At 41.7% G+C, this 144179-nt stretch overlaps 1 protein-coding gene across 1 annotated transcript; it reads left to right on the forward strand.

Moving 5' to 3' along the window:
* The first annotated feature begins 25360 nt into the window (after window positions 1–25360).
* Window positions 25361–99112, forward strand: DOCK8 (dedicator of cytokinesis 8). The gene is made up of 46 exons (XM_086629953.1): window positions 25361–25536; window positions 28531–28602; window positions 32014–32137; window positions 32358–32570; window positions 33760–33845; window positions 34389–34455; window positions 34705–34854; window positions 35468–35548; window positions 36329–36488; window positions 37099–37238; window positions 39101–39194; window positions 40371–40533; window positions 52248–52365; window positions 54064–54134; window positions 54767–54905; window positions 56345–56446; window positions 57203–57298; window positions 58386–58620; window positions 59724–59888; window positions 61510–61685; window positions 63436–63531; window positions 64831–64926; window positions 65719–65868; window positions 68347–68460; window positions 69458–69613; window positions 72405–72544; window positions 73115–73284; window positions 74902–75047; window positions 75651–75833; window positions 76477–76612; window positions 77196–77283; window positions 79909–80005; window positions 81277–81411; window positions 83255–83407; window positions 84459–84617; window positions 85395–85495; window positions 85954–86146; window positions 90704–90847; window positions 91735–91866; window positions 92662–92796; window positions 93331–93420; window positions 93851–94087; window positions 94725–94868; window positions 95892–95998; window positions 96863–97030; window positions 97685–99112. Exons 1-46 carry the CDS (start codon window positions 25409–25411, stop codon window positions 97746–97748), a joined length of 6114 nt encoding a protein of 2037 aa, XP_086486079.1. The 5' UTR covers window positions 25361–25408; the 3' UTR covers window positions 97749–99112.
* The last annotated feature ends 45067 nt before the right edge of the window (window positions 99113–144179 follow it).

A 144179-nucleotide genomic window follows, 5' to 3' on the forward strand; every position in this document is an offset into this window, starting at 1 on the left:
CAATTAAGAAAAATAAATAAATAAAATAAAGCCATCCTTCGTGCGTACAGCCGGCGTCGGTCCTCTCGTCGGCAGCCGACGCCCGCGGCTGCTCTCCCGCATGGCGACTTTACCCGCCGCAGACAGGAGGGCGTTCGCCCTGAAAATCAACAGGTAAGGGGCTTTCCTCCTACCTCCCAAATATTCCTGGCCAGTCTTAGCCTGAGACCCTGCCAAGGCAGGCGATGGGGCTGCGGGAGCCGGGGCGGCACGGCTCCTCCCCGGGAGACCCCCAGGGCGTGGAGCCGTCTGCCAGCCCCAGATAGCCGGGAGCCGCCGCCGCCCGCTGCCCGCCAACCTCGGGAGGGCACCCCCGCCCTCCCCTGCCTGCCTGCTCTTGCGGCCGGCAAGCGGCGACCCCCGGCGCGCCCCCCCGGTCCTCTCCCGGCCCCGGGGAGGTGCAGCTCCAGGGAGCGCTTCTGCAATAAAGTTTGCTCTGACGAAGGGTGCGCAGACGGAGCCGGCTGTGGGTTCGTGTCCTCTGGCAAGGAGGAAACGTCCAGTCTCACCCCGGGAGTGTGTTCCCCATCTGTTCCGTCCGAGCAAGCCCCGAGCCTGCTGGAGCGGCTGCTCGCCGCCGGCGGGGCGGAGAGGGTTAGGGTTCCTCCTTCCCACGAAGAGGCAAAATGACCTGGTGCCTAAATTAGCGCTCCTGGGAAACGAGGGTTTTATGTAGGGCATCAGCACTGCAATGATATACATCCCTGGGATTTTTTTTTTCTTTCGCCCTTTCATCTATGAAAAGAAAAAATCCTCCCGATGACTGAAAATAAATCTACCTCCCCCCTTCCCTCCCTAAACCGAGTAAACTAGAGTTCAGCTGTTGGAACACCGCACTCTCGCAACTGAGCTTGCTGTCCGCTAGACTTTGGTGTCTTTTCCCAGGGAAGTGCTGACTCTCAGCTGGTCTGTGCTCTGTGGTGGCAGTAAGAAACCGAGACAATTATTTTCATATTGTTAGGTGAAAGGAAAACACAGGCCTCCTTTTCAAGAGTCTTGTCATCTGAGATAAAAACTGTGTTTCCAGGGTGTCGATGTAAGTACAAGGTAACTGAGTTTGCTGACACATAAAAAGAACAAATAGCGTAATGGTAATATAAACTGAGGGTAAGTCTCTGTGCCAGAGAGAAAAGTATGCAGAGAAACTCCACCTCCTCAGCAATTATTGGAAGACATGGGGTTTGCAGTCGCAGAGGATAAAATTAGCTCTGCTGTGATGTGCCTTTCCCATGGCAGAATACACATCAGTGTACCTTTCTGTATCCTTTGGGAATTCGTTTGAAGTTTATGGTGGAATGTTCACAAGGGTGAGACATCATATTGAGAAGTCATCAGATGAGCAATTCACTACAGGATCCTGCCACGATTCCTCATCATTTGGAGACTTGCTTGAATAAAGAGCATAACTGGCTGATATTTAGAGGGTTCGGGTTATTTTCTTTCTTCCTATTTTTAGGGTCAGACTTCTGGCAGCTTTTCCCAGCTGTGGTGATGGTCACTGTTCATCTGTATGACTAAAGCCTTACAAAGTAGTAGAATCATAACAATTAATCTGGCTTCATTTCACAAAGGCTCACAAAAGTTTCACTAGTAAGAACCACTGTGAAATTAAACTGTTGTTACAGTTTTTTAAGTTTCTTTTTCTTTTGATTCAATAGTGAAATATGCAGTATTTTTGGTAGCAAATTAAATGTTCAAATATGTTATTCATCATGTTCTGAATATGATTCCAATTTAACAATCTGCATGTTTATTTCGCAAGTAAGAATATTCTTTTGTACGAAGTATGGTAGAAATTACATGTATTTGCTAGCAGAACATGTTTTGCTTTCTTCAAAAGGAGCAGGTCATTTTTAAGTGGCTCAAGTGCAGTTTGTTTTACTGATGTAGAGTGATGTTTCTTCACAAGAAGTGTTTTAAATATGGTGGTTTGGGGTTTTTGGAAGGAATTTTCAAAATAAGAGGAATAATAGGTCATTATGTTATCTTTCTTGCCTGTACAAAAAAGGGTGATTTACAGCTATAAAATTTTGTTCCTCTTTCTTCAAAGTTCCTGAGTTTACTTCTTCAAAATGCAACTCTTAGTGAAAGCTGAGCATTACTGGCAAGGCATCATTTACAGGAGTTATTAATCTCCATTCACTACAAATTCACATGCAAGCTCTTCACTCTCTCACTCTTTCTCTTGCCAGTGACTCAAGTAAGCTATATGCTGTTTTTATGAGGACCAGCATGATTTTAGGCTCTGTACTGGTTCCTCAGTATGACAATGTCAGCCGCCTCCCTGCTAGTTATGTAAGGCGTACCCTGGTGTGTTCAGTAGCACAATAAATATCTGACCACCTTATGAACTATGCTGAACACTGCTCTGTAAAAAATCAGCAATGACGTGATCTGAAATGTTGTGTTAGTGGTCTCATGATGATTTATAGTCAATGCAAGTTATTGATCATAAGCGTTTGAGCTGCAGATACTTCAGGAAGAGCCGCTACATGACAAGCATCACATTTGTTTAAAACAAAGTCAAACTTTAAAATCAGACCTTCAAATGCCTTCAAACCTGTAAGTTGCCTATGCAACCTGCCCACATAACCATGTCTTCCTATCACTTTATTCTTTCTTCCACCCATCTGGTGTCTGTTGCCCAAACCTGTTGCTTCCTGCCTTTTTTAATCCTGTAAAGACTTGCACATATGTTTTTAGTGCATGTATGTGAGTAGTTCCTTCTGTTTTAATGGGATAACTTTTATGCGTAAAGATGTTCTTCTCATATGTAGAAGTGAAGACGCAAACCTTTAGTGTACGTCATGTCAGGCAGCGCTCCTACTACTTACCAATGTATTACCCAGAGCTAAGTTGCTGAAAACTGAGCAGGAGCTCAAAAAACATCCTCTTCAAATAACATTTGGTTTATTACATGATAAATTAAATTGCTGTCCAATTTTATACATTAAGTAAGTTTAAAAGTAATTTGTAACTGTCTTTCCGAATGGCCTCCTGCTTTGGACAGAGGAAGGAGAAGAAAACCCTCATTAATGTGCAACACTGAGAGATCTTTATGTCACCCTCTGAGAGTGTTAGATGCCTCTGGTGTTTGAAAGCCAGCAAGGGAACTGAAAAAGCAGATCATCCTTGTTGAGTGATGTCCTAGACAGTAATTAGAAGGTATCTGGATTGCCTGTCGTAAATGTGTGTGCTTTCCAATCACAGTATTTATGCCTAGAAACAAAGAAAGTTCAAAATTAATTTCGTAAACTGCTGAGAAAAAGCAACTCATCATTGCTAGAAGTGTGGGCTCTAACATGTACCAGCTGAGCAGTGTGTGTCTGAGAGATGATAAAAGATGAATTTTAATCAGTTTGCCTCAGCAGTGATAAACACTGCATCTATGGAAGAAATTTTCTATTTTTCTTACTTTTATTTTGCTTGTGTAGTTTACTGTTTTATCTTCCACTCAGATCCTGCGGTAGTAGTTATTTGGTTTGACTTCAAGTGAATAAAATTGTGCTTTAGGCACCTACCTGAGGCCCTGGCCACCAGTGATACATATTCAAAATATTTCAACACATAAATTACAAATCAGAAAACTATCAAGAGCAGCAATACAGCTCCCTAACATATAATTTAACTTCCAGTCATGTGACTCATGAAATTAAAACTCCTCCCAGTAGACATACTCCTTAACTGTCTCTACCGACAACCAATGTCTGCATTTTGCAGATGTTCTAAAATCTAAACCAGATTTTTAGCATTTACTTCTATCATAGAATCATAGAAACACAGAATGGTTTGGGTTGTAAGGGACCTTAAAGATCACCTAGTTCCAACTCACCTGCCATGGGCAGGGACACCTTGCACTAGACCAGGTTGCTCAAAGCCTCATCCAACCTGGCCTTGAACACTTCCAGGGATGGGGCATCCACGACTTCTCTGGGCAACCTGTTCCAATGCTTCACCCCTCTCATTTAATTTTCTTGTCCGTTAAATTGTCCAGTTGCCAAAAAAATATTTCTTCTCCTGTTCTAGTTTTAAGAAATGTACTAAAGGATGAGTTTACATGCATAGATTTATATTAAAAAAGCAAAACTACCCACAGTAGTTTTAAACCCACAGTTTAAAGCAAACTTTTAGCTAAAGATTTCAAATTTCGATACTGAAGGGTCAAAAGAAATTTGCCTAAATGGCAAAGGCTGTTGCAGAGGGGTCATGTACAGTGTGACATGGTTTCAGTGGCAGAACAGGCCATTTCCTATGTACTCTGATAGCAGATTTCTGTTCTGTGCAACCCCTTTATGGGGTTGAGGCCAGCATCTTCTGATTGAATTCCAATAAAACACTTGTTATATGGATATAATAAAATGCTAATTACTTAAAAGCATTGTCCAAACTCCGTTGTATAGGACAGCTATTTATTTTAATTAATTTTTCTTTTTAAACTTTAAATGTATTAAATAACATGCAAAGAGAACCTCAGTCCTTTGTATGTAGAATAGATTTATGTAGTAAGTATAAAGATCTGACAGGCTGAGAGAGTTGGGGCTGTTCAGTCTGGAGAAGAGAAGGCTCCAGGGTGATCTTCTAGCAGCCTTTCAGTACCCAAAGGGGGCCTACAGGAAAACTGGAGAGAGACTTTTTACAAGGGTGTATAGTGATAAGACAAGGAGCAATGGATTTAAACTGAAAGAGGGGAGATTTACATGAGCTATAAGGAAGAAATTTTTCACTCAGAGGGTGGTGAGGCACTGGAACAGGTTGCCCAGAGAGGTTGTAGCTGCCCCGTCCCTGGAAGTGTTCAAGGCCAGGTTGGATGAGGCTTTGGGCAACCTGGTGTAGTGGAGGATTTCCCTGCCCATGGCAAGGGAGTTGGAACTAGATGATCTTTGAGGTCCCTTCCAACCCAAACCATTCTATGATTCTATGATCTAGTGCATTTTTAAAAGGTGGTAAATTCTCATAGTCAGTTTCTTACATAAAGTAATATATTATAAAAACCTTAGTAAAATTACTAGTCTGCTAATAGCAAAGGCATTTTCCATGTGTTTGCTGCACACTCAAAATGCACATTCATACTTTATCAACTTTCAAAAGCTGCTTGGAGGTATATACTTCTTATCAAGTATGACCATGGAGCCATAGCCTTGTAATATGTAAGGTCAAGGCAGTGGTAGTATTGAAAATCCTGTGTTCCTTTTTTCTAAGTCAACCTAATCCAAGAAATAGAGTCACAACGGAGAGCACATTTGATGAAAAGATTGAATCTTGCTTTACTCTTAAGACTTGCTCCCTGGGAAGCTGTCTAAGTGAGGGTAACTCAAGTTAGTAAGCCTTTGCAGGTTTATCTTCAAGACAATTTTTTCAAACGATCAAATAGTAACCCATTTGAATTAGTCTAAAATCCATACTATAAATACATAGTGCACTGTGGCTTTTAAGAGAGGTTAAAAAATTCCAATTTGTAATTGCTATAGGAAAAGACTACTTCTTACATACTACATATGTAAAATAGTAGTGGGTTTGTATTTGGTACAGAGAATATTAAACACTAATAACAGATCAAAACCAAAAAAGTAAGATGTATATGTTTCATATGTTATGTATATCAATGTTAGTAATAGTCCATAGAAAATGGCCAGTTTTCGTAGACCTCCATAAAAATAAATGAGAAGCTGATTTTTAAAATTCTTTGGAGAAAATTACTTGGAATTGCATGTGTGGGGAGTATAAAGATCAGGTGCGCATCTTAGAACCAAAGAACGGTTTGGGTTAGAAGGGACCTTCAAAGATCTCATAGTCCAACTCTCCCTGCCATAGGCAGGGACATCTTCAACTAGATCAGGTTGCTCAGAGCCCTGTCCAACCTGATCTTGAACATTTTCAGTGATAAGGCATCTACCACCTCTCTGGGCAACCTGTTCCAGTGTTTCATCACCCTCATTGTAAAGAAATTCTTCCTTATATCTGGTCTGAATCTACTCTCTTTTAGTTTAAAACAATTACCCCTTGTCCTATTGCTACAGGCCCTACCAAAAAGTCTCTCTCCATCTTTCTTGTAGCACACCTTTAAGTATTGAAAGACTGCAAGAAGTCTGCCTTGAGACTTCTCCAGGCTGAACAACCCCAAATCTCTCAACATTTCTCCACAGAAGAGGTGTTCCACCCCTCTGATCATTTTCATGGCCTTCCTCTAGACCTGCTCTAACAGGTCCATATCTTTTTTGTACTGGGGCTCCACAGCTGGATGCAGTACTTCAGGTGGACTCTCACAAGAGCAGAGTAGAGGGGGAGAATCACCTCCCTCAACCTGCTAGCCATGCTTCTTTTTATGCAGTCCAGGATACGATCAGTGTTCTGGGCTGCAAGTGCACATTGCTGACCCATGTCCAATTTTTCATCCCCTGTTATCCCCAAATCCTTCCCTGGAGGGCTGCTTTCAATCCATTCATCCCCCAGTGTGTACTGATCTTCAGGATTGCCCTGATTCAGGTGCAGGACCTTGCACTTTGCCTTGAATTTCATAAGGTTCACATGGTCCCACCCCTCAAGCCTATCAGAGTCCTTCTGGATGGCATCCCCTCCCTCAAGTGAGTCGACTGTACCACTCAGCTTGATGTTGTCTGCAAAGTAGCTGAAGGTGCACTCAATCCCACTATCTAAGTCATTAAGGAAGATATTAAATAGTATTTGTCCCTGTGCTTATCCTTGAGGAACATCACTCATTACTGGTTTCCATTTGAACATTGAGCCATTCACTGTAACTCTTTTGATGTGGCCATCCAGCTAGTTCCTTATCCAACTAACAATCCATCCATCAAATCCATGTCTCTCCAATTGAGAGGTAAGAAAGTTATGGGAGACCATACAAAAGTCCAGGCAGATGACATCTTTTGCTCTTCCCTTGTCCACTGATGCAGTCACTCCATTGTAGGAGACTGCTAGATTAATCAGGCATAATTTGCCTTAGATAAAGCCGTGTTGGCTGTCTTTAATCACCTCCCTGTATTCCGTACACTTCAAGATAACTTCCAGGAGAATCTGTTCCATGATCTTGCTGGGTGCTGAGGTAAGGCTGACTAGTCTTATTCCTGCATACAGATTTTGTTTGAGAGACTATAATTTGGTTATAGAAAATACTGGGGTGGTTGTCTTTCAGGAACATCGTTATACTTTTTTCACCTTTTATTAATTTTTATTTTCATTTTTTTCCAATTTTTCAGCAAGTTCAACATGTGTTTTTTCCGAATTGCCCAAGCATGTATCTCCCCATTCCAGTTTAAAGGAATAGATGATAAACTGACCCAGCTCATTTCTTTCACAGAATCACAGAATGGTTGAGGTTGGAAGGGACCTCTGGAGATCATCCAACCCCTCTGCTCAAGCAGGGCCACCTAGAGCTGGCTGCCCAAAACCATGTCTGGATGGCTTTTGAAGACCTCCAAGGAGGCACACTCTGGGCACAGTCACCCTCATACTCAAAAAGTGTTTCAGAGGCAACCTCCTGTGTTTCTGTTTGTGCTCATTACCTCTGGTCCTGTCACTGGGCACCACTGAAAAGATCCTGGCTCTGTCCTATATGTACCCTCCCTTCAGTTATTTATGTCTATTGATAAGACCTTCACTGAGCCTTCTCTTCTTTAGGCTAAACAGTCCGAGATCTATCAGCCTTTCCTCTTTGGATAGACGCTCCAGTCCTTTCAGCACCTTTGCCACCAAGCCAGCCACATTGCTGGCTCTTATTCAATTTGTTTGAAGTCATAGTCTCCTAGGACCAATGTAGTCATGGTCCTCTATGACCTCTGGGTCCTTTTCTGCGAAGCTGCTTTCCAGATGGGTGGCCTCCAGCTTATGTTGGTGCATGGGAATGTTCCAGCCACAGAGCTTTGCACTTCTTGGTGTTGATCTTCATAAGGTTCCTGTAGCCCATTTCTCCAGCCCACTAAGGTCAGTGTGAAGGGCAGCATGACCCTCTGGTGCATCAACCACTTCTCTCAGTTCTGTGTCATCAACAAACTTGCTGAGGCTACACTCTGCCTCATCATCTAGTTCATTAATGAAGATGTTAAGCAAGTTTGGACTCACTATAGACCCCTGAAGTATACTGCTAGTTAATTGCCTCCATCTAGACTTCGTGCCACTGCTCACCACCTTCTGGGCCTGACCGTTCAACCAGTTTTCAGTCCAACTCATTGTCTGCTCATCCAGCTTATACTTCACCAGCTTTAGACATGTTTTCTTTAGACTTATGAGGAATCCAATCTCTAAAGTGTTATTTCTTCCGAGAAAACATCACCCCTGTCTTCCTGACCTGCTGCAAGCTGATTTCTTCTAGCTTTTTGTGGCATCATTGTCTTGGTGTCATCTAGATTCGTATTCAGCATAAGGAATAGATTGTACATGGCTCTAGAGCAGGTGCAGGGGAGGGAGAGAAGACATGGAGCTCTGCTCCTTCATACCGTACTCATAAAGGCCAGTCCCCACTGCAGCCTCTGCACATAGACGCTTTACCTCCCATCCCACCACTGCTCTGAGTGAGCAGAAAAGATAAGGAGGAGTTGACACCATGGCTTCATCCCTGTTTTATCTGTTATGACTGCTTACTGCATATGAAAGACTAAACAGCCATTAAATGCCTCAGATGGCTGTTTCCTCAGGTTTATTAAATTATCTCGCTTCTTTTGGGACATTTTTACAGGTACTTCCCCAGCCCAAGGGAGAGATGTAACCTGCAGGCATAACGAACCTCTCAACCTTCCACAAAGTCAAGAATATTAAAGCAAGCCAGAGATGGATGCTATCTATTGCAAATATCTCTAAAGATAACAGAGGGAACTTCCTGATGCGTGTGAGGTTATCTTTTCATCAGCCCTAAAGATAATTGATTTGCTTTTCCTAGGGTGTTTCCAGTAAGCAGTCAAATTAAACTAAATCTATGTCAGTGCAGCACTACTAAACACGTTTCACAACCACACTCAAGCAAATGACAAAGTGGTATACAGTTTGGCTGCTCACTATGTATAATTCAAACCAATATCAGCTGATTTGCATCTCACGTTCTGGCATTGATAACTGTTGCCTTTAAGCCCAACTATATCAAAGCCTGTCTGCCTCTACACAACCTGTTGAATTATGCCTGGGAGTAAGCTGTGCTGCAGACCATATGAACTAGAACGTAACTGGAGGCAGTAAGAAAGACAACTGCATGAAAGAAAGAACACTGCTATAATATTTGTTATGGACTAGGCTTAGATTGCAAGGTGTCATGTTTTATACAAGCACAAAACTAATAAAAAGAAAAGTAAACAATGCGGAAAGCCATGTTTGTCTGTGCAAAACTGGGTGTGTGTCAAGATGTTTCTAATTCTGATGGGGAATGGTGTGAACATTGCTTCCTCCTCTAGCAGACGTGGATTGTAAATCAGTTACAGGGGTAAGTTGAGGAAGAAAGCAATGTTATATATCAAGATTATTCTGCAGGGTATTAATTGATAGTGCTAACTGTATCTCTGTAAGCATTTACTCGTTTTTCAAAGACAAGATTATTCAGGACGCTCTTTCTAGATTTGACATCCTATTGTCCATCACAAAGACTAAATGCAGACCAGACCTTTCCTCTGGTACACTGTGTGAAAGATTACGACATTTCCTGCCCAAAATACATCTAACTTTCAGGAAGTAGAAAAGAAAGAGTAAGAAAATGCCCTCTTAAGTACTTTTCAAAGGGTGCTAATGCGTTTGGTTATTCACAGTTATTTACTTTTGGTTTGTATTGTTTACCCTGAACTTTACCTTTTCTGCCTGCTATACAACCAAGTGATAGTAGTCACTTAAGTAGGGGGTTGATGACCAGCACAGGCCCATCCAGCCAAACCTCTATGAAAAATCTCAAGTGCAGGAAAGATAGACTCCATAATGCAAATGTGTTTTTTATCAGCAAGTAGGCAGCTGTAGAAGAGCAAAGCCTTTGGAGAACAGTTGGTCATGCAAGCAGAATACTGTAGTTACTGTTGAGACAGATGTTATTGACAGCTGTTGTTAGCTGGAAGCTAATTTTTTCATCTGACTGTGTATCCAAATTGTGTTTAAAACATAACCATCTATTTTCTATTACAGTTGTTGAACACTGTTATTATACTGTACTTACATATCTCTGCAATCTCTGGAATCAGACATAATAATCCCTGCTACATGATTAGAGTGCTGAGGTTTTTACTTTGTCTCTGGGAGGTGACTGGTGAGCAGGAAATGGACTTTAGGCTCTGAGCAGAAAAGCTGCATTTTAAAATCCTTTTTTAAGGTCTTATGTCCCTCTTAGACTTCAGACATCTATGTGAGTTGTGAAGTCTAGGCTGCAATTTATGATGAGGTTCTTTTTTTATAGTACAGGAAATCCTAAGCTCACCCAAGAAAAATGTAGTTCAAATGAGAAACATCTTTATGTCCACCAGGTCCCACGTATGAACATTCCTTATTTATCTTTCCGAACAGTTTTCATTTTCAGACATGAAGTGAAAACCAGCAAGGAAGAAATATTTAATGTTGTATTTTATACTCTCTACCACTTTTAGGTTTTATGGTCATTAAAAATTACAGTTCATGAGCACAGTTCAACGTAGTTGTCCTTTTTTCTATTCTGACTTGATTTTTTTTAATCTGATTTAAAAAACACGCACCAGACTATACCATTGTTTGTAGCAGTAGGAAAAAGGATAGCCTGTGAAAAGTGTTTACCTGATAACTTACTCACACTAAATGCTTGCCATCATGAATGAAGTTACAGAAAAATAGGTCCAGGCATAGATCAGCTTTTGGGACAAGTCTATATGAAAAGTCCACAATATTTTTACTTGTGACCTTTGTAAAATAATACTTGCACATGATGTATCACACAGATTCCTGATCTTCAGCAATAATGACTGGAGACTTTTTATAAAGGAGTCAGCACACCTGGACTCGATATTAGTATTTTTCCCTAAAGTCAAGCAAACTGGATTAGGTAAGAGTATATTTTATTTCAGTTGTCACATGATCTGAGCTTTACAATCGTTATAATAACAAAACCTCATGTTTAGAACATTGTTAGAGTAAAATGTAACCTTTCCCTGAGCTTGAAATTTTTCTGCTGAGTCGCAAAGTGAAGTTCAGTTTGTAGCTTATGATATAAAATCTCTTGCATCATCCAAACGTGTTAGTGAAGATGTGTAATATAATTTCTATGAAATTTGTATCTGTATTGATAGCCAGCAGATACAAAAATGTGTTCTCTTTAACAACATAGTTGTTAACATATGCCAAATTCTGTGGACATTCTTATTTTCAAAAGTGAGTGGAAGATCCAGGTTCTGAGTGTATCTTAGTTGCTGCTCTGGCTCCTACTAAAGTTGAATCAAAATTCCCTGTTCTAAAAATGGCAGTATCTCTTTATGTACTTGAAACTGGGTCAATTTTTTTTTCAGGTGTACTGCCCTAATAAAAGATCCTGCTTTTTCTGGTTAAACTTACATCTCTAAATAAAAAAGTTATTCTAAGAAGTAAGCGGAAAAACCCAACTCATGGTTTTCCTATCACAGAACCGTCACACTGAGTTTCCACAAATCTATGTTCTTAGGAAATGAGGAACCAAAATATGTACACAAATTATTTTTTCCAGTTCTATGCCATTTGCATTATCTCCTTCTCTGGCTTTTGAAGTACTCATGGTATTAAAGACCCATCTGTGAATATATTGTTAATTTCTTTGAAGTTGTCAGTCATGAAAGAGACAAAATACTCATGTTTTTCTTGTTGATAAAAATACCAACCATGACCTTGATAAAAAGAAAAACAACCCTTTAGCAGCAAAAAGAAAAACATCCTTAGAATGACATATACGTAGTCTTTATTATTATTCCTAATGTCTGACTTTTTTTTTCACTTATTATTAATAATTGTTTATTGGGAAGAAAGTGAAAATAAAGCACATAAACTATTAAACTCAATACAAGTTTTACAAAATTATCAGCATTACGGTAGTGTTTTCTTAGTGAAGTCCTTATGAAGCTCAGGTAATTGATGTGAGTTAGAAGATACATCCTTGCATTTATTTTGTAATCACTCTATTGTGAATTGGTAGGATAGTGCAGACAAAACAAAAATCTAAATCAAAACCTGATATTGTTCTATTACATTTCAAGTCACAGTATAGAAGGAGGATGGCATGTATGATCACTAATGGTTTTGAAAGTGCCCTTATCATTGCTGTTGTAGAGGATCTAAGATTTTGGAAGACATTTAAACAGTTCAGCAAGGAACAAGCTGAGGGGGGTGGGGTGTGGAACAAGGAAGAGATAAGCCCTAACTGAAAATTTTTGCCTTGGAGTATAGACCTGTAGAGTCTTCTAGAGACTTCAGGGGCACATTTGTTAGAAAGGTTTTCTTCAGCCATCTCAGTTGAAACAAACTTTTAATGAGGCACCAATGTGAGCTGTAGTACTTAAAGCAGAGAGTGCTCTGAGCCAGCCACAGAAAATTATCCTTAGTCAGATTGTTAATCCCTTCAGTACGAAAGATTTGTGTATATATTGCTGTATGCTGACAGATTTTAAGCTAATGGGGTCAACAAGAAAGTCTGTCATTTTCACACAAATTTATCTTCTGTACAGCATCATTAATTAGCATAATATGAATATTACGTATATAAACTATCATGATTAGTTTCAGTCATTAATTAAATGACAGATAAGACTGATTTATACTCTCTGCTTTCCAGGAGGTCCCACTAATCTATCATATGAAACATTACACCTAAAACTCTTTGATTTTAAGAGCCAACCAGTCAACAACACATGCCCAATGTCTTCTCAAATATTATATCATAGCTTTTCCATATTATCCACAGAGCACAGTAATTAAAAAGCACATAAAAACATGTTTCGTTAGGACCAAATCCTAAGATCTTCAGTTTCTTTGCTTGGCATGAAAGTATGGTTGTCCTTTTCCTCTACTGACAAGATGAGAAAATAAATTTTTATGTGTACTTATGTCTCTTCCTGAGGCAGAAACAGCAAAACTGGGCAGCAGTGAAAAATCTTCACTGAATGAATGGCATACATGACCTGGGACAAAAATAAAAATTTACATCTTGCCCATTTTACTTTGTTACAAGCTATTGCATAATGGAGTTGACAATTTCCTTTCCTAGACTTCTTTCTTTGTTCTGGCATCATCTCCTTTTAGAAGAGTGTGGTTAAATTTCAACTGTCTCAAATAGGATCTTTATTGTCTTAGCTGATATAGAGTCTTAATGTGGTAGACCCCAAAGTAGGGGTGTGCCAGAGGATGTATAGTGTACCTGAGCCATCAAGGGAATAGCATCTAGTTCAGTTCTACCACTACTGTAAACAATGACTAACAAAGCAGAGCCCTTAAGGACTAATTAGAAACTTAGAAGAAAAACAGGCAGTTCCAGTGGTGGTAAGAAAAAGAATTCTAAGCAAGATTCCCATATTTGCGAGTTAAAGATCTGGATTGTTGCCCAAAACTTTGTGTGTGTGTGTGTGTGTGTGTAAGTGGAGGAGAGGGGTAGGTAGTAGAGATAGACAAGGAAGGAGAGTCGATGGGGTAGCCATGTATGTTAAGGGGTGTTTTGATTGTCTAGATCTTAATGATGGTGACGATAGGGTTGAGAGTTTATCGATAAGAATCAGGGGAAGGCCAACAAAGAAGATGTCGTGGTGGGACTCTGTTATAGACCATCCAACTAGGACAAAGAGGCAGACAAAATATTCTATAAGCAGCTGTGAGAAGTCTCACGATCACTAGCTTTTGTTCTTGTGGGGAACTTCAACTTACCAAACGTCTGCTGGAAATACAGTACAGCAGAGAGGAACAGTCTAGGAAGTTCCTAGACTGGGTGGAAGATAACTTTCTGACACAGCTGGTGAGTGAGAAAACTAGGGAAGGCACCTTACTGGACCTGTTGTTTGTGAACAGAGAAGGACTTGTGGGTGATTCGATGGTTGGAGGCCACCTTGGACACAGCAATCACAAAATGATAGAGTTTTCAATTTTTGGAGAACTAAGGAGAGGGTCAGCAGAACTGCCGTCTTGGACTTCCAAATACTTTGGCCTGTTTAGGATCTTGGTTGACAGAGTCCCTTGGGAGGCAGTCTTGAAGGGCAAAGGAATCCAAGAAGGTTGGACATTCTTCGAGAAGGAAATTTAAAGGCACAGGAGCAAGCTGTCCCCATGTGCTGAAAGACGAGCCAGTGTTCCTATGTGCTGAAAGAAGACCTGCCTGTATGAACAGATAGCTTTAGCTGGAACTCAGGAAAAAAAGGAGAGTCTGTGATTTAGAAGAAGGGGCAGGCAACTCAGTAGGTCTACAAGGATATTGTGAGGATATGCAGGGAGAAAATTAGAAGGGCCAAAGCCCAACCAGAACTTAATCTGGCTACTGCCATAAAAGATGTTAAAAAATGTTTCTATAAATACATTGCCAAAAAAGGAGGGCTAAAGAGAATCTCCATCCTTTAATGAATGCAAGGGGAAACATAGTTACAAAGGTTGAGGAAAAGGGTGAGGTACTTAATGCTTTCTTTGCCTCAGTCTATAATAGTAAGACCATTTTTTCTCCAGGTTTCCAGCCCTCTGAGCTGGAAGACAGGTATAAAGAGCAGAATGAAGCCCCCATAACCCAAGGGGAAAAGGTTAACCACCTGCTACACCACTTAGACACACATGAGTTTATTGGGTCAGATGACATCCACCCAAGAGTACTGAGGGAGCTGGCTTTAGTGCTTGCCAAGCCATTTCCCATCATCTGTCAGCAGTCCTGGCTGACTGGGGGAGACCGAATTGACTGGAGGTTAGCAAATGTGATGCCTATCTACAAGAAGGGCCAGAAGGAGGATTCAGGTGGTGCTGGGAAAGGTTGTGGAGCAGATTGTCTCGAGTGCTATCACACGGCACGTATAAGACAATCAGGTGATCAGGCCCAGTAGGCATAGGTTTATGAAAAGCAGATCCTGCTTGACTAACCTGCTCTTTCTATGACAAGGTGACCCGCTTAGTGGATGAGGGAAAAGCTGTGGATGTTGTCTACCAAGACTTTGGTAAAGTCTTTGGCACCGTTTCCCACAGCATTCTCCTGGAGAAACTGGCTTCTCATGGCTTGGACAGGTGTACTCTTCGCTGTGTAAAAAACTGGCTGGGTGGCCGGGCTCAAAGAGTTGAGGTGAATAAAGTTAAATGCAGTTGTCGACTGGTCACAAGTGGTGTTCCTCAGGGCTTGGTACTGGAGCCAGTTCTGATATCTTTATCAATGACCTGAATGAGATCGAGTGTACTCTCAGCAAGTTTGCAGATGACCCAAGTTAGGTGGGAGTGTTGATCTGCTTGAGGGTAAGAAGGCTCTACAGAGGGATCTGGATAGACTGGATCAATGAGCCGAAGCCAGTTGTATGAGGTTCAACAAGGCCAAGTGCTGGGTCCTGTACTTGGATCACAACCCCATGCAATGCTACAGGCTTGGGGAAGAGTGCCTGGAAAGTTGCGCAGTGGAAAAAGACCTGAGGGTGTTGGTCGACAGATGGCTGAATATGAGCCAGTCCAGGCGTAGTCTGTTACTTCAGTTACGCTGTTGTTTTAATGTATTATGCAAACTTTACACTTTGCATTGGAGAGCATTTGTGAAATAGGGAATATGTCTCAACTTTTTGTTAGCAATTCAGCACAGTTGCTGGAGGATTGCGTCTACCAGTGGGACATACACTGGTGAAATTCTCATTAAGCAGCATCAGGTGGTTTTGTGTTTTTTTTGGCTATCCTCCAGTCCCATCTGAGTGGATCAGAAAGTCTAGTGAGTTCCAGCTTTTTCATGCTTTACACCAGAGTAGTACAGCATCGTCATTCAGATAGGGTTAAGGCAACACAGAGTGAAGCAATGAATTCCAATTAATGTTATTTTGCTCCAACACCATGGAGCAGCCAAGGATCTAAAAAGTCTAGAAGAGCCTTAGGCTGCTGTCATCTCCCATCTTTCCACAGGTTTACACTGTCTTGCAACATGTCGCGCGAACACTGACTAACTGTGAATTCAACAGTGACTGTTGCGGGAAAAAAACTCCCCTAAATCTACACTTTTTTTCTTTTTGGCTTTTCAACTAGTATTGCTCTTTATCCTAAACTAAGAGACAGGTATCGTCATGAGAGGTCTATGGAGCTATTAACACGGCTCAGTCCCATTGCTGATCTCTGAAAGACTTGCAGTTGCCCAGATGCCATTTTCCAGGTGGTTCAGTGACATGATCTGTGTTGCTGGTGTGCTCTTTTCACTGTAGCATCACTAGATGGCCACTTCCAGTATCCTGCTGCTATTGCAGTGGGAACATTTTTCCTAAAAGCTTACTAAACCTTTCTTGCTTTGCATAAGCAGATTCCTTCTTTTTCCCTTTATGGACATGAATTACTCACTGTTTTCTTTACAGATTGCTACCTTTTACATAGTCGAGGACAACTGCTGTCTCCACTCAGTCATCTCTTTTGTAACACATCTATTTTTTTTCAACCTTTCCTCATGGATCATCCTTCCCCAAATTTTTAGCATTCTGACTGCTCTCTTTTGAAGACTTTTAAATTTGATTGCATCTTACTCTATGGCATTCTAAATGTGTACATCACCCTAAGCACTGCTTCATTGGCTTAAATAAACAGAAATATTTTCTCTTTTTCCTCACTTAATGCACTTTTTTAGTAAATATCCCAGTGTACTCTCTCAGAGCCTCTTCTGTGGCATGGCTATTTCTTTAGACCATTAATTTCCCTTTTTGTATTTCTGCATTTAATATTTTTTTTCTTCTTAAGTTTAAGGGTTTTCATTTATACTTATTGAATCTAACTGTGCTGATTTTGGGCTATTTCTAAAATAGAAGATCATGTTGAGTGCTAGTCCTGCCTTTCAGAGCACTCACAACTACTTCCAGTCTGATGAAATTTTATTACTATGTTACCTGTGTCATCATCAATGTTGTAAAATAAAGTATAGGCTGGAAGTAGATTGAGGAAAAATTAACTTGCTTCTCATATACACTAGTACAATGTTCAATTTCTCTTCACAATCTTCTTTTGAACTATTGATGACTATGCCTTGAGTATGGTTTTTTAACCACTCTTGGAACCAGCTGTGATGATTCCATCTAGCCACTATCTCTTTACTTTGCTTATAGGAATGTCACAAGGGGGACAATCGAGAGCCTTACGGAAGCCAGTTAAGCTATCACAGAAAAGTGTTAGATCAATTTTACATGACTGCCCTTTGATAAATCCATATTCGTCATTATCTAGTAATTGCCAATAATTGCTGAACTTTTGGACCATAGCTTACTGCAATTCTCAGTTTCTAGTTGCCCACCATATACTTCATCATTACACTGTTAATACACAGGCATTAGTAAGGTGATGTACATTTTAATGTTAAGTATGATTTTATGGTCCCCTTGCTTCAGCTGGAGACCACAGTTTGAGACCTGATGTTCCAGGTACTTATGAGTTGATTGTCCAGTAAGTTGCTCTACTACCTCTTTGAGTGTCAGAGACCAGCTGATTGGTCCATGATTATTTGAATCCTCCTTTCCAGACATACAGTTGCATTTTTTGCTTGGATTTTTCCATGACTGCTTTGTGTCCATCTTTAATCACTTGCCTTCTTTCCTTGTTTTTTTTCAGTGCCTAGCTAGACCATCCTTGCTGCTAAGGGTGACTGTAAAACTCTCCTCAGAATCAGACAAGGCTGCTGTACAGACAGGGAGAGTAAAAGTATGGCCATGGCATTGATGAACTGCAGCCTCCATGAAAGCTGGGACACCACGTGCACTAGGTTAATGTGGACCATCATTTTCCTGAGGGTACCCAGACAGCGTCTGAAGTAGCTGTTTGGTCAGAAAATAGGCATCTCGTAGACCACAGGCATTCTGGTATTATCAGAGAGACATCTAGAAGGACCTCTGCTTCCACCTTGGTTCTCAGGTTTTCAAAACTCCATAATGATCTCTGACTGTAACACCCACCTTTTCTCTACGTTGGAGTAGCTAACCTGTGCTTTTGGTTTAATGTCTTTTAGCAGCTGTGTCTTTCCTTTGCCTGTTCCTGATAGATCCTGTCAATCATTTCTGAGTTTGTTCAAACCGACTTTGCTGTCTTCTGTTATTCTTGCCACGTTTCTTCTCCCTTTCTTCTTTCAGTGATATGAAAAACATGAAAACAATCAACTGAACTACTCTTAAACTATTTGAAATTCACATTAATAGACTACAGGATTCTTCTTCCACTGGACTGACTTATTTTGCAGGTTCTTTCTTTGAATATTGAGGAGACTCTGGAAGTAATGTCAATGCTCTTGAGAAACGTGTTTCCTCTTGGTTAGCTGGGCTTGCACAGGCTTTCACCAGACAGCAAATTTGGCCCTTCATCCATATGCATTCTTCCTCTTTCATAGATGAAAATTCATACCATCTCCTCTTCAAAGATTCTGATGACCCCATATCTGGTATAGTTTAGAGACATTTTATATCATTGTTTACAGCAACAAATTCTGCAATACACTGTAACACAGTTTTTTGCGTTCATTAAGCCAACATCTGCTGCTACATCTATTATTTACATCAGTAACAGCTACTTCTGCACAGGGTAGAAAATGACTCAGTTTGAAGAAAAACGATAATTTTGAATAATTTGAGTTTTGTGTTATACCTTGCTACATACATTCACAATCAGAGATTATTTGCAGTGGGAAGATGAGTAACAATAACCTTGATATACAAGCAGGTTTTCTTTTTAAAATAGGGCAAAAATAATCTAAGGAGCACACAGACTTCCTCACTCTCCCTACATGGCTGCTTGCTTATATAATTATTGAAAAACCTTGAAAAAAATCCTATTTCATCCTGTCTGGTTTTTGGAATACCACTGATGAGTAGCAGTTTGTCTTCTGAACGGATCTCTTTTCTTTCTCGATACCTCTGGCTTTTCTCTGCCTGCAATTGCTGCCGCTGCCTTCGAATTGGAACAATATCCCACTCACACCTGGCGTGACCTTTTTGCCTATGAGCAACTACTCTTTTGTATACACCTTTTATTTTAGAAATCAGACCTAATACCTCTAATACCATCCAGGAGATGCTCATCTCTTAACATGATCAGAACTGCATTGGGCAGAATTCGAGTTTTTGTCATGGATGTTAAGAAAAGCAGTAGTAGCCAATTAAGTGTCACAGAATAGATATAGCAGTCATAGAAATCAAGAGGCCACAGAGGAAAGAAGGTGCAGACCAAACAGGCAAACTATCCTGTGGCATCTGGTAATTCTAAGATGCCCATTAATGTTTGCTGAAGCTGGAAGAGAGCCTCATACAGAAGGGAAAGTCTTTTTACCTCTGTATTTTCCTGTCTGTTTGCTTCCCTGGTGGGCTGCAGGGTGTTTTTTCACTTGGAACCTGCTTAAGTGCATCTTGTTCTTTTAAAAATCTTGTTCTGAACGTTCATGGTGAAATACATTGTAGATGTTTTGTTACCATTTCATGGATGATGACTCTTAAATCATATTAAATATTAATTTAATTTTTTCCATGAAAAATGACCAAGCATTTGAGTACCTGCAACTGCACTATTACTCTGGGATTTCTGAAGAATTCAGTACTGGCCTCTTTCTGCTCTCATTGAAATCAATTAATTAGCACTTAAGAAGCCTTCTCCTCAAATGTTCAGCTGATACAGAATACGCTAATTTTTAAATTCATGCTTTGATTTGTCTTGAGCTTTCCTCAACAGACTGCATTATTAACACAAGTCTGGGCTTACACTGTTCAGTGAGTGGTCCTATTTTGTTTTTCTCCCTTGGTCAATTACTAGTTCATTAAAATATTTGCCTCTGTGATGTTTATTTTTATTTCCCTACTCTATTATTCTGTATCTTCGCTTTGCAGAAATAAATCTGCAAGAATTGCTGTACAGGTTGCAGTTACACTTCACTTAAGGGCAAGGTTATTCTTTCTTGTGTAGCCTTTCCCAGTGTCCTGGTTTCGGCTGGGACAGAGTTAGTTTTTCTTTTTAGCAGCTAGAAGAGCTCTGTGTTTTGGATTTAGTCTGGGATTCATTATGAGAAGAACGTTGATAGCGTACTGATGTTAATGGTTGGTACTGAGGCACCAAAGACCTTTCAGCTTCCTGCGTTTTGCCAGCGTGCAGGAGCACAACAGACTGGGGTAGCAGAGTTGGGACAAAGGGCCCACAACTTCCCTTATGATTTGAATTTAGACTTAGGATCGAGGGACAATTGTCCAATGGAGTATTCCATATTATGCCGCATCATGTCCAGTATATAGATGAGGATTGACTGGGAAGTTAGAATCTCTTTTAAGGGACTCTTTTCGTCTCTTTTTGGTCTCTCAGTTTCTCGGAGTTCTCTCTCGCGCGCTTTCTTTTGGGGCCTCTTCCTTGTCCAGGATTGCAGTGTCAGGATTATCTGTTTTGGGATTGCTTTCTGGGATGGGATGGGCATTTGTTACCAGCTGGTGAGCAATTACACTGTGCATCACTTGTTCATATGTATTATTATCATTAAACATATATTAATTTATTATTAGTATTATTGTTGTTGTTATTGTTGTTATTATTATTATTATTAAACTGTTCTTATCTCAACCCACAAGTCTACTTCCCTTTTCGCCTTTAATTCTCTTCCCTCTTCCCCCAGAGTAGGGTAGGGTGAGCAAGCGGCTGTGTGACGTTTAGTGTTTGATGGGTTAAACCACAACACCCAGTAGCGGGGACTGCAATATAATGATAGAAATCTATTGGAAGAGTTTCAGAATTAGATGAGACTGCAAATGTTTTTTGAGGGTTGCATCAACTGCAAAACAAGAGGAGGCTAGAACGTCATTAAAATACATTTCTAAACACTGAGACAGGAGACTATATTGGCTAAAGCCTGGCATTTGGAATTTTTAAGGGGATAATTGTAATTATAAGGGTTTTTCTCTGCTTAATTAAAGGCACTCCTCTGCAGAAATAAGAAAGCAATTTACTCTCCAACCAGGCTTTGCGCAGTTCTGTCAACGAAGCTTAAGTACCTCTGGCTTTTCTACTCTTCATCTGGTAAGTTATGGGTTTATCTTCTTTACACAGGTTTGGCATCTACATTGCTTAATGTTTTTAGACTAAATTAAGTGATCTTCTTAAGTTGTCTTGTTTTCCACTGGCTTCTGCCTGAAACTGTTAAAAAAATGCTCGCTGGTGAGCTGGAGAAATCATGTGTTTGAAAAAAAAGAGAATGGTCCTTGGAGGCTGAAATAGACAGTCTTTCTGCGTACTACTATAAATCAAAGTTAACTAGTAAGTGTTGGAGTATACTACATCCTTTCCTTGCTGGAAACATTCAACTCCACCAAGTAAATGCATTGTGTGGTGATCACAGATGATTTGCAGAAGGAGGCCAGTGAATAAAGAGGAAAAAAGAAAGGTAGAGGCTCAGCTATCTTGGTTTAATACACAGTTTCCAGAGCTAGCAGCAGAGACAGTGCACTCACCTGTTTTTCAGTGCTGTAGAGTAAGTATGTTAAGTGAGAAATGCCGAAGTGTGCCCTGATTGGCATAGATATAACTGAGTCAACTGTTACATGTCTCCAAATCATCTTCAGCCTTCCATGTGTAATCCTCTTCTACAGAAGCCAGACCACGTGACGTCGCCCTTATGACAAAGGGAAAAAATGCCAAATCTTTTTAATTGCCGTTCAGAAGGATAGGTATTCTGCAAATATACTGTGCCACAAATTAAAACTGGCTAAGATTTTGACGCTCTCCTTCTTCCTACCTGTGTAATTTTTCCTTATTTTTGTGAGACCTGATAAGTAGAAGCAGGAAAGGTCTTTGTGCACCAGCGATCATGAAAAATGTAAAACACTCGATGAAAGCAGTTACTTCCTGTGTGTCAGGGTCTGCCACCACTACTCACTTCCTTTTTCTGAAATGCTGTGGTGTTTTGACTTGTTCCTTGCGGTTATGCAGCCCGGGGAGGCTAGGTCCCTTCTTCTACATGCAGACAACTGCTTTTGCTCTTGAGAAACTTGATAACATTTCATTTACCGACTATTACGCCGTAGCTGCCATTTTGTGTGCTGTCACAATCTACATGCCTCTAATCCACCGTCCTTAAAAAGGTATGTTTGCAGTAATAATTTGTGGCATTTTCTGTAGCGTAATTGTTTTGCACACTTGTATGATGTGTGAAAGGAGTGTTGGCTTCTCCATTGAAACAGTGTCTATCATTCCTTTGATAATTTGCACCAATCGTTAGGGAGACCATTACCCTCCATCTGCATTTACCTTTTCACCATCTTTTTTACATTTGTGTCCAATTTACGATAGTCAAAAACACACATTTCTAGTGATTAAAGATTATTATTAATACTTCAGCTAGGAAAAATTAGAACAGATAATGAAATGCGATGGATTTGACTTCTCAGAATGCAAAAAGTGTGATTTCTGAAAGGAAGTGTAATCATTAATCAAAAATTAGCTTGTATTAAGCAAAAATATTTTGCGTGCAAAACATTACGTTTTCAGCAACTGAAAAGATGTAATATGCTTTTGTATACTTTAAGCTTTGTTTTGCTTTAGTCTTTTGTGATTTTTTTTTTTTAGAAGATCTTTGTGTATATATATGTATACTAACATATAATGTTTTACCCACTGGCAGTACAATAAGCAAACTTCAAGGATATTATGCTGACAAGTAATAAAAAATCAATAGCTAATAAAGATCACTTTTTACTCATAACCTTCGATCCAGTATGCTCAGCACTACACTAGGTAAAAACTTGAGATAGTGCTTAACCTAAAAATTTATTAACAATGCAATGTATTTCTTCAGCTGGCTGGCTCATGATTTGCTGGGCTTACTGTCAGTTTTAGGTTTTCCCTTTGGATAAAAGAGCAAAGAAAGAGAGAGATTTTTCCCAAGGTGTTTTCAGAGCATTCAACCGATCTCTTAAATGTATAGACACAGGGTTGAGCTCAGAGACTTTGTCTATGCTGAGACCAATATATTTTCCCCATAAAAGGGGAACCTGAAGCGGGGGGGGGAGGGTGGGGGGTGGTGTGTTCAAAGGTTTCTACTACATCATTCGCAGAAGTATTTACAACACTAAAATTTTTCAAAAGTTTAAATTGGTTTGCTACTCCTGGATGTTTTAAGCACATATCTTTTAAATACGCTTCACTTTCTGCAAGATGTTTCTGGATTTTTATTAGCTGAATAACTTCCTCACTTACACTTCCAGAACACTAAAAAAGCTCTAAAACTCATATTTACCACTAATCAGCTTTAACTCATCTTTCTATCTACAGTGGCTGACGTGGCATATTATGCGTGAGCCATTTTGGTTCAGACTTACCCAGAGCTTTGCCACTGTTGAGCACCTTTACATGTTTCATAAATTGTGGAATTCTTCATTGTCCTATTGAGCTAAAATTCCTAATGTTGTGGGTGTAACATTGTTATGTGCAGAGGTCACTTCATGCTCAGGCAAAAATTCCGTCAACTTCCATGAGACCCTTGCACAAGTAGGACTCAGTAATAATGAGTGAAGACTTCATTATTTCGGCCCACAGATTTTACTTGTAGAGGACGCTGGAGTATAAGGAGGATAGTTCCAGAATGCATGTTGGATGAGACAGTAGCCACAGGAACATTGAATATAAAGGCAGTATTGATATCAGGGACATTGAGTGCCTTATTTTCCCCACACCCTGTCAACAGTACCATAGAGGTAGATTATTTGATCGACATATAAAATATTTATTGCTGGCAGCTTCAGAAGGCAGTCTTGTGAAAAGTTTGGGTTAATCAGTGCAGTGCGATCCTTGCTCTTTAGAGACAAGGATGATTTCATAGCTATTTTTCTCTAGAATTCTTCCTAGTGAATATGTTATTCCAGTGCGATTATTCTAATGCTCTTAACTATTTCTCTGTGCTCTTACTGCACTGAGGTGTCCTCGGCCTTTCTGGAATTCACAGAACAGAAATGATAGGTTTTCTAAAGCTGTAGCTTTTAGATATATTTGTTACTTGTCAACAAAATTAACAATATGAGATGCTGGTCTCTGTACTCAACCGTGAAGATGTTTTATTTTCTGAACATGTATGGGCGATTTTTCTTGGCTACATAGCAAGTAAAATAATTTTCAGTTTTATCTATACATAGAATAACATATACTTTTGACATATGAAGTCACATTTATGTGTATGTGGAACATTTCTAGGTACCATATCAAACAAGACCTTCTGCCTCTGTTTTTGAAACTAAGCAGATGAAGAGAGCTGGACAGCTTCATAGCATGTATGAGTGGCAGACTGTGTACTTGTTTAGTTTGATTCTGATCGGGCGTTCTGTGTAAGAATGACTGATTAAATGTAATCAGATACAACTGCTCTCTATAAAGGTGCAGTGGCATGTGCTGTAGTTCCATGTAATCTTTTGTGTAGTTACTGTACTAGCCCTTGAAATATCCAATAAAATTAAAACTACAATAATGTGAAAAACCAGTAACGTTCAGAGGTGGAAAATAATAATTTATTCCGCTTTTGAGTGTATCTTGCCCTCAACTTTGTTTGGAGCCAAAAGCATACAGCATTTCTAATAGTATCTTTCAGGCACCTCACATGTGTGGCATATTCATAGTGGCAGCCATGGTGCTTAGAGCTGGTCCTTAGTTCAGTATAACTTCCAAGACTTATTGCCTCGGCCTTGTTTTAGCTACTGCCTTTCATCACATGTGCTGTAGAGTCCATTGGCACCTCCCTGCCAGCTAGCACTGCCTGTGACTATCATTTTGATCACCTGCTGTTGTCCTCTGTTGTTCCTACTGCCTTTTTCATAACTCTGATTAATGCCATGGATTGAACAAGGGGGACTGAGTGCGCTTCATGGGAATCCAGGAGAACACATCTGGGGGCATCCAGGATATACCTCAGACAGCCCTCCTTATACCAGCATCTAGGAAAGCTCAACAGGAAAAGTAGGTGCAAATTGGGATGTAGGTGTAGTATCTTCCATTTCTTCTTTGTGTTTTAAATCTTTTCTCTCTTTGTTCCCTTTCTTTTATTGACTGAACATTGCATTAGCAACTTTTCGCTGCATTAAATGCAGTGGTGCTGTATGTAAGGTTAGAAGTCTGTTTCCGATGTTTAATAAATAATGGGACAATGACAAGAATTAAATAAATGAGCCTAAACTGCACTACTAAGCAAAATTTTCTGTTGCTAAAATAAACACCTCTTTATTTCTTCCATTAGCCTTCCTTTTATGACGCAGTAGACCCAGTAGATTTTGAAGGCTTCCTAATGACACGGCTGAACAACTTGGACTCAGAGCTAGCACAAGAACTTGGTGATTTTCCTGAAGATGACTTGGACATTGTCTTTACACCCAAAGAGTGCAGAACTTTGCAACCCTCTATGCCAGAAGATGGGTAAGGAGACTTTCTCTATCTTAAATGCTGCAGTTAAAAATAGTTCTAAAGGTGCTGATCGAGACACCTCACTCTGTCATCCATCCAGTCATTATGCACTTGCTGAACTTAAAACATTTGAAATTTGCCATTGATTCTGTTAGGCCTGTTAGCACGTTAGAATTATACAAGTGGTTACGCGACTTCCTGAGCTAGCTGGTAGCAGCAAAAGTCAGGTAGGCGTAGGCCAGGAAGAAGAGTGAAGAAAGGAAGGAGGGTAGTATGGAAAATAATTTTGTAGCTGTGATCTCAAAGGTGGAAGTTGACTCTGATCATGCAGTAAGCATAGGATTGATGTTTTTTCTTTTTTTTCTTTTTGTTTTGCCAGCTATGTGTTACATGGCATTGATTAGATCACTAAATATCTCTTTCTCAGTACCTTTCTTGCTTAAATACAGGGAAATAGTTCATATTTCACAAGATTTGGGGGAAAAAAGGTGTTAATTTCTAGTGTAGGAGTCACTTTTGGTTTCAGGCTGGCATTAAAAAAATAATTCCACTGTTTTCAGCAGCTTTTAAATTAAAATAGGTAGCATGTGTTGATACTGGTGCTCGGCCATGTGGAAATATTTAAGCTGGTTTAATAAAGAGGCAAACTATGGGTAACAATTTTTCAGAATGAGAAAAAGGGATGCGTTGGAGAGTTTTCTGAGGTGGTTTAGGAGAGCCTTATGCATTGTATACAAAATACTCTTCAAGGATTTTTTCGCTGTAAATGATACCTTCAAGTAGAACCACAAGGCCTGTTGAGTTTTGCAAGCAGTAACAGCCGGATAAACATGAAGTCAGCACCAGTTTACCCCCAAACTGCTATGTCTACAGAGATCGCTAACCGTGCAGCGTGGTTGGGATGGGGGGCTGGTTCCTTCCAGTATGTTCAGGAAATGAACAGCACAGTCTATATTCTCTAGTGTGCTGAGCCTGAATGCTGAAAAGACAAATAGGCTTAGCTTATGGTGTCCTGGCTCACAGGGTAGACCTATATCCCCCTCTGTTCCTGCGAAATTTGTTGCAGCCTGCTCTAATTTATACCATCCAGCTGTATAAATTAGAACCCTACACAACAGTGGTATTTTTTCAGTGTTTTCTGCCCAACATACAACATGTAGTAAGCCTAAGCAGGAACCACAGCATATATGATTTTTGCCAGCTGTGGACTAGCTGAGAACCTTTCTCTCTAAGCAAGGTCTCAGCCTGCAAGTTCCTTCTTGGTTAAATGCATCTCTCAGAAAGTTCAAGAGAGCAAAGATAGTAGAGACAGGGTGCTGTGCTAGGACACCTGAGAACTCTTTGAATCATACAGCTCCTAGGGACTTTTGTAACATTCACACAAAAGGTGATTTTCACTTGAAGTTATTCATAGAAAATGTTCCAATCTTTATCATGAATTCTTGATTTCCTGTGGATTAGGGAGAGAGAACGGATGTGGGAGACAATGAATATTTTGGTGCTTGAAGTTCCCATGTATTTAAATGATGGACAAAACAAGTAAAAAATTACCCGACTTTGAAATGCAGTGTAAAAGATAAGATTGCAATTTCTCTCCTATTTCGAAGGTTACTTCCCGGCATGCCTGCTGCTTAAAACAGCAGTTATCTATTTGTTTTTCCCGTAGAAGAATGTATAGACTCATGCTGTATAATCAGTCTTAGGCCTGATTTGCACCACAGTGACATTAAGGGTTTTGTAAGGAGTCTGTGACAAAGCTCGAATAGTTAATACCAGCAAAGATTTTTTTTTTTTTCACACAGCGGCTTCTCATTTAGCCTTTCACACCACCATTATTGATATTAGTGCTTTCACAGAAAATTCTGGTTAAGGATGCCAAGGCAAGTTAAGGAAGATGAGAGCACAGGAGGGGCACACACCAAAGGTTTGCCTGCAGGCGATGCAGTCTGGAGTGTCTTCCTGCACCGAGAGCAGGAAACAGATACTACCACCGACCAAACTGGGTTAACGTGCCACCTGCTTGCAAACGCAGGTCCCGACTGAACTGCACGCAGGAAGTGACCACGTGCTGTGCCAGTCCACCGGTGGCAGGGGCGCACAGCAGCCTGCCATCAGCCAAGCTGGTGCACGCGTGAACCCAAACCAGTTGTTACTCAGTCTTGGTAGTCAGTGGCAAATCTTTAAGAGTCTAGGTGGAAAGTGCTAAAAAGTGTCATACTTTTCACCCATTCCTGCGTTGCATGTGTATCCTCCTCTTGTACTTGCTTGGATGGGGGAATATAACAAGTGATTTTGGCACAGGTCACTGAAATTTTTTAGAATCGGGGTAGAGGAATTATGCTACAACACCATGACAGCAAGTTCAGGGACATCGACTTTAGCTTATAATATTTTCATTCTAATCTGTATCCAGTTTATCAGGCAGCTCTGATAACCCTCTACATTAAATGTGACTTCTTTGAAAATCATAAAATTAAATTATATTATTAGATCTCGAAGTTTTATTATGCTGTCTGATTAAAAGCTTAGGGTCCGTTTTTAGAATTTTCTTCATTTCTATGAGGAAGAGAAAATTGCGTGAAAAACATACGAGAGACTGTGTATTTGCAAAAGTTCAGGAGCTGAGGCTCTGGAAAAATGTTACTACACGTTGACACTTGTTATCAAGTTTTGAAAATCACGAAAGTGGGTACCCGGTGTAATTTCTTCTATTTTACGTTATTTTATAGCAATATGGGTCTTATATTCATGGAATGCATAGTGTGGCAAATGGTTACCTCTGTTAAATGTAATGTTAGTTTATAAACACAGTAACAAGAACCTGAATCAGGAAATTCAGCACACAGAATTCTCTAAAATTCAAACAATAGTTTAGCAGTGAAATAAATATACAGGAGAGGATTAATAGAGAGGCCTTTATCTAACAAGCATGTTTAGATAAATTTCTTTGTTCTTAAGGTCTGACCTAAGTAGTAAAATATTTGCAATGTGTTGCTTTTTCCCCAGGGTTGAACTGGACTCACATGTCAGAGATTGTGTTCAGACGTATATCCGGGAGTGGCTGATTGTGAATCGAAAGTAAGCTACGTATAAGTAAATCGAATAGAAAGTACCTTGCATCTTATTTGTCAGAGAGGGGATGCATGCTGATATAAGTAATCCTAAAAAATGATAATTTGAATCAGTAAATGAAGACAAGAACTGACTTTTCGGTAGTATATGTAACTATATAGTTTTGTTTGAGTCGGTGGAGTATAGCTAAATATTGTTGCATCCGCTTCTTAACTATCAGGTGCTCTGGGATTTAATTGGGAAGAAATTCATATCCACTGTCTGTAATGATGATTTATCTAAATCAGGAATACTGCTACTATTTGATCACACTGAAAGGAAAGATAATAGGGATAAAGATTACATTTGTATGCTCTTCATTTTCCCCTCCATGCCCTGGAAATTCAACGTAATCTGACTTCTAATGGTTTCTGAAAACAAAAGAGAGTGCTAGTAGCAAAAAAACTGAGGATTATAGGCTTTCCCAGCAGTGATTGATTTTAGTCATGGGATTATTAGTGTAACATCTAACTTTACTATTTTATATCAGTAAGTGATTTCTGCATTTGAGGCCAGTGTAATTCACACACAGAATTGGACATGTAGTCGTTACAAGTGACTTAATTTCCTTATTATATTTTATTTTATTTTATTTTACATCATTTTATCTCAATCTAATTTGATTTAATCTAATCATTTCATTTCATTCCATTTCACGTATTTAATGTAAAGAAACTCTCAGTCAGTGCTTTCTATGTGAGGGTGTCTGTCCCCAGCCTCTCAGGGCTGCGCTGTGCCAGTGGAACTCGCCTCCTTCCTCATCACCCGCTCCTGTTCTTCAGAAAGAGTTTTTGGAGCTCTGTTTTTCTGCACCACTTCCTGTTCATCCCCTCCTGCACTCATGCCCGGTTCTTGAGAAGCTGTAGTAGCAGCTGACGGTAGAGTGCTAGCACATTCACTCTCATTTCATTGTGCCCCTTCGACTGCTCTTGTGCTCTCTGTTCTTCTGACCTGAAGTGCATCAGCAGTCAGTGTGTTAAGGGATGACTCCCAGTGATTGTAAAGGAATTGCATTGTTTAATTGTGCAGCTTGTGCAGGGATGGAACAGCTGCTGACGGTTATTAAGAGACTTCCTCTGGGGCTGCTGATGAAATTGATTGAGTTCTTGAGTTCTCAGAACTGTTCCGCAGTGAGTCACTGAAAATAAGCTGGCGGGTTGTGCAGGCTCTCCACCTGCACTGCTCAGAGCATGGGTGCTAGGTCTTTCACACAGCGTGGTTCTGAGTGCACTGTAAAAAGCCAAAGTGCAGCTTTGTCTGTGCGCATGAGTAGGGAGCGAGCAGTAAAGTAGGTGAGGTGAAAAGTAGAACATAGCTATTTTTGCACCTACCTGTACTTGTAGAAATGTGAATGGAGCCATAGAAATACACATGTGAAAAGATTTGTTGTGTGGTTTACTATTTCATTCATTCAGGTAAGGCAAATTTGCATTCAAAAACTTTATTGAGCAGTTGAGTCTGAGGTAAACACGATGAAAGGCCCTGCCAGAGACCTGAGCTTTGATGGCTGTAGCTAACAAAGCAAGCAAGTTCTTAAAAACGGCAAAGAACAAGACAGTGTAAAAGATGCTGCAGTGTCACATAAGCCAGTGATAGATTGTTATTGGGAGTCTCATGGTATGCTTGGACACTCTTCTCAAAACAGATATGGGAGGAAGAAAAGACATCAAGAGACAAATGAGATAAAGTAACTGTAGAAAACTTTCCGTTGTTTTGAGAAAGACTGAAAAAACTGCAGTTACCTGCTTGGGAGACAGATTCATAGGACAGGTTGCTGAATGTATGATCTGGTGAGCTAAGGATCAGAGGAGTGTGTAAGTGACTTTCATCCATTCATGGATGTGAAGGTTCAGAACAGGAGATTGAAGCATCTTCAGTGGGTGGCATGAGCAGAGGTGGTCCTTGTGCCTCAGGGTAGAGAGGTGTGTGACAAAGGGGGTGGACACAGCTGAGGGGTCCATGTATTCTCAACAGAGGCTAAATGGGACGCTTGTTCCCTTGCTCGTCAGTTTCTCCTTTCATTTCTCCTTTGTTCCTTTTCCTCATCTCATTTTCTTAATTCAGTGTGTGGCCATTAAATTCACATATGCGCTAAAAGCAGGGTTTACCTCTTGGTGAGGTTTGATTGCTATTGTGCTTTTCAAAATAAATGCACAACATAAAAAAATAAAGGAATACTTTAGGAGAAAGGCATCTCCAGCATAGATTGTACATCACGAGGGGTAAAGACGCAGGGAAAGTGTATTCACAGGTACATAAATCTCTCCATTAATCATTTCGTTGCCACCAGAAGTAGTGAAAAAATAATCAACAAAACCTCTTTTGGATGCTGAAATGTCTTAAAGTAAACTCATACAGAATTTCTGTCTTTCATTCTGGATGATTAAGACAGTTTCAAAACAAGGTCACATCCAAGGAGAGCTGGGATTGTCTCTTTTATGACTTCAGTCTCCATTTGCAGTGAACTGGTAAACGACTGAAATGCAAACAATTAAAATTAAAACACATCAGAGCATATAATTCAGTTACTCCCAAAATGTAATAAAAAGGTGTCTCCCTGATCAATAATTGCTTATCATGGCATCTTTATGAAAGTACTCAGATGTTTAGACATGGCTTTGGGAGTGTTACAGAAAGGAAAATGAACAAAGCAGGATACTGTAACTGAGGAGACCAACTGCAAAAAGACCATCCTAGGATTTAACAAACTGCATACTAACATGAAAGAAATAGAGCTCTGGATGCATCTAGTATCTTTTTTCAGGGTACCTGCTGTTTTTTTCCACCTACTACAAAAATTTAACTCAAAACTGGTACCTTGCTTCAAAATTTTGGAAACTCACCAGCAGAGAGCATTTCATTGTGCTCTAGCAACAGCCCTCTTCAAAAACAGGCACTGTTTGAAAGGTGTAGATTGTTGTCTGTGATTAACCTGGGATACCAGCTAGGTCCAGGACAAGAGCAGTAAGCTCCTTGATGTGTAATTGCAGGAGCAAAGAGCCAGCCAAGAGCTAAGTGATCTAGATCCATGTTCTTAAAGTCACTGAAATAATCAGTATGTCTGCTGAGGATCTCAGAGCTGATTTGTGCCCAGGTCAGGTTTTACTGCTGTGTCAGGCTCACAGTCTATGCAGAAGTGATCTAAATGAATGCTCTTCCTTTAAAAACCATTCTTAATATACGTGATAGAGTTGCAGTGATGTGATAAAGCAATTAAACGTGAAATGTCACATTTTTGTATAAAAGCTGTGCTGCGCGGGTTTTGTGCACACTAATGTTTCCAGTTGCTTAATATTTTTTGAAATTTGTCTTTTCTGTTTTGTTTTCTCTGAAATCCTCCTCCCACTGCTCTGGCTTGCTCGGGCTTCTCTGTGAAAGGAACCAAGGGAATTCAGATACTTGTAGCCTGAAAAACAAGGGGTCCCGAAAAGATTTTCACAAGACCCTTCAAAAACAAACATTTGAGTCGGAAACAGTGGATTCCAGCGATGCAAACTTTCAGGTACGTTTTCTTCGCTTTGGGAAAAGCAGTCAAATACAGCAGCTTTCCTCAAAGGAGGCATCCTAGAATCTCTGGAATGGCGTCAAGTGGAGAGCTGTGTTTGCCATTGGGCCTCATGTCAGAGGCGGTGTGAGGGCCCTCTCTGCCGGACAAGCAGGAAGACATTCCATGGCGCCCCGGTCTCCAGAGCACAGCTCACCGTTTTGTTGTTTTCCGACAGGTGGGACCCCGGCAAGTCCATGTGCTGCCCGAGGAGGCTTCGAGGACGACCCTCGCCTCCTCCGATTTCGACCTGCGCAGCCTGCAGCCGGAGCCGCGCCTGGAAATCCTGCTGCGGCACGTCAGCGCCGAGGAGTTCGAGAGGCAGAGCGAGGCGGCGCGTCGTACTGACAGGCACGCCGAGCTGCTCGCCCTCTACCCCGCCGTGGATGAGGTGGGCGCGGGGCTGGCTTGCCCCACCGTCCTTCCCCATGGCCGTTTAACGCTGCACCGTTAGCAGCCGAAAAACAGGATTTGTGGCCTGGTGTCCGTGGGTTAGGTTAAACCCCCCGCCCCTAGCCAGTCACTCCCCTTCCCCCACCCCCAGGAATGAGGGAGAGAATTAAAGGATAAACGGGAAACCCGTGGGTTGAGATAAGAAGGATTTAATACAGATGATTTAATACAGCGTAGGTGCTCACCACCCCCTCGTATGCGAAGCCCGTCTCATCCCGAAGCTGCAATCCCGGACGAACGCGAGGCCCCGAAATAGAGAGGGGCAGAGAGAGAGAGAGTACTCCGAGAGTGGGAGTACTGGGAGAGAGAGGGAAAAAAGAAAGAAAAACAACAGAGCAACAGCGCAGCAAGCGCAAAAGAGCAAAAGCGCAAAAGAGCCAAAGCGCAAAAGCCCTTCTCGGCTGACCCTCACTTTTATACTGGGCATGACGCTGCATGATATGGAATACTAATTGGCCAGTTTGGCCCTCAATCTTAAGTTCCACTACAAATCACAAGGGGAATCGTGTCCCCCTTGTCCCAGCTATGCTTCCCCCTTATCCCGCCGTGCTTCTGCACTCCAGCCTTGGAGTCTCAAACATCTACTTGCTATCAGCATTCTTCTCAGAGTGAGCCTCTGAGTAAAACCAAAACACGGAGCTCTTCTAGCTGTTAAAAACTCTGTCCCAGCTAAAACTAGGACACCTGGAGACGTGTCTCCTTTGGATACTGATGTGGTGAAGGCACATCACCACACCCTCCTGGTCGGCTATCTGGAATGTTTGTGCAGGGGGTTGTACTGGGACTCGTGGTGTCGCCTGAGGTTATACCCCTCTCCGTGTGGGTCAAGCCACGTGCTGGTGGCACGGCTGTGTCAGGGTGCTGCCCCTTGCCGTAACGCTTGCTTGGAGCCCAGAAGGATAAATATTCAGTGTAAATGCCAGGTGGGGGTCAGAAGTGTGAGTATTCAGAAATACAGAACAGTTTTCTTTCGTCTCCGAAGAGATGAAACTCCTGCTGAGTAGCGAAGGTGCTAGTCTGTAGGTCTGTAGCAGCAGCCCAGGTAACGTCACATAAAGGGTTTATTTAAGTATGTAAATCTAGAGTTGTTTTACTTGAGTATGACTAGAGTAACTGTTTAATGATAGGAAGATGCAGTGGAGATACGGCCAGTGCCTGATCGCCCAAGGGAACATCTGGGCAACAGGATTTTGGTGAAGCTGCAAACTCTGAAGTAAGTAACTGTTTCTCTGTTTGTACCAGGGTACTGCTGCCATCCCTGCTACACCACTGCAGGTGTCCTGTTCAGCAAGCGTCTACACACTTCCTTGTTCCTTCTTAGTGTAACAGAGGACTACTCCTGTCCACCGTTACGGAAGTCTCCAACTTGTCACGGTGAAAAGGAGTTGGGAATGAGCCCCAATTATATATATCTCCTATAAACTAGATTGGTCTCATGCTACTGGCCTTGATAAACAGAAAAAAAAAATCAAGAAAGGTGTAATCGTTTCTAACTGATATCTGAGATCATCTTTCTGACAAATTTGGAAAATACGTTGCATGCAGTTTTCTTCCCTTCTTTTCCTTTTGAAATCATCTAATAAAATGCACTCATCAAAAAATCCTCCAGACTTGGAGAGAGCTGTGGTCTGGAAGTAAATATTTCTCCTTATTTTCTAATGGAAGTGCAGCTGAAATATAGCCCTCTCATTTTTTTATTATACAGAGTAATAAGAGTGTGGTATTAATCAGTGTCCTGTGTGTCTCTCCTTAACAGGTTTGATATAGAGATTGAACCTTTGTTTGCATGCATAGCTCTCTATGACATAAAAGAAAGAAAAAAGGTAAGTGTGCGTACAGTATTTTTGTTCAATTGACTTGGGTTTTTATCTCTAGAGTAATAGTCTAGGAAAACTTACAAAAAACATGCAACTTCTTCGCACATGCAGTCTGATCCAGGATTCTTTTTATTCAATCAAAGTCACATGCTTGCAATTGTTTATTTTGTAGTTCCAGTTACTACTTTTGAATTTTTTAAATAAAATTTGATGCATTTTTGCTTGCAATACATTTTAATTCTTTCTCTTTTCAAGATCTCAGAAAATTTTCACTGTGACCTCAACTCTGATTCATTAAGAGGATTCTTGCGTTCTCATACAGCCTCCATTGACTTGTCTACTCAGGCAAGATCAGCAGTATTTTCCGTCACTTATCCCTCATCAGATATATACCTAGTAATAAAGGTATGTTGCAGTGCTACTTCAACACCATTCTTCCAGTTCCTGGCTGTGCCTGTTGTCTGAGTTTGTGGAGCTGACAAACATGAGATTCCTGTAGCTGAGATGAATTCTGATAGTTTTTAATAGTGTGTGTGCAGGTGTCCTCTGATATATCTCACTTCCAAGCTAAGAAGTTATGTTGATACCCTCTATTCTAGTTCTACTAAGTATTTAGGATTTCCTGCCTCTGCCTAAGGGAAATTTAAATTAAAATTAAATAAGCGATTTTTTAATTTTTTCATTACATTCTGTGGAGGTTTTTGGCTTTGTTTTAGTGCACTTTGCATCATCTTGTTTTTTTTTAATTCTGAAATTGAATCAGCTTGAACCACTTCATTTGAAATGTGTTAATCTTTCTAATTCTGACTGATGATGTTGTCACATATGTATTTTCTGCTTTCTAACAAACCACATGGAAAATTGGGAGAAGGTTTAGTATCGGTTACTCCATAAAGACAGTTTTAAGGATTCTGTATTGTCCATTTAGGCAGGCTCTTTTCTATTGCTAGAGAAAGAACATGTTACTATTTGAGTGATATTTTTTCTTTTGAGTGTTATATTTTACTGCTTTTTGTAGATAGAAAAAGTGCTTCAGCAAGGAGAAATCGGAGATTGTGCAGAACCCTACATGGTTCTTAAAGAAAGTGAGGCTGGCAAGGTAAGTAAATAGCTATAAAGAGTGTTTAGATCAAAAAAATGCATGAAAGAAAAATGCAGAGAAAGAGCAGACACTTTGGAATAGAACAGAACCCCAAGAACTTTGAGGAGGAAGCCAGTTGGTGCATTCACGGTGCAAGCAGTCTGGTGACTGACAGGAAGAAGTCATGAGAAGGCAAGGTGCACTTTCATTACTGACCCCTTTGGATATCAATACTGTCAAAGTCTTGAGTCACAAAGCAGATGGGTTGACCGAAGGAGGTGACAATGCGATGTGGAGTTAGCAGAAATATTTGTACCTCAGAGACAAGTTATTGATTTGGATGGGCAAACAACCTGTTGTAGTGTGTATGTGGCCAGTTCAGCGCTGTCATCCCTAGATAACATGAGCTCTGTTCAAGGAATTCACAGTCATTTACCTTCCTGGAGCAGAATGACAGTGTTTGCTGGCCTTCCACACGTCTCTCATCTTTAGAATATTGCTTTCAGCAGAACGTTGTTTCTGTATCTGATGAAGTAAGCAGAAGCTGCCAATGTTCATGTCTGGGCTTGAGATATGCATTCTTCTTTTCTATAATGAAAATGGACTTATTGAAAAGAAAGGAGAAGTGAATGTACAAATCAAAACAGCTAGGATCCTGACAGTGATGTAACAAGAAAGCACGGGAGATATGAATGCGACTTGTTTACTGAATTGTAAAGATGTAATTTCGATTTTTTTATCTGTAGTAGTATTAAAATAACAATGCTTTTTAAACAGTCATTATTGTCTTTGTCTTAGACAAAAGAAAAGATTGAAAAACTGAAAGCCCAAGCTGAATCCTTTTGTCAGCGGTTGGGGAAATACAGAATGCCGTTCGCCTGGATTCCCATAAGCCTAACTAATTTCTTCAACCTTTCAACACTTGAACGAGAAATACCTGAGGCTGAAGGTTTAAACGGTAGTTGTCCAACTTTTCTAACTAGTGCAAGGTGACTTTCCGGTAGGACTGTGTGCAGGAAACAATGTCATTCACTCTAGAATCAAGAGTGAACAACAGATTCAAAGTCGTGTCTTCTCAGCCTTCCTTTTCAGGCTATAAACACATACAACTTTATATGCTCACTGTTTGATCTCTGCATATTTATTTTTACGTGTGCTAAATATTTTTCCATGGTTTAGGCCCAGTTTTTGCTGTACACTGGCTTTGTAGGAATAAAACTCCCTTTACCATATGGAGTTCATTTGCAACACAGGGCAAGGCAGTCAAAATACATATGTTCTAGAGTATACAGGACCATTGGTCAACAACATTGACCAATGTGCTGTGTAATCCATGAACTAAAAATTTGTATAAGCTTGTGCTCTGTGGCAGAAATAACGTCAATTCACTCGATGTGTCTTGCATTCAATTGCTCCACATGGTCTGAAATAAAAGCACTGGAATGTTTTAGGTACTCTCTCTATTCTCTGATGTTTCTGGGAAGTTGTGGATTTCTAGTGTATTCTGAAAGTCTTTGTACTAAAGCAACACAAAGCAAGTTGATGCTTCATTTAATTTCCCTTTGAAGGGAAAGGATCTGCTAGTGACAAGAGGGCAATGCTGCTGCAGGCAAGAAGACTTTCTGAGAGAAGTCTCAGCTCGGAGGACAGCTATCCAGCACCAAACTTTAAAACAATCTCTCTGACCCTCAACACCTTCTTTAAACAGGTATTGAATACTCTTTATTCCTGATTTCCTAAGACGTTTTTCGCCTATGTAATGTGAACTGTGTTGGGAAAAGTTACCAGTGATGTGTGTGTGGGGACAGAGGATAACTGCTGTCAAGTAGGCAGTAACCCATTTGCTGTGCATGCCTGAAGGACATAGATTCATAGATTCATAGATTTCTAGGTTGGAAAAGACCTTAGAGATCATCGAGTCCAACCATCCCTAATCCCCATTAAACTATATCGCTAAGTAGATCATCCACCCTATTCTTAAACACATCCAGGGATGGGGACTCAACCATCTCCCTGGGCAGTCTATTCCAGTGGCTGACAACCCTTTCAGAGAAGAAATACTTTCTAACATCCAACCTGAATCTCCCCTGACTAAGCTTATACCCATTTCCTCTTGTTCTATCACCCAACACTAATGTAAAGAGCCCTTTCCCTAACTCCCCACCATCTTTTCTCAAGTGTTTGTAGGCTGTAATCAGGTCTCCCCTCAGCCTCCTCTTCTCCAGGCTAAACAGCCCCAACTCCCTTAGCCGCTCCCCATAAGTTTTATTTTCCAGCCCCTTGACCAGTTTAGTCGCCCTTCTTTGGACTCGCTCCAGGAGCTCAATATCTCTTTTAAAGCGAAGGGCCCAAAACTGGACACAATATTCCAGGTGCGGCCTCACTAGTGCTGAGTACAGGGGCAGGATCACTTCCCTGTTCCTGCTGGTTACACTATTCTTGATACACGCCAGTATCCCATTGGCCTTTTTGGCCACCTGGGCACACTGCTGGCTCATATCAAGCTGGTAGTCAACCAACACCCCCAGGTCCTTCTCCGCCAGGCAGCTCTCCAGCCACTCTTCCCCAAGCCTATAGCGATGCTTGGGGTTTTTATACCCCAAGTGAAGGACTCTGCACTTGGCCTTATTAAAGCTCATGCCATTGGCCTCAGCCCAACGATCCAGTCTGTTCAAATCCCTCTGAAGGGCCTCCCTACCCTCGAGCAGATCGACACAGCCTCCCAGTTTGGTGTCGTCCGCAAACTTACTGAGGGTACATTCAATCCCCTCATCCAGGTCATTGATAAAGATGTTAAACAGAACCGGACCCAGCACTGAGCCCTGGGGAACCCCACTGGTGACCGGCCTCCAGCCGGATTTAGCCCCATTTACCAGCACTCTTTGGGCCCGGCCATCCAGCCAGTTTTTAATCCAAAGGAGGGTGTGCCTATCCAGGCCAGCAGTTATCAGTTTCTGAACCAGAACACTATGAGAAACTGTATCAAAGGCTTTACTGAGGTCAAGGAAAACTACATCCACAGCCCTTCCCTCGTCAACCAGGCGGGTCACCCCATCATAGAAGGAGATCAGGTTTGATTGGCAAGACCTGCCTTTCATAAACCCATGTAGACTGGGCCTGATCACCCGGTTAACCTGTATGTGCTCATTAATAGCACTCAAGATAACCTGTTCCATGACTTTGCCTGTCACCGAGGTCAGACTGACAGCCCTGTAGTTCCCCGGATCCTCCTTCCGCCCTTTTTTGTAAATGGAGGTAACATCCGCCAGCCCCCAGTCCAGCGGAACTTCCCCAGTGAGCCAAGACTTCCCAAAGATAATGGACGAGAGTTTGGCAATGACATCCACCAGCTCTCTCAGGACTCTCGGGTGGATACCATCAGGCCCCATAGACTTGTGGGCATCCAGCTGGTGAAGCAGATCCTTGACCCGTTCCTCTTGGATCACAGGAGCTTCAATTTGCTCTCCCTCCCTGCTCTCAGACACCGAAGGACATGATTCACTCAGAAGCTTCTCTCAGTGTTATGGAGTATTGTTATAAAGGTGCTGCTTTTTGTGTTTCTGCTGGTAGGAAGGAGACAGGCTCAGTGATGAAGATCTGTTCAAATTTTTAGCTGATTTCAAAAGATCGTCCTCCTTGCAGAGAAGAGTTAAGACTTTACCAGGTACGTAATTAATTTTGGATGGAAAAAGATATACATACTTTTCTCCCCTAAATTGTTCTGTAAATTCCAACCCCAATATATAATAAACTTGTGTTTTTAGTCTACAGTATGTGCTATCGTGTAACTTCCTGGGTTCCCATCAATATTTACCTGAGGACAGTTTCTTTTGAGTTTTTTTCTGTATGAGTACAGAAGATTTACAGTACAGTACGGAGATTTATATTTAGCTTGATATTCTAAAATTATTTGCTTTCCTGCTCAGTTTACAGTTAACTACTGGATGTCTTTTGTTATTATTCAAGCTTTTTGAAGATAGTGATTTAAAGCAAATTTCTAAGATCTTTGCTATTTCCCTGCAATGATTTTAGATGGGTCATATTTTACAGAGGAAGATTAAAATGTGTACACATTTCATCTTGTTTGGGTATTTGAGTCAGTGTTAGCTAACAAAATAGAGAAGCATAGATAGCGTTTGGCTACTGTCAGAAACCTGACCAGCTTATTTCTTCTTTTTAGATAAATTATAGCTCAAGCTCTTCTGGGTTGGAGAAGAACCTGTAAAAATATAAACTGAGTGCAAAGCTATTTTGCCTTTTTAGCTGATTGCCAGAAATGACAAGTCTGAGTTCCCCAAATGGTTTTCACTTATCATAGCAGAGAATTTAAACTGAAAGTCTAGTTATACTTGGGTAAATGTTACCCGTATTAACTGTTATAACTGCTCACCACAGCAGGCTTGGCTTTCCTGGTGGGTGGTGTCTACTTTGGCAGAGATTAATCAGAGCAGAATCTGAGTGGGGAGAGTGAGGGAGTACTGTTTTAGACAGCAGCCCTTTTATCTTTTATTTGTCTCCCAGAGAAAATTTATATTGTGTATGAAAGATAATACAACATCAACCCGTAGCATATAGTATTCCTTTCTTTCCTGTTCCTTTCAAATTGTACAGGGTAAACATAAAGAGCTATATATTGGCCTGATATGTAGGGATATGTGTAGGTTACTTCCTGTGTGTATTTCTACACCTATGCTTTCATTCTCATGCAATCTTCAAGAAGATCCAGTTCTTGTTTCCACGCTATTGCTATGTAACCTCACATACTGTTTTTGTTTTTATTGTGTAATACATTAGGGTTTTTTTATATTTTTTTCCTGAAATTTTGTGATTTTTTTTAAAGGAACACTTAAGCTGGAGATTTCCCCGGCTCCAGAAAACCTTGGTTATTGTCTGACGCCAGAATTACTACCAGTGAAGCCATTTCCAGAAAACCGTAATCGTCCTCACAAAGAGATTTTGGAATTCCCAATTAGAGAAGTGTATGTTCCCCATACCATTTATAGGTGAGAAATAACACGTATTTTTTAATTTCTTGAGATAATTTTAAAAAATAATTGTGATTTAGATTTTTTTTTCAGAAATAGAAACTACAAATAATTTTTTTTAATATTAAAGACTATGCCTTAGGTTGATGGTTTAATCTTACTAGCTGTTACAAGATAAAACTCCTGCAGAATGTTCTGTAGTGTATTTAATAATCTAATTATGTTATCCTTTGAAAATTTTTCTAAAATGTCAAAAAAAAACCCTTAACAGCTCTCATCAACTTGGCATATATACATATCTTTCTTCTGTGTTTTTCTCCCGGTAGATCTTACTATCATATTTAACAGTTTCGGTAAATGTTTGTGCAGGCTGGTTGCTACTGTTAATTTGAGTCATCTGAGTATCTGAGGTATTAATGTGTTGCTCTGTGTTCTTTTTCACTATGAACAAGGACTCTAGGCTATGTAGTTTCTTTTCTTACATCTGTTCTATTCTGGTTGCTTCAAGGAGATCAGTGTTCAGTAGCATGCAGCTGAGCAACTCCCATAATTTCTTAGTGACCTGGCACATCTGGTTATCAAAAAAAGTGAGCAGTGATGCTGGTAACAGCTAACTAGCAGTAATTCAAAATGGTTGTATCGCAGTATTATAGGTACAGAAATACTAGCTTTCATGTGACCATTGTGTTAGCGACAGCATAGAAGTAAAGCAGAAAGCTTCTCGCAACAGTAGTTGACGCCATTCTAAGGGACTTTTCTAATCCCTAAGACAGTAGCTAGGTACTGACTTGCATTAGTGGCAAAGGCGTCACTATTAGTAAGGAATCGCAGAATGAAGAAGCTGAATAAAGGGATGTAAAGGTTATTCACTTCTTGCAGCAGAGATTAGCTAAGAGCCAGCTCTCCCACCCACTCACCTGACACTAACCAGGAGAGGAGAAGGGAAGGGCAAGACTTATGGTTCAGTACAACTCAGAACTGCAAGGCTGTGGGCTGATTTATCCTGGGGAGATGCTCCACACCTTCAGAGGAAACTAGATAAACAGTGGGATGGTTGGTGACACCTGGATTTCAGTCTCAGCTTTTAAGGAAAGCAAAAAGAAGAAGTGGCATCTCACCTCACGATAACAACTTGCAATGTGGTGTCAGAAGGGAAATGAGTAAGTAAGCCAGTTTGGACAGAGCCTCATTAGAAGCTTTGCAGTTTTTCCTGGGCTGTGCCATGAATCTGTGATATTCAAGCCCCTGGGGACAGTTTCTTTGTGCTCTTGGCAACAGAACACTGAAACACGGAGTGTTATGGTGCTTCTGTCTTCTCTGTATATCAAAGATAGAAGTGAATCTTCCAGTACCTCAAGGGGGCCTACAAGAAAGATGGGGAGAGGCTGTTCAAGAGGGCCAGTTGTGATAGGACAAGGGGTAATGGTTTTAAAATAGAGGGAGGTAGATTCAGGTTGGATATTAGGAAAAAATTTTTTACCATGAGAGTTGTAGAACACTGGAACAGGTTGCCCAGAGAGGTGGTGGATGCTCCATCCCTGGAGACGTTCAAGGCCCGGTTGGATGAGGCCCTGAGCAACCTGATCTAGTTGGAGATATCCCTGTTCCTTGCAGGGGGGTTGGACTAGATGACCTTTGAAGGTCCCTTCCAGCCCTAACGATTCTATGATTCTATGATTCTATGAATGTCTTTTCCTTCCACCTCCCAATTTTTAGGGGTTTTATGCAGTTCTATGGGGGAAGTATTTATATGATTGAAAGTGTAAATGTAAATGAACTTGAGTAATTATGCCGTTTTTTAAAAAAAAATGAAAATATAAGACAGAATTTTAACTTTCCTATTCATTGTCTGGCCTCATGTGTCAACTCCAGAGTGCAGCCTTCTAGTGTCTGCTTTTGAAAATGAAAAGCATGAGCAACTGTTGTGTTGCTCAGCTAGAAAGAGAGTTGAGTCTGCACAGAATATTCTCTCTTTAGTTTTCACCAAGGTAAACTTCTGCACCCAGACATCATGAATATCAAAGCCATCATGCTGAAAATTAATTTGTGCTTCTCCTGAAGCAAGGTTGGGTGTCTCCACACTATCCTTCAGTTGCTGGAGTGTCTATATTGAATACATACACCCACATTAGAAGAAATGCTTGCTGTAGCTTAACAGTTGCATTCTTTGAGCAAGAGTTCACACCCAGTATGCTTACTCTCTTCAGGCTTTTGGGACTTTGTTTCAATTTTCACCTTAAGTAAAAGTTATGGTAAGACTTTCATGGTAAGACAAAGTAGAATCTGTCCAGCCTAGCTTGTAATAATGAAGAGAATATCTATAAAGAGTACTTGCCTTCATTGCTCTTTACCTTAATTAGTGAATCAATGGTAATGACACAACTGATGTACCATAAGTAGTGTTATGCTCTAAACTGGAAACTCAGTTAATACCCAAATAAAACCCTAAAGACAGTTAGTTAGATACACTGGGGAAATGGTGAAAATAATGCAGAAATGCCAGGTCATGTTTCAACTGCCTTGTGACAACAAAAATATTTGGAGTGAGAAAGGGAAATTGCCAACTGAAACTGTTCAGGAACTCCAGCAATATTTCCCCAGGAAGTCAGATGAGGCAGCTTTGCAAACATTATGAAACAGCAGAGTCTGGAACTTTGTGGGGTCCAGGAAGTTAACACTTGTGTTTGGGCAGTGCCACTGAAAGTAACTCTTTTTCCCACAAGCCAGAATCATCTAGCCCCATCTGAGAATCTTTCACCACAGAATCATGCCAGTGCTCTGGTAAGCGAAAGCATACTTAGGGAGTGTAGGCCAAGGTATTTAGAATCATAGAATCGTTTAGGTTGGAAAAGACTTTTAAGACCATTGAGTCCAACTGTAAACCTAACACTGCCAAGTCCACCACTAAACCGTGTCCCTAAGTGCCATTTCTACATATCTTTTAAATACCTCTAGGGATGGTGACTCAACCACTTCCTTGGCAGCCTATTCCAATGCTTGACAACTCTCTTGGTAAAGAAATTTTTCGTAATACCCAATTTAAGCCTCTCCTGGCACAACTCGAAGCCATTTCCTCTTGTTCTATCATTTGGAACTTGGGAGAGGAGACCAACAGCCACCTTGCTACAACCTCACCTCCTTTCAGACAGCTGTAGAGAGCGATAGGTCTTCCCTCAGCCTCCTTTTCTTTAGGCTAAACAATCCCAGTTCCCTCAACCACTCCTCATAAGGCTTGTGCTCTAGACCCTTCACCAGCTTTGTTGGTCTTTGGACATGCTTCAGCACCTCAGTGTCTTTCTTGTAGTGAGGGGCCCAAAACTGAACACAGTGTTCGAGGTGCAGCCTCACCAGTACCAAGTACAGGGGGACAATCACTTCCCTACTCCTGCTGGCCACACTATTTCTGATACAAGCCAGGATGCTATTGGCCTTCTTGGCCACCTGGGCATACTGTTGGCTTATATTCAGCCGGCTGTTGACCAACACCCCCAGGTGCTTTTCTGCTGGGCACTTTCCAGTCACTCTTCCCCAAGCCTGTAGCGTTGCATGGGGTTGTTGAGACCCAAGTACAGGACCCAGCCCTTAGCCTTGCTGAACATCATACAACTGGTCTCAGCCCATCAATCCAGCCTGCCCAGATCCCTCTGTAGAGCCTTTCTACCCTTTGCTTAATTTCTCTGTCATGCAATTCTGCTTGCTTAGTTCTCTGCACGGTGAATACTGTTTTGAGCCTGAGATTGAACGAACATATGCAAAGTAGCTCTGAATTTGCACAGTGCCAGATATTAAGTGTGTGTTATTTTATTCCCTTTCTTCTAATCTGAAAAGTAGAACCATCCTGTCTTAATTCAGCAATGTGCTAGTGTTTAATGCTATAGATTTAGATATTGTCCTGAATGAAAAATTGATAAAATAATTACCTGTTTTTTATTAATGTTACCATGCATGTAGAAGAAGGTTACATACAGAAGTGTATTTAAATAGCAAATAAATGAAAACTTGTTAAAATACAGGCTGGTAAGCTCTTACTGGCATAATAATAGCTCTACGCATGTCCAGACGGATACTAATGAAACATATAGCTTCAGTTTTTCTTCTGAATGTTTAAAAGAAATGCAAAGATTTTGTTTACTTTGTTTTTTTTTTTTCACCAGTGTAAGATATTTCAGAGGAAAAAGTTTGTGGTTTTTTTCTAAATAATAGCTTTTTCCTTTGTGATAGGAGCAGAGTCTTCTGTTATAGTCTTTGAACTTAACTCTTGCTAGTTTTTATAGTGGTTTAATGCCATTACTTAAAATGATGCTATTTCAGATTTATGCCAGAGAGATCAGCCAGCCCACTTTCTTTGTGCACTGTGAAATTGAGCACTTCTTTTTGTTGTGTAGTTCCCTGAAAATGTCAAAACATTCCAAGATTTATTTCTTTCAATACCCTTCTATTTTTCATCGGAAAAACCATACGATCTGAAGTTTGTTTATCATTTTCTTTTCTCATTAAATGTACATGAAAATTATGCTTCTTACTGCCACTATGAAATGTTGGTGCTAAGCAATAGGGATTTGTCCCATCGCTTCAGCAGTAAGTCAGCTTAACCAGGCACAGGAAGTCCTGTCTTCTGTAAGGAAAGGGCCCAACACTTAGGGCATTTTCAGAGAGAAGGGGAAAAAAACTTTTCTTTACTGATTTGTGTCATTTAATTGCAAACCACTTGGCAGTGCGTTCAGACTTGCTGTCGTCTGCAGTGTGAGCTGGAGGCCGCCTGCTTTGGTGGTAATCATTCTATCTCATCCTGGACTAGTTTTGAGCGAGGAAAGGCTATTGGTGTATAATGGTCTGTTATTCCCATTACTGCCATCACAGCGTTATCCACTCCTTATGCCTCTCTGCCCATGGGATCTGGAGAGAGCAGAGTAGCCCTGTGCATCTTCTACAGGGCCGTTGCACTAGTTTTGTGCTAGTCAGAGGTGCTAGCACTTCTAACTTCTTTTTTGGAGTAAACAAAGTGGAGATCAGTATTGCAATGTTGTGCACAAGTGAATGAAACAGCTGGAGCTGGCTACTGCAGTTTCAGACAGAGATGTGAGTGTGTCCTTATTTATTCCCCTCCTTGGTAGACATGATTTCATCCCAACGCAAATAGCTGCCTGCTCTTTTTCAAGCTCCATTATCTCACCTGAGCATCTACTATACTATCTCAACAGTAAGAGGTTCACGGAAGGTTTCCTAATTTTTCTTTGCTTTTTACTCAGATAAAAATGATTTTGTCAAATACTGCATAACAAAGCAGAAACAATGAAAACAAAAACTTCACGAACAGCGAAGCGCATGCCCCTCTCCCATAGGCAGCTTGCTTGTCGCAGTGCTTTCAGATGAGTTATTGCACCTGGCTCCTCGTAACAAACTTCATTAATTATGTAATACAGGCAGAGAGGAAAACATGCCACTATGGCGTTGTGATCTCTGTGTAGTCACTGAGCAGAGACTCTGAATAAAATATCAATTTGTCTAAACTTCCAGATGAAAGCAAAGCCTTTAAAGAAATGTGTAATTATTCTTTAAAAAAATAATCACATCGAAGTGGTTTAATTAGAGGAGGTTTGGGGTTCTTCAAAATATTCAGTTAATTGTAATTTGACATCATAAAATTAGATTCTTGAAAATTCTATTTTTAGGAGACTTTAAAGCAAGTGTAATTCAAAATGCAACAACGGCATTTTAAAAAAAATCTTGACAATTTGGTCTCTTGAATAGCTGCTATCTCTCTGTATGAGAATAATTAGTATAATATCTGCTTTCACATTCAGCGGAGCAGTTTTATGCTATTCAAAACCTGTCATATACTGATAAATATTGTGTTTTGCCTTCCAAACAAATCTGATGTTGTGTTTTTGATGCCATTGTTCTTCAGCTTCAGTATTAGTTTGTTCTTTGGCTTACTGTGTGGAAACAAAAGAGCGCTATCAGCAAGATAGTTGTGTTAAGGAAAGCTTTTAAAACAACAGAAAGTGAATGCAAATCATTTATAATATATGCCAAGTAAGCTAGCACTCTTTTCTTTCACAAGAAGCTAAACTGAGCCTTCCAGAGACCCGTAAGAATTAAAGATTGAAGTTAACATGGAGGTATCTCGGTTCATAGTATAAGGAATGTGGGATCGGATGGCTGTTTGTAAGTCCAGTTCTACCATCGACTTCCTGCAAAGCCTTGGCTTATTCATTGTATCTCATGTTCTCCAACTGCACATTCACATCCACAGCAAGATACCTGCCATGTTGGAATGTTAGAAGGTTTAGACTAATGTTTATACACTATGTTCAAACAATGCTGGGCATTTTTGTTGTGGTTTAATTCCCCAAACTTGAGGGCATTTTTTGCCACTTCTTTTTCCTTGTCTTGCAAAGGGTATCACCATTGCTTCTCCTCTAGGATGCAGAGATAACAGCACTTCATTGTCTAGCACAATGGCTTCCCAGAAAAAGGCCAATAATCATCACTAGCAGTCAGTGCAACACTGAATGCTCACCTTCCTCTCAAGAAAGAAGCTATAACTGAAAACACAAAAGACATAAGTTGTGTGAGGGGCCTACCCTTCCAGGTGGTTTTGATCGAAAGCATCCTCTTCACTCATTTGGTTTCGCTGAAGCTCCACTTCAGCAGGCAGTGGCTTATGCTTTGGTCTTGCACGAATGTCTTAAGAAAAGTAAAGCTACTCTTAGTGTTGATACTACCCCTGTTTAGATAGTAGAGTGCTGAATATTGTCCTTTTGTAAAGAGCTCCCAACCAGGACTCTTAGAACCAAACCATTCCTTTCAAAGCCTGCAGAACTTTTTGCTAACCTCAGGACACTTCTTTCTCCTTCAAACCATTTGTCTGCTTTTCACTGGAAGGTAGCTTCATCCAATATTTTTTAATGGTGCTGGACTACTGGTAGTAGTAGGTGGCTTCCCTTTTGGAAAGAACAGGTGACTTTTTTAGCTTCAGTCTGCAGGGCACTTAGAGATGGAGGACATCAGTTTTCTCGCTGGATTTTTTTCCTCTTGCTTGATAAATGGTTACTTTGAGGTGTACAGTTTAAAGAAGAGACGTCACTCAAGAGCAGTGCAGTTTGTCGTTATAGCATCCAGCCTCCCAGATCACAATGGAGGAGTGTGTAAATGCATTGATGAGACAATTAAATCAAATCCAAGTTCCATCTGTTGACTTCTAGCTGCATAGGTCTTGCATGCTGCTGAATCCTATGTCATTCACTGAGGTTTTCAAGCGTTTTCAAAAGAAATTTTAGGAGTGCATAGTGTCCGTGGCAACAAGATGCTGGTAAACATGAAATATTGCCTCACATTATCTGACACATGTAACTTCAAGGGGACATGTTACCAATATTTTGGGAATATATGGTATGGTATGATATTGTATTTACTAGCACTCCTTCACTGTGTCATGTATTAATTAAATATATCAGAACAAAATTATCTCACTACCGTTCTCAGCTGTATTGTCGTGTTTCAGATAGGTTCACTGTTATGTGTAAAAATCTGATATGTCAGAACTTTCATTCTTTGATTATGGGGGTTCAAGGAGAATTTTGAGATAAAGCTTTACCTCTATTTGCACGGCTGGAGGAATCACAGAGGGATAGTGGATGGATCTATAAAATACAGTTTTACGATACATCTACTATCTTCCTTTTTTCAGCTTTTCATACTTCATTTGGGCAGCTGGGCAGTGCCTTATGTGTGACCTACCATCTTGTTATTACAGTGTCTTGACATTGCAATAGTTGACACCTGGTGGATATCCACTCATTTTATCCACTTTAATAGCACTGCCACTCAGGATTTAATAATGCTGGAACCAGCAGGGGAAGTGAGAATATTATTAGTGAACCAGTGAGTTTAGTTTGATAGAGGACTGTAAATCATGGAGGACAGAGACATCAGGAGGTGGTATAATCCCTCTGATTTTCATGTTTGAGAAGTTGAAAACAATTTTAAGAGTAACTTCTGAAAAAGATGATGTAAAGTAGGAAATTTTGGGTCAGAAAGTTCCCTGCGTTTGCACATGAGAAAATCAATATAGTAGGCAAGAAATTATTCTGTTGGTGATTTTTCTCATTCACAAAATCTCAGTTATTTGACTATGGTCTTGGTTTTCAAACACATGTCATTGATTACTTGTTTGCAATATTTGATATTTGAAGTAATGATAGGTCAGTTCAATGATGTATAATGAGTAACTATGAGTCCTGGGGAGAAAACTATTAAAATTTTAGTCTGAATTGACTCTAAGCTCTAGGTCACATTTAAATTCAGAAATATCTATTTTCTTGTCATAATTTTGTAATTTGTACCTGCAGAAATCTAACGTCAACCTTCCACTCAGTTCCTCTGGCAACATTTTTTTCGTGTTGACTTGAACTTTAATAGAAAATGTATTAAGATTTTCACACCAATGCTAATGGTCAGAATAAAGTAATAATCACTCTCAGCCTAAATTTAATGAGGATCTGATCACTAACTCTTTAGATTATTCCTAATTTCAGCAACGTCAGAAAAATCATTCAAACTATTGTCCAAATTATCCATGCTAAGATAGAGAATATATGACATATACATCTTCTTGAATATGATATGTTGAAGTTCTGTCATTGTGCCATTTATTCCAGTCAGTGGCTGACTAGAGAAGGTTTCCATATTTGGCAAAGTGTTTGTGATTTGCACTACAATTTTCAATCATTTTTTCTGAAGATTCCCAGCCTACCCCAACAAATGTGTAGAGGAATCAACAAAGATTGAAAATTATAATGAGTGTATCACGTTTTGTTTTCAGCACCACAAGCATTAAATGGCAATGTTGACCCATCCATCACTGTTCACCCGTAGAACATTTGTGGTTTGTATCAGTAGCAGCTATTTGCACATATATTGGCTTTTGCTATGTTCAGCCTTCTTGTCACAGTCATCAAGGAATATGCCTAATATTCTTTAAAAGTTTGACATGCGCTTGTTGACACCTTACAAGTTGTAATTTAGCAAGAAGGATTTTAGTATGTTACACATGTGCATAACCAATAATCACAAACAGGAGTATTCAATGAGAAGGGTCACAGACTTGAAAGTCTGCAGAGATTTTATTTTGACAGAAGATAGGTCGGCATTGCTTTGGCCATGGGAAGTGATCAAATCACCACTGCTAAATCCTGTCAAAGTGTAGGAAGGTCAGCAAATTTGAATGAGAATTGCTGCATGGTGTCCCATGTTAGGCTAGATGGACCCTTAGCTTTCCCAGCAAGTAACTAATTCTGAAACAGCCTCTTATGTTACCATCCCTGTGCTGGGTCAGTCTCCAACACAGAGAAACTGTCTGGATGCATGCCTCACCCAGGATTCTGCTGTCCTGTGGGAAGAACTCTGGTCTTAGTGAAGTTGGGTGCTCTGCCGTGGCTTTTGTAGACCCATACTGACTCCTGCATAGCTCGTTTGCTTCTTGTAAGCATATCTGACTATATGTGGAGGTAAAATCCTGCACTTTCCACAGGGATAGTGAGGGGAGAAGTTTAATCACACTGACCAAAAGTAATTGCTATGGCATGTTGTTTGAATATTTCTACTCAGCTCAGAGCCTCCAGGGAGTCACAATGCCTCCTGGAGCTTACCACACACATCCTTATGGGCATGCTAGCTGTCCTATTTTTAAAAGACAGCAGTACATGCTGTCCTGACTCCCCTGCTAACTGCCATGTGGAAATGCTCCTTGTCATTACTTCCGCTCGGATTTTTGGAGGGTCTGAATGCTGGCAGAAAGTGGTCAGCAATGGGTCTGAAATTCATGCCTGTGTGAAGAAACTTCTGATCATCTCCCCACCTTCTTGCTTTAAAAAATCAGTCATCATTTCATCTCTGCAGGATATCCAGAATCAGCATTTGCCTCTGTTTTTTCTCAGTGCTGGTGAGTTTAATACACATGTAAGCAAGATCCCTAAAACTGCCTGAGCATAAATGGCACAAGCTTTAGCTCTTCAGTAGAGTACTTTCTGGAATAATGCTTCCGTGGTTGTGTAGTCAGCAGAGAGCTCTCTGTTTGTGATTTTACATATCTTTCATCTCAAGTCACATCTAAATGTGAAATTCAGTGCTCAGGGACGTTATATGGATTTGTGACATCTGCTGGACTGCAAATTAATGAAGCAATGACTGGATTATGCAGCCTTCCCTACGTGTATTTCTTCACCTCTGGCAGATGTAATATTCATAATATCCTTCATTTAATATGTCATTCCCCCAAGCATAATTCAGTGGAGGTTACCAATATATTTCTCTCTTTCACTTAGCTTTTCCTAATATCATATTGGAGAGAATTTGGCATAGCAGAAATTGCATTTAAGATGGTAAGGAAGAAAGCACGTTAGTGTGGCAGGCAGGAGTATTATTCGAAACCAAGAGAAAGGCAAGTTACATGCTAGTTTGATAAGGCATGCCGTGGCCCATGTAGCATGTGTTGGTTAGCAAAGTAGCTTGGGCTGTATAGTTGAAGAGTATTATCACACTGTGACACATGGCAATAAGGAGAATCAATCTTTTCCAGATCTTGGCATACAACAAATGGAAGATAGACTGTCTGACTTAATGACAATATTCTCCAAAGCTGCTCTGCATTTTCAGCTTGCAATAGTGCTGAGGAGATACCTGTGATAAAGACAAGGTGATTTTGTATGTAGCTTCTGACTGTCACAGACAAAAAGAAAGCATGAAACCCCATGAGGAATTCTTATTGTTTCTCATTGGAAGACAGCATGCTTCCACCAACACTAGTCTTATTCCTTAGACTCCAAGGATAAACAGTGAGAGTCCTATACCAGACTGGAAAACGAAACATTAAATAGAGATAATCATGGTGCCAGAACGTGTGTAATCAAGGTTTAGCTGAAATCTCAGACTTGCCATAGACTTCACTGGAGAAAAAAGCTTTCTATTAGCATTTTGACTCTTCTGTCAGAATTGCTGGGTTTTCATCTTGGAAGACTATCTATGCTGCCAAAGTCCCCACAGAAATTTAAGGTACCATTTAAGTGTAGTGATCTGTACCATGTATAGAAGCCAGTAACCAGCAAAATATGCTGGTTTTTAAAGCATTACTCATATTACTTACTAAAAAATATAAGTTTCTAGAGTTATAGTTCAAAATTTCTTTTTTGTGTTTACTCAGGTTCATTGATACTGCTTTTCGATTTGCATAATCTGGATATATATGCCATTTTGTTGCTATAAGATAGGAATGTATGAACTTTAGTTTTTGGTTTTATTGGCTGATTTACATGTTTTTATCACTTCTCAGTAATTCCTTACCCTTTCCAAAACTTGATTCTTCGCAGCTGAGGAGAAAGCTGCTTTCTTGAGAGATTCCTGATTTTCATCGCCATCAAGCAAAGATACTCATTCATTTGTAACTGGGAATTACATATTTCAAAAAAAAAAAAAAAGAGAGGGATAGGAAGACTGCCTTCTCAAAGATAGAGCTCACTATATAAGAAACCTTAAACATAGAATATTCTACGTGTCACAGCAAGAACTTTCCTTTTCCTTGTGACCTTTTGAAATGAAGTTCTGACAAAGCTTTCACTGTCTAGGTGGTATTGAAGGACAGGGAGAGGAATCAGCAAAATGCTATCTTGTACACTTCATTTTGAAACACAAATAGCATTTAGCCGTTTTATTCTTCCCTTTCTTTCTTCCAGAAATCTGCTCTATGTTTACCCTCAGAGGCTAAATTTTGCTAACAGACCAGCTTCTGCAAGAAACATCACCATCAAGATCCAGCTTATGTGTGGCGAAGACCCATCCTGTGCAATGCCGGTAATAAATGCTGAGATTTCTTAGCAGACTTTTGTTTACACGCATTCCTGAGGAACCTCTGAAGAGGTAACTCATTGTTTACTTCCCATCACCACAGTTTCTAGTGTGGCCTTAGGAAGCCTAACATCAAAGAGCTTGTGAAGCTTGTTGTTCTCATCAGAAAGCAGAGCTGTAGTCCTCATCCACAACAGGAAAGACTCGTCGCTCAAGTGAAACAGAGGCATATTACTCCCTCTTATCTGTCTTCCTACCTTATTTTCAGAAGAGTGGCATCATATTAAATCAATGTTGTCTTGGAAACTCTAATGGTAAAATTCACAGAGCTTTGGAGACCTTTTAAGAATGATGTAGTCTATCTTCCAGTGTAACCCCTCCACATGCAGTATGCTTACACAAATACTCAGGTGTAACATTGGAAAGTAGAAGTTAGGATCTTCATTGCCTGAATCTGAACAGGTGCACAATCACACAGTGTAGGCAGAGATTTCCGTGTTTGCACCACACTGTGTGTTAGGGCATACATATGTGCTACTAGCAGAGCAGGCAGTGCTGTCTATGTTCAGGTTATTCAACATTTCTCATTATGAGATTGAGATCCTCTCTTCAGCTTTACCAAGCTTCACATGTCCACTTTGAACTGTTCCAACCCAGACGTCTGCTTCAGCCTGCATTTTTTGGGAAATTTTCAGACAGTGTAATTGGCTATTTGAGAATGACATTGGGGTAAAATCTTTTATGATTTTATATGTTAAAGGGATTAAAAAAACATAGAAATACTACTTTGAGGAACTTTAATCCGATAATATGTTGGAGCAAAGACTGACACCTGACCAGCCTTTATCAGTGTTGCTGGCACTGCACAATGGGTACTTCACAACTTTACTCCACATGAGCCCTGGAATTGGCACCAGAGCATCAGCACAGTACTTTCCCAAGCCACATTTCTTCCAGAGTTGGAGCTGTGCCATGTGAATGTAACATCATCTTTTATACAATACTACATTGTTGATTTCCTTAAACTCTGCTCGTGCTATGATTAGGTTTTGACAAATGCTTAGGAGAGAAGCAGTTCATCTGGCATCCTTCTCTACTGTAAGAGAGCTTCATTTCAATGCATATGGACTTGTGCTGTACAGATATCCTTACCGAAGCTCGTCTCCCGGGTCTCCCTTTAAAGTTACTAGATTCCAGGGCCTTACTGTGAGGCTTTGTCTGAAATAAGGGAAGCAGATCAAGCACAAAAATGCCTTTTTCCCTTCATTGATTGTAAAGGAACTTTGGACCTCTAAGGTAAGGTGAAATGGATCTCACCCTAAATGAGCAGGCTACAACTGAAAAACAAATTTCTAAAAATACTTTCAATTTAACTTATTAGCATTTAGTTAAAAGCAATATGACAATGTGTGAGAGGCTTACCGTAACTATTCCTGTAATTCCTGACTTTTTAGTGCATGACTGAACAATGTGATGTGAGGTAGTCAGTGGCTACCGAAATGACCTCTGTTCCATTTTCCTGATGTTTTACCCTGAATGATGTGTGGGGAAGATGCTTTGTAATATGACATTTTTGTCAACATGCTAAGATAATAATGAAGAGTCATTTTCAGCCTTCAGATACTGTCTTAAAATTTATACAAGATGAAGACAATTAAATGCTTTGGACCTGACTGCTGTTACTTTCTTTTCTGCTTAATGTAGGTAATTTTTGGGAAATCTTCAGGTCCAGAATTTGTGCAAGAAATATACACAGCTATCACATATCATAATAAGTAAGTATTGTTACTATTTGTATGACTTGGGAAATACTAATCATGACCTATTTACATAATTCTTAGCCTACGTAGTTCATCAAGGAATGCTGGTACTAATCCATTTTAAACATTTACATTTTATGCAGATTTGTATTTAATTCAGGTTGCTACAAGCATTTGCGTAAGTGACCATTGCGTAAGCAACCATTGCTTTTCTTATTTGGAGCTTTTCAGAGGTTAGTTGAGAATATTCCTAATCTGAAGATTAAGGAGCAGCAGCACAACAGCATTTACTCTGACGAATTCACAGATCCAAACAAGCTGAGGGGACATTGTCATTCTCATGAAAGTAGACTCAGGATTTAGGATTTACACAATAAATATGCTGGAACCCAAAATTAAGATTGAATGTTTTTGAGCTGAAACATTCCAGCTGATACTGTCTATGTTCTTCCTGATTCAAAGCTGTAGATAATTCATAAATACAGCTGTATGTATACATACTTTATTTAACTCAGCTCTGAGGCTGTTTTCAGGATTTATATAGTTTTTACAAACTGTAGCATCTAAAAGCCTATCCGCAAATTTGCCTTCTGCTCATTCTCATACTTGAAGTGCAAATGTGCTTGGCGTTTTTTTTTTTTTAATAGATCCCCTGACTTTTATGAAGAAGTTAAAATTAAGCTGCCAGCAAAACTCACAGAGAAACACCACCTATTGTTCACGTTCTATCACATCAGCTGCCAGCCAAAGCAAGGAGCATCTGTGGAAACTCTCCTCGGGTATTCAGTAAGTTCCATGTGATATGTAAGTGTGTGTGTGTTTATATAGAGATGTATCTACATCCTATGCAAACAGACTCTTTGCTTGTCAAGAATTTTGTCATATATTCCCTTTTTGGTTATGTTAACACATCAAAACCAGCTGAAGATCTTAATGTTAATTCACAAAAAACAGATACAACCTGTGCCATGTTACATTCTTCTCCTATAATTTTACATTGTTAAGTGTCTTTGAAATTGGCACCTGATGCAACTGAATTTAAGTACATGCCCAAATATTTGCAACAGCAATGCTTTATAGTGTATTGTCTAGTTCTGTTAAGTTCTATTTATTGAGAAAAAAAAAGCCTAAAACATATGCAATTACAATTATTTACTGTTATCTAACATGTTCATACATGAGGTAACAACTGATACAATATTTTTAGATGGCATGTCATTTGTGTTGTAAAGTGTCTTTTACCCACATCAAACTTAAAAACCAGAAAGAATCTAGGAGGTAAAATGTAATTCTCTTGTATTCACTATCCTCATGTTGAGACTAGCATGTTTTAGCTTAAGAAATACATATAGTAGCATAGTTTCTTTGACTTTTTCTTTATTAATCAATATTTTTAGCTGGAGAGATTTTAAGATAAGAGGAAAACATAGATGATGACAGTACTTCAGATTTGAAAACGTCCTAGTGCTGTGGACAGCAATTGAGCTGTGGGGACAGACAAGTGCTTTCCATGTGTTCCTGCTATGAAGTTTGTATTTGGTTTTGATCCCAGTACTGAGAATTCTTTCAAATGGGCTTTCTTTTATGAACAGCTGTAGTCCCACCAGTGTCAATGGGATTAGTAAGAAGTAAATTACTTTGTAGCTCAGGAGCAAGACTTGACATAGGTGAGGACTTAGTTTTCAAGCTTCTATTCACCTGACTACAAAACATTTCTGCCCTCTGATACTCAAATGCTCAGCCTCTTTCAGACTTCAATAGGAGAAAAATAAAGTGTGTCCAAATATCAATACAGATTACAGATCTGGCCTTAATCCTTATGGTGACTATGACCAAGATGTTCAATTTATCCTTGGCAAAACTTTAACTCTCTTGATTTGCTTCAAAGCAAAGGATCGGTCTGTTCAAGATACGTGATTTTTTAAATAAAAATATCTACTAAATGCTTCTGGAAGAATTTATTAGAAAAACATATGTCACACATGAAAAGCTCTGTGTTTGTTTTCTTCAAAAGGGATGGTTTGTAAAGCAGTCTTGTACATTTTTCTACAGTAGCTACCACTGAATTTAAAATGCAAAGAAATTACTGTTGAATGGGTTAGAGCAAAGAAGCTTGGGTCAATATCTCATTTGTTGTTCTGTTGACTGTACACAACGAATTAGATAAATAGCCCTAATCATATATAGTCATTAATATTGCTGTGTTTTCTCTTCATTTGTTTCAGTGGCTGCCGATTCTGTTAAACGATCGTCTTCAAACTGGACATTATTGTCTTCCTGTTGCATTAGATAAGCTGCCTTTCCACTATTCAATTCACTCTCCTGAGGTAACAAAGAAAATTATGAAAAAATAATGTTTTCCCAATGTAGAAGAACACATAAGTGTTTTACAAATTAATGTTGCTGCCTATTTGTAGACAATGCATCCTTTTTGAATTCTAAAAGGGGAAAGCTCTGGAGAAAAATGTCGTTGTTATTATTGTCACTAGTGTTATTATTATTATTTTATATTGTTATATTGTGTTTTTTAAAGTTAGTTATCCAAGCAAATCCTTGTAAATTGTCTAGTCAGAGATACATTTATTTAGAAGGTGTCAAGTCAATAATTTACTTTCTTCCATGGGATGATTTGCTCATTTTTTTGTGGCTGTGTGGGAGAGAGAGGAGAAATCGAATCAGGTGCTGCTACTGGAGCAGAAAACGGTGCCCTCTGAGTAAATATGGCAAGTAGGAAACTGTCCAGAGGGTTAAAACTGCACTGCATTACCATGGAGTGCCTTTGGCAGTGATTTAACCAGGAACTTCTAACCTTAAAATTACCCCATAAGAAGATGTATAGTTGCGCTGTCTGTGCTAGGCATCCAGCTGAAGTGCTCCAGATTTCCCTGTGCAATGCATCAACTTCCCGCCGTCTAGTCTATGAGAATAAAAAGATGCCTAGCTGTGGTCCTCTGTATGGCACTGAATTCAGATGTCTGAAGTGAAGTGAATAGTACGTATACCCTTTGGACACCGGTGTAAACAGACTTACTGTTTGATCGTTAAAAGGAAGATGATGATTTCTGTATTTCTTTTCATTACAGAAAGTTCCATCTCAGACACCACCTGTTAAGTGGGTTGAAGGACACAAGGGTGTTTTCAATGTTGAAGTGCAAGCTGTTTCATCTGTTCACACTCAGGTAATGCATCAGAAGCAACACACAGCTGTAATTTCAATTCAAAGAGAAATCAGATGTCCAGGCTGTCTTAGCTTTATGAAATGGAGATGTTTAAGCCAACACAGATTTAGCAGCTCTGAAAATAACTTGATACCCTCAGTGAATTAAATCCTTTGCTGAAATGAAATCTATTGGTACAAGTGAAGAAATGAGCACTCTCAGCAGCAAGTCACATCAAGCAATAGGGAGCCTCGTGTCTTCTCAGCTGAGCAAGGGTCTGTTTAGGCTGTGTTCGAAAGACACTGGCAGGGCACAGTGCCAGTTTCTGCAACCTGCGTCTTCTGCTCTGCAGGGCTACTTCAGACAATGTGTCCACATCTGCAGAGACATGTCACCTTCTCACTTCTAGGGACATGTTATACTGCCAGAGTGTTTTAGGCAGCTCAGCTGTCAATGTCATGTGGTGTGGGGACACAAGCTTATTGCTGAATGAGAACTCTACGATTCTGGTCATTTAAAGTAGATAGGAAATTGAAGCTTTGCCTGTCTTATTGGGATACTCGTTTGAGGCAAAGTGTCTTTATTTTGTTTGTGCTGCTTTACAATGTCTCCTACTCATCATCCCATTCTAGTTAACCCTGGTGGCTGTGTCCTGACAACTGGAGGGCCTGTATCTGAAGCAAGCCCATCACCTCTTTGCAGCATACTTTTTAAGTACAAGTAGGGCATACTCATAAGACACACAACTTGTATGTAGCTGGAACTTAGGTGTGGGTGGCAGAGAGGCTATAGACCTATGGCATGACAGAGTTTCGTAAGAGAGAAGGAACAGTAATTTTATTAAAAGAAGCAATCCCTTTAGTGAGGGCTTTAACTTTTCTGCTTTCAATCTGATCTAACCAGGGTCTAAATGAAAGCCAGATGAAAAGGAACAAACAAAAGGCTGTGACAGCTGCTTTACAAATTGATCTCTAGAGCTAGCCACCACAGCAAGCTAGAGGGTGAAAATATTTTCTCTCATCCCATCAGATGGGACAAGGAAGCTTTGCTTAGCTAGCAGCAGCCTGAACTATATCAACTTTGTTAACTGAGTGCACTGTATTTGCAGGACAATCACCTAGAGAAGTTCTTCACTCTGTGCCATTCCCTGGAAAGTCAAGTGACATTCCCCATTCGACTGATGGATCAGAAGATTACAGAGGCTACACTGGAACAGGAATTGAAACTCAGCCTTATCTGTTTGAATTCTTCACGCCTTGAACCTCTTGTCTTGTTTTTACATTTGGTACTAGATAAACTTTTCCAGCTGGCTGTACAGCCCATGGTCATAGCTGGCCAGACAGGTATTTAATAGTACATGGCCTTGGAGTGGTAGCGAAGGCAACCTAGAAGTGTGGGGGAAACAATTGCTAAATATCTAGGCTCACATTTGGTATTTGGGGTAGTCCACTTCAGAAAGAGTTGTGCTTCTCAAGACACAGTCTTACTGCACAGTTTAATCAGGTTTAACTGAGTTCTTGCCTTCTCTCCTTTCCACCCTGCATATAAGACTCTCAACTCTGGCTGCAAGGTACTTTACATTGCAATAGTTTACTTAACTGGAAATATAGGTCAGAAACTGGATTGTGGTTTAACTTTGTTTGGAATTCAGTTGTTTTGCCCCATCCCTGGAAGTGTTCAAGGCCAGGTTGGATGAGGCTTTGGGCAACTTGGTGTAGTGGAGGGTTTCCCTGCCCACGGCAGGGGGGTTGGAACTAGATGATCTTTGAGGTCCCTTCCAACCCTAATCATGCTATGATTCTATGATTCTATGAAAACACCTGCAAAATCACTTATCCTACAGCTGACATTGCTGACTGCACCACAACCTCTGCCCAAATATCTTTAGACAGAATTGGGAGAACACAAAACCAGAGAGGTGTAGTAATGGACAGATTTTTCTGTTACTGAGGCTACCACTTGCCATTACATAAGTTAACTCTGGAGGGAAGGCATACATGGGGACAGTGGTGTAGTTTATTTCCTGTCTCATTTTGGTGATCAACAGTTGTCATCCACTATAATATTTATGGAAAAGTCTGCTAGCTTGAATTTGTCTGTCAGCTGGAGAATAACAAGTCTTAGTATTCTTCAAGAAGATATTTTATAGGAAATGTGTGAAGGCTGCTAGATACGGTAATTAACAGTTACGGTCTGCTTTCATGTAGCACAAAGCGATGGAGTACCAGTGACTGGGTTGAAAGTCAGTGGGTCTGCTGAGGAGTGGTTATTGGCCTATGTAGATCTTGAATCTGGTCAGGTATAGCAATTGCTGTCTAGAGCTCTGAATTTGTTAAGGACTAAATGAAAGCATATAGGATCAGTTGCTTGTGGTAGAAAGAATGTCCTCACCTAATTATATTATACCTTTCAGTGCTGAGACTATTTCTTGCCTTTGTGTTCACAGCCAACTTCTCACAGTTTGCCTTTGAATCTGTGGTTGCAATAGTGAACAGCCTCCAGAACAGCAAAGACCTGAGCAAAGACCAGCATGGGAGGAACTGTCTCCTGGCATCTTACGTCTACTATGTATTTCGCCTGCCAGACCCTCAAAGAGAAGTAGTCAAACCAGGTAATGTTGGTGCAAGGGTTGCAAAAGTATTGTTTTTTCTTGATGGATGGCTATTCATCATGGTGCTTCTGAGAGGAGAACTAAGTTTCCTAACTGGCCTATAAAACAGCAAACACAACTTCTCAGACTCAAACTGCGTACCATTTAAGCACAGCACAGTTCAGGTGTATCATTTTTCTCAGAGGAAAGTCAGGGATCTCAGCACTGCAAAGAGTGATATGGACTTGCCCCCCATAATCTCTGTCTCTCAGTCCTTCATTTGAGATGCAGAGTTGAGGTGAGAGGACTCCACAGCTATATGCAATGCTGTGTCTGGATGAAGATCAAAGTGAGAGACATCTCCTAAACTGAGGGTTTCTTTAGAGGAATTTCCTCCAGAAATTAAAATGGCCTTGAGATACCAATTTCTTACTGGCCTGTAGATCAGTAAACTACTTGGCTGGGCTCCTCAGTACAAGAGAGACATGGACATATTGGAGAGAGACCAGCCAAGGGCCACAAAGGGATGATGAAGGGACTGGAGCATCTCTCCAATGAGGCAAGACTGAGAGATCTGGGACTATTCAGCCTGGAGAAGAGAAGATTCAGGGAGGGTCTTATCAATAGAAATAAATACCTGAAGGGAGGGTACATAGAAGACAGAGCCAAGCTCTTTCCAGTGTTGCACAGTGACAGGACCAGAGGCAATGGGCACAAACAGAAACACAGGAAGTTCCCTCTGAACCTCTCTGAACATCAAGAAACACTTTTTTCCTGTGAAGGTGACCGAGCCCTGGCACAGGTTGCCCAGAGAAGTGATGGAGTTTCTCACCTTGGAGATACTAGAAAGCCATCTAGACATGTCTTGGGCAGCAAGCTCTAGGCGGCCTTGCTGGAGCAGGAGAATTGGACTAGAAGACCTCCAGAAGTCCCTTCAAACCGCCATTCTGTGATTCTACTGTACTCCATTGTCCTAAAGCCTATAGGAATCATTTGATCAATTGCTATGTATTAACTGATTTATCACCCAGCGGCTGTGCGGTGGGAGCTGATACAGGGCCTTTTCTCTTTCAAGTATTCATTTAAATCCCTATTGAGGGACATTTAGACTGATGCTAGGATGTACTAAAACCTCTGAGCTTGCCTATACTTGGTAATTCTTTATCCTGGAAAAGTAAGGTCCATGCGGAAGCCGAAAACCAGGTAATCATTTAGTGAGTTTCCTGCTGGCAGTGCTCCTTTCTTCCTTGGATAGTTTGGATGTGGTGTTAAATGTTACACGTTGAAGGTGGTATTTTGTGTTTAGGCCTATGAATTTTGTCTTAACATACAGCAAATTAAGAAGAGCTGATGGGAAGAAGAAAGAGCTATTGTAATAGTGCTGCTGCTCAGGTAGCCCTGTCAATCTTTCATTACTGCTTGTGCAATCACGCTGTGAGCTGTTGACTTGGAAAACATCCGCGCCTTGTCATTCAATGCCTATGTAATTTGTTAATGAAGCAGTTGGTGGAGAGATTTTCAGGAGCTTTATGCTATTCAAAATGGTGATGCAATAACAGCACTGAGCAAAGCTGGCTTGAATCTCATGTTTGTCTCATATATATGTCCTTTAGTCTTAGTTCAAACATCTCCCTATGGGCAGGTGCAGGCAGCAGTGCCATTTTAACAGAATCTCGTTATTACACGTTTGGACGCACTTCCGCAGTGTCTGTTGGGAGTAAACTCCTGCAGAGCCGAGTGATAAGCTGCAGCAACCCTGACATCGCTGTTACACAAACTGCTACTGATGAGGAGGTCAAAAACATCATGTCGTCCAAGGTAAGAGAACTGAGTCAAATATCTGGTAGAACTGTATGGGGCAAAACCTAATAATCTATATTTGTTCTTTGAGGGTTGATTTTGCTTCTTGTAAATGCACTGTATGGATCCTCAGAAGCATTTGCTGTTTATCTGGTTTGGCATAGGCACACATTAAATCCCATTGCTAAATTCTGATGTCTCTTATCAGTGGAGAGAGCGAGAAGTAAAAACTCTGTCTCTTGTTTGAGGCTTAGACACTCCACAGAGGCATGCCTCGCTTTCCTGTTGCACCTGACTTTTAGGTTCTCTTCATGTCTGGTGACATGGGCTGGTCCAGATTGCGCAGTCAGTGTGAGAAAAGAGTACTATTGATTACACTGGGATCAGATTCACTTTCTGAAATGGGTGAAAATATCCTTGGAAGGGAAATAGTTTTTGTAAAATGCGCTGATAATTTATTCGTGCTCCTTTGAACTCTTTTCCTTTTTTTTTTAAAATCAAACCCTGTTTCATGCTAAATAGTTTCCTGTTAAAAAAAAAAAAAAAAGTAAGCAATTTATATGTCAGCAGCCCCATGATTTTATATTGGCTATAATACAGATGCCACGTGCGTATTTTGTAACTGGTCTTTCCAAATACTTAGTTCAACCACAGAGTGATTCCTCTGCGTTTCTCATTCACAACTACTTATGCCACCAACAGTTTGCGGGATAGAAAGGACAATGACAACTGAGAAGCAGGATTTTGCTTCCCTGATTGGCATCTGGTGCTCACTGGTCTGCAGCATCCCAGGCTCATCTCAGAGCTTTATGAGGATGGCTGTGCTCAGCTCTCTGGGGAAACCAAAATCTAGAGTTTCCCTTTCTGCAGAAGCTGGAAAGCTGTACCTCTGACAAAAAGCAGGATTCTACCCCTGTGCAAGGAGCCTGCTCCTGGCTGCAGCCCTGGCAGAGCTCCACAGCAGCGTGTCTGCTGGGCTCTGAACCGTATCCCCCCTGCCTTTTCTTTGAGTGTTACGTATGTGAAATACTGCTTCTCAAGCAGGTTATTTTCAGAAACATTTTGAAGTCTTTTCTCCATTGAATGATCACATGCCTCTGCAGTTAAAGTGAATGGGTGTTTGTCTTCAGCAAATTAAACTGGAACTAGTAAGATGCACAGGCTTTGCCAGTCTATTTGATTTGTTTATATTGGCATATGTATTCAGCCACAGAAATTTTTTATAATGTAGATTTGAACTTAACAGCTTTATGAATTTTACTCTAAAGTATTGTGTCCTCAAAAAAGACTTCAAGGCCTATTTTTTTCCAAATTAATACAAAATTAAAATGTTTGGTATTACAGCTTCATCACATTGATAAATGTGGGAATTTGCAACTGGCTACTACCATTTCACTGCCTTTTAAATCGGCATTACTTTAATGGAAGGAAGGCTGCCAGATGCTAGTTAATTGCTAATGTAGGGCCACCGGATGAAACGAAAGGACGGTTACCTGTGAAAAGGTGAATTGTAGCGATTCCAGCGCTTCCACAACAGGGCTGCAGTGCTGACATTGGACACCTGATGGCAGCCTTGGCATTTGCAGGCTCCTGCGCCTGCTGCGCCTGCCCACTGGGAAGGGGGATGGGGAGAAGGAAAGAGAATTGCCGTTTGGGTGAACGTCCGCACATACCTTCCGAAAAACGGCCGACGCTGGTTTCTTCTCTGTTAATTAGCTTGTTATGTATTCACTTATTATTACATATTTCTTCTGGCTACGCTCTCCAGCCTATGGATCACAGCTCCAGTCGGATGTCTTTCTACGTTGAAGGAACGAATGACGTGCCAAGCATTTGTGCAAGCCCGAGACCATCCAATAAAAAGGTAGCCTACCCCTAAGCGTGAGGGAGCACATTAACAGAGCCTGGAGCCTCCTGAGGCAGTGCTGGTAATTAGCGCTTCTAAATGAGGAGAGGGGAGAGAGAGAACAAAATAACAACCAATTTTATCCAACAAGAATGTTGAATTAGTGGGTAAATGTTACCCAAACTTTTCTACTTGTGCTCTGGAGTCTTTAGATTCTTTTTCCAGGACAGATTTAGACAAGTAGCAGCCTGCCTGGATCCTCCCTTTGCTCTCTTTCTCAAGGTGTTAGGGCCTCTGTCTTTTTCCACTGCTGTTTACCCTTGGATACTTGCCTTTACATGTTACAGTAAAGTGCATTCAGAAATGTTTGCCATCTTCTTCTTTAAAGAATGTTTATCTTTTCCCCTTTTTGTAGCTTTTAGAACTAAGAAATTAATTCCTATCTTGAGTAGTATTCCCAGATAGTTTTTAACAATATAGAAGATGCCATATCACACAGATAATTTTTCCAGAGCTGTATCTTGTGCTTGGCATTGATCAGCAGCAGTGGCTTTGGACGAAGAAGCAGGGGCAAAACCCTGCAATGAGCAGTTCAGAATCTGAGTTTCAGTTAAGAAACTCTCCTTTCTTGCTCCTGTTTATTGTTTTGATTTCTGCCAAAAAGCATAGAGATTTATACCCAATCTGAATATTGGATGGATTAATATATCCTATTAAACGTAAATATGCTTAGGAATCTCATTAGTTTTATTGTTTGTGTCGGGAACAGAAAACAGACATTGCAATAAATTTTAAGTCCCGATTTGAGTTTCCTAAAAGTTTAGATCATTAGGATTGTGTGTCTTATGGTCAGATCTCACTGCAAAGATTAATGTCTCCAACTACAAACCTCTCTACAAGGTCTGCTGTGGTTATGGCTGTGTCCTTCTCTCCCACCACAGAGACAACCTTACTTCTACATTCTCTCAGAAAACATGAATGTGCTAAATGGAAATGCTTAGTGGGGAGTGGGGAACGTGGCTGCTCCCTGTCACACACACAGCCAATGGCCTGAGGATAGACCAAAGGCATTTCCCAGTTTAGTTCCAGATTCTGGATCCACAGAAAAATGGGTCCCAAAGCCTGTTTGCCACCAGCACTCCTTACGCGTCATTTTGGTCAATCTGCCTTCTGATGGTACAGGGATGTCCACACATCCCCATCCAGCTGCCAACTCTCCAGTATGGATGAGTTTTCCACAGGGAAAAGAGGGATGTTGAAACTGGAAGTTGAATTGATTAAAAAGCCATTTCCCAACACTCTGTGTTTATTATCTAGCATTTCCATGAGGAGCTGGCACTGCAGATGGTGGTCAGCACGGGTATGGTGAGAGAATCTGTCTTCAAGTATGCATGGTTCTTCTTTGAGCTGCTGGTAAGATCTGACAGTGGTGTTTTATATTAAGTTAATGGTGAAATGTCGCAGCTACTGCAGGCACAGATTTAGTTCGCTAGTGATCTCTTCAGTTATTCAGTCCCACTATGAAAAGAAGACATCCCAAATAATAGTACCACTAAAGAATTCTCCATATTCACCCCCATTCCCTACTGAGAGCCTGTGATGGCAAAGTCCTGCATGAAATACCTGCACAGTGGTCCACAGCTTGCAGAAGGCTGAAAGACAGAAATCAAATTGAGCCCTTCATTTTCTGTGGATACCTGTTCCTGGGTTTTCCACTTTGTTAACAACATGGGACCAGTCACAAGGCTCCCCAAACTCACAGTTTCACAGAGCACTGAGGTGATGAATGCCAGTGGAAAAAACATACTGATTTCCACTGGTATCATATAAGCAACCCAACCGTAGGTCAAGAAATAAGAATTAATTCCTGAAGCGTCATTCCCTGTCTGTCATCATGAAGGGCAAAAGTTGCAAACAGCAGGATTTCAGAGCTGCAGATGCAAGGGACTGGGGAGGGTGATTCTGACTTCAGATGCTGGGAGTAGCCAACTGCGTGAACATGAGCAGGAGTCAGTGTCTGTCTGTTTTTCAGTCTTAGGCTCTCTGTTATTGTTGCTGGTATGTGTAGGAGCAGCTCTGAGAAGATGAGAGTGATTACATTCAGGGGGAAAAAATGTAGGGAATCTTACTCCCATGGACTAACTTAAAGCAGCAGTTTTACCTCCAGTTTGGGCATTTCTTTAATATTTTTTTTCTTCTTTGTAGATAAAGAGTATGGCTCAGTATGTTCACAACATAGAGAAGCAAGACAATCCACGAAGAAGCCGGTTCTCTGATCGCTTCAAAGATGATATTACCACTATAGTTAATGTGGTCACTTCAGAGGTTGCTGCACTTTTAGTCAAACCACAGAAGGTAAATGCATGAAATAAGCACCACAGATCCTTGCTACTCACCCTGTGTTACACTGAGCTGTATTTCATCCCATTTCACCTTTGGCACTGTCACTAGAATTAGGGCAAAACTAAGGTGGTATTCTCACGTTTCACATTGTCACATTAAGCGAGAGTTGTGGATGTGCAAGGGACAGCCTTGTGCTCCCCTGACAGACAGTTTGTTTTTGTTCAGCTCAGCTCCCCAGCCTGCTTCTTGGTGTGGCTGCAGGCTGCAGGGGGGGAATCCACTTTCCCATTGAAAGGAAAGGTCAGACACCCATTTTCAGTGGCAGTGATGCTCTATGGCAAGTTAGCCAGGGCATCAAACTGCAGCCCAAGAAGGCCTTATTCCTTTTATCCCGCTTTCCTGTTACTCTTATGTTTACTACATAGTGTTTTATTCCACATTTGACTTCTTTGTCATCATGGGCTATGCAATATTAAGGCAATATTCTTCCTGAAGGTTGCAAAATCCAACCATGGGCGATCTAACCCAGATCTCTTTAAAGAGGCACTGGCCACATGAAAATTAAAGGCAAGAAATAAACCCTAAATCCCACTAATTTCTTTCTCCTGATGTATTTTAACAAGTTGCACTGATACAATGGATTATAAAGCTGAAATTATCACAAAATATAATTTGTTTTCACATTAATACTGTCAGCTTTCACCACTGATGTCACTCCGCACTGGCCAATAGACAAAGCTAAGGCCACAGATAGGCACTGGGTGACTGTTGTTTGTTCAGTTCTTGCAACCAACTTGTTTTCCTGCCCCAGAACCGCCAAATGCACTGTGCTAGCCCAGCAGTGTGCTCTGCCATGGGGCAGACCAGGCTGGAGAGCTGGCCTGTTGGCTCACTTTTTCAATCAGCTCACTCTCCTGATCCGATTCTGCATGTGTGCCTCACCACGCTGTTGAGGAGTAGAAACTGCGGAATGGCCAAGACCAGACAACTGAGGGCAGAGAACGGCAGAAGGGATTGTCACTATTCACTGAAAAGTTGTTCCTGAAGCTTTACCCTTTGCTCAGTCCTTTGCTGTGCTTCCATGATAGCCACATGCAAAGAAATTGTGTCCATAGAAATGTTTAAATAAGGTGCTGATGACTTTTAAAAAAAAAAAAAAAATCTTGTGTAATAAAAAGGTATTACATTAAAAATGTTTTAAGGAAACTGTAGGTTTTGCCAAGAGATCAGTATTTTATGGCTTCCTCACAAGAAACGAGGAAGTTTTTATGGGCTGTTAATTCAATTTGATTTTGATAGAGTGAGTGTACAGAACCTGATTATGTGTGAAAATCTCACTGTAGTATCTGCAGAATTAGGGCCATTGGTTAGTTGTACAGAGCAGCAGTAGGCAATGTGTGTCTGATTTTTAAATCCAAGCAGTAATAATCTATGTTTCAATACATGGTTGAGCATGTCAGATTGCCCTGGGATTCTACAGTGATATATCTGGCATGTTCAAGCCTACCCAGTAAGGTAGTGGAAAACTAATTTTTTCTTCGCAGTACAAAAATATTTTACTGTGTAAATTCTAGATCATAGGAAATATATGTATGCACTCCTGAACAGCAACAAAAAGGTTGAAAAATGAGAAATTAAATCATAACCACCCTGAGGTGCTGCACACCTGCTCTCACTAGTCAGAGACATGAATAGGGGCAACATTTTTCTCAGTCATCTCCTCTGTCTGTCTTGAGTGAACCCACCTGAGGGCTCTGAGCATTAAATGTGTGCAGATCCCTCAGGCTCCTCCACAAATTCCTCTTGGTGGACTGCATGTGCTACAGAGTTTTTATGATTTAAACAGGTATGTTTGAAGTAACTGTAGCCCTGTTTTAGAGGGCACATGAAGTTTGTGGGTTTTACTTGGGGGCTGCGTATCTCTCTTAATCAGGCCAATTCTAAGCATCCGAGAGCTTAGCTGCTGAATAGTAAAACCCACAGATTACAAATAGTTTTTTTACTATCAATTTTACACTTAAAATTTGTAAACAAAATACTTGGTATTCCATCAGAAGATCCAGTGCAGATTTTTGTCAATATTTTAAAACAATATTTTAAAACAATGTTTTATGTTTTAAGTACCTCAATCAGCATTCTCTAATGTTAAAGGTTCAATTTAAAATTAAAAAAATAAAACATATATGCAGGATTGCATCCCATAGGGAATGCAGAACAGGTCTCAAATTCCATTTCATTGTTGTCAGCCCAAAGATTTACATAGATAAACTTGTTCATTCATCCCCCGATATTCCTCTGTGAAAGCTGCAACAGTTGAAATAATTTACGGAAGTGGTTCTGTGTAATTTTAACAAGATTGTGTAAATTGGATAACTGAATCAATGTTGTCCACTATGCTCTGTGAGGTGGTTCTCGGAGCTGTCCCCTACACTATTTTATCAGTTTTATACATCATAACTGTGATTCTTTCTTTTCCCTCTTTTTTTAAAGGAAAGTGAGCAAGCAGAAAAAATTAATATCAGCCTGGCGTTTTTCTTGTATGATCTTCTTTCTTTAATGGACCGAGGATTTGTGTTTAATCTTATCAAACATTACTGTAATCAGGTAGGCACCATGCATGATCGGTATTGCATTTGGCTTATAGCCAGTCTGGTGTTCTGTTCTGTTTGATTCATTTATCCATCAAGATCCTTTGAGTTGTGTTAAAGGGCCAGGTAAATTTCCTATTTCCTATTGCATATGCAGAGACTTTAAACCTCTTTTGATTTGTGGTCTGCAGAAAAAAATTGAGTGGAGGTTAAGACTCTTTCAGAAATGTCATACCTTGCACTGCTGCAGAGCATCCATGGAGCCACTTTTCTCCTCTTACTTTTTACATCCCTTAGCATTAGGATCTGCAGACCATACAAAGCAGCTATTGGTCTCTGATTCTTCAAGTTCACTGCTGTGAGGACAGTATTTAGATTTGGGGAATTCAATCAAAATAAGTCATCTGTGTCTTCTTGCTTTACAAGCCTCCTAAAATTAAAAATAAATGATGATGCAGGATGTTGTTTTGAAACTATTTGTTGTATTTGAAGAGGAAAATTTTCCTTCTGTTTTGTGACCTGATATACCTGCTGTAGTTTTTGTGCCAAAGGAAGGCCCTCTGTCAGCTGATGGTAGGGAAAAGAATGCAAGGTGACTGCAACCCCAATTTCCTATAGTATGTGCAATCCTCCACTGATGTCATTGTTGATATGAAAGGACTTTTTTTGAGTTTGCCACAGATTCGGCAGAGTTTTGTTTGGTTTTAATCTTTGTGTTATGCAAAAGGGGAAAAAATATCATGTTTTTCTTTTGGGAGGAAAAAAACCCAACAATTTATTGTCTCCTGGGAAGTTGGTATGTCAGCTGGGAAGAGGGGGGCAAGAGATACCACTACTGTGAAACAAAGAGCAGCTAATGGATGGAAACTAGCTAGGTACAGGGAACCAGTGAGCGTTTTAATGCTTTCTGGGCTATTTGTCTATTCCTGTTTCAGGAAGCAGGATATTTCACTGCATGGTAATTTAAATAGTGCACACCCATCACATGACACTTTTTTGGTCTGCTTTTCTAGCTCTCAAACAAGCTGAATTCACTCTCCACCCTTATTTCCATGAGACTGGAGTTCCTGAGAATTCTCTGCAGCCATGAGCATTATCTCAATTTGAATCTCTTCTTCATGACCTCCGCATCTGCTCCAGCATCCCCCTCTCCCTCCTTATCCTCCCAGGTAGGCATCCATTAGACGATACTGCATGAACATGACATGAAACACACACGTAGAGAAGACTTATGTTGCTCTGTATTCAGATACTTAGGTTAGAATCAGCCACTGTTGGATCAGGGAGAGCAACTTCCCTCTTGAAAGAAAAGGGGCAGAAGAATAAAGACTGAGGAAGTACTGCTGCAGAATTACATCTACACGAGTTAAAACTTAACATGACGTGGATATGTGCCCCTCTAGAAGCATCCAAACAGAAAATGACTGTTAAGGTGGATATATAAGGTCTAAAAGGAAGATGGCTCTGAAGGCTAATTTACAGGCACATCTATATCACATCCATAGACAACCTCAAATATGTATTCCAGTATCTGTTTTGGAGAATGATGGCATGCAGCAGTGCACAGCAAACTTTCAGTGCATTTGCCTTCTAGATGAGCTTCTTGTTCTCCAAGTGGATGTAGATGCTACCACTATAGAAGATAGTGACTAAATCACTGCAATTTTCAATATCCTGGAATCATGGATTTCTGTTGAGCCTTAGTGTTATTCAGAGCAGGATTATCATGCTTTCCTTTTCAAATAGCAGCAATCTTTGTTCTGTATTCCTTCCCATCCCAGTGGTACTGATAATGCTATGACTTTGCCAATGATTTCTCTGTACTTTTTGGACAGAGTTTTCCCTTTTATGTGAACTTCATGATTTTTCTGTGTGGAAACACTCAGGTATCCTGAGTAGACCTCTCCACACAATTTTCACGAATGTCCCTTCTCGTCAATTCTCATTTTGCCCAGGATCATTCCCAGTACATGCACATTTTTCCAGATTTGACCTGATACCGACACAGCTCTGGACTTCCTGAATGTCAGGACCTCCCATCCATCATCCTGAGCATGGAGTTCACAAACAGATTCAGTTCAAAGAAATTGTTGTCTGGCATGCCACACACTATTTTACCAATCTTGTGCTCTTCTCCTCTACATTCTGCTTAGATGGTATCTTGCTTTCATCATGGGGCAGAACCCCTGACAAAGGGTGCTAGCATGCCTGTTTTCCATCTCAGTGGACTTGCAGAAGTCAGGACTGGAATGAAGCATTTCAGTGCAATGCCCCATAATTGCCACAGCCTTTGGATGCAGGAGAATGGAACTGAAGCTAAGAATGGTGGGAGGTACAAAACCACTCTGAATAACGAAGTATTTAAAATTCACAGTTTCTTTTTCAAGTATCATTGCCAAAGAATTGGTTGGATGCTGAGATGTGCTACATTGCATACCTTAAGTGTTCTGACAGATCAACAATAGTAAATAATATTTCCTTGGTATTTTCTCAAAGTCAAAGCATGAAGGTCTTAGAGTCAGGATTTCCCAATAGTTTTGCTTAATGCTAATCCTGGATGCCAAAGAACTAGAAATGGCACTTTTCTGCTTATGGGGAAAAAAAGAAGTCAGCATAGCTCTTGCAACTAGTTCTAGCAAGCCAGAGCTGGGCAGACACCAGTTTAATCATTCTTTCCTGCAAGCAACATCATCAACTCTTTTTCTCTTTTAGGAGTAACCTATGAAGTGCAACCTAACAAATCAGTAAGGCTTTTGTGGCCTTTGGATGATTTAATACATTAACTGACCACCCTTGCAGTAATTTTGATTTCTCTGCAGGAGTGCTGCCCAGCTAGAGTTAGATTTTCAGTAAGAAATGTGGCCTTATGAATAAATCTTTTGGAATTCTTGGAGAGACGCCAAATTCACTTAACTAGGTGCTCTACACTTTCACATTATTCCACACAATCATAGTACAGCCAATGTCTGTCTGCTTGAGCTTGAAATGGGAGTGGGCTTAAGTTCGTGGATCCAAAATATGGGGCTGCTCAGAGACGTGTTTCATTTCTGTGATTCTGATTCATTTGACCCAATGTGCTGGAAGCCAGCTGCCACAATATGGTATACTGCTACTTCATGTGTTTGCTTTCTGAGACTATTCCCAGGTGACTGACAGAAATATTGGGAGAGAATATTGAAGAATATAAATTAAAAGCAAAATTTGGACTCATAAACCCCAGTAGCTGAACTGAGGAGTAGAGTCTAAGACTTATGCTCACCCGATCAGGGGACAAAAACATTCCAGGTGACCTGTGGCACAGACCTATGATTGGAGAAGCTAAGAAGTTCACAACACATATATAGCAGCAACTTTCCATTCCTAGGCTGGCTGTATATCAGTCATAGACATAAGTTACAGCAGTTTGAAGGCTTCTCTAAATTATGCCAGCTGCCAGCAAGCTCAGCCAAGGATTTCCAGAGTGAACAGAAACACTATTGTCACGTCTTTCCTGACCTTACCTCCATGCTAGACATCAAGGATGCTGAAGAAGACACAGTGCAGAGCTTCTGATACCAAAGTCCCTCTTAATGTAGGGGCAGACTCTTGCTGTACAATGCCTGATAGCTGCTCTGCAACGGTAAAAGCAATATGAAGAGTCAGAAACATGGAGAAAATTCTTTGTGTCCCATCCAAACTAATGAACACAGAGTAGGAATTTTACATCTCAAAAAATGTCAAATGAGTTGCTTGCACAGAATAGAAAGGATGAGGTTGCATCCTAGTGACTAACTCCTCTGAAACTAGACGTTTTTTATTTCACACTCGGATGTTTTCCTTCAAAATGTCCAACTTCTTTCAAAGTCTCTGCTTTTGCTCTGGTAGAGATTTTCTTGTAGGTATATGGACTGTGGCTACAACCTTTTTAAGAAACTTTGATTTCAGTGATCATTCTTTAACACTTCTAATATACTTCTGCAGAACTCTAGCTCCTGCTCGAGTTTCCAGGACCAGAAAATCGCCAGTATGTTTGACCTCTCAGCCGAATACCGTCAGCAGCACTTTCTAACCGGCTTACTTTTCACTGAACTGGCAGCAGCGCTGGACGCAGACAGCGAGGGGTAGGTATTCCAATTTGCAGATTTCAGAATAGGATCGAGTCACACTATTACTCTTGGCAAGGTCATAGTTTGATTCCAGGGCAATCCTGCTTCCCTTACTCTTTTCAGTGGGTCACTGTAACAGAGCAATAACACAGTCATTGTTTCATCTGCAGTATGTTGGTCCCAGTGAATAAAAATATACTGCTTGTTGCGGTAGTGCTGGCTAAATAGAGGAATTGAGAGCACAACTTAAAATTTCAGTTGCTCTTCTCTGTAAAACATCCCTGCCTTGTTTGACTTTAAGACTTCAGCTAAACTTTGGCGAGAGTCTGATGCTTTTCTTTAAGCACCTCTCTTCACCATCTTGAATTTTTATAGGAAGTTTGAAAGAGACTTGGGTGCTCTTTGATTGTGGTGAAGTGGCTTGAAGATGTAAAATAGCTATCGTTTGCAGGGAAGATGAGTCTCTGCTCAGAATGGAAAATTGAATGAATATTGATGTATTAGTTTGTTTCTTAAATCTTTGATTTATAAATAATTTGTGCATGACCCATTAATGAAGCTCATGGATGGTTTTTGTGTTAACAGGATTAGCAAGGTGCAGAGAAAAGCGGTCAGTGCTATCCTTAGTCTGCTGAGTTCCCATGACCTAGACCCACGTTGCTCCAAAAAAGAGGTGAAGATTAAAATTGCAGCTCTCTATCTCCCTTTGGTTGGTATCATTTTGGATTCACTGCCGCAACTCCATGATTTTACAAGTAAGACCTTTTTCCCTTTGTATTTTTCAACTTCTTACGGTTACTTGTCTAAACAATCTATCAACCATAAAAGAGACTGTGCTAAGGGCAGAAATTCCCCACAGTCTAGTAAGGTTGAATGTTTCTTTACTTAGAAGTAAACTTGATTTTTAAAGACAGGAAAAACTTCAGTGTCCTCACTTCATGAGCAAATGATAGGCCAGGGATTTGTCTGTAAGTACTCCTGCCTATCTCTTAGTGTAAATATTATGATCCTGCAAATAAAGCCTGCAAGAACTGTGAGAAATATTGATATATAGATAGGTCTAACAGATAGTAGGGAAGAAAACAAGAGTGATACTAACATCATGTTACATAGCAGTTAAATAAATTAGATTGTGTTCTTTCTGTCCTTTTGTATTGCTCTTTAGTGCCATTAATATGATACCAAAATTAATCCCAGGCAAACGTAATCAGGAAATACATTTTTATCATGTAACTACAAACTTTGCTCTGCATTATCAAGCCTTTTAAAACAACATTATCTAAGCCGTTTCCTTGCATTTTCCTACATGTGTGTTTGTGTGATACTGCTGAAAGTAGCTATTTATTTCACATTTTTTGTAAGATCTCTGCTACTTGGAAAACTACATTTCACTTCCATAAACAAAATAAAGGATATAAAGAAAAAAAGATTAAATCTTTGAAGAACATACTGGTTCTGAAAATATTTTGTATTTAGATATCTGGACAAAAAACTTAATGCTATGAAAGTAGTATTTAGCACTTTCAGACTAATAGGATGAAAGCATTTATTATACACTGGCTAATCAGTGTGTAATCAGATCTCATCTCATTCTTCTAACCTATTATCTTTATACCATAGATTAAAAGGAGACATTTTGAGGAAGTGCAGGTGTACCAGTATGGCTAGGTTTTAGAGCGTCTTTGAGAATGTCACAAGAGGCTGTTGACCTCATTATGAACACACTAGGACCGTCTGGTCACTCAGCTTCTCTGAAAAACAGGACTTGCAAAACACGAAATGGACACTCAGAATCAGAGGAGATTTTAACAAAACTTAGGTATAAATAACCTTATTTGCTGAAAGCTACAATAGGAACTAGCAGGGTATAGAAGCAGATAGATGCCTGAAATTAAACTTGTTCTTTAGCCAGCAGACAATAATGGCTTTGTCACCTGTTAGCAGACTTACAGACTTTGTTGAATATCACCAAACCCATGTATGGCTTTTGCATTGATCCTCTTGCCTGAAATTAACTGGAACTGGATGGTTTGAAGTCTTATGAAGCACTGGCTTAGCTTTGACCTTCAGAGATAACCTCATGTTTGCTGCTGCCTTTGCTTTCAATTTAGTTTCTCTGAACATCTGGAGCCTGCTTATTGGACATTTCTTCCCTGTGTTTATTTCAACAATTTAGCAGCCTTTGCAGATGGTTGCAATCTGTCTTTCTAATGCTGTGCCTCTTTCACTGCTTGGTACCTCAGCCAGACCAACAGTCTCAGGGATGGAGGTGCCAATGGTTTTGTTAGGTTACAGCCTGATGGAAGACTGTGGCTTGTAAGTGGTAACAGCTGGATTGGTCTTGAAGTTCCAGTGGGACATTTCAAATCTAGTTTCAGATGCCCGCAGTGGAAAGGGGCGCTCAGGAAACCCAGAAGAAGAACAAGAGTCTGCAGGTGCAATCAATCAAAACGTGGCCCTTGCCATTGCAGGGAATCAGTTCAACCTCAGGAGCTCTGGAATGTCTCTGGTATCCCTGGTATGTTCAACGCTCTGCGAATTTCCTTTCTTGTTCCTGTTTTTCTCTTTCTTTGTTTTCTCTTTTTATCCTTTCTTGCCAGTAATAACTACAGTTGTGAGAAACTGTGTTCTTGTCTCCTCCAGCTCCAAAGAACGCGTCATATTCCTCCTGTCATTTATGTACTCCTTTACCTTAAGTAATTCCACTTTTTCTCCCACATGCCTGTTTCTGTTTCCACACTGAACCTAGTCTCATTTCCAGATCAGCAAATGCCACTGTGACTCCCTCACTGCCTCCCAGGTCCAGTTTCACCTGAATCTATGGATCTAGGACTCAAGATCGTTCTTTTTCTCTCTCTATGTTTTTCTTCATGGTTGTTTTTATCTTCTATGCAATTTGGCTAACACAATTGCATGGCAAGAGGGGACCAAAAAGTTATAGAATCTTTTTCTACATTATTCTAAGGAAATTAAAATGCTTTTTTCTCTCTTTCACATGTGTGTTACTGGTCCTGTCATAATTACACACACATACATTCTACATTCAAAAAATACAGTCAGTAGAACCTGGGAGAGGATAAACTTTCTTCTTTCAACTGACATTTACCTTATCTGCTCCTAGCCTTACAGACAAGCTGCCACATTAGGTCCTGATACTACTCGCAACCTTTTGATCTGTTTCCTCTGGATCATGAAGAATGCTGATCAGAATCTAATTCAGAAATGGATTGCAGACCTTCCTTCCGTGCAGTTGAACAGGATTTTAGACCTCCTCTTCATTTGTGTCTCATGCTTTGAGTACAAGGTAAGTGAATCATGGTCCGATTGTGTTGTGCTGGTTTGGTTTAATTTTTTTTTCCTTACCTTCCAGCTGTCCAGGAGAAATTTGTTATTCACAATTGTTACATTAGTTCTTGTCTAATCTATGCTATAAATGGACAAATTAATTTAGATAAAATAACTGACACTACCCTTCAAGCAAAAGGCAGCCAAAACCTTTGAAGAAGTCCTATGAAGTTGGCTGAAATTATTTTAGTATTTTCCTTTTACTGAGGATTCGAGGCGTATTTTTGGTGAGCGATATACTGACAGTTGCTGCAAGTAGTGGACAGGACACTAAGGATGACCCTTGAGTTAAGAGCTGGGACTGGACATCAGGACTGCTGTCTCTGACAGAGTCTGTCTGAAATGTATCAAATAACCTTCTCTCTGAACTTTAATTGCTCTCTCTGCAGCACTAAGCTACATATTTGTGTTTATTAGCAATACATATACTACCTCTTTCCTCATCTGCAACATTAAATTAGTCTTTATATTTAGCCAATAATATTCATTGCTTTCTGCCTCCTCTACAGGTCTCTCCTGTTGTGTCTCCTTCTGGACATGTTATTTGGACTCATGTCCAAAGATGGAGACATTGGTGTTGACTGCTTTGACTTTACTTTCAGGGCAAGCAAAGCTCAGATAAAGTTAGCACCCAAGCTCTCCAGAAGTCACGAGATGTTAAGGCCCGATTAGAAGAGGCTTTACTGAGAGGTGAAGGAGCCAGAGGAGAAATGATGAAGCGCTGCAGAACGCCAGCTGGTACTTCATACCCCTCTCCCTGCATGTCTTTTGAGAGGATCAAGAAGTTGTAGACATGAAAGAGATTGTTGGGGTTTATGCACAGTCCCCATTTTCATCCTTATATTTTTCACCCACAGTCCTTCCCCTTGCAGACCTTTCTTGGTTTTGCTGTGGATAAAATATCATTAGTTTTCAACTGTCCAAGGTATAGCTAGGACTGAGCTCTTCTCGGGTGAAGAATAGGAGCCCAACTAAGAAGTTTTAAGACATTCTGAGAAATCGTGTTAGTGTCTAGTCGAGAGCCAAGAAACAGTGTAGAAACTATCAGTAAGAACAAATTGTTCATAGCAAAAAAGATTGTTTTATTTAATAAGTGGAATAATTTGTCTTTTGGTCTTTGAAGACATTAAGCAAGCTAATATTCTAAAAATCCTAGATGAAAAATATTATGGGGTCTTGTCCTTTTACTAGAGCCCTGAGGCTGTAAAGTTGAATTATTTTAGTTCTGACAGACTGCTATGTATCTCCTTCTTTTGGTGAGCTATCAGACTCTCAATGTTCCCTTTTACTTTAATCTCACTGATATATGTTGCACTTTTAGGGAATGACAGATCAGCAGGGCTAAATGAAAACCTGCGCTGGAGAAAGGAGCAGACTCACTGGCGGCAGGCAAATGAGAGACAAGATAAGTAAGTCATTTAATAAATATATATTGCCTTTATTAGAACCAAGCTGTTTGGGTTTTTTATGTTTGTTCTTTCTCCTAGGATACTTTATTACAAAATCAGCAGTTTCAATCCTTTCCCTCCTGTGTCAAAGAGAAAGAAATAGAAAATATTCATGTGGCAAAAGTGTCCAGCTGTTGCTATGACACCACAAAGAGATGACAAATCCTTAAATGAGAAGTTTAAATAGTCACCTACACATTTTTTTCCTTCTTATTAACAGTGTGGTAATCACTAGCTATTGATACAGGTGATATCAAATACACCACAGAGGTTTGCTACGACATTTATTTTGGAGTTGCTGTGGCTCCTCACTGTATACAGTACTATGGTACAAGTTTTGCCACATTAGATCAGTTGAGCTAGGTTTGTCGTGCTATGTTAAAATCAATAAGAGTTATTAGCAGTAGAGGAAGATGATTCTGTAGTAAATATTTTTCTTGTTGCAGGTTTTAAGTTATGGTGTCTCAGTATATTTCCACTTATCAGCTCTATGTGGTAGTAGACAAGTCAGTGTCTAGGTCTATGGAAAACTGTGTTTTCGGGAATGATTTGTGTTACTAACAGCATTTCCATACACTATGTGCGAAGTTTTTGTAAGCATGGAACTTGCTGCTTTTCCTTAAAGGACATATGTCCTTTGCCCATAGATATTTGCTTGAGTTTTGACTATCTAACCCAGCCACTGTGTGTCAGATAGATACAGTGGCCTCTCATCATTCCAGGTACTGTGAGCTCCTATGATACCCTTTAACGTGTGTGAATTTGAACAGAGAACACTGGCTTGTGCTATGCAGCAGCTACGTTGTTGTAGCCTAGCACTCATCCATGACTATTGCTTGCATTTTTGAACTCAAGATGACTAATTCGAAATTTATTCAAGCTTTAAAAAGAAGATTCCTTCCACCTTCTGTGGTGGATTGAAAGAGGTGCAGATCCTGTATGGATATTCTTATTTTGCCCTGAAAGTAGCTTACTTTGTCCCAGCCAGTTTCACTGAAATCAGGATAAAACAGTCCTCAAGCCACAGCTCTACAACATTCTTTACAATAGTTCAGTTAAACCACTTAAAATAACACTTCTGGTTACATTAGTGAAACTCTGCATGCTGTCCAGGCCTTTCTGTTTTACCCAGTGTTCATCACTGTGGTATGCAAGTTCTTTACTCCCATCCTTTTTGGATCCCTATAGTGTATATGTTCCATAAGTAAGATGAAGTACGTAGCACAGCAGGTTTGCATAGGCCACCACTCAGCCTCACTCAGCCTGCTTCTCCTTGAGTCCAGCATGCTTTGGGATTTTAGTTGCAATACATGTTACATGTGGTGTCACAGAGGATCCAGTCAGCAGGTTAATGGGCAAGGCTGAGTGGTTGCTGGAAACGGTTCAAACGGCTATGCTGTTTGCTTAATTTTTGCAGTTCTTACTCATATTTAGCGATCCCTGGCTTGATTATAGTACCAGCCTTTTGGCAGGACCTTCTGTTCTTCGTTACATTGAGTCATTGTAATTAATAACCATGCTACTGCCGTGACTTCCTTTCCTAACCCTCACCAGAACTATCCGGTTGTGCCCAAAAGGATGGCTCTTTTTCTTTGCTGGTTTTCTTTATTGGTAAGACTCCACTGGGTAGAAAAAGCAAGTGAATGTAGCAGGAAAGCCACAGATTTTGAAGTCACTCAGAAGTGTGATTTTAAGAGTTGCTCCAGCCACAGAAATGCACCTTAGGAACTTTAGCCCAAGTCAGAGCAACTCTAATCTCAAGCTCTAGAGAGCAGCTTCTGTCCATGCAACAGCTCTTTTCTGAGCCATTTAGGAAAAAAACAAAATCTCCTCTTTGTGTTTCCGACATAGAAGGGGTCTCTGAAAAGACAGGTTTTTTAGGAGCTACACCTATGCTTAGAGCATTCAGCTGCAGAGGAGCTGTGTTCCAAACCTCACCCTTAAGTCTCAGCTAAGAGGGTACCGTGCATTGCCTTACCACCACTTTCTGTCTTTTATAAATGTTTCAGTCCTCCCTTGAATGACCTGGGGCACTGCTGTATTGACCCCACAGCTGTTGTGCCTGCTGTCTTATGTTGTCAATAGTCTCAAGAGTCAATGTTTTAAGTTGCCTACATTAAACACTGCTGCTATGGCATTAAAGCAATTTCCCCTTTGCCCAAGCCTGCCATTTTTACTTTTTTTCCAGAAGTGTTAGATCAGTTGCCTTTTATTCCATTTTGAGTTTTGGTGTCCTGCCACAGGCAATGCACTCAGAAATTACTGCATAGCTTATTGAACAGTTGAACGTGATATTGAGGGCAGAGTAGCCATTACACAGATTGCTACTAAGGAAGCAGAAGCATCTATTCAAACTATTCAGAGGCTTAATTTTCAGGTGTTCCCTTTGGGACTTCTGTTCTATGACACAGCTCTTCTAATTTCACTCCATAGTTCTTAAGAAACACCTCTGAACACTACTTTCATTGTTTGCTATTGTAGGACAGTTCAGAATGCTATTGTTGGTATTTTGGCTTTGTTTGAACAGCAGGCCATCTGACTCTTGGGGTACTCTCTGCATGCTTTAATTAGAACTCCTTCTTGCAGGACAAAAGCTGAGCTAGATCAAGAAGCTCTCATCAGTGGAAACCTGGCAACTGAAGCTAACCTGATCATTCTCGATATGCAAGAGAACATCATCCAGGTGGGAAATGGCAGAGCTGGCTTAGCACCAATTCCTGCTCCTTCAGAAGCCAGTGGAAGCAAGATTAATTTCTCCTTTTGTTTCTTAGGCAGTGCAAAATATTTTAATTAAAGATCTTCTGTAAACTTGTATAATCTTGAAGGAAAAAAATAATTACGAAGAAGAACAAATACAAAGGTGAAATTGCTGCCTGCCTTACAGTGTTGCAGCAAGCCCCTTCTATTTTAGGGCATTGCATTACTGTGAATGAAAGGGAAATCTACCACCTTGTCTTCAGTAGATGTTGTTGAAAGCCGTTTTCACAGTCTGACTATGATCCCGGAGCTTGGAGAGGATGAAGGAAGAAAAACCTTCATATGCTAGGAACGAATCTGAAGATATTAGTAATTTGGAGCTGCACTGCTAGGTGGACTTTGATCATACTTGAATGTATGATCCTATGAGATAAGAGGATTTAACCTTGACTCCCACAGAGTGCTTGGTGCAGAAAAGTGTCTTCCACCTGCATGGAGTCTTTCTGAAAAAAAAATACGCCCTTCTACAGCAGTGTAATGTGCAGAGCTCTAGGAGTCAGATGCAGTAAAATTTCGCAGGTCCTTTGACAGCAGTGGAACCATGATAGTTGACTCTGCTTGGACATGGTCTCCTTGTTTAGGAGACACACTCCAAATTCATGGGTATGGGAATACTACTATTGGAGCAACATTCATATTCATACATAGCGAGGAGAAAACTTCACTCTTGAAAACCTGTTAGAAGAAAAGCATTTAGCTACTAGACTCTTGTAGTACTGGATAAGATTTTTGCATGACACCACTCATAGCACCTAATCTCCCCACTATTTGGGTTGTGGATTTGATCAGAGCATAGCAGTATGCCTGTTTAGTCTATATGCTGCTATGTGAGGAGGCAAGGGGAAGAATGATGCTTGCCCACCACAGGATCCAGTCCTCATCCAAGGTACAGGAAAGATGGAATAGAAGGTGGACAGAGCTTCAAGAGTCACTGCAGAAGCTGGCTAGGCTTAAAAATGCATTCGAGGGTCTGCAGATGTTGAGAAATGTTTGGCATATTTTCCCCTCTGTCTTCCTGATCGCTACAAAAGGGTTTTTAAATTTCTCTGAAGCAGATGTTAACTAATGAAAAAACTGCAATCTCTAAACTCCTTGATGTGTCTCATGGACAGGAGAGCAGGACTTTAATTCCTGTGTGCCAGTTCATTGATGAATTACTTCATGCAGTTATTGTTTTTTTTTTTCCTCCATGTGTAGGCAAGCTTTGCAGCAGAGTGCAGAGACAATCTCCTGGGAGGAGTTCTGAAGGTCCTGGTAAATTCTCTCGGCTGTGATCAGAGCACAACTTACCTGACTCATTGCTTTGCTACACTCAGAGCTCTGATTGCTAAGGTATGATCTTGACATGCTTCTGGTTTTGTGCTTCCAAACAAGTTATTAGAGCAGCGTTTCTAGAGCAGAGCTGTATGCATTCACTTACCACTTTTCCTTTGGCATTCAATAAATATATTTTGCATATGTAAATGTTAATGCCTATCCATGAGGATATTAAGGGACTTCTACAGCTGTTGTAAGGTTATTCCGTTGACCACACAAGGTAAAATAACTGAGTCTGAATAATCTTGTGGTTTTAGCAGTCTACTCTTAAATAGAGAAGATTTACTAATGAAAAGGTAAAAAATTCCACCATTATCATAGAATGGTTTGGGTTGGAGGGGACCTTAAAAATCATCTAGTTCCAACCTCCCTGCCATGGGCAGGGACATTCTGATTTTAATTAGGAATCTTAATGCCAGGGATTGCACGGGTTCCATAAGATCGATTTTAAATTGTTATATCATCAGGATAGTTTCCAACCAGTCGGGCAGCAGAGAAATCAAAGCTAACTCATCAGAGATCAGGGGTATTATTCTAGCTTTCTACTTCTAAGATAGGTTCCAAAATTCTAAGTGGACTTTAAGATGTTGACAGATTTCATCTTCGTTCTGCCTGAAAACTAAGCCAAATCCTAATCCTAATGTGTATGAGGACAGAATTTCACCCAATATTTTTATAATATGAGCCATAATGAGTTGGATGCTTCATGAAGACTCTCTAAAATTGGTTTAAGATTCATCCTCCTACAAAGGAAAGCAGTTCCACAAAGGAAAAACCCATTAAATCTTTTTTTTCCCCTGAACTATTCTAAAATACAAATAGCAAACAGAATACTCCTGTCCAGTTAATGCCGGTCTGCTGTTAAATGCAGATTGGCTGGCAAAGCCTAATTACAGGGTAGGTATCTGAGTAGTTATGAAACTCATAATTATGTTTTCATTGCACTTTATCTTTGAAAGCTAACTTCAAATTATAATAATGAATTTTGTTAAGCAATCATTATTCTTAGTGAAATAGATCTTCTGGTTAAGTTGACTCAGTTCTGTATTTTATGAAGCAATCATTCCCATTATTTCTATTACACTGTAGGTATATAGATGTTATTTTACAAATAAAAATGAAAGAACCTTGTGCCAGCAGGCTTGTAATATAAATTAGAGATAAAAGAATGGGATAATGGAGTGAAGAAAGGTTGAGAACTGGGAAATGGACCTGCAAATGAAAAATAATATCCTGTGTTCTGCGCACACACCTTTATCAGTCCTGTGTATGTACATACATTACAGGTACATCTGTGCTGTCTATGGTGAGACTTTCTTAGGACAGATGTCCTGCCCCGTGGGTTTATTGTCTGCTAGGTGCATTGTGGAGACACTATAAAGGAGGATCTGGCATGAAAACTGGACAATGGAAGCTTTGTGGCACACCACTGGAGGGCTGGGCGTTGATGCAAAAAGCTAGTAATTGGTCCTAAGCTTAAGGAAGTTATTTGCACTTTTCATCAGCCATTATATATTTTGAAAATAGCACCTCTCCAAGCTTCTAATTTTGCAATATTTGATGTTTTCAAAAACTGCTGGAGCCATGGGACTCTCAGAAATTTTTTTATTCTCTCTCTTTCTGCTGCTCTTTTTCAAAACACTAAGACTGTTTTCAAACCTTTCTTCTCTGTAGAAAAGCTTGAAAATGGAACCTACAGCATCACAGGAATCAGAAGTCCAAATAAAAAAGAGTATAAAATGTAGTTTCTGCAAACTTTATTCTTTGTCTGTATCCTGTGATTTTTGTGCACTAAGCTAATGATGTTTTAATGGCCAGAAAAGAGAGTAATGGATGTTTTCTTCTCTATGTCCCTTAGTTTGGAGATTTCCTGTTTGAAGAGGAGGTCGAACAATGTGCTGACCTGTGTCAAAGAGTTCTCCATCACTGCAGCAGCAGCATAGATATTACACGGACTCAAGCCTGTGCCACTCTTTACCTCCTCATGAGATACAGCTTCAGCTCTACCAGTGTAAGATTTTGAGAGCAGCAGTATGTTTTGTGCTACCTCTTTTTGTGATAAGTTGAAACTGAAACTAAAGTTGTGATAGCAAATGGAACGCATCTGCAGCTAAATAGCTATATGTTATGCTATTTTGCACATTTGAGTCAGAAGAAGTGCTAGAAGCGTAGGGGGAAAGTAGTTTTAATTATTCATTATTTTGCTTAGGAAAATGTGACTTCTGCAACATCTGTAAATGCATCTTCAAATGGAACAGCACTGGGCCTTTGATAGCAAGACACTTCATTTTGTCACTTTGTCATTTGTTGGGGTTTTTTTCACTCCTGTGTCAGAACTACTTCAACTTAGACTAGTTCTATTCTAATGCAATTACAACCTCAGTAGAGTTCTTTGCTGGCCCCTTGATCTCAGGACTAGGCTCTGATTCTTACCACACATATGGAGCAAAATACGTATGTTATGCATGTAGATTCACAATATCCTAGCACGAAAGGACATGCATTAGTGTTTTGGATAGCATGTGATCTTGCACAGCATTTTCTTCCCTAGTTGTTGCTTTAAAGACCTTGAATATGTAAAAAGTGTTGGCTTTGCAGGAGAAAAACATGCCTCTGAGACACCACAATCAGCAAGGCGTAGTGCCTCACCAGATGAAGCCCTCAGAGGTCTTTTGCTTCCCAGACTTTTTTCCACAATGTTTTCCCAGTCCTGCTTCCTCTTCTCCCCTGTGGGTGGCCTGATCTATACGCACACTGGCCTGTGCAGAGGAGGAAGAGGTGCTTCTGACTTCCCCTTGTCTCAAGCAATCGTATGTATTCCAAGGAACATTCTTGCCCTGAAGTACAGACATGTCAGAATTAGGGAACTTTGGCTTAACCAAGTAAAACAGGACTGGTTTTGATGCACCAGAAGCCACTTGTATAAGCAGTGAGTTTAATGCCACTCTGAGTGGACAGGAGAAAGTGGGTTTGGCTTATATAGTCGACAGAAATATGTGAACTGATATGCATGATGCAGTGCAGCTGTCATTCTTTCATGTTTCTGCTTTTACTTCTGAAAGAATTTTGCAAGAGTGAAGATGCAGGTGACCATGTCACTAGCTTCTCTGGTTGGAAAATCACCTGAGTTTAATGAGGAATTCCTTCGACGGTCCTTACGAACCATCCTAGCCTACGCAGAGGAAGATGTGGATATGCAGGCAACTCCATTTCCCATTCAGGTCAAATCTTTTATGACATCTGTGGCTTTAATCGGGAGCTTTCACATAGGAGTGTGTTTGGATCAAGTCCTACATCTTGGTCTTCCAAAGCAATGGAAATAAGGATCCAGGGGTTATTGCATGAGTTTATTTCTAACACAACAATAAGTGGAGAAGAAGTGAAGGACATAATTCCATAGAATAAACTCTTGTGAAGTTCCACTGAAATCACATTACAGGAGAATCATCTCTTAGCTTTGTGTTACAACTTTCTTTAGACCCCAGCAGGAACTGTACCCTGTAAGAGTTTCCCAAGATGGAATTTGATTCATTATGTTTTCACACAAGTTGCATCATGGAAACTTCTCTCCCTTTGTCAATTCATAAGGCAGCAGCAGCAATAATGAAAAACATTTCCAACAACTGTCAGCTGCTTTGCTAAAATTCTTACAGTAACTCAGCTTGTGCTGAAGACTTACAAAAACATCTGCTTTTTTATCAGATCACAGACCAGCTAAGGCATAGGTTTGATTTTTTTTTTTAATTCAGAAATAAACAGATCAAAGAATTCCAGCTCATTTTGGTTAATTAAAATGTGTATATAAGATTTGCTATGTTAGCAGTCTTCACTGCGTTGAATAGAGTTGGAAAAACATATCTTGTGGTGATTCAGCATCCTGACATTTCCTTGGGTAAGAGGGACTAAAAGAGAGTAACATATCTGGTGCAGACACTTAGTTTTCTAGAAGGGAAAAATAAACACTTGAGAAATGCATGTTGATCTTTGTATTACTGCAGGTAGAGGAGCTGCTGTGTAATCTGAACAGCATCCTGTCAGATACAGTGAAAATGAGGGAATTTCAAGAAGATCCAGAGATGCTCATGGATCTCATGTACAGGTGAATTAATTTAGAATTGCTACTGAGGAAATTCTGCAGTGAGGTGAGCACAAGAACTGTGTATTTTAGAGACAAGCTGTGGACAAAGCTTCTAGCTGTTCTGCTGGTGTACATTTCTGCTTTAGCACAGCTGATATGTCACAGAGGGGGCAGGCTGCGGGAGTGAGCATATTGCAGTGGAGCCTCTTGGAGGTGGACATAGACTTGGGCAAGGATGGCAATCAGGGACTGATGAACACTGAGGAGTCTTGGGTTCAGCAGGTTTACTCTTCTCATAGTCCCTGTGTCTCCTGCTTACCCCTGCATAACCATTTCTTTTGCCCCGTGCTTAGTGAATCATACAGAATAAAGACAGAGATATCTCCTTCCATTCAACCCAAGTGGAGAATTATTAAGGTTCTTTCTGTTATTTGAGAAGCAGTGATCTTTCTCAGCTGCTTTCTGCCTTGTGTTGTTAGAATTGCCAAAGGATACCAGACATCACCCGACTTGAGGCTGACTTGGCTGCAGAACATGGCAGAGAAACACACCAAGAGGAAGTGCTACACAGAAGCAGCCATGTGTCTGGTCCATGCTGCAGCGCTGGTGGCAGAGTACCTCAGCATGCTTGAAGATCGAAACTATCTGCCAGTGGGCAGTGTCAGCTTTCAGGTAAGAAGAGGCTCCCAAGCTCTGATGCATAAGGCTGGGATAACCTGTTCTGATGCATGTATTGCTTCTTGTGTTAAAGTACAAGTGCATGTACAGGGAGGAAAAGTTACAATGGCAGAGTATCCATCACCGCTCTTGGCAGGTTGTTTCGATGATTGTTCTTACTGATGAAAACTGGTACATTAGTACCTGGCTGTCTCTAGCTTCTATTTCCAGCAGTTGGATACTGTGATCTCTTGTTTGCTAAGTAGAACCCCTGTGTTATCACATGCCTTTTCCTAGGGCTGTTACTTATCAACTGTGACAAATGCGTCTTTCAAATGTCTTTCTCATAGTCTAGGCAATTGGAGCTGCTCAGTTCTTTCAGGCATTTTCTCCAATCCTTTGACTGTCCTCCAGTTACAAACGAACACCCTTTTGATTGATGAATGACACAGTCGCTGTAGTCTATGCACAGTCACACCAAAGTCATGTAAAAATGTCCCATAAGTTCTTTAAGCCTGGAAAGTGCTTCTCAGTTTATCTCTCCAAAGACTTCACTGATTCTTTTGACGTTGTTGAGCTCTTTACTCATTGATCTTATCCAGAGAGTTTTCCTGGGTTTTGGTTTTCATCCTTCTTTTCTACATCACAAAACTGGAAGCATAACTCTTTATTGTTAGACATTTTGAAATACTTACATTTATATGTAGTTTATTAGATTACGCAGTTTGGTTACCTTTACCTGAACTGATTTCATGTGCAAATTCAGTGATTTTACTGCTTTTTTTTTTCACACATTATTAAAAACAGAAATGGCCGAACCCTTAAAGTATTCCCATGTGTTAATGATTCCTCCTTCATCATTATTCTCTAAGACCAGTGAAGACCATTGTTCATTTACAGAGTGTTTGCTGTAACGATTATGAATCAGTTCAACTAACTAGTGGAAACATTTTGCAGAATCAACTCAGGTGTTGTTGGTTTGATGTCCAAACATCTACTGTTTGGGCATTATTGCCTCTATGAGATTGTAATCTATTTTAAAGTATCAGGTTTCTGTAGTTTGATGTGTCAATTCAGATTAATTACAATATCATTAATTTTTTTCTTTAGCAAAATTTTGTATCAGTGTTTCCACCACTTTGTCCTGGATGCAGACTGATAAACCAGCCACTATATGCTCATCTTGGCTGCTTTTAAAAAAACCTGGTCCCCAAAGCGTATTTTCTCCTCTGGAATTTCCCCAGTTTTCTAAAACATATGGCAATTCAGTATTTGCTGCCTGAACACCCTTTTGCTTAGCTCTTCTAAACTGTTGAGGAGCACATTTTACAGAGCAGGTGATTTTGAAATGGCAAACCCTAGTAGCTGGTACATTCATCATCCCTTGATGTAACCATACCACCTAGTGTTTTTTCCCTTCAGAATACTACATGTGAACGTGATTGAACTACTTGGCATTTTGCACAGAATTTAGTATGTTGGGCATTAGTATTTGCAATTCCACCTTAGGAATCAGGTGATAGCCTAGTGTTACTCTTAAATTCCTTTACTTTTAAGATAGCTGTGTATACTCTTTTTTACTGGCTAAACTTGTGGCCATGGATTTATACTTCTGCCATTTTGCGTTCCTTATCAGTTTTGTATACTTCCTAACTTCTAACTTCTATTCATTACTTCTGTTTTCTTCTTTTCTCCCTACTTGTAACATACTATCATTATTTAGATAGAAGTGAAATCTGCATTCCCTTCCCAATGTCATCCTGCTCCCAGGCTGCCTTGAATCCTTGTAACCTCACACACTTGAGCCTAATGCAATTTCTTCTTCCATTGCTCCCAGATTATGCAAATTGCCATGAATGAACACGTTTCCAGTTATTTTACAGAACTGAAGTCAATTCTACAAGGCACTAGGCAAGCAAAAACTTAGAGGTTTAAAAGCAACAAATCAATCTCCAAAAAGCTTGTGTAAACACACGTTTGGCAAAGGAACAGTTGCTCCATAGGAGAGAGGTAATGAAATGCTGTAATGACCAGAAACCAAATTACACAACTCTATCTGACAGCATAATTTTGAATATCAGTTTGCTCAATAACAACAATTAACTATACTAACACTTCGCATTTTTACAAAACCTTTCAAGAGAAGAGCCTCCATTCTTCTTTACAAACAGGTTTATATCTTGTAGCGTCTGTGAAAATTTTGTTCAGATGACTTTGTTAAAAGACAGAAACACTACTCAGGCTGTCTTGGCTTTACCTGGAGCTCCAGATCTCACACACTGTCTCCTTCTGTGTCCATTGCTTCATTTAGCTCAGATATGAAATTAACTGATATTGATAATATACATTCACTTGTGGAATTGAGGGCAATAATAAAGTGTATTAAAAAAAGATTATTCTTAATAAGCAGAAGTTTTATCTCCTTTTTACAGATGAATAAAATGAGGCAGCAAAGGATTAAATCAGTTGAGCTAGGTCTTCTGCAATGACTTTGTTAGGGCCCAGAAAATTGATTGTCAGTAGAGTAACATTTTTCTTTGTACTATGCCAGATAAAACTGTGTATGCTTCCCTCTGTGCAGTCAAAACTGTCCCTCAAAATCAGAACAGGATCTCTTTCAGTGAAACTCCATTTGAGCTTAATTCGTGTTTACACTAAATCCCCTTTGCAAGTGATAAGGTGGACTTAGAGTATGAATTGCATATAGACTGACTTTAAAACCACTTTATATTACCACAGACAAGGACTTAGTGTGCGTGTCTACCTGCTGAGGCAGAGGGTTAATTAGTCTGGGCTCAGCAGTAGCCCAATTTGACTGTGCTGTTTTGGGGATATAGGTTGCAGGCTACCCTAGCCATATCTAACATGGTGATAAGGGCTGGGGATCGCAGTAAAGCCCCTTGAGTTTACATGAGAGTTTCTTTTCCTTAAAAAAAAATAGGTTTATGAGGTTCGAAACAATTGCTGATGATATACGTGGTAATTTGTATATTGCCTTTATCATGTAAGAGAAATCCAAAATTCTTCAATATCGAAGGTGGGTGAGGCATGTCCACTTTGCAAAAGATCATGCAAGCAGCAGGAATATGTGATGAAGGCTCTCTCCTACTAGAGTTCATGGACTGTAAAACATGGAAATACATGCCTGACCAAAAAAGCCACCAAAGGCCACACGCCGTTCTGTGACAACAGTCCTTAATGGCTACTGTTACAGAAAGCGAAAACAAGAAATTGAGCTGCAGAGTGGGTTATGTGAGTTGCCCTAGTTATGCGCCAGGGAGTCTAACTCTTGTCGAAGTCACTATCTTCAGTGAGACTGGTAGGTAAAAAGTGGCATGGATGTGCTAAAACGTGCTGCAGTTTTCCCTCTGGCTGAAGTTCAGACATATTCTTAACTCCTGCGAATGCTGTCCTGAGCTTTGTGCTCACCCTTCCAGCGGAGCTGACATGATGTGCAGACTAGGCACTGTGGTGGCAGCATGGTTAAAGTAAATTTCACCCGTGGAGAAATAAATACGTCCACAAAACCCAAGGGGGAAGGTCCCACGTTGCTAGTGATGTGTGGTGCCAATTCTTTATCTGAAATCTGATCAATAGTAACAGCCCTCAGTGTCTCGGCCATTTTATAAAGATGTCTTTAAGGATTCAGCTAGCTAGCCAGCTGGCATCTATCCTGCACTCAGGCAGATTGTCATTGCCACTTTCTGCTGAAGTGAGACACTGTGACACTAATTTAACTCCTTTTAATTACTAGCAAATAGAAGCTTAGCATTTCTGCTGCCGTTGAAAGTTACATGTGCTAGTTCCATACTGCATGTACACACATTTTAATGTTCATTTATGTTTATTTCTATGTATTGTAAAATTTTTAAAGTTGACTCTACCCAGTGTCATTTACTCAAAGAGATTGTGAAGAACTATAGACATATTATTTCATGGTCTAGAATCTCAAAGAGTGACTGCCGCTGTGTACTTCCTCTAGTTTTATTTAAACAAACAATAATATCTTGTAACTTTAACAAGAAACCAAGTAAATTCTGCAGGATCAAGGTGTAATACAGCAGAGGCTGAAATGACAAGCATCATTGAATTATTGCAGTTTTTAGAGCAATATTGTCCATGCCTTACTTCTCCTTCGCCTGCAAAACTCAAATCAACAACTTGAAAGTTCAGCTTCTTCAAGCAGGTGGCATGAGGTTGGGGGTGCACCTTGGAATTTCCCACCGCCTGGTGCCAGCAGCGGGAAGGGTACATGGATTGTGACCCGTGCGGCGTGGCAGATGGAGCTCTTCGCAGCTTCACGGAAATCCAGCCATCAGAGGGAGGCCAGTTTTCAGGAGTCCATCTTTTAAACCTGAGGCGAGAAAGAAAGTTTAACCTGATCTTCCATCTGCAGAGATTTATGATGTTACATTCGCTTTTAAATGGAATTTAACTGTGTATCCCCTGGCTGGCTTCTATAATGTCATTCTTCTTCTTGTCATGTAAATAATGTTGAAACTATTTCTGCCTCAATCTTTATGGCAGACTATTGATCTAGGTTTCTGATTTCTCTGCCCTGATGTATTTTAGAACATTTCACCCAATGTGCTGGAGGAATCTGCTGTTTCAGATGATATTTTGTCTCCAGATGAAGATGGTATATGTTCTGGGAGGTATTTCTCAGAAAGCGGCCTGGTAGGACTGCTGGAACAAGCAGCAGAGCTCTTCAGTACGGTGAGTGAGGGCCAAAGTCACCAGAAGATGGAGTTAGGCTATCTGAGCCAGATCCATAGCTTATTTTCCTGCACATGAGGAAACAGAGTCTTACCGATACAACAAGGCTCCACAGATCTGCCCTGCTGCAAACAACAAGAGGCAGAGGCAGATCCTATGGCTGATGCAGCCCTGCCTCAGCCGGGCTGGCTAAGCTAGGTTTTTCAGGTAGCCTAGCTCAGCCATGTAACCACCACGAATGTGCAGAGACTACAGGCAGCAACAGCAGAAAGTGATTGTCCCAGGCATGAACCAAGCTTTTTGGTTGGTATTTTCATAGAATAGTGCATTTAAGAAAAAGATCTTGCTTAAACTATGGATTTTAGAAAGCATATGAGAGTTGCTCCTGTGCGTTTACACAGCACACAACCATCAGCCTCATAGTCTACATTTATTGTGTAAAGAGTCATGATGTCAAGACTCAGGTAGTTCGTCATATTGCTGTTATGCTAAAGACGATATATGATTTAGCATCTCTGAAGGTATCATTCAGGTTCCTTTTGTCCAGGTGCAACTCTGGTTGCCCTGAACCATACATGCTAAACAAATCCATTTCCTTCTGCTCATCTGCATTTCTACTTCTTCTAGCCCCGAAGTAGAAACCAAGTGCTCTACACAGGCATTTGAGTTTGAGAGCATAACAGATCAGAGGTCCAATTTAGATCCAGTTTGTTGTTTGCAGCTCAGAACTACCCATTTGCTATTACTAGTTTTTAGAAAGCTAAAACAAGCAACATAGTCCCATAAATCCCATTTCCAGCCAGCCCATCAAGAGAGATCCAGCTTCTTCTCAGAGTGCATGAGGACTCATTTCTTTTCCTCTAATTTTTTTTATTTTACCTCCCAAGGGGGGATTGTATGAAACTGTGAATGAAGTGTACAAAATTGTCATCCCCATACTGGAGGCACATCGAGACTTCAGGAAGCTTACCTTGACACACAGCAAGCTACAGAAGGCCTTTGACAGCATTATTAATAAGGTAATGGTGAGGCAAGACACTGCTAGCAAGACACGTTGCTGGGTTGCACTGTTTGTTTAAGAACTGGTGATAATAAAGCTGTTCATGTAAAATACATCCATTTCCTTTTTCTACCAAAAGCTTCCATCTGCTTTGGCCTACCTACAAAGGGTAGTCTATGCTGAAAAGAGGTTCTATTGTCTCTCTAGGAAAAACCAGAGATGAATATAAAACTGGTTTAGAGTTACAGAAAAATAGCTGAACAGGTTACACTTAGCTTAAGAACACGCATGATTCCACCTGGACACATCTATTTAAGAAAAATGGCTTTATTGTTAATTAACTAGTGTTTTCAGTTATAAAACAGAAGAAATGCAAAAGCCCAGTTAAATTCTCAGCAGTCATACTGCCCCTTTCTTTCTCTTTCTCCAGAAGAATCTTATTGCTAAGTCTAGTCAGTTTCAAATTCTTACCACTGTTTATTGCAAAATTTTAATTTTGTTAATATGTATCCAATGGAATTAAAAAATACTAAGTTATTTTGTTTTGCAAAAGTCACTTCATGATTAGCCTAGATTTTAAGTTAGATTTCAGTCAAATGTCCCCTTAAATTGTATGCTTTACTGCAGGAACATGTGCTCCTAATCCATCAGCACTAATGATACATATAACTGACTCTGAAATATGGGAAAATGCAGGATTAGCGGGGGTTTATTATACACCAATTGAGAAAAAAAAAAAAGGCATCCAAATACTAAAATGTTTGAAAAAAAAAAAAAAGTATTTGTAAATTTCCTCTTTCTTTTTATTAATCAGGGTCAAAAGCGAATGTTTGGAACTTACTTCCGCGTTGGTTTCTATGGATCCAAATTTGGGGACTTGGATGAACAGGAATTTGTTTATAAAGAACCTGCGATTACCAAACTTCCTGAGATTTCTCACAGATTAGAGGTAAAGAAAAAGACATTGTGTTAATATGATCTCCAATGTTATCTTATACTTTCTAATGATCCCACACAGTTCTAATAGTATTATTACTATACAAAAATCAGTAACAAACTGATTTGTACCATAGATTATTTCCTTTCTGTATATGCTTTCCATTAGATCCCTTTTTTGCAGCATAATGATGAAAGTGATCCATTCTCTTGAGGCCATGTCTCTTATAGGTATGTCTGTAATATACTGAATTATTTTTCTTAAGCATGCCAAATATTTGCTTTGGTATCTTTTCAGCTTTTTCATGGAACTGCGATGTTCCGTTCTGATTGCTTTACCTTGAGTTCTGCTTTTTTGTGAGCAAGTCACACTTTGATCTTTGTTAGAAGATGCCTTACCTTAGCCAGCTGTGGGTCATGAAGCAGTGTACTGACTGTACAGAGCCCAGAAATTTTCGTGGTTACTCCTTTCTCCTAAAGGCATACAGATGATTGTCATTGTATTGAGGACCAAAAACGTTCTAGGATAATTCTGTTTCCTTTCCAGGGATTTTATGGCCAGTGTTTTGGGGAGGATGCTGTGGAAGTGATTAAGGACTCTGCTCCTGTAGACAAAAGAAAGCTGGATCCAAATAAGGTAGGGAAAATACTGAGACTGTCAAGTGCTTTATCACAGAAGAGAAAGGAAGAGATGGAATCCCCTTGTAACTTTTATGCTCAAACATTAAGGCACCAAAAAAAACCCACTTGGCTGTATCTCTGTGTCCAGGGATGTCCTTAAAGCCTCTGAGAAAGGCTTAGTTTGGTAGCTTGTCAGACAGTGTGAAAATTAGAAGTTCTGATCTCTGGTCCCTGCTCTGACTCTCATGCCCAGGGTTAAGCTGTGTCCTCCCCAGAGACAAGTTTTGTCAGCTCTGAAGAAGAGAAGGAACCCTGAAGGATTTGCAGCTCTTTGCTCTTCCAGACCATGCTTAGCCAATGTGAACTATGGGATATTTCACATATGCCATTCCTTTTACACTTCTTGAGTTGTGAAGTACTGTGATGATTCTTCCCTCTTTTCTCAGGCATACATACAAATTACTTTTGTGGAGCCATATTTTGATGAGTATGAGAAGAAAGACAGAGTAACCTATTTCGAGAAGAACTTCAACCTCTGTCGGTTCATGTACACTACGCCTTTCACCATGGATGGGCGCCCCAGAGGAGAGCTTAGTGAACAATACAAGAGGAACACCATCCTAACCACAATGCATGCTTTCCCCTACATCAAAACTAGAATCAATGTCATTCAAAAAGAAGAGGTAATTGGGTTTTGAGGACAGATCTAATTTCTCAGGGGCTGAAGGAGTCTCTGGATGGGAATATTTTCAAATTCTATGCTTGGCAGAAAAAAAAAAAGAAGGCTGAATCTCTCAGACATGTTACTCTCATAAACAGAAATGGCATAGAATGGGTAGACAAATGCGAGATGGGTATTTACTATGGAGAAAAGAGGACAGAGAGTGTACATTCTTCTTTCGACCTTCTAGTTGTAATGCTGAGTAGGAGGATGCGTGGAGCTCTGTTTATGGCTGTACTTCTAGCTGATAAAGGCCAGTCAAAGAAATAAATTGACCTCAGAGCTGGTTTAGAGACAGGGAAACTTTATGAAGGTAGAAAGTGCAAAACCATTTCAGACGCAAAGTCAATAACTTAGAATAATAATGAATTTATGAAAACAGTGGATCAGAGCCACATCCTATTCTTGCAAATGATGTCAAAGATCTTTGGATCAGGTGTAGTATCTACCAAGATGACATTTAGACTGAACAGTCCTCTTGGGTTTCACAACTACTGCTTTTGGCACAGGAGAATGATAGTGGTGTTGCCAGATTTAGAACGGGTCCACTGCATGCATGATTCAGGTAATGAAGCATCTTTTCCTCCATTTTCCATTAGTTTGTTTTAACCCCAATTGAAGTTGCTATTGAAGACATGCGGAAAAAAACACAGGAACTAACTGCAGCCACCAACCAAGAACCACCAGATGCCAAAATGCTCCAAATGGTTTTGCAGGGCTCAGTTGGAGCCACTGTAAATCAGGTAAGGGATCCAAATAAGCCACAGGAAAAGTTTCTTCACACTTTTCTTGTTATGCTTTCTTCTCTGCTCTCATCTTTTGCACTGGGAGAAGCATACCTAGTCAGACACATTTGGTCACAATGTGCATTTGAACTTCATTCCTTGATATTTAGTCATTGTATGCTGTTCATTAGATATGCTTTTGGTGAAAGTCCTTGTGGAAGTACTGTCTTGGGTGTAGGTGCAGAATCTCACAGAAGCCTTGTGAATGTATCCAAGGATTTTCCATTTCTAGCACACTAGCCATCTCAGCCATTTTTTTCACTCCAGGTGTATCCTTGGGGAATGGGAGTAATAATAACAATTCTGCTGCTGGACCACTACAAACTCCCAGTTTCATAGAAAATACGTGAAGTCAAGACCTGAGTGCCCCCCAAAAAAGTTGAGATGTGATTGAGATGTGATAATTATAACATAAATTTGCCTGCTAACACAAAAAAAAGGTGATTAAAAATAAATTTAAAATGAAGGAATGAAGAAATAACTGAGACAAAACTTTGCATTACCCACAATTTCAGAGAGCTTGGTTTCTTTGCTGAAAGCTTAAATACTCTCAGTTTCTCCAGATTCTTCATCAATCAAAGCCTCTAGTCTGAAGTAACATGCTTGAGTTGTCCTTTTCTGCACTGGGTTTATTTAACTCCCTTGGGGTCTTGTAATGTCACTCTATTTCTCTCATGTAACCAGGTTTGGCAGCAGAGCTGTCCCAGCTCTTCTCTGCTGAGTTGAATTTGTCTGTTCCCGTTCTCCCTGGAGGAGAAATAACAGGAGAGGATAAAATACAGTGGGCAAAAGGTCTGCTTGCCAAAGAAAAAAATGGGAGGGGCAGCTGTGAGAAAGTAAAAATACATGCTGTTATGGTGACTATACATAATTTTCTTTTCTTTCATAATTCCGCCCGTGAAATAACAAACAGCTTAACCAAACGTGTGGTCTGTTTTCAGTCTAAGCGTTTTTGACGTTTTCCTGTGTTATTCCTATAAGGGACCGCTAGAGGTAGCGCAAGTGTTCCTGGCAGAAATTCCAGCCGACCCCAAACTTTATCGACATCACAACAAGCTGAGGTTGTGCTTCAAAGAGTTTATAATGAGGTCAGTAAAACAAAAATGAATGCTGAATTGCATCCGTAAAGCCAATAATAGCAATAATGCAACAATAATATAACTGTGTGATTAATTATGCAAGTTAGCATCATGAATCCTGGCATGCTCATGCTTTAGACGCTTGGTCCAGACTTGTTTCATGGTCAATGCTTTGGAAGGCTTTGCATCCCAAATAAGAGCAAATTTTAGCACCTCAAACTAATTATGTAGAAACTAAGATCTTCCGTTTGTTTTATCTTTTGACATTCTACAGAAATCAAGCATTTTAGACTAATGTATTGATTCTATTTTTAGTAAAATGACATTTTTATGTAGGAAGCTGCTCTTAAGAAAACATTTGACCGTATGTGTCCAGCAAACACATTGGTAGTGGTAGACACATATGGTCTTTGCTTTAGATATACTTGTAAATCTTAACAAGCATACTCACATAGCAAGGTATTCGTCTCCTTAGTTCAAACAAAGCATAATTGCTGAAGGATAATTTTGAGTTAAATAAAAATTAGTCTTAAGCAGAAGATACAGCCTCTACTCTCTACTGTTGTCACTGCATCTGTTTACAGTAAGTAGGCAGGTAGCTCAGTATTCTGCAGTCATTAAATTTGTTTTTTACTAGCTCCCTGATGCATCTCTAATATCTTAAAAATATCACCTCAATTTGTGTACTTGGAAAAAACAGAGGGTTCTTATTAGTTCATTATCATTTTGGTCTTGATGAGTTATCAGAGGAATGCCTAGCCCAGAGGAGATGGATCCTTGGCCATTCAGACTACCTGACACAAAGTTAGTGAGTTTAACAGAAGTAGAAGTAGGTGATACGTGCCATGCCTTTTTTTCTTTTCTTTTGCCTAGGTGTGGTGAAGCAGTGGAGAAAAACAAGCGCCTTATTACTGCTGACCAGCGGGAATATCAGCTAGAGCTCAGAAAGAACTATGGAAAGCTGAAGGAGAACCTTAGGCCCATGATTGAGAGGAAGATCCCAGAGCTGTACAAACCTGTAGTGAAAGTCCATACCACAAGGTACAGTTAGGGCAGAGTTATCTGTTGTAGCCATACAAAAAGATGCCATTTTTTGAAGGAAGAAAGGCAGTTTTACCGGCAGCTAAAACCAGATCATAATGTACACTGCCAGCTTCATACTTGATAAAAGAAATCTGCTGACTTCCACTGGAGCTGGATGTAGTATTAACTGTGTTTCTCAAGCTGCTCATTCCTGGGGTAGGGTCCCCAGGGTCCTGTCATTTAAATGCATCATTAGAGAAGACTTCCCCCTCACCTTAATTAAAAGATATTTGAAACATCTTGCCATTTCTTCCACATTTGAAGCCAGAAAGGAGATAGAACGGGTATGTATGTATTGAACACATGGCACAATGTGGTATTAGCCAGCATGACGTAAGAGTCATCCTTTCACTCCCAGACAACATAAACCAGTTAGTCCTATGACTGAGATAGAACAGTCTTAACTTTTGTTCTTTACTTAAGAATATATGCTTCTTCACAAAGCCACTGTTTCCAGTGTGGGATGGGAGAAGAAGAAGGAATATACCTCTGACCTGCCAACACATAACATGTTTCAGCTGATGATTTGTTGGCTGCTCCTTTTCACAAGACAGGTATATCTTGGATTCTTTTTCATTTGCCAACTTTATTTATGGATCCATTTCATTGCAGGGAATCTTTTCGTAACCACAGTTTTAGGAAATATGATGCCCAGACTTCTTCACAAAGCACCTAAGGACTCATGCTGCAAGCTGGAAGTGATGACTATCCAACATCTATGAAATCAGAAATCTCTCACAAGACAGCATGTGCTCTGTCTGGATAGCATGCAGAAAAGCATTTACACAAGATCACTGAATGAAAACCGGGAGATGACTCCTAATCAACCATATCTGATGAGGGCTTGGGAACGAAAGGGGTGCTTTTTAGATACTTTTGCATATATTGTAAAATAATCACATATTGGGGGGGGGAGTGGACCATTAGAGTGGTCAGTGGCATGAAGTCAGTCACCGCTAGCTAACAGACACAGAACTCTGTGTGGTGTGGTTGAGGTGTTCCGTGAATCCAACTAACACGTTTAAGGGACGATGACGAATTATGTCTATTTATGGTCCTTTTCCAAGACAGCATTTATCCGTGTGCTTTTGGCAATGGAGCACATTCTGCAAGTTAATCGCATGCTTAAATGCAGTCTTAATGAGGAGGGACATGGTCCCCTGCTCAAGTGTTTGCTGGTCTGGAGCTGTAGGAAAGAATAATTTCCTCAATCAGTTTCTGTCACCAGTTTCTATCACGGTCTTTAACTGCAGGGAGAGTTCTGCACAAGTTTTCTCAGCCAAAGCTTGGAAAGCAAGAAGTAGCAATAAATAATTCTTATAGATCTTCTAATTTTTTTTTTTTAAGTATAGGGACTACTACTTGATATGCAGTTCGATTTCTTAATAATTAGTGTCGTATTTAGCAGAGCTAACAAGTAATAGTTTAAAAAAAAAGATGCTAAGCTTTGAGTGATTCTTTTACTATACAGTGCTCTTATGTAGATAATCTTATACAAAATTAACTGTGGAAGCGCACAGTGAGGATTTCCTACCAAGCGCTTCACTCAGGCTTTGCTGCCGCTAAAGAGAAATCAGCACATAATTTATAATACCTGATGCTTAGTGTTTTCTGAACCCTGAGCAAACATTTTACCAAATAATCTTTACAACACTGCTCTGAAGTAAGGAAATATTATTAAGGAAATATTTGCAGATGAGGATGTTGAGAGAGAGAGAGACTAGGACTTTGGAACTCATTTAGTGATGCAATGGCAGAGCCACAATTTTTATTGTGACCGTGCTTACCATGTAATATTTGTATTTTGAAACAAAGATCCTTCTCTCCACCTTTTCAGTGTTTTGGAAATTATAGTTTAATGCTGATTAAAGTAACCAATCCCTTTTGCCTAAACACAGAATTTAATGTTAAAATTAAATGAAATGCTGAAATTAAGTTTTTCCTTCATACTCGTTTTAGAAAATTACAGTGAACTTTCTCAAAAGCTGATGCCATGTGTTTCTAATGCAAAGCCTCTTTGCTCTGAAAGGGAGATTGATGTGGAAATGTGGAAACGTTTTTACTTTTCATGGTCATCTGCAGCCTTGCCATTTGATAATATGAGTTTTCCCAGCACTTTGCTGACATCTGGGCGAGTCAGATTTTGAATGTGCTGTGTAGAAGATTCACAGGGATGATCAAAGGATATGTGGAAATAGGGGAAATAAGCCCTGTACTTAGACAGCACTTGGAGTGTAAGAAAGCATTTCCCTCCTCATTCACAGTATTGTTAAATGCAATAATCAGGAGTAAGTACTCTGTGATTTTGAAGTGAACCCATCCAAAGTACATAAGCAAATGGTATAAAAGACTCAAAGCAAAAGACGCCTCCATGGAGTGGCTTCTCTGTATTCAAGTTGAAAAGCTGATTGATTTCCAAAAGCTTTGAAGCTATGAGATCTCTGCCTATCAGAACCTAGCCCCTTATCTACTGTTTTTAACAGCCTGTTCAGGAGGAAGGTCAGAATACTGTCTATCAACCTCATAATCCAACCTTATTGTTTACAAGGTGCTTGTCCTTTACAGCCTAAATAACAAAAACATTAGGTAAACAAAACAAAAAAAACCCTACAGGTGTACAATGTCCTAGGTAAAAGAAATGAAGTGTTTTGTGTTGTGTGATCCTTGAACTGAAACAATACTCTGGATAATATGAATACTGAAGGACTCTTCACTCACATTTTACAAGCTGAGCACCCCTCAACCTGTTGGCCAGTCTTGCCCTCAGTTTGTAGCTTATGTTGTCCCTTCTACAAATTAGACATGGTTTGTACATTTCTATCAAGAGTTGAACTATGTGAAATGTAAATTTTCTACCTTATGATATTCATTTTACAATAAAGTGACTGTTTCGCAGGATGTTCAGAAGTGCCTTTGTGTTGCACCTTGTATCTCAGTAGAATCATAGAAACATTGAATGATTTGGGTTGTAAGGGATCTTACAGATCATCTAGTTCCAACCCCCCTGCCACAGGCAGGGACACCTCCCACTACACCAGGTTGCTCAAAGCCTCATCCAACCTGGCCTTGAACACTGCCAGAGATGAGGCATCCACAGCTTCTCTGGGCAACCTGTTCCAGTGCCTCACCACCCTCAGAGTGAAGAATTTCTTCCTTATACCTAATCAAAATCTACCTTCTTTCAGTTTAAAGCCATTGCCCCTTGTCCGATCACTACATGCCCTTGCTAAAAGTCCCTCTCCAGCTTTCCTATGGGTCCCCTTTAGGCACTGGAAGGCTGCTCTAAGGTGTCCCCAGAGCCTTCTCTTCTCCAGGCTGAACGGCCCTGACTGTCTCAGCCTGTCTTCACAGGAGAGGTGCTCCAGCCCTTGAATCATCTTTGTGTCTCTCCTCTGGACCTGCTCCAACAGGTCCGTGTCCTTCTGCTGGGGGTCCCAGAGCTGAAAGCAGTACTCCAGGTGAGATCTCACAAGAGCAGTCTAGAGCAGCAGGATCACCTCTGGAGCTCGACCTGCTGGCCACACTTCTTTGGATGCAGCCCAGGACACGTTGGCTCATGTTGAGCTTCTCATCAAGCAACACCCCGAAGTCCTTTTCCTCAGGGCTGCTCTCAATCCATTCTCTGCCCAGCCTATACTTGTGCTTGGGATTTCGCTGATCCACGTGCAGGACCTTGCACTTGGCCTTGTTGAACTTCATGAGATTCATAAAGGCCCACCTCTCAAGCCTGTCAAGATTGGCATCTGGATGGCATCCCTTCCCTCCAGCGTGTTGACAACACCATACAGCTTGGTGTCATCTGCAAACTTGCTGGAAAGAGAATCCATCTGGAAATAAAATTTCAATAGGAACAACCTTTCCTTGTAGAAGCATCATTCAGCAGAAAATATAAAGATTTGGACAGGGGAGGTGTTAGTCTGTCTTTAGGACAAATTGTGTCTGTTGCAGGGGTAACAGTCAACAACTTGCTTCCTAACTTCTTTTTTCAATCAGTGTTCGTGAAAAATGTCAGTGGGAAGCTCAGTGACAGTAGTGCCCTCATTTCTTCCTCTGGGGTGTAGGTGTAGAGCAGAAACACACCAGATTCTTGAATGACACGTCGTCTGGGTGATTCAAGACTAGGGAGATTTGCCTCTGTCCACAGTAGTTAGGTCCAGGGCTAAGCTACTGAGGCTGTCCCAGGGGAACCAGCAAACAAGGCACAGAACTACACCCATCCCGGTCTGGAGATTCCCATGGGTGTCTTGGCTGGGAGTTCACCATAGCTCGCTTACTCCTTGCATTCACCATCATTGAGCAACCGCTTTAAGGAGCACAGTGCTGGTTTGGGGGCTGGAATCCTTTAGCCGAGCGTGAGTGTCTCTCTGTTCCACGCCCCAGCTGTGTCCCATCCGGCTGCGCCATGCAGCAGCAGGCCGTGACTAGCGGCACCAAGGCTGTGCACAGCCTCGTGGCCCAGCAGAACCCATCTGATCCGAACCAGGTGCAAGCACACGCTCGCACATCTGCCGGCATGCAGACGACTCGCGTGTATAAGGGGTCCGTACCAGCTGCGAGAAGACCAACAACAATGCCCAGAAGCACAGACTAACCTATCAGCGTGTTTTGAACACGTCTGAGCTGTCAAGGTGGGTGCTTTTGGTCAGCACTACTGATCCTAACGCTAGATTTCCCGGTTTGCAGAACAGCAGCTGTAAAGGGAGCACACCTTTCACACTGCGTGACAAACCCACACGTTCCAGCCGTCAGCAGGTGACAGACTGAACAGGCACAACCGTGAGCAGCTGTAGCCACACGTGTGCTGGGTAAAGAGAAATGCAGTGTTGTCACTTAAAACTAGCAGGTCTGGGTTATACGACCTCTCTCTGGAAGCTGAATGCTTCCTCTCTGGGTTTCCCACCGATGTGAAGACTTGTCAAAATGAAAGTGAACATTTTAATTCCTTTGTTTGTTTTTCCTTTTTGTCTGTTTGAAGTATCATCGTCTCCGATATTTCAGGAAGGGGAATCAAAGCTCAGCAGACAGCCTGACACCGAGCCAGCTAGGGCTCTTTAAGGTGTTATAATCTCTCAAAGCAATGTTTGTTATGAAAATGAAGCACACAGAAACACAGCGGTTTACCGTGTTTTACTGCACTACAGTGCTGCTGCCTTCCGGCAGACACGAACACGTACAAGGAGTGTCCAGAGAGTGTTGCCATTAGCGCTGAATTTGGGAGTGGGGTAGTTGGGAGAGTAGCTCAGCTGACTGACTGTGTTTTAACTATCTTTTAAACCAGTTAAATGGACTGATTGAAAAATAATCAGCAGGTCTTGATAAGTCACCTCAGGTTGAGTAATGCTCGGATCTAATCAGTGCACTGAAAGGAGAAGGGGCCCCAGTGGAAAAAGTCCTTTCTGATTACATGAATAAAGGCACTGCACGCTCATAGTGGAGCTCAATTAGTGTTCGGGAAGGTAGCAGTAAAATCTGGCATTGATTGAGCGCTTGACTTAGTGGATTGAATACATTTCTGTGACTCCTTATGTTCTCAGTGGGGGATTGGTTTAAACGAAGCATTTTTATTCAAAAACTGACTGTTTTCCAAGTGTTCAAGAATTAAAAAACTGACCTTGATTAATTTTTTGCAAACAACGTAATCACTCAATATTGCTCAGTAAGAAAAAAAAAAAACAAACCTAAAAACATTAAACTAAATGTTTAACTGATTAAAACAAACAAAACCCACAAAGACTCTCAATAGTAGTTTTTCTGTCACTAGTTTAGAAAGCCTTGACATTTCTAACATTTTGTTCTGCTTGTATGTTCCAACCAATCTGCTGTTTGCACCCTTCAAAACAAAATTTTCCCTTTAGGAAAAAAAATGTAAAGTCGAATTCTACTTTTTTTTTTTAAATGTCTCTTAATGAATTTACATAACAAATGCTGTGGTGTCCAGAGCTAATTGTGGGTTTAGTCTTGATTACTACACAGATGCACTATTTATACCTATAGTATAATAGTATATCTATATAGTATAGCTATATACCTTCTCAATGGAAACAGTTGTGAGAGGAAAAACTGGCATGTACTGGTTTAAAGACCACATGTACAGAATTAAAAGACACCTAAATATAGATGTAAACACTCTAAATCATTACATGCTTCTTTTTTTTTTCTTTTTTTACATGTTTTTCATTACACTTTTTTTTTTTCTATGCTATAAAGTTGATTTTGTATTTCTGTCTATCTCTGGATCTAATGCTTCTTTTAGAACTGTTCATTTTTACAGGAATAGGGTTTTCCCTATCTGCTTGTATTCATGGAATATTTCTAAACATGTATTGGATGCCTACATGGACTGGTGAAATCTAAATTACAGAGAAAGTGAAGCTCCAATAAGCAAAGGGACAGGGAATTTGAGCTAGACGGCAAGAGGACTATGTTCTATGTTATTTAATGAACACCTGTAAAACAACTAGAAGGGAAGATTTCCTACCACACATTTTCATCTTCCCAAATGGGAACGTCTGCACAAATTTCTGTTCTCCAAGGAGGTCTCTGTGGGGAAAAAAAAAAAAACAAACACCAACACAGAAAAAGTGAGTTTAGTGAGTTTAGCATTGCTGATACAGCTAGAACTTGAAAGTGCCAGAAAGCAATCTTAAAACCTCAAGCAAACAAGTGTTTCTGGCTTAAAAAACAGTGAAGAAAGGAAGTAGGCACAAAACCATATCCTTTCCTTTGTTTGCAGGTCAGCCTTAAGAGAAATGAACAATCCCTTCTCAGGTATCAAAGAAAGGTTGGAAGTTTTCCCAAAGGAGCTTATTCCTTCTTGAGGTAAGGCACAAAATCCTGGGCTCAAACCTAAACCCTTCGGGTGGTGTTTTTCAAAATGAAAAAAGGGAAGGGAAGGGAAGGGAAGGGAAGGGAAGGGAAGGGAAGGGAAGGGAAGGGAAGGGAAGGGAAGGGAAGGGAAGGGAAGGGAAGGGAAGGGAAGGGAAGGGAAGGGAAGGGAAGGGAAGGGAAGGGAAGGGAAGGGAAGGGAAGGGAAGGGAAGGGAAGGGAAGGGAAGGGAAGGGAAGGGAAGGAAGGGAAGGGAAGGGAAGGGAAGGGAAGGGAAGGGAAGGGAAGGGAAGGGAAGGGAAGGGAAGGGAAGGGAAGGGAAGGGAAGGGAAGGGAAGGGAAGGGAAGGGAAGGGAAGGGAAGGGAAGGGAAGGGAAGGGAAGGGAAGGGAAGGGAAGGGAAGGGAAGGGAAGGGAAGGGGCTGCGAGTAAGAACAGCTTTACAAAAATTAAGTGGGCGTTGCTTTCCTCAGAGGTTGGAGATTTCTCAGCTGCCTGAAAGGATGCCAGTTTCACTGTAACTTCATGCTACCAGCAGGTACCATTGGGAGAATAATATCAAATCAACAGGGTATAAAAGATTTCCAAGAGGTTGGCTTATGTAACAGACTTCAACCATTGATTAAATTAGGAAGAACAAAACTCTAGTAATCTGTGGCAGGTTAAAGAGGGTAAAACCAGTCCTCCATGACTGCATAGAAAGGACTGCTCAGCTCAGGTTGTAGAAAAGCTCAGTCACCCTCAAGGCCTGCTGCAACCTACTACAAAGGCTGCAGCAGAGTGAAAGAAATCCATCCATAAAGAAATAAATAAGCAATCAGAGTGCAAAAGATTAAAATCCCGACACACTGCAGGCAACAAAGGGAGTCATCCTAGGGAAATGGAGTTAAGGGCAGGTTAAAGTGCTGAATGTATCTCGCTTTCTAGACTGTATGGGGCACTCAGCACCAAATTGAGGACTGCAGTGCTCTAATGGAAGCTCTCAGGCAAAAAGGAATCACAAAAGATTGAAAAATAATGGTAATAAAATAAGGAAAACTCTAATTTTTCTCAAAAAATACATTCTTAGGTTTGAGGGGTATTTTGTGGGTTTTGGGGGTGGGCTTTTTTGGTTTTCAATGCTGACTGCCTAGATTTTACTAGTTTCCATGAAGAGCTGGGAATCTGCAAAAGCAACAAACAAAAGGCATGGTGTGCTGTCCCATCGCTCCTTTGAAAGAGGCAGATGAAGTGCAGGCATCGTTGCTTCCAGTGCAAGGTCCAAACCGGGTGGGAGCAGCAGCACAGCCCTGCACACCTCCTGCAGTAACGGGCATGGAGAGTGACCACCAGTTCCATGGTCTGTGCGCAAAAGAGATGCTGAGAAGGGAAACTATTCAGCTTGGAAATACAGTCATAGACAGGCGTAGTTCGAAGAAACAGAGGGCAAAGGCAGAATGTCCCTTTATTTCTGCCAGTTTTGGTTCTCTGCTAATCTCCTCTATTACTAAACAATGGAGGATGCACCCAAATACACCCGCCAGTGCCTTCACAGTTACAGGGATCCCGCTCACAAGCCAGGCACCGTCACCAAGGCACGAACCCTGCAGCACCAGCTGCCTTCCCAGCGCTCGGAGCGTTTCACTGACGAAGGCAATCTTCCTGGAAAGGCCGGCTAAGCCTTCCTTCGCCGCTGATTATTCCCACAGCCTGGTAAGGAAAAGCATTTAACACACAGTACTCATGGTTGCAAAAGCAGTGCTTGTTTGATCCTTTGTTTAACTTCAGCAGCTGGCTTTCAAACAGTTCCCATCCCTGCTCTCCACCGCACTGCTGCAACCCACCCCCAACCCAAGAGCCCTGTACCCGACCGCAGTGCACCCACACATGGGTCGAGTTGGAGTCCTCCTACACTTCCTACAGCCCAATGTAGGAAGGAGCGGTTGCAGAGGTGTTGGTGTGACTCACAGCTCCACAGGCATAGCTGCAGGAGAGAACGGCAGGGACCATGCAGAAGAGCTGGGACACGCCATCGTGTGCCACCAAGGGGGCTGCTCAATGCCAAGGCAGAAAACTGCCCAAACCCAAGAAATGCTTCGGGGGTTAACACCGTTATTTGGATCCTCAGCAGCACTCTGCACCAGTAAAAACACCGAAATGCACTCACTGCATCCAGAGAGGGAAATTGCACACCCTGCACTAAAACCAGCAACTCTTCATACCGTCCAGGATGGTCTGAAACAGCGAGAGGGTACCTGTGTATGCACAATAACGGCCAGATCCCAGATGAAGCCTCTGGCTGGCAAAAATAAAGTGATAGGTCAGCTTAGCTTATGGAGAAATCCACACTTACTGTCTGTGTCAGGTTGTGTTGTCAGGTGCATTTGAAGGCTTCCAATGGTAGTCACGAGTTTGTTGAAATATAAATACAGCATTATTAGACCTGGCATGCAGTTCAGTTTGCCCAGCTTCCTTCCCGTGCAGCAGCCAGTATCAGACGCTTCAGGATGAAGAATATCTGTAAATTATGAGGATCCACACCCACCTCCAGTGCTATAAAGCACAGATTAATCAGCAAGGCATGCATTTCAAGAACATCTAAAACTTTTCCCAGTCTCTGCTGAAGCAGCTTCACACTGATGTCCACAAAACGGGAATGGAAACCCTCTTCTCTTTTTCAGCTTGATCACTGGTCAGGGTGAGACCTTTAGTGTCCATATTTGTCACTAAATAATCATCAGATGGGCCCTTATTTTTAAGTCAGTCAGCAGGTGAGAAAAACAGAAGACAGCTTGACCATCCTTCTTAAGAAAATGCCCAAGTAGATTTTTTGACCTTTACAGTCCAGGCCCTTGGAATCCTAATCACAATTTTTTAAAAAAAGGTACCACACTTCTAAGGTAAAAACCTTTTGTGAATTTGAAACTAGGATGAAGGTTGAGAAATGCTATTCTAAGAGGACAGCTGGCTAATGAATATGATGAAATCAAATCATCATCACAGAAATCATGTTTTATACAAAGCAAATAAATCTGTGTGTGCATAGGAACAGTCCTTGCTAGCCCAAATTTGGCACAGAGTGTGTTTTAGTGTGAGAATGTGCAATATACAAAGACAGAAAAATCAGAATCTCTCATATGTAAAACACAGAGGATCTTCTATCTCAGGTCCTATCTACCTCCTGCTGTGGAGCCAAAATCCTCAATGGGTACCAGCCTTCACTCCAAGGAAGGGAGCAACTCCTCCAGGGAGTCACCCACTGCAGAAACCAGCACTGAAGTCATTAATTTCCCAATTTTGCTATTCCCTGGGGCAAACATGCACAAATTTAGGATTGCACTGAGCCTAACTTTGGGAGTTTGTTTAACAAATTCCTCATTCCTGCAGAAACTGCCAAAGTTTTTTCCCTCTTGCTTTCCTCCTATAATTGTTTCTTTTGTCTTTTACTATGAGTCTCAAGTTTGATGTTGGGGTGCTGTAAAACGTTTCCTGCCTGCCCCAACATGGGGGACAAGTGTCCTGTGAACTCGCCCAAGCCAACTCTCCTGCTTTTGAGCTGGTGTGTGGACGTGCTCATCTCCTCCAGCACATGTGTTTTGAAGAGACCTATGGTGATAATTCTGGGATTTAGCATAATTCCCTAATGTAGTTCCAGATCACAGTTGCTGTATGCATATACCCTTTAAAAAAATTACAATATTAATCTCTCAAAAAACTCATGACAGACAACAGGTCCAAGTAAACCTTCCCGTGGAGACTAAGCTTGGAAATACGACTGCATGATGCTGTTGATTCAACTTAAAGTGCAGTGGCCTGTTCACCCAGCTCAGAGTTGAAATAAAGGTCTGGACGCTCTGGAGAATCAAGCCGCCTTCGAAATATTTCAGTGATAAAAGGTGGACAAAATCTAGAAGGCAACGTTATGGCAACTTTTTCTTGGTCAGACCTTGGGGAATATAGTATTTTGACACTGCTCCTTTAAAGATAAGGGGAAAGGCAAGTGCTACATTTCATCTAGTAAATGATTTCTGGAGTAGCATTCCTGTGCACTCATGCACAGATCAAGATCATCACTGTGACTCAAATATCCGTAGGCCTAATGGTGAGATCCAAGACAGCGCGCGGCAAACAGCAACACATACCCTCCAGCACTGAAAACTCAGACGATGGAAACTCAGCCCTGAGCCACATCACTGCATTTCCCTTTGGACTGACAGGCAAACACGTGGTGCTATTTCCAGGCTGCCACTGCTGTGAGTCCTGAACCAGGGCAGGAAAAAAGCTCTGCCTTCTTTTGTGTTGGTGTAACATCCCTCCTTTGCAGACGGTGCCCAGAAACAAGCTGTGCAGTGTGGTTCGCTAGTGGTGTGCTACACTGAGAGTGACAGTGTGCACACCTATGGACAGCGCTGCTTCCTGAAAAGCAACTCAGGGCAGTGGAAGCACAGAGGGAAAAAGCTGGGCTTTTAAAGGCTTGCTAGCGGAGAGGATTAATCCGACCCTCAGCTGCTATGCCCACTGTGTGGGGTCATTCACCCCAGCGCTATGTGTTACCCTTGATTCTCACAATGGTTTGCAGAATAGTCAGGGCAGTGAAGGTCCAGGGCTTTTAAAATAGGGTTTTACTTAATTCCTGAGGTTGCTACTCAGCTTTGGCAGCGGCAGCTGCTTGGCAGCCATCAGCACTTCAAAGCGTCCTTCAGATGCAGAAGTGCACCCTGGGCCTCTGCAGGGAGAGGAGATGCTCCCAGCAGAGCATCGATGCCCCTCCCAGCCCCTCTCTTCGTGGGACCAAACAAAGGCGGGGAGGAACTGGGAGGAGGGGGAAGGGAGGGGGTCATAGTGCTCTGGTCAGGTTTAGGCAGGTGCTGTGAATACCACTTCCTACAAGCCAAAGCTCCTTTTCAGTTAAAGGATGGGGTTTTTTTCCAGTGGTATTTCTAGAACGGACAAAATAAGGCACAGGAAAGCATTGCCATTTCCTATGGAAAGAATGTTTCAACTTTTTGTTTTGACAAAACCAGAATGATTCCGTTTACAAAATTTTAATAGGATTGTGTAGTTTAGAGGGTAGGGCTGTTTCCACTACCCCAACAAATCAGATGAAGTTTGCTGTGGCCTCAGGGTCTTCCCTGGCACTGTGAGCCTTACAGGACTGGCAGTATCTCAGATTTTGGGGGTGCTGTGGAAAGGTAGGAGGAGTGGGGAGGCCTTGTGCAAAAAGCCAGTTACCCTCAGCCTTTTCCACCCACTCTCCTGCTAAGGAGCTGCTTGCTGTGGAGCCATACATGTCCATCCCAGTCAGAGAAAGACCTGAGGCAACTCATCTAAGATACCCATCACCTCATGTGCTCCTTTATGGCTGCAACTAAGCAAAGAATTGCTACCAAATAAAACAGCAGACTAGATGTCTGATCTCCCTCCTTTCCATGCTTCCAAACAGGGTATGGGCCACAGCTGGGAGTAGGGTTGGTGCAACCTGCCTTTAAGTTTAGCCACCAGACTACCAGCCACCTCCAGCCTCCGAGTCTGCTGATGCAACCCTCACGCTGCAGAAGCCCCATGGCTCACAAGTAAGCTGTGTGTGGTGTTCAACCCAAAACAGGTTTCAGACACAGTGAGTGTTAAAACCCAGAGTAACCGAGCCTTAGAGTCCACGGAAACTCATTGTGCCTGAGCTCTTGTTCAATGCACCGAAAATGACATTGGGCGGGATGAGTTCCCTTAAGAACTTCTCGTTTTTTACACCCTATGTGTGCACAGGCTTTATCTGCATAGTGTGCAACCAAAAATCCCACAGAAAATTCTGCCAAAGCACACACAATATTTATCTGGATCGGATCATAGAAAAATACAACACATACACTCTCTTGAAGTACTACTTTTACTTACCTCTGGACACACCGCTTACTATTACCTACTGCCTTACTCACAGACATGAGGAATCCCGCTTTTTGAAGGAAATAGGTGGGTTTGGGATTTTTTTTGGGAGGTGAAGGTTTTTTTTGCTAAATGTTAATGGTTTGTCCAGCCTTCCCACCTGCCAGAGCAGGTCCCAAACAAAAAAACACCCCAGGGAGCTGGAAAAGCTCTGTGAAACCATCTACTCTGTGCCTCTCACTGGTGCTTGGCCTAAGTGAGGCAAACTCGCTCACTCCCACAGCCCTGGAGGGACGGTGGGTCTATGGCCCCTCTCCCAACCTCCCCCATGTGCGTATGCCCAAGAGGCCAGGGAGGACAGAGCAATGCGGCAGGTGCTTACTGGCCCTCCTCGCTTTCCCCTCCCTTATATTCCCCCTCTGCCCCATTTGGCAGATCCCCAGGCTCCCAGTTAGTGTCCTTTCCAAGCACTTTGCAGTTCCAGACAAGCCCCAAGGAGCAAAGGGTGAACGGAGACCTGGTGGTTTTAATTGCACCATCAAAGGAAAAAAGCCCTATCTACTGCGTGACTGTGCTGAAAGTCCTTCCCTGTCACTCTTACGCAGGTAATTCAACAATTGACTTCTTTATTTAATTTCACTTGTTTAAACTGTCAAGAGCTGGCAACTCCTGAAAGAAAGGATTAAGTGGGAGAAGTGGAAAGAGCCCTATCTGCTTGCTCTGTTCGTCGCCATCGTCTGGAGTGCTTTCATTCTGTGTTTGTACAGTTTCTGGTACAACGTGGTCCTGACCCAACTATGTGGATGAATAAGCTGATGCTAAGGAGTTGTTTGCTGGTCTGAGTATACTTTCTTTTTGGTTGTTAATATAAATAATGGTAAGTGGTGCTCACTGTTGCCTCAACTGTTTCTTTCATCAGTCTCCCATTTTTTCTAGAGTTGGTAACTCAGCCACAAAAAATAACCTCTGGATGGAAAGTTAACACAGTCACGATTAATAATTATTGGTGTCTTAAAGAGCTGCAGGGTCTGGTTGCAGATTTGGACTGCAAATATTTCTAAAAATAGGTGCTCTTGAATTAAAATGTATAAAAGTTTCTTTTTTTAATAAATGCTTGATGGTTTGAGAGGTGGTTTATATCAACGTCATAGCAGCTTTACTTACAAAAATACTTGATGTGATTCAATCTGTAAAATGTTTTAATGGCTTCAGAGATTTCAGAAGAAATACTGGAAATTACTTAGATGGAAATATCACGGAGCCTGTTAGCTTTTTATAGAACAAGAAAATCCTACCATTTGCTGCCTACCATTACTTGAGCGTGATCCACTGGGAAAAACAGACAGATTTTCGAATTTCCTTAATGTCCTCCTTGCTCTGTTCTAGAATCAGTATTCATTGAGACAATCTTTGCTAGTCTCCATTCATGAGCTTCAGGTATTGTGTCTGAAAAAAATACCATCTGAAAATATGTGGAGTTTCAGGAGAATTGCCCAGGGAAAGGCAGAAGAAAAACAAAGGAATGGACATAGAAAGAAAGAAATGAGAAGGGAGGGTCAGAAGGTGCCAGCGTTTGATAGTATACTGCAAGGAAAACCAGAAAAAGCCAGGAGAGATGCACCACCATTGTGTCCTTTTGTGCTGTGAAGTAACTCACAATACTCACCTTGCTGGGTCCCACATCTAGACCTGGAAAAGAAGACCAAGTGTTGTCACATTCCTGACAGTCTCCTGCATCTTGCTTAATCCTGGCCTGTGGATTCACCTGCTGGCCACCCTGTATTTGGGAGGGACTGTTCGACTCCAAGCTGTGAAACCCTTCCAGGCATCACCACGAAGCTTCTGAAGCGTTTGCTCCTGGGCATCTGGGAGCCCCGGGGCAATGAGGACAGCATCTGAGTGAAGAGTGGGAGGAGTAAAGAAACCAGGCATCAGTCCATACCAAATACTCAAACTGTTGAGCAAAAAACTCAAGGCTTACAAAACAAGGACTGCTGTATCCTTTCACAACTAAAAAGGCTTTAGAGACAGCCTGTTCTGGCCAGTAAAGGTCAAGGCACAAGTTTAAAAACATTGCTTTGAAGCTTGAGATTCACAAAACAAGGCAGAGGGACCTGATGGTCTCCTTTGAAAGCCTTGGCCAAGGACTCCGTCCAGCCGGTGGGCAAGTTTTGCCGAGGCTCTGATTCCAAAAAAAAAGCATCCCCCGGGGAGAACCCCAGTCCCTCGGCACTGGGCAGTACTTGACCAGGTACCGGATCCGACTCAAACCCTGCCGAGGCCGACGCTCCTTTCGCGGGCTTCGAATCAGTCCCTCCAGCCGGAAGTCAGGGAAGATTTTATCTAGGTCAGCCCCAGACAGGTGTTCCCCCACCCCAGGGATGCTGTATTTCCAGCGGCAGCCCCGACGGCAGCCCTGCTCTCCCAGGCCGGGGGCTCCCGCATCCCGGCGACCCGCTGAGCCAGGCTGTTAGATGGGGGCACGGAAGCTCCTGACCGCAGCCGCCGCCGCCACCCCTCGCCCTCCAGCTCATCTTCGGAGCGGAACGGGGCAGACGTGCCGCGGCCGCCCACGCCACGCCGTGCGCCCCGCAAACCGCCCCAAAAGCATCCCCGGCCCCCGCGGCGGGGGAGAAAGGTTGCATGGGGGGATGCATGGAGGTGCAGAGGGACTGCGTGGTGGAGGGGCTGGGGGTTGTACTGCTGGGAGTGCGGGGAGGATTTCCACTGCCGGAGGGGGGATGGTCGGGGGCTGCGGAGTTTGCACCGTCGAGGGGTGGGGGGCAGAGGAGTTGCTGTCGGGGTGGGAGTGGGCGGTGGAGGATGTGCGCTGCTGGAGGTGTGGAAGGATGGCCCCGGGCGGAGGGACGGCCCTGCTAGGGGGAGAGCGGGAGGGTCAGGGGTGCCGGCGGGGGGCTGGAAGCGCGCCTTGTTGATTTTGGACAGCGCGCAGCCGCAGTGCGGACCGCCGGCGGGTACAAAGCGGCTGCGAGAGGAGTTTGCGGGCTCCCGGCGGTGCGGACTGGTGGGGGCGGGGGGGGGCTGGAGTTTTGCGGGGCTCCCGAGCGCCCCACCGCCGCTGCCACCACCACCGCCGCCACCACTACCGCCGCCACCACTACCGCCATCCCACCCCCTCGCCGACGGCCACGGCGGGGCCCTGCCGGGGCGCGGAGCCCGGAGGTGAGCGGCGGGGGATGGGGATGGGGCGGGCGGGGGGCGCTCGGGAGGGCGGCGGTGATGCTGGTGGTGCCCCCTCTCCCCGGGCGGAGCAGCCTGCCCCGGGGGGGAGGGAGCCGCTGGGTCCGTCCGGCGCGGGGAGCGGGCGGTCTACCGCGGCGGTCCCGGTGGGCCGGTATGTGAGCGTGTCGCGGAGGGTTGTTGGTACCGGTACCCGCTACCCGGTTTGAGTAAAAAGTGTGTGATTGTGCCTCGGAGGGGGCACGGACTGGCGTGTTCGGTGCGTCGCCGCATCCCGTCTCCGCTCCGGAGCAGCAAAGGCGCGTCCCCGCCTTGGCCCGCGCACGGTGCTCGGCGGACGGGAGCGCGCCGCGGAACGGCCGGCGGGTCGCCCCGACCCTCCCTGTCTGCGGGCGTGCCTCCGCCTGGCTCGTCTGGGGGCGCGGGTGCGGCCGGACGGGGTGAGGGGCATCGGTACGGAGAAGAGGATGGAGGCCGGGTACCGGCGTGTGGGGAATGGGTCACATCCGCAGCGAGAGTTGTGCTCTTCGGTGCTTTGTTTAAATGGACTGTCTTGGATGTAGTCTAAATTGTCAGCTGGCACTTTAATTTTCCTTTTTTTTTTTTTTTTTGTGGGGGGGAGGGAGGTTTTAGACTTTAATGCTCAGCTTATGAATATATCTTTAACTTTGGCCGTTCTTTAGGGATCTCAAAAAGCTCTTAAAGACGTCCTGAAGTGTTTAAAAACCGTCTTATTCTTTCTGAAACAAAGAACATGGTGAGGCCCTATAGCTCGATACATAGTTATGTGTAAAAACTGATTCAGGCATAATTACAAGCCTCAGTAATGACAGTGACTTTCTTGTGACTTCTTTGGCCCTGGATTTCACGTAAGACCAAGCTGAGTTTAACTTTTTGTACTAGTGTTAAGGTCAGGCATAGTGTACTTTTTGTCAAATCAAAGCTCTCAAACATTTAATTAACAGCAGAGCCCAGCTGGCAGTTCTGTAGCTTAGTTGACAACCACGCATCTTGGCTAGCGAAGAAAGGTGACCGTGACAATTTGCTGATGGAAAATATCAGATGTATCTTACCCTTTTGTTTCACCCCTTCTGGCAGGGTGAACTGGGTCTGATTAAAGGTTGTGTGGATGCATGCTGTGAAAAAAAGAAGATATGAGATAGGTGAGAGGAGGCTGATTGGGTTAATGTGAGTTTCAGAAAAGCTGAACTAGTTTAAAAAGTGCCCAAGGTGTGCGAAGAAAGCCCTGACACTTTTATTCAGGTGCGGTTTCAAGCCTGTGGGAGTGCTGCTTGGGTCTTTGGGTTTAGAGTCAGATTTCTAAAGGGTGCCAGCAGGGCTGGCTGGCAGCAGTGGGGCTGCCCCCCATCCGTGCTGCAAGCGGCATCTTGGAAATCTTGTCTCTCTTCTGGCTGGGAACACCTGCCTCCTATTGGTGACTAGGTAAAATGCTATCTTACCCCAAAACTGCCTCCTCAACAGAAGAGGAGATGTCTTACATTAGGGAGGCCCGGATTCCTCCTACATCCATTTTGAGTGAAAGAGGTTGCAGCTCTGATGTACAAGGCGTGGGCGGCTTGGGTGTAGGAGCTTCTTTTGTGAGCATCCAACACAGCACTGGGTGTAGGAGAATGTGCGTCCACCAGTGTTGGGGACAGCACCCCTGGCAGCAGTACAGTTCCAGCTGCTGGAAAGCGGCTTGGGCAGAAGTGTAGGTGGATACAGGCTGACTGTGTGCTTGCTGGGTTTTCATCTTGTAATGAACTGGTTTTGTTTTCTTTGTCTGACCTCACAGTGAGGTTTTTTCCCCTTTTTATTGCCAGAATGCTAACTAGATAGAAATTGGTCAGCTGAGGTGGATGGTTCTCTAGTGGCAAACTTGATCCTACCATTAAATAAATTACTGATGGCCACTCTGGGTAATTTGGTGACAGCTTCTGTAGCACTCCAGCCTATACGGGAGTCCCCGGTATCACAGTCTTAAAATTTGTACAGACCTGCTTTCTTTTGAGATTAGGCCTTAGTTTAGAATAGCACTGGAGAAACCGAGGTCCTTAGATTGAAAACTGAATGTGAATTGGTTTTAGGTGACGGTTTAGCAGGTCTTTAAAAATCCTGCCTCTTTAGGAGAACTGGCAATGGATGCATTTCTCATACCATGGATGACTTTTGTATGAGATGAGTCTGTTGAGTTGCTCCCCCTCAGTATCAGTTTGCCTTTTCCCACTTTGTCTGTTTTCTCAAGCTTGTAAGCCTCTGGTACAGCTTGCAGTCTCAATTTCTGTAGTGCCTTATGTGTCTAAATAATAGATGCTGAAAGTGAAATGAAAATATCTAAATAAAGAGCCTCTTTTGCAAATGATGCAGAGCCACTGTGAAGAGCTGTCAGAAAAGAGCAGCTGATCGTGCTTTTAGTTACTAAACCATTAGTTGTTAATTGAGGACAGTTGCAAATTTTCTTGTGGTGTCAGCACCTAATCTAGCAGTAGGTCAGGGAGAAGAAGGTTTTTTTCCTAGTCATTTCGCTAATGGAATTGACTAATGGGCCATAGGGGAAGTTTCAGGCACTGCTCGGACTGTCTGGTCCGTCAGAATTTGACTGTGCACTTCAGAAAAGGAAGAAACGCAGAAATTGCAAAGGGACTTGAAAGCTTGTGTGTATATACATCTGTGGGTATGAATTTTGTCTAAATTTTTGTGGGCTGTGGTGAGATGACAAGTGTTAATTAAGCTAGTAACTAGACTATTGTTTCGTACTGATGAGAAGTCCGTGTAGAACTGAGACACAAGTAGCAATGAACAGTTTGCGAAAAGTTTTGATTCCACCTAACTTCTTAAAGATGAGGTAAATGTAGTTTACAGACAGCTTGAAACTCCAGCTGTATTTTTTTTACAGGATTTACTTGAAAAGTTTTTTGTTTGCACTAGATAAAAATATATAGAAGTCACTATCTTTTTGTAAACCTTTTTTAAGCACTGAAATAAGTTTGTCTTAAATAGAGATTTGTGATTGAACTTAATGTGTTTGGTTCCAGTGGAAAAAGATTTATTTTAAGTACCTTAATAGTATCTATTTGCATTGGTTGAATAATTGGTGGTGCTGTAAAAAGGCATTTAGACATCTCATGGAGAAATCAGGGAAACCACTTAGGCTTGTCAACTCTGACACTCCACAGTTATCTCTTGCTGCCATTATAAATGCTACATACCAAGGGGAAATAACATACAGATTATATGGCTGTTTCAAGCTGTCAAAAGATCAGGACCAGAAGGGAATTAATAATACATGTGAAGAATGAACAACCAGCATAATTGATTTTTTTTTTTTTTCAGTTTATATATTTTATGCAGATTACTCCTAACAGTGTTTTATGGTGAATTATACTCTAATAATCTCTAGCTTGTTGTCTAACTCTGAATGCTGCCCATGTATTTTACTTTGCTGTCATGACTGCAGACATAGTTTCCTAATGCTGAGTTAAATCTGAATCCTAGTTTAGGGCATGTTTTTAGTTTTACTTTGCCAAGGGTTTCCTGGCAAACCCTGCAAAATAGCAGAAGGAAGTATACGGCGATAGTCACTTCTTCAGCATTAAAGATGTCTGTGATGAGGAAAACAGGAAATTACTTTTCAGGTGCTGTGGTGAATACTGAAAGAGCTTTCTGAGCTTTGCTAGTAATGACAATACTTCTATCATTCAGGGTGGATGGCAAGAGCGTCTGGTCTCACTTCCAGGTGGTCACGGGCCCTGAGCTCCTACCCCTCTATTAAGCTCAATGACTAGTATGGTTAAAGCACAACTTAGAAGACAGCATCCTGATAGACTTAAAATGCTCCCACAGGCTTCCCTTGGCAGTTAACACCAATTTTTTGTCTCTTTCTGTGCCTGAAAATGTGTTTCTGATTTCTAATTAGAGCTGTACTGGGGAAGGACAGCTGACAATTAAACATGAGTCATGGCTGCGTGTTTTGAGTGTCCCTTTAATTCTTTAGAGATGTGAGTAGACTGGAGATGGAGTCCGACAAGGATGGTTGGAACTTAATTGTGGGGAAGCAAGTCCGTCGAAGTGAGTCTGGCCATTTTGTAAGCCAAACTGCAGTTTAGGGACTTGTTTGGTGTACAGGCTCCGTGTTGCACACAGGAGCCAAAACTGGACCCGAGTATCTGCCCTGATGGGTTGGAGGTGGTAACCACGTTTCCCTGAAATGAGGCGTCTCCAGAAAACATTCTGATGAAGGTGATGGTGGGAGGGTGTTGAGTGGTGGGGGTGTCCCAGACTGTTTCTGGGCTCAGGGATGTTCCTCGCACAGAGGGAGGTGTCTGTGCCATCTTGAAGCGCTGAGATGTTGCTGTGTGACACGTGGAGCCCAGGAGGAAGAAACAGCAGTGAGAGAGGAGTCTCTGGCACTCAAAACGTGGGCTGTTTCCCTCTTCTTCTTTGCAGCTGTGTATGCCATGAGCTATAGGCATCTCTGACTATGTTGGTGGTGGCTGATGTCCAGGAGGGAAGCGGGGATGCTTGTTGGATCTCTTGGGCAAACATTCATAGCACCCCACTTCCCAAGATAGACTGCTCGTCTGCTCTGGTTTGGTGATCTCCTAGACATGCTTCGTGATGTGCCAGTGCTCTGAAGCAGAGGATGCTCTTCCTGGCTGTACGTGCCCTGAGCTGTTGGTGGGAGACACTGAGGAAATACAAAAGGGTTTCACTGCAGCTGCTTCTGCAGAGCTGAAGTGCCAGCATTACTGTTGAGTTCTTCACTGCACAAACGTACCCATGCCTTGTCCCAAGGACCTGGGGTTTTCTTCCTTGTCTACCATCCTCTCTGCCCAAAGGGTGACCAGTGCAGTTATATGAAGCAGTAGTACCCTGACAGGGGTGGATTATGCTGGTGCTGTGTTTTCCGAGGAGGTGAAAAAAGTCAAAACGTTGGTTGTTGGATGAGATGCCAGCCCTGGTAAGGCTGCCTTGTGCTGAGAGGCTTTCAGAAATGCGCGGTATCCATATACGCCCAAGACTGATGAGGGCTAATCTGTCCCTTACCTTATGTCTTGTATAGGTCTGTAATTAGTGGACATTGACTTCTAAGCCCTAAGTCCCTGCACTTTTTTTTTTTCCTGAAGACTTTAATTAGTATTCCTAAGTGTAGCTCCAGATAGTTACCGACACAAGTGTCCAATCCTTCTCCTGATCCCACAGAGCTGGTAGCCTTCCTGTCTGCTGTGTGATAATGACTTCTGTAGTGTGTGTGCACATACATTTCAGCCTCCTAATTACATAGCTTGATCATCCCTCATTCTTGAGGTAAGGATTTAGCTTTATGGGCCTTTCGTTATTTTACATAATTGCCCAGCCTCTTCCAAATAATGTTTGCTTGGTTTGTTAAAAACTGAAGTGTTTTTTTTGCAGCCTTTTTCGTGATTTCTACATATTTCTGATCCACTTCAAATTCGGCAATGTCGTTAATAAGGGGGAGGATGCTACCCAGACTGACCCGGATGATTTTGCACCATGAATTCCTAAAGTGGCAGCAGAACTGTTTCTTTTTTATTCAGCGTCCGTAGGAATCACCACACCTCCTGGCTCTTTCCTGTTCACTGCAGCTGCCCATGGCACAGGAGCTTCACAGGGGCTGTGAGTGGGCAGTAAATCTGTGCCCAGCTGAAAGCAGCGAGCTCTCCCCTTGCACTTTTGCTGCCAGCTTCTCTGCCATGGTGCTAATATTTATGTGGCTGTAGGACGAAACAGATCGGAGCACTGATCTGGCTGGAAGCAAACCTTCTACAATACCCCCCGCTATGCTCTGTGTGCACAGCATCCCATGCGCTGTGCCAGCGTAGCTGGAGAGGGTGGGAAGCCTCTGAGCGGCAGTACGGGGTTGTGTCAGAAATTAAAAGGCATGAAATCATGGTACTGTGATTCCCTCTTGAGCTTGCAAACTGTTGGAAGACAATGTGACTTGTTCTGAAATTTGATCCATTAGGACCAAGGTGGCAGATGATGATCAGAAGCATCCTGCTCTGTGGGTGGGACTGGGAAAACTCCTTGCCTCCCGTTTCTGTATTCATGCATGCCACCAGCCTGCGACTTCTTCATCTCGAAGATGGAAGAGTTTAGTTTAAAACAATTGTTTCCCCTGAATTATTGTGACTCTTTCCCTTTTTTTTTTTTTAACTGCAACTGTTTTCCCAATGTAATGGCTGGGAGTCTCCCCTGGAGTGAGACAGTGTCAGAGGTTGCATGTGTTTGTTTAGGTGCGTAAACAGGACTGTGCATGGTGGGGCTTCTGTCCCAGTGTTTTCATTCACTTCATGAGCTGTTAAATGAGAAAAGGATGGGGCTCATTCCTGAGCTGTTTTGGAACAGCTGTGTTAAAAAACCCCCAAGGACCTCAGACAATAGTGAACTCTCTGCAAATGTTGCTCTTTTCATCCCTGTCTCAGCATATGGTGGTGCAGAAGATCTCTAAGAGTTACTCCTAACTAATCTGCTTTGGACAGAGAAAGAAAGATACATGAGTGTTTTATGTGGCTCTTCAGTATTTCTCCAGAGAGAATTTGCCAAGAAGTGCAGTGATTGGGGCAGGGAGAAATCTTTGATTCCAACTAGAGAGCTTTTCTCCCTATTTTCGGCTTTTGAGTGTTTTAAAGTTAGTACAGAATGTAACAAAAGGCAGTCAAGATGTTGATTATCAGACAAAAGCATGGGGACGTGACCCATGCATAATTATTAAATGAAATGATATTGCAGACTTTGTCTCTAATTTCCAGACTTCTGACAGAAGATAAATTGGAATGAAAGAGTTCATAGGTCTTCTCTGGTATGTAGCTTGGCAAAGGCAATTTAAGCCTTTACGTTTTTTCTCACTAGTGATTTGTTATTAGCCCAGCTGCTAGTAGACAGGTTGTACTGTTTCAGCTCCTTTTCCTCAGTATCCTTGCAGTGTTAGTAGATTGGTATATTAAGACATAATCCACTTCCCACTGCAGTGTCCAGCTTTTGGAAGGCTTCACTAGAGCAGAGCCTTGCCCTCTTTTTTTTTTTTTTTTTTTTTTTTTTCTTCTGAGTGGATGTACCTCAAAAGACATAGCAAAATACCTGCGGAGAGAAGATGTTTAGTTTAGCTGAGTCTTTCTTCAGATGATGCTGGGGTCAATCCTACTGTGGGTTGGTTTTTTTCTTTGAGCAGAGCATCTTAATGGATAATGGTTCATCTGTTGAAATCTGACTTTTCACTCCAATTACCCACAGATAGACCAAGATGTATCTGCAGTTCTGCAACAGATAACTTCAGTGTGCATTGTTTACATTTCAGATACCAAACCATGGTGAAAATTGGTCTGTTCATGCATCGTGATCTGTCATGTAGCTGAGTGTGAGTGCGCATCCCTTCAGGCTCCATTAGCATGAGTTAACTTTGTAATTGGGTTTCTGGGGCAAACAGGGACAGGAAGCAGAAGTAATTTGGCAGGCTAGGCTTAGCTTTTTTGTTCTGTGCAGTGTAAGTGCACAGGAGAGCAGAAGTAAAAGATGGGTGCAGAATGGCTGGAGAAATCCTAACAAAGTGGATGACAGTTGTCATCACTGCGTACGGACGTTATGGAATACCGTGCAGCTCTACCAAGGTGGGACTTTACAGCTATATCAAAGTAAGATTTCTATAGCTCCTGTGCTTTCCAGAGCACTTCTTTTGCTCTCTTAAACCTGCTCTGTGTTCTCCAGCTTTCTCTGTCCATCTGACAGTAACACCTTGTCTTGTAGAAACTGGCAACCAAATATGGGCTTGCTGAGTGCAAAGCAGTTGTCACTCAGTGTTGAAACCACTTCACAATGAATACGTAAATAGAAATGTAAGTTTTAAAGTTTCTCTAAACTCCGTTCATAATCTTCAGTTTTGCGCAAACAAACCAAAAAGCAGAAAGTCTCAGTTTTTACTATAATTTCTCACAGTTCTAGCCCTTGGACAGTTTTGCTGAAAGGACAGTTTTGGTATGTAACAAAAAAAAATCCAACAAAAAAAACCCAAACAAACTTTAAAAGGTTAGGGTTCTTGAGCAGGAGAGTCAGTTTTTTGGTTTCTTTTTTAAAGGCATTAAAAGTCATCTCACTCTCTTCAGGTGTTCAGTGTGGATTTACATGAGTGAGATTAGAATTAAGCTGCTTCATGGTATTTTTTTAAAACCACTTTTCACATATTTCAATAAACAACTTTGCTTTTAAAACAACAATCTTTATCCCGGGCTAATCTTAAGACTTACAAAGAGCAACACAAGAAGAGATTTTTAGTTTTAAGTTCCATTCCTTCCTGATATGTGGTGTTGAATTTGTTTCTAAACTTTTAACTTGCCTTTGTCTTTTTTTTTTTTTTTTTCTAAATAGTAAGCTCTTGAAAAGTTTTCTTTCCTCAGATGAATGCTAGTCTTATTCTGGTGTCACTGACCATTTTCTCCACGTGTGCCTTACCAGCAGTCTGCTTGGATTCTTTTCTGTGCGTGGCAAGCTGGTAACTTTCCCAGATGAGATAAAATCACCTGCAAGAAGACCCTGGAGCTGAATTTCTCTGAAACCAAGAGGTGCTGAAAATGATGTAGGCATGATTAGCTACAGTTTATGTATCTTGTCAGCATCACTTAACCGGGCTGACAAACTTCATGCATGCCTCTTGACTTTGTTCTTGTAGTGTTGTGGGCTGTTTTACTCATGTTTTTTTCAAGTAGACATGGGCTCTGATGTGTGCCGTGTGTGACGTGGGAGTCGCCTTAGTCTCGATCCTGATCCCATCTGTGATTTATCACTTGGTCGTTATCTCTGTTTTGTGCTTTTCTTGCAGTTTTTCGCTCCATCGCTGCTGCTGCTTGTGACTGCTGTTGTGTTTTTAAGCAATGTGCGAGATCGGTCACGTCAATGAAAATACTAGTGGCTGCCGGGAGCCTGCTCAGCTGGGGAAACTTAAGGAAAACAAACCCTTCTTTGTGTCCGTGCGCACATCGTGATTGTCACGAGTTGTGCGGTAGGCGTGCTAAGGAGATGCAGTTGGTGCTCGCTCCGGCGAGACCCGGTGCTGGGATGTGCCTGCTGGCCGCCGGCATGAGCCACTCCTGGGTGGCTCTGTGGTTGGACTGAGACCTGTGGACCAAGAATATATGGTAGAAATAAAATGGAGTTCTTCAAGAACCTTAAAAATAGCAGGTGACTGCATATGTTCTTCACGCTGTAAAGAATTGTTGTTTTTGGCTGAAGTAGGCTGGGGAGGGTTTCGTGTCTGTTTTATCTGTAGCGATTTCATCTTTTGTTAGCCTGGGGGAGAAAAGGCTTGTGCTTGTACAGCTGAATATCACATCTCTGGCTCAGGAAACATCAAGTGTGTGTGTTTATTACTCCTTATGATGGAATGTTTTTCATGTCAGCAACCAGCCAAAAACCGGGAGACCTGCAGTTTGTTTCAGCTGGTAGAAGTTAGCGACAGACAGGTTTACTGTGGAGTTGCATGTCAACTTTCATTTCCACAAGCACAGGCAGAGTGGGACAAGAAGGGACCCTTCACCGTTCTGCAGCTGGACCTTGTGACCCCTCCACAGACCCCTCTCCCAAGGCAGTCCTGCAGCTCTGCTGCAGCCCCAGCTGCCTCTTGATTGTCTGTTCTTTCCCTCGTACCCACTCCCATCCTTCTCTCTCAGGAGGTGAAGCCCGCCTGGTTCACATTGCTCACGTTCCCGAGCTGCGCATGTGCCTGTGCGTGCACACGCGTGGGGCGAGGGAGGCTCTGGCTGGGAAACTGCTGTCGGTTGTGGAAACAGGCTGCCCGCTCCTGTCCTCCTTCAACATCCATCAGAGCGTCCCTGCCTGCATAGCTCGCATTCCTGAGCCGCGTTTCCTTTGGGACGGTGTTTTGCTTCGGAGGCTGTTACTGCTTGGTAAAGGAGTTTCCTTGTAACTATGTCCTTATGGAAGGGCAGTGATCTACAGCCCCCATATTCAAGGGTGGTTTAATGCATCTGGTGTCAGTTCTGGGTGGTTTCAGGTCTTTTTGGTGAATGCAGGTGAGTGAGGTGACAGGGGCATGCAGCAATGAGGAGAGTGTGTCATCCAGGGGCCAGATGTTCGGCCATGCATGGTCTGAAGGAGAGTGATGGAGTCCTGGAGGCAGCTCAGGGGGTGCTGGTGTCTCAGTGACTATTGTGTAGGGAGGACATTTCATTGCTATTTTAGTTAAAAGACCTTTTTTTCTCCTCCCTTCCTCCAAGCAACTTGCTGATTTGCATCACAAAAGTGAGCCAGGGTTGTCTCCTTAGTAAGTTGCAGAAAATAAGATCTCTTCAACTATTTGAGTAACAATGAGACAATTTATGCTTACTGGTGCATTCAAGTACAACTGTTAATTGAACTGGTTAATATCATACTACTGCAATGTCCAGTTACAGCCGTTCCTGTATCAGTGCTGAGAGAGTCTCTCGTTACAGGTAGGAGGACTGGCTGGCCAGTGGCACCGGAGCGTCCCTGTAGAAGAACTAGCTGGTTATGTACTAGGGTATGTAAAGGTCTTTCCCCTGTGTACCCAGTCTTCAGAAACAAGGGGCTGATGTTCCCCATGCCTTGTTAACACTCTGCCAGAAATTCTTTGAGCAAGTCAAAAATAGCAGTAGAATAATGTATGTATGCACAGCTAGGAGCACAATAGTGCTGGCACTTCACCGTTTTCTGTCATCCAACAGCCGTTTTCTGTATATATATGAAAGCTTAGTCAAATTGACTTTGGCAGAGTTGAAGCATCTCATCACCTGGATTTCAACCCAGAAATTGTCAAGCCACAAAGCTGCTCCGATATTGCTATCTTAAGTTTCTTTAAGTAGGTGTGTGAGCGTGGGAGGTCCATGAGAATATGACAGTGTATCTGTACTGTAGGTCAGAAGCAGTAGGTAGGTACTCTGTGTGTGCCTTTTCTCTCTCCTTTTCATAAATCCTCATACCTTTGTGTAAAACCCAGAGTACTACAGAGGCTACAGAAGGGGCCGAAGTCATGGAGGTCTGCAATCTTGTATTGTCTCAAGATTCATGTTTCTGTGCTGAGTAGCAAAATTGTCGTGTTAATGCTCTTCCTCTGAACAGAAGGCCTTTTGTGGCTTGCTAAACTTTGCAAAAGTGTTAGGCTTAAAGAGGAAGGTTTTCTTTTCCTTCCTTCCGCAAGTAAAATCTTCACTTGGACTGATGCTTGAATTATTTAGATTAGGCTGTCTTTGCCCTGTCAAAATCCAGTGAGGTTTTCTTTGCCAAAACTGAGGTAAGCTCCAGATAAAACTTCGCATGTGATGAGTTATCTTTCTAATTCCTTTAAGAATTGTGTCCTCTCGGTGAATTACTCACATAAAAGCACTTGCTAAACCATGTCTAGACTGCAAAGACTTGGATTTGACTGAATCTAATTAAAGCAATGGTGGCTTGCAGGTGAACATTTAGCTGCGCTATGTTATCCTGGCTTTTGCTAGAGACAGACTGGCCTTAGCTGAGATGGTTTTGACTTGCATGCCGAGGTAAATTGAAGTCAGATAGCTGAAATGGTAATTCTCCCTGCCTGCTTAGCCTGCCACATAGCAAGAGGCATCTGCCCACAGCAGGATGGCTGAACAGCTTATGGAGATGTGGGTTTTAGAACAGTATCCTGAGAAAAAAAAGGACATAAATTTCCTGCTGGTTTTGGAGAATTAGGAGAACAATTCTGGAGAGTTATCAGGAAGCTTAGGACTGTACCATGGAGATATGAGTCATCTTAAAATATCCCTGCTAGAAATGCTGGGTTTGATATTGGAGGTGAAACATGCTCAACGTGCAGCTCTTACTGGTCCATGCTGGCAGACCACTCTCCTGACTAAGCTTGTAAATTCATCTTCCCATCTGTGCCCATTGCCTCATCTTGACCACTTAAGCCAGGTTGATTACGAGCCTCCTATTGATTAAGAGGGATTAGGGGAGGCTTGGATGTCTCACACAGCTGGTTTCTCCCAGCTCTGAACAAGCCACTGGAGTGGAAGTTGTGGTGTTGCCTGTAGGTCTCTCCTGTGAGATGTTTAGCATAGTTTTTATTGCAGTACAGAGAAGCACGATGTAACTCCTGGCTTCTGGTATTTTTACCTCGTGGCCTTGAATGTTTGCCCAGATGTGTCTGTGAAGCATCTCACATCCCTGCTGTTCTCATGCCTTTGCTATTCCTCTGTCTTGGCTCTCTGGACTCCTTTTATTTCCTGTAACTTTTTTATCTAGCACGTGCTTTGTTCGCTGCCTGTCAAGTCGTGCCGGCTACTCCTCTTTCATCCTGCCCCTGAATGCTCGCTCTGTTTATTCAAAGTCTCTAAGACATACAGAAAAGGAGGGGTAACAAGAAGAAAATGGAAGAAATAAAAGGAAGAAGTGAAAGAGCTGTCCCTGACAGAATTCAGGCTCCTCTTATCAGACAAGTAAAACTTTTCGTCTTTAGAAACGGTTGTTCCCTTCACGTTTTCAGCCTGTCATCAAATTTCTGCTAGTTTTGAACTTTGTCTCAAGGGGCTATTGCAGGAGCAGAAGTGGTGAGCCGTGCAACTCCTTTTCTCCTCATTGCAAGAGGGTGGAGGGGGCAGGGAAAGGACGTAGCTACCTCTCACAGTAACACAGAAGCAGTGGGAAGCTATTGCAACTTTTCAGGCTGCTGCAGTCTTAAAAGATGTTCTACTTTGGAAATGGAAAAATAAGACATACTGGGCTATTCTTGGTGCTGAGTTCAAGCCTTGGCATTGCAAAAAAAAAAAAATTATGTGTATCTAATTAAAGGTACACATACTACTTTGTGACAGTTTGCAGAGAGGAAACTTTTCCTGGCAAGAAATATTGGCCATGCCTTGTCCCTGTGTGTCTGGGAACCTGCATCTTTGTTGTTTTCTCAGAAAGAGAGCAAAATCTGACCTGTGATAAACCTTATAGTGTCTAGGAGACACAACACACAGATGCTTTGAGGTGCCACAGGTGCTTTCATTACTACTCTCTAGCCTCGGTTGTTTGCATCTGGGTAGTGTGGGCTGTGGACTGTCTCCCTCATTTTCCTCTCCTCTGGTCACGGGCTGTGACCAGCTGAGCATGTGGCACAAAGCATGTGTTTGCTCTGCCAGCTGCTCTTTTAAGCTCTTTCTGCTTTCTGCAGGAATTTGGTATTTTCTTAGCTGTGAACACTCTTCTAGCCCACTTCTTCCATGTTTTTTGAACTGACCTTTTGATTTCCTTTCACTATTAACCTGTTAGGAGCTGATTGTTACAGGGTTGCTTATGTTCGGAGTGAAGAATAGCCACAATTTCTGTTGTACTTTCCTGTAGGAATTATGTTTCATTACTGTGGAAAAAAGGCTGCTGTGCTCCATGACTGACTTATAATTCATCTTGGATGGCCCAATTGGGACTCAAATCGGATGAGGTGAATGATAGTCATGGTACTGTCAGCACCAATGTTTAAGGTGATGATGGAGTTACAGGTGAAGAAAGCTCCTAGCTATCTCTTTCTTCATAAAAAAGGATAATATTCGTCTTGCTAGACTGAGATGCTGAGCTTCTCTCTGAACTAGGAAGTCTCCGCTAGCTCCATCAGTTTCATCGACCATTTCTTGAAAACTTTGTTTCAAGCCCTGGTTTAATTTCTGTCTGAAGAGAGGAGACCCTTCTTACTTTTGCCTCACTGGCTGTATGGAGTAACAGAAGTTGCCTCAGGGGCTGGATTTTTTTTTTTTTTGGTGGAGAGTTTCTCTTCCGTGTGGCTCTGGCATTTGTCAGTCCTGTTCATGATGGAAGTTGCAGGTCATCGAGATATTTTAACTCCTGACCTGACACCCCGTGAGCGTTTCCTCTGCTCTTGCCTGCTTTGCTCAATTCCCTGTTTGGTCAGCAGCCGGGGAGCTGCTGGCAGCTTGGCTGGCGACAGGCTGGCCTTGGCTCCGGGTCATGCGCAGAGCTGGCTTGTGGCTGGCGTTAGCCTCGTCTGGCTGTGAAGGTAAAACGCTGGTGATGGCAGCCCATGGGCAAGGCTGGATGGCAGAGCCTGTCGGGCTGAAGTGTAGTTGTGAGCAGCCATTTCCTACATCTTCGGTGTTCATTTACACCCTGATTTTTCCTTCAAGTTGCCTGTTATTTATAACTCCTAATTCCAGTTTAATGACTTTTTTGTGTGTGTCTGGGGATTGTACGTTATTTGCATCACAACAAAGACCTGGGAGAGACCTGGAGTAATGTCAGCGCTGGATCTGGCGTTTGGCAGTTGAAAGCTCCACGCATGAGTTTCATCAAGTTGATCCCTTTGTGCTGCTGAGATCGAAGACACTGATCCAGTTGGAAGGTGGCAGGTCAGTCAGCACATCTGAGAGTTGCCTGGCCACCAAAACTTGTTTTAATGAGAAATAATAGAATAGTAACAAGTCTGTCACAAGGAGAAGTTTCACACCACCAAAATAAGTTAATAAACATCAAGAGCATCTCAAGGGTCAGTCAGTCACTTCCTTTTGGCTTATTTGTTATGGCCTGTTCATTCAATGAGATTGTAGAACCGATTTCTCAAAGCCTGGTAATAAAACACTTCAGTTAAAATGAGGATGGAGACTGGAAGAACCTACTTAGTTCTGTGGACTGTTTCTTTCAACACCTTGAATTAAGAGTGTTTTTTAATTAAGAGTTCATCATACCAGAACTATGTAGCGAGTTATGCTTCTAATCTGCTTCCCCCCAAGCTGCAATTCTTTTAAATTGCCAAGTGCTATATTTGCTTGTAGAAACACAGGAAAATATTAGTATATCTGTACTGAGAGAATATCTGAGGGAGAATGTTGAAAGTCTTTTAGCATCAGGTTTTTGGTTTAGTAGGTTTTTTTTAAGTTGTGTGTAAGTCTGCGAATGCTTCATTTTAAAATGGGACAAAAGGGAGATGGCTATTAAACCTCATCTCTGCCTTCACTTTTCCCAACTGCTGTCTTAGATCTTTGTTAAGCTTCATTTCTTGTTTCTCTGTCTCTCTCAGCTCAGGCCTAGAGGTCACAAAAGGGTCATTGTGTTTGGAGATCTGTCACTGCCTAAGCATCCTTTGGAGAGCAATGCAGAGAAAAAACATTTCCTCTCACCCCTCCCGGCTGTGGTACATCCAGAAGGTTTTGCTCTGCTTCAGTGCTGTCGAAGTGTTCTGCAGCTGCTTTCCTGTTTGTGAGTTTTGGTGGATCCCTATTCTGTCAGCTTGCATCAGATAGGTAGCAGGAGAAGGAGTCCCTTCTCCAGAAGAAACTTCTCACATGCTGTAAATGCAAATGGACCGTTTGCTCCCCTCCCACCACCTAAATCTTTCCTCTCCGACTGTGTGGGATTTAGTGCCAGCTCTAAACAACACAAGGGCGACAGCTGGTTGGTGTCCAAAGTCCTTTGTGCTGTTTCAACTTGAATCAGGAAATGATTTGTCAGAGGATCAAAGCGCTCTTGGGCGAATTAACTTTTTTTTTGCCAAACCATGGGTTTGACGCAGATGTAAATATTGTCCAATATTTATAGGGACTACCAGTGCTCCCGAGATGGGAGTGATTTCTGGTCTTCACCCAAATTATGCTGGGGTTGGCATGACTAATTTCACAGAGCAGCCTGCATGGACTGTTAGAAATCGCATTTGGAAATAAGACCGGGTGTGCTGGTAGTTCCATGCAGATGGGCAGGAGAAGGTCTTTTATCTTACCTGCTGATACAACTCTTAAACCAGCAAACAAGCTTCCCGTGTTGGCAGTGACTTGTCTCTTTGCCTCTGCTTCTGCCTCTGTTTCTATAAGACATGTCACCTGGCACTGCCTTGGCCTTTGGAGGCTTCTTGAGGCTATGAAGATGTGCCTTCACTTCTGCACTGCTCTCAAGGCTTGTGCCAGTGGCAGGGCTTGGGAGCAGTCAAAGAATCATAGAATGGGTTGGGTTAGAAGGGATCTTAAAGATCATGTAATTCAAACTCCCCTGCCACAGGCAGGGACACTTTCCACTAGACCAGGTTGCTCAAAGCCTCATCCAACTTGGCCTTGAGCACTTCCAGGGACGGGACATCCACAACTTCTCTGAGCAACCTGTTCCAGTGCCTCACCAATCTCAGAGTGAAAGTCGCTGCGCAATGCAGGTGTGTGGTAGGGTAAGACCCCTGGGCAGGACTTTGCAGTGTGCATAGCTTGTATGTGTGAATATTTTATTGGAAGTACCACACCATGGAAGAGTAATGAGAGAAGAGTGAGAGCCTGTGCCTGGGATTCCCTGTCTCCCCGGGAGGCAGGCAGGGTGTGCTGTAGGGACAGGCGTCTGCGTGCTGGTGCAGGCACCAGCACTGGTAGGAGAAGTGTGAGCTGCAGGCATGGATGGAGGTGATCTTCCGTTAGAGGCTGTGTGCTGGGAGCAAATGAGGTCTGGACTTGAGGTGCATTTGAGACCCGGGTTGGATACTGGGGGTAAGGTGTGGTGGGGGTCAGAGTGGCAGGCAGTGAGGTCCTGGCTGGGTAACCACACCTTTCAGCAGCTGTTACAGCAAAGCTTGCTGGAGCATGCTGCCTTTTGTCCATGTCAGGACGTCACTCTGGATGACCATTCAAGACAGCAGTCCCGGTATGTATGAAGGACTGACATCTTGTCTTCAATATGGCAGGGGGGTTGGAACTAGATGATCTTTAAGGTCCCTTCCAACCCTAACCATTCTATGATTCTAAATATGCAGGAAGAGGGTGATGTTTTTCTTTAAAAAATACATTTAATTTGGGTGAAATACACCTAAAACTGAAGTACCTTGTTTTTCTCTTGGTCTCTGATTTGAAGCACCATGTTTGTCAGTTACCCTGGAGTTACTACCCTCCCTGCAAACATGCAAACACCCCCTTTCTGGGCAGGAGGGCCAGGCCCCGCTTTCCAGGGTCGAATGGGTGGTCATCCTTCATGGTGGTCCAGATGTCTGCCATCTGCCCATATCTATCAGGTATCTGCAGGTACCTGAGTGGGCAGAACCTTCCCTTGAGAGGACACCTCTTCTCAACTCTTAGTCGACTCGACTCTCGATAGCTTAGTCTCTTCATGCATGGAAATCTGGGATCGCAGCAAGACTGCAGCTCTGCCTCCACTGCTTGCAGAGCCTTTGGGGACATGGAAGGCTCGTGCTGCAGGGCTATGTAGGTGCAAGCAGGTGGGGTTTGTGCTCTGGAGAAAGGGTGGGGGGAGATGGCTGGTACATGGTGAACTCTGGGCTGTTGAGTTAGTATTTGTCTGGTACACCTGAGGGCAATGTCGTGAGAAAGGGAGGGTATCAGGATGCATGATTGATCTGAGCAGAGTTGGACTGAGGCACGCAGAAAAGACTTGGAGGTGGGCTGTTAATCAGTAACAGACTGAGTCATCCTGCAGCAGCTTGTGATGCCAAGTAGAGATGTACACAGTGTAAAAGGAAGGAATGTGCACAAGTGTGTTTATTCCAAGTAGGGAAGGACTCGCCCTCAATTTTGCACTCTAAAAAGATCTGAAAAGGAGCAACAGGGCTTGTTAGGAAATGTGTCTCTACGTGTTTTGTTCTCTGTCCTGTTCTTCAGATCTGATAGCATTGGTGTGAAATGCTCGATAATCACCCGGAGGAGAGCTGGCTAATTCCTGCTTACCCCGTCTGAGTTCTGGCCACCAGCATTCCTGATTCAGCCTGTCTGCATCTCCAGGGTCCTCTGGCCGACCGCTTCCAGCTTACCTGTCCAAAGAGGGGCTTGAAGCCAGTCAGTTTGTTAGAGAGGAGCTTGTACACAGGAACTGATTAACCTGCAATGATGTGTCCTACAGCAGAGAGGATTTCTGCTTTAAAAAAAAAAACAAAAAAAACCCAACCAAACCCAAAGCAAACAGTATTCCCTTTGTTTGCCCAGAGCAAAATCTGGTATGTTTAAGAGCGTGTCTGGTCCTTGACATTTCCATTCTTTTGCTGTTAGCTCTGAATTGCACACCTGAGATTGAACTGCAGGTGTCTTCAGATTCAAACCGAGTAAAGCATTCTTGCTGCTCATATTTCAGTGAAGTTTGTGTGCTGTGGTAAAGGCCAGAAACTATAATCTTTTTTTTTTTTTGGGGGGGGGGGGGTGGGGAATGTAGCTGAGATGGCTGGATAGGTAGAAAGAAAAGTGATTTTAGGATGGGGACAAAAGGATGACATATTGATGTGAGAAAACACAGCTGGCTAGGCTGCACATCTGCTGTGCATTCAACACGTGCTCTGTGCACCCAGGAGGTGATAACACAGTAAAAAAAAAAAATCCTTTCCATTGCCTGTGTTTGCCCAGTCGGCCTGTTGTCTGCTTAGACCCATGCAGTGTGAAGAAGTGATCTCGCTGCTCCCACCCTGCCCTGGGGAGAAGCAGGTAGTGAAGAGATATAATGGTGGGAGAACTTTCCAGCATAGCTGGAAAAGGGTGATGAGATTAGAGCTACTTTGGGTGTTGCAGAAGTTTATAGCTTGTCCTGCCTCAGAAAACAAAAATATTGATTTAAGTTAACTCCATGCTTTGTGTCCTAGCTGAAATGAGAAACATCACAGTCCTAAAAGATGAAAGTTGTTTAAATTATCGAGTCTTTGTGCTTGCAGGTGGATTTGTTCTTCAAACTTTTAATGATTGGGGTGTTCCTTTGGCAGTCCACAAGGCTACAGCTGAGCGGCAGGTGTTTCAGGTGGTACTTGACTTGAGGCTGTATCTGCCTACTGGCAGTCAGGAGTTTGACTCTTGCTGTTGGGACTTCTGTTGTGTTGTGAGAGTACTAACAGAGCAGCCTTTCTAGGCAAATAAATGATTGCTGGTTGCAAAAAGCTTGAGATCCTCAGTGTTAAAGTGTGCTGAAATCTCTGTTTGTGGGGTCCATGGGTGATTTTACATTATTCCTTCTGTTTGACTCATCTCTTGTCTTAGTGCTCTTACCAAAGATCTTCTTACAGCCTTTTATCCAGGTTAACTGAGTATCTAAGACAACAGAGTCCTGATTCCTTAGCTTTAAAGTGCCTTAGTTGCCTGTGTCTTAAACTGTCATGTCACCTGCACTCTGCTTTCTGGTTGTGCCCTTACAGCAAGACATTTCTACCCTTTTGGTAAATTACACGGAGATCGTTTAATTCAGGGAAACTTGTTCACATAAGATGATACGAGGACTCTTCCTTAAAGTCATCCCTTTGAAAGCGTCCATGCCTGTGGCATGCTGACCTCTCATCAAAATCTCTGTGCAATGTAAGTTGATGCTCTGAAAATTAACGAGGCTTAAAATAATGTAGGCAAGAGTCATGCTGCTTTTCTTTCATCTTTTCTTGCTGCTGATATGGAAAATGGTACAAACTAATCTTGTGAGATGCTTTTAATGGCATTTTTCAGAATGAATCAAGCCGCTTTCTTAAAATGCTATCAAGTGCCTTTTGCTAGATCAGCAGGTACTTTGCAGCTAGAAGCTTTGCAATGCCTGGGTGAGGAGGAATTAATTAGCAGCCTTCTTGCTAGCTGGTGTCCTCTTTCGCTCTTCTCAGATTGCAAAGGCTAAGAATGAGGAGAAAAAACTCATCTGATGATCTCTCTTTATGGCTTGACGTTGGCCACCCTCAGGCTATTTATACCGAGCAAGCTGAGCGGGATTCAGTTTAAATTTTCACCGGCTGTTCTCATGGAGCCCAGGGCCTTTGCAGGGCAGGGCAGTTGCTGTCTCGGCTTTGTTTTGCTCATTAGCCATTGCTCTAAGCAGCCTTTTATTTGCTACTGTTTTGATAGATCATGGGTATTTGTTGAGAATAAAACATGCAAGTAAATCTGTAAACTTTTTTCCAACTACATAGCAAAAATGAAATTCCTGCAACTACTTCTAGAAGAATAGCTCTTCACTTACGGTTGCATAGATGTTTTTTGTGTGTATATAGAACCCCCTTTCCCCTCCTCTGCCCTGAAACTTGTTGGTCCTATTGTCACAGGAGGCTTTCGTTGATATTACAGATATATTAGCATTGTAGCACCGCGCATACAAGCTGCTACTCTTGACCCCTGAGGTTTCTGTAGAAGGTCACAATGGAGAGGCTTGAATTCCTGCGTTAATCCCGCTGAAGGAGAGTATCTGTGCTGCTTTTCCTAAAAGATTAACACAATGATACCGCATTGCTTTGAAATGTGATCTCAGAGCATCTAGCTCTTGAGGACAGTTTCTTTCATGTTTAACATACGCATTGATCTTGTGTAGTTTTAAACCACATAATTATTACTCATTGCAATAAAATGTGAACGATGGTATTCCTCCCTTTTCCCCAAAACCCTTGTGTATGTATAGACAAGCTATAGATTACAACTTTTTTGTTGTTGTTGATGGAAGCCCTCTGTAGTATTGTTTTCTTTCTGTCACTGTTGATGAAACAGTGTCATGAAGACACTCACTGCAGGGCAGAGGGGGAGGTGTTCACATTTTACTGGGTACTCCAGATGTTTGTGTAATGTGCCTAAGCTTGCAGTGGAATACAAAATATTTGTGAAAGGCCCCCAGGTCCATTCATGGATAAGCTATTTGTCTAGGTTTTCTGAACAAAGCAGGAGAAGCAGCTTAACTGACAAGCCCTAATTAGCTCTGTGCTCTAATAGCTCTTTCCCAGGAGAATGACTTGGAGATGGTTGTTATCATACCACTTCTAAATTGGAATCCTAAAACTATAGTGTTGACTTTTCCCTTCTCTCTTATTTACTGGAAAGGCAAATACTGAAAAAGACTTGAAATTCCTGATCTTACATAGAGGCAATTAAATTATTCCAACTAGGATTTGATGCAAACTCAGGTCTTTGCTCTGTAGAAGTTTCTGTGCTGAAATCAGTTTTCTTTTCTTTTGGCCACAAACCACTTCTGTTTGACTTAAGGCCTTTTCTTCACGTAGCTCAGACATTTTGAATAGATGCTTTAGGTAAGGCTTAAGGGGGTTGCTCTGTCATCTTTTAATTTATTTTTAGGTTATATGGAAGAGGAGGAGACACTTCAAAATAAAGCTGCCCACAGTTTTCAGAAGCGTGTAAGAAAGTAGTCAGGGTTTAACCTCTGAAAAAAAAAACCCCACTATTTGCAAAAGCAGTTTTAAAACTGACAAGAAGTACCTCCACTAAGTTCTGTTTGTATTGTCTTGATGACTTGACACTGACCAATTTTCATATACTGATGTTTCAGATACATGTGGAAAAACTTCGCTCTTATGTTTTTATTTTCTTTCTATGTGATCATTGTGGCACTTCATGTTACCTGACATAAATGGTTATCCTGCATAAAGGGAAACAGATCCTGGAAACGGCAAAATCTGACTTCTGTTTCAAGAGATACTTCGCTATGTACATTGCTATGGCTTTCAAACGTTTTGGAAGTATGTGGTGATGGGGAAGAGACAGAGGGAGCTGGGCTGTTTGAAGTACAAAACAGAAGAATTATTTTAGAATAATTCATATTTCTTTGCTGGAATAGTGTTCCAGATGTATGCATTGTCCCTAGTGCATGGGGAACTAGCGGAAATAAATACCGTGTATTCCACATGTATTTGTGGCAAGCAAGTGCAGGAAGTGTTTCATTGTGGAAAGGGGACAGATAAGTTAGTTGCCCGGAACAGCAACATGTGGATGTTGGTAGCAAAGTTCAGGGGCAACTGGGATCACAGCAACTATAGACCTTGCTGCGTCTCACTTGGTCAGGAGTGTGGCTAGGTCTTGAGTTTGGAGAGAACTTAATTTTTACAGAAGACTCTAGTCAGACACGTGTGCATGTTTTTTCTGCCTTTGGGAACTGCATTTTCTCCCTGCTAAGAAAAAAAATGTGTTTTGTGTTGTCTTCTATGTGATAGCTGTAAAAGTTCTGTATATTTTGCTAGGCTCCAGCTGTGAATATTGTTTTGTGGTGTTTCATTTTCTTCTGGTTCTGCCACCCAAAAAATGAATGCTGCTTTCCTTGAGGGGACGACAAGGCTGCATGCAGTGAGGGCACTCCGTATGCTTGGGTAAAGGGGGTGCTGCCAGAAGCGCAAGCAGCTGTGGTGTGAGTGGTGGTTGCTGGTGTAGCTAGGAGGAGGCACGGTGATGCCTCTTCATTCACCTGCCTTGTTTGTCCTTCCAGTAGTGTTTTCAGCCCAACAGGGCCTATGAATGGACTGTTTCTGCTGAGAGTCCTTGATCTGACAGAGGCACATGGTTGTGCTGAGGAGCAGTCAGGCATTGCATGGGTGTAGGAGAGAGGTGTCACTGTGCAGGAAGGGGTGGATGATGAGTGACATGAGATGTGGCTGTGCCCTGGCAGACGTCCTCAGAAGTGCTGCATGAATGGGTGCCACAGGTGCGTGGGGTCGGAGGAGAACAAAGCGACACTACGCTGTCAGTGGTGGGGAAGAAAGGTGAAAGTCCCTGGTGTAGCCCACTGTTGTCTGGGTTTTGAGCTGGCACCGCTGTCGTGATGTCTTTCATGACAAAGAAAACTTCCCCCTGCCTTAAAAAATTTTGTTCTCTCAGGGCCTCATGAAAAATCTTCTTAATTGGTGGTTTGGACATAATCTAAGCCTGGAGTGTCAGTGTGACTTTTCCATTCATATTTGTTCACGGATGAAAGAATGTGTGGCAAATACCCAGCGTAATTATGCATGTTTCTAATGTTTCAGCTTGTATAATACCGCCTACCTTCCCAGAGAGGTCAAGTTACTGTTTCAGGCGTTGCAGTTCAATGATGTACGGTCTGCTAGAGAGAAACGGTGGACCAGCAGCCCTGTAAGTTTAGTTTGTTGTTTTGTTTTGTTTTGTTTTTTTCTTTTTCGGGAAACAGTGAAATCTGATCTGATTTGTGTCACTGAGTAGTTTTTGGTGTTACAATCTAGTGGACTGTATAAAATATATCTACATGGGAGAGTACTCGTGGCTTGGAGTGGTGATTTGGTTTTGAATGGCAGTACTTTGTCGGGGAAGCATTAGGGAGAGCGTGTATGTGTGCTTGTGCATGTGAAATCCGAAATCCCTCCATTAGGATTTTTCTGGTGGATAAACTGTTTGCAAAATGCTGCAACAACCTGGGCAGCCCTGCACAAACCAAAGCCTGCTAGGCAGGAGCCAGGACGATGATTGAATTGGCAATTTTTTTCGTCCGCAGTGACCCCGAGTACCCGCGGGCACACCGAGCCTTCGCACGGACGTAGTGAAGCAGGGGTGCAGAGCTGGTGCGGGCTTTTTCATCGGCTTTTCCCCTCCGTCCTCTTCCTCCCCGGCCTGCTGCTGCTGGCCACGCTGGCAGAGGAGAGCCTGCGGCTTCTCCAGCGGGATCAGTTCAAGTCGCTTTGCTCTGTCACCTTCGTGTTTTACAGGCTGTGTGGGCAGAGGGGATTTTTGCAGTTTTATATTACTCCTTTGGCTGTTTGAGGGAAAAGCGAGATGAAGGTCACGCAGTTCACTTGCGTGTTTTCCCCCAGTCTAGTTTGAGAGATCGGGTTGTTAGATTGCAACCTTAATGTTCGTGAGCTGGAGCCTGAAAATCCAGTGTTTAGAGTGCATATAGATAACGTGTGTATATGTATTATATATATTATATATAGTATTATTGTTGTAATGATAATCTCCTTACTTATTTTTTGGCAGAAGAGACAGGAATATTGCCGCTTGTGTATGCCTTCTTTTTGTGGCGTTTCTAATCTGTGTCATTGCTGAATATGCTGGCTGTGATAACAGTTTCAACACAGAAGGACGTCCTGACCAGCAGCACTGCATGTCTTGCGCTTGCCCTCCCCTTGCCAGTCTTTCTTGCTTATGCTGCGGTTAGGATCCAGCTACTCTCCTGCTTCATTTCTGAGACACGCGGTTAAACATCTCATAGGGTGACAGGGCTTGAAACAAAATTGAGGAAAGCAGTTCTCTTAAGAGCTAGGGGTGGGACTCTGGAGATTAATCTGTCCTTTCCTTTGGAGACCACATACTTGTTTGCTTAATTTTCGTGGTCACCGAATTCCTGGAAATGCTTGTTTTTGTTTACCACCCCTCATATGAAAGGAATTGGCATGTCTAGAATGTGGTGCTCCTGAAGGTGTGAGTACATACAGTGGTTATTCTGGATTAGTTTGCTGCACAGGCGGTAAATTCAAAATTACTTTATTTTTAGCTTTTGTTGTTCGTCATTGATTCAGAACATCTGATGAGACAGCCGTCATATCTGTTTGACTTTTTTTCCCGTTGGCACAAGGGAAGCAGCATTGCCATGGCAGTGGCCCTCAGTGATAGGGGACTGTGTTTACACTTTTGAGGATCCCTCTCGTCGTAGCCTGCTGTAGTGAGGAGCATACTCACAATACTACACAGCACTGTGCAGCTTGGAGTTCACTGATTCATCACATTTTTCAAAGTTTTAGGATGAAAACATGACAGAGGCTTGTTCTCACTTTGATTCAGTATCAGAAATTTCTCAGAGCGGTTACAGGAATGTGTGGTGAGCGTGGTCATTCCCAAACAGTACTGGATTTTCAGGTGCCAATCTACCATACCCCTTCCAAAAATCCCATCCCTTAGGAGTATACACTCTGGAATATCACTTAGGGAGGTGGTGGTAAAATCTGACTGAAAATCCCAAAGGCAGCTAGGCACCATGTTGTATAGAAAGCCTGGGCTGCAAAGCCAAGTGACCTGGTCCAAGTTTTACCTTGATGCCAGAGGAGGACATGAGTCCTGTTGTCTTTTTTTCCACAAAAAAACACTCTCGAAGCCTTGGGGTGTTGCCTGTCCCAAAGCAGGGGTAGCTTTAGCCTCCAAGCCTAGATACATAGACGGAAGTGTGAGGGATAAGGATTCTCTGAGATGCAAGTTCTTGGCATGGTTCTAGGGCAGATCAACTGCCTATGTATATTTCATTGTTGTTGACTATAGCTGTTAATCCATAAATATATGTAGTAATGCTAGACAGGTGGGGAACGTTTGTTTTCTATGATGATGGGGAAACAGCATGAACAAAGAGTGAAGTTTTTATGGAGTTTTGCTTTTGTCACTTGAAATCCAGCAATTAGGAATTTTTGAAGCCCATCAAGGTTACTATTGCTTCTGAAGATAATGGCAAACAGCTGTAGATCTTTAACTTAATTCTGAAGTTCAAGATTACTTAGTGAAGTGTCTTCTGCCTTTTAAAAGCTGGCAAGCCCCTTTCCCTCCCTTCCTCCGCTTGCTCAGCTCAGGTGGGACCAGAGGAGTAAGCAGGTGGCTCTCATCAGGAGCAGCCTATGTCACCATGCCTGTGTGCCACAGGCAGGTGAGGAGCCATCTGACTTAGGAACCAGGCAAGCAAGATAGTGTTTTATGGTCCCTTTCAGTTTCATTCTCCACCTTCCTAGTTGCTTTTCATTGCAGGACAAAAGGATGACCTTCATGCCCTTTCCTAATCTCTGCTCTCCCTAAGGAAGCAAGCAGAGATTTATCTTGTGTGTTGTTACTTGTCAGAGGTGTTTCATGATATGGTAATGTGAACAAGCAAAGAGTATGACTGGATAAGGGATATATAGTACAGGATATAACTGATTTATTGAGACAGGTTAAATGAAGATGATATGTCGCTGGGGGACAGATGTTCTTTCTCAAACCACGTTTAGGTAACTTCATACCAGTGCTTCAGTTGTGACATCCCCTTCTCCTTCCATTCCTTGCCTAACATCAAATACCTGAACTAAACTGGACTTGTAAAGTCCATCCTCCTTTGGTGTCCTTGTCTTTGTCTTTTTTAATCTGGGCCATCTGCCTGCAGAAAGAGGTATGAGAAAAAGGACTCCTGCCCCCTAAACGAAAACTTGCGTGTGACACTCTTTAGACATGAGATCATGTTTATTAGTGGTGAAGTCCATGAGCTGTGAATTCCCAGCAGATGGGATAAAAGAAAGCACTGGGTGCCCTGTAGCACTGTCAGTGAAGCTTCACCTATGGCAGCAGCCTCGGCTGTTAGAGTGTGTATTTGTGCCAGTTCTCTTCAGAAGTTTGCCTGCTTCTGGTTAAAGCTTAGGTTGCTCTTTGGCAGCTGAAGGTCACCATTGCAGTAGTGATTGTGTCATGGCACTGTTTGTCCTGTCAAGCAAAGCTCTCCATTCAGAAAGTCCACAATGAACTCCACAGTTTCAATAGGGAAGGTACTGGAGGAAGAAGTGGGGCACATGTCTGGCCTCTGAGGGTACAGTGAACCATGAGACAATCTCACATCACTTGACAGCTAAAGGTGTTGAGGTTCAGTGCACCTGTTTGTATGGCTTGCTGGGTTTTACTGTGTTGTCACAATCTTGGTGAGTTTTTATTGGTTAGAGACCAAAGCGTTTACCTAAATTGTCACTTTTACAATGTATAGTTCACAAACACTCAACTTTTGGGTCAAAAATAATATTAAATGTTTTGAAGGTGACAGCCTTTTAGTCAGTCTCAAACCTACATATACACCAGATACTTGTGAGGAAAAAAAAAATCTTACTGTTTTTTGAAAGCAGTCAGGTAGCAAATGTGTCTTTTAAGACACCTTTCCTTTTTTCATGAGCTCATGCACTTTGGGTCCAAGTGTAAGAACTGCTACTTTTAACACCTACTTATCAAGTGCAATTTAATTTCTTGTAAATTAACGGTTATGCTTTCTACAGTGGTGTGGGATTTGTATTCATCCCAGCTGGACCTGGCAGACTTAGTTTGAGTACTCGTCCACTCTGATGAGAGCACAAAAGGCTTAAGGGGGTTTTGGTGCTGCCCATTCAACATGGTTTCCCCCTGTCTCAATGCAGCACACTTTATACTGGACTCACAGTTGTCCCTGTGCTTTTGCCATGGGAAACAAGCTACTTGTTGAAACCAGTCACCAGTTTCTGACTCTTGTTGTGCAAACCCTGGGCCAAGGTGAAGCCGTCCTTCCTCAGGCTGTGACCTCTGCCAGTGCAAATGGACTGAAACATGAGACGCCATCCTTACCCAGCCTTGCTAGCCAGGTTCTAGCTGAGCTGATATATCCCATTTACCAGCAATGTGAGTCCCCTCTGCTAAAGTAACTCATGCATAAATTCATGGGGCTGTGCTTTGCGAAAGGTCTGCATTTCTTGTGAGAGGCTGTTGTTAAAAGTCCCAGACTAAGAGGATTGTCTTGGAAACGCCCCATTTTTAGATGAGAATGACCCTTCTGCATCTTCTGCTGCAGGTTGTATTGTACATCAGATGTTCCCCTTCCCTCTTGCTCTCTGGCTGCTCAGAAACCAGTTCCTACTGGGACAGGTGCTTAAGCTGCTGCTGAGTACGTTATTCTTTATGGCGTGTATTTTAGCAGGTCACAAGAAGCTCAAAGTCCATTTGCAGTACGTGAAGACCAGGTCTCTGTACCAAGAGGTGGCATCAGGTATGGCAGATAACGTGTTCTGACTTGAGCACAAGGCTTGTTTTATCACCAGTGTTGAAAGGAAAGCTGTGGAGTTACATTGGCAACAATTTAACTTTTTTAATGTGCTAACAGCCACCCTGGCTCCTTTATCTGCTGTTTTGAACCTACTAACTCTGGGACATTTACCCTAGCACGTACAGGCTCTCGCCTTGCTCTATTCTGAGATCAGGTGAGAAGTTAAACTGCTGTAGAGCAAATTGCTGCAGCTGAAGGGTTGGCAGATGATCACCACTATCATTACAGGTAGCTCCTCTCAGATGCTGTCCTGGACCTTCTGTGCTGGGGCTAAGGAGGCCGTCCTTAGATACACCCTCTCGTGTTCGTGCTCTTGGCAGCCCAGGATCCTCTGTAATACCGATGGGTTTGCTATATAGGTAAGAATTAGTGCAATGCACAGCTCAATGTTGCCCTGCGAAGGTTGCAGACTTAAACAAAAAAGGGCTGTATGACAGCTTCTGAGAGGAAACACCCGTGTGCGGGGTTTGGTGTAAGACTCTTCTTTCATGCGAAGGAGATCGCTTGAGGGTGAGGGGAGTGTATGACCAAATGGCACAGTACATCCCCATGGGGAGATTCCTGAGGCAGCAGAGTAGTCATGTTATCGTGGCACCTTGCCCAGATTAATTAGTGTCTCTGCAGGGTTAATTAGCGTGGTGCTTTGTGCCATGCAGACATAGCCTTAGTTATTTTCTTTAGCAATTATGAGAACTCATGCTGGTGAAGTGTACCAAGATTGAATATTGCTTTTGACTACTTGAAGGCTTTATGTGAAAAAATTTAGAATATATTCACCATTAAATAGTGTCTTTATCACTGGAAATATTACCTTCAAATTTATTTTAAAGTAGTGTCTTCTTCCCAGCAAGAATGTAACTACCCCTCTGATGCTATGCAGTGCATCTTTAACTGACTTTGAAGTGTTTGGTGCAACATCTGAGGCATATCTCAGTGTTATCCAGGCATGTCCCTGCAGTTTAGGGGGCTGGTGTTTTTTTCAGAACAGCATAAATTCCTCTTTAGATAAGTGAATCTGGCTGCTGGAGGGAGGTGCTTGTGTTAGAGGTGTGTGGGGGAGAAGGTGTTGAGCAATATTAAAATGGAAGAGGGGAGAAGATGGAATACGTGTGTTACCCACCTGTGGAGAACGTGTCAAGCTGGAGTATGCTGTAAAGTACGTAGGCTTACTGTGGAAAAAATGGTGAAATCATCTCTGGGAATTTAAGAAGTAGTCTGTTGCATCCAAGCTTTGTTTAAATGTAAAACATTATCAAGGTTAAAGCTTTCTGTAAAAATGACAACTTCATCAGCAAATGTACTACCTTTGTATATGCAATGTCTCTGCTTAAGTGTTTTACTGTGGTTTTGTTTGTGCTTTTTTTTTGGCATCTACTTCACACTCAGTTGTGCTAATTACTGAGTCAGTTTTCTGCCTGAGAATGAACTTAGATTGCCATTTGTGAGGCAGTTTAGAAGAACAATTACTTCTTGATACGAGATACATAAATCCATTTTACACAGATTCAAATTTTGCTTTCAGTATTACATTTATTTTTTTAAATCCATATTGAATAAGAATGTTTTCTAATGTTTGATGTGTTTGTTACTACCTGTTAGGTGTGGTTTGTTCTCTCCTTAAGAGAAAAAAAATGACTGTGCAGCCTAATATTTTTGTTTTGTTTTGGTTGGGCTTGGATGTGTAGGAGTCAGATGATTATGTATGCATCTATGCTGTGATTTTTTTGGGGTAAAAAGCAAAACAAGCATTTTTTTCTATCTGTCATGGAAAACAATAATATATGTGATAAATCTTAGCTCCCAAAGGGTTTCTGACTTTTGTTCAGCCCTCTGCTCTGAGAAGAAGGAGTGACTTCTACAGAGTTGTCACTAGTCCACCTTGGAACTAGAGCCATGTCCTAGTCCTGCCCTTTGGTGTGTTGTACAGTTAATGTGCTTTGAAACTGGTCTGGATCAGGTGTCAGCATGAACACTCCCTTCTGCTGAATTACACAGAGTAGGTGGTACAGAGTTTATGCAGCTATGTGCAAAAGTGAAATCTGTTGGAGCAAAATTAACCCAAGAGAAGTACCTGAATGATCTTGATACCTTGTCACGGGGACATGGCATGCTGGGTATATGGTAGCAGGAGTTTGAAAGCCAGTTTTGTTGTCTCCTTGAACAGTGGTCCTGGGTGTGTGACTATAAACTGAGCAAGTTGAAGATGAAGGCCGAAGTCTTGAACTATTCAGAATTTTTACGGGAAACTTTTGTGACACTTTATACAGAAGTGTAGAGCAGGAGGTTATTCAGAAATACAATGATTGTGGTGTTTCCTGTTATTTGTGAATTTATAGCTCCAAGGATATAATTTCTTTTATGTCAACTCAAGTTTCCTAGTGAATTACAGTTTTTAATATTATGTAAATGGAGATACTTGCAATCATCTTAGAATGAACTTATGTTGAAATGTAAGACAAGCATTTTTAGGGTATCATGAATAGTTGACATGCAGTGTAAACAAGTTAATATTTTACATAAGTAGCTGAAAGTATAACTAAACTTGTTGTGGAAGTGTTAGGCAGAGGGGGGAAGAAATTGATTTCCATTTCCTTGGGGTAACTTAAGAGCACTGAATACTATTTTAAAGCTCACCTAAGCTTAGGGATTTTGGTTTGCTGGTTTTGTACCAGATGTTGCATTTATGGTTTATCTTTCCAGAGTGTAAGGTCTCCCAATTTATCCTCTCTCCCCTCCTCTCACAGACAGACCCTTGTAGTTCCCCTTCAGATGTTATTTTGTTGTTTTAGTTTCTGAAGACCATTAACCCTTAGGAGGCTGTTTTGGGGATTTGTAAACAGTGTAGGATTAGAGCAATATATGTATGTAGGGACATTGATCTGTGACATGCTTTAAGTGCCAGTTTATTTATTAATTTATAATAAAAACTCTTGAATTCTTACCTGATGTGATTCCATTGTGCTCCATTAAGCCCACCCCTCCGTAGTTTTGCAGGCTGGGACAATGATCACTGTGTGTTTTCGTACCGAAAAGCTTTAGGGAAGTAATTAAGTACTTGATGATAAGAAGTGTCATTTCTCTGAAAATAATCTTGGAAACTCTCTTGAGTAACTGTGCTAAATATAGATAAATTGTTCCTCTGGTCCCATCGCTCCATAGCTGTCAAATGTCATAGCAGAATTGTCGTGCAGCTATTTATTGAACATGGGCATGGAGCTGGGGTGCAGCTGGCTTGGACTGTGCGTGTGAGCAGTTGTGGGACGGGATGTCTCCGTGCAAAGGAATTGTATCTCTGTATGTGTGCACCTGTGGTTTTGGGAAATTCTCTGGTTTTGGAGATTAAACACGCCAGGTGAGTTGGAACTGAAAAATAAGTGTGTAAACCTTGGTGACAGAACAGGTAAGCTGAATTGCTGTGGAGGAAAAGCTGTCTTACATGCTGTAGTGGTGCAGGTGGGAACTCAGCTGCAGCCGGAGTGTCTTTACTCATTAAGGGTAAAGAGTACGTGTGAGTCTTTGCAAGGTGAGAATTTTTTAAAAAGCTTATCTAGGGAAATGAGTCAAACCAGACTGTAGATAACTGTCCTTTTAATGCAGTCTATAAAATACCTCTAAGGGTCTTTTCATGTACACCAGCATCCTGGCTTATATAGTGCTACTGCTTAGCTCCCATGGGCTTCTGCTGCATTTCCCAGTTTAGACTAGTACCAGGTTGCCTTTCCTTAAAACACTTACTTTTGTGTTTCCATAACTGGTGTGGCTGGTGTATCCTGGCGTGCCTG

This window comes from Tauraco erythrolophus, chromosome Z (assembly GCF_009769465.1).
Source record: "Tauraco erythrolophus isolate bTauEry1 chromosome Z, bTauEry1.pri, whole genome shotgun sequence".
Taxonomy (NCBI): Eukaryota; Metazoa; Chordata; class Aves; order Musophagiformes; family Musophagidae; genus Tauraco; species Tauraco erythrolophus.

Coding starts and splice junctions, on each gene's coding strand:
- DOCK8 (XM_086629953.1), top strand. CDS start 25,409: ATGACACGGCTGAACAACTTGGACTCAGAGCTAGCACAAGAACTTGGT. Junction 61,686..63,435: donor AAAACATCATGTCGTCCAAG/GTAAGAGAACTG, acceptor TACGCTCTCCAG/CCTATGGATCACAGCTCCAG. Junction 85,496..85,953: donor CTCATGGATCTCATGTACAG/GTGAATTAATTT, acceptor TTGTGTTGTTAG/AATTGCCAAAGGATACCAGA.